This window comes from Cryptomeria japonica, chromosome 2 (genome assembly GCF_030272615.1).
Source record: "Cryptomeria japonica chromosome 2, Sugi_1.0, whole genome shotgun sequence".
Taxonomy (NCBI): domain Eukaryota; kingdom Viridiplantae; phylum Streptophyta; class Pinopsida; order Cupressales; family Cupressaceae; genus Cryptomeria; species Cryptomeria japonica.
Genome location: NC_081406.1, coordinates 236,111,310 through 236,255,488, shown reverse-complemented (window position 1 = coordinate 236,255,488; position 144,179 = coordinate 236,111,310). Strand labels below are relative to the sequence as shown.

General features: G+C 34.3%; 2 pseudogenes; both read left to right on the top strand.

Annotated features, from left to right (window-relative positions):
* The first annotated feature begins 55,316 nt into the window (after positions 1-55,316).
* On the top strand, positions 55,317-65,567 carry LOC131859864 (alpha pinene synthase, chloroplastic-like; annotated as a pseudogene).
* Positions 65,568-72,800: 7,233 nt separating this feature from the next.
* Positions 72,801-112,703, top strand: LOC131859862 (alpha pinene synthase, chloroplastic-like; annotated as a pseudogene).
* The last annotated feature ends 31,476 nt before the right edge of the window (positions 112,704-144,179 follow it).

Sequence of the window (144,179 nt, the reverse complement as noted above, 5' to 3'; positions counted from 1 at the left end):
GCAAAGGTTATGCTCAAGAAGAAGGAATTGATTATGGTGAAACTTTTGCACCTGTTGCTAGACTTGAAGGAGTAAGAACATTGTTGGCATATGCTACTTTCGAAAACCTCCAAGTATATCAAATGGATGTCAAATCTACATTTCTGTATGGAATATTAGAAGAAGTTTTTATTGAACAACCTGAAGGATTTGTTGAAGACAAGAATAAAGATAAGGTATGTAAATTGAACAAAGCTTTATATGGTTTGAAACAAGCACCTAGAGCATGGTATGAAAGATTGCACTCTATTTGATTAAGATTGGTTTTATAAGGATAAGTGAGAACAACAATATGTACATGAAAAATGATGAAAATGGAATACTGATCTTAGCCATATTTGTTGATGATATTATATTTTGTGGAAATGACTCTTTATGCAAGAACTTTGGAAATGAAATGAGCAAAGAATTTGAGATGTCATTAATCGGTGAGATGAAATATTTTATAGGTTTACAGATACTGCAAATGAAAAATGAGATTTTCATTACTCAATCCAAGTACATAAAGGAAATCTTGAAGAAATTTGGAATGGAGGATTCAAAACCAGTAAGTACTCCTATGACTACCAACTATAAATTATCAAAGAATGATGAATCTACATCTATTGATGAGACACTTTACCGATCCATGATTAGAAAACTACAATATGTTGTTCACAGTAGACCAGACATAGCACATGTAGTAGGTATAGTTGCAAGATTCTCTGCAGACCCTATGGAAACACACATGAGAGCAATCAAAAGATTTTTAGATACTTGAAAGGCATAGAGGATTATGGCTTAGTATATCAGAAAGGAAATTATTTTGATTTAAAAGTTTATACTGATGCTGATTGGGCAGGCAACATTGATGACAGAAAAAGAACAAGTGGAGGAGCTTTCTTTTTAGGAGAAAGACTAGTGAGTTGGCTTAGCAAGAAACAAGGATGTGTTTCACAGTCAATAGCAGAAGCTGAATATGTTGCTGCAGCATTGAATTGTACCAACATTGCATGGATCAAACAACTATTGGAAGGTATAAATGAGAAAGTTACCAAGCTAGTAACTATATTCTATGACAATACTGGTGCCATTAACATTTCAAAGAATCTTGTTATGCACTCAAAGACAAAGCACATCTCTATCAAATATCATTATCTTAGAGAAGAAGCTCAGGAGAAGAAAGTGGTGTTGGACTATGTTAGCACAAAGGAACAAATAGCAGATATCTTCACCAAGCCACTACCAATGGACACTTTTGAATATCTCAGAAGTAAGTTAGGGGTCCTACCACTATCTTCTACTCACTGACTGAGTTCGGTGAAAGCATCAATCCGTTGACTCTAACGAACATCTTTTAGGAGTTGATGCTGCATTACACACTTTATGATGTTTTCTAAAGGTGTATAGGAATTATTACAGGAAATATTACAGGAAACAATACAGGGAACATGAATTGAAGACAAAATGCTCTAACCGAGACTGAATTGGTACACAACAGCAGGAATTCACTTCATACAGAAATAAATTATGTTTTAGTTCTTTACTTTTTGGCATTGTTGTCAAGGGGGGGGAAGACTAATTTTAGGGGGAGAAAATTGAGAAGACTACAGATTGGAAAGAAGACTGAAGAAAATAGGAGAAGTCTAATGTATGGGGGAGAGCATTTCAGCATTTCAGAATCACAACAATCCGAATATTTTAAGGTCAAATCAATTGGTTTTGCCATTAATACAAAAGGGGGAGATTGTTGGCAATATAACATTATAACAGACAATGAAAGATTGTTGACATTTTAATAAGGATATTGAGAAGGTTGTTGATGATTATGGATATAACTGATTAAGGATGTTTACTGTCTTGATATTATTATTTTTTCATTGATGTCAAGAAATTGATTTTCTAATTCAGTATGATGTTGCCATATCTTGAGAAGTATGATTTGAAGAATATAAAGATGTCGGTAAAAGACACAAGAAAGAATATGATGAATAAGAGGATGAATAAGGTATTCAATGGGCAACTATTATCGAGTCAGACAATGATGAGATCATGATGTTTAGATTGTTTTAACATCATGCATATGTTGTAAATTGTAAGGTTAATACTATACTATCTTATCAAGTAAAGAACCTAGTCAGTAAACCCTAAGGAACCTAGTCGGTAAACCCTAAGGTTATCGCTATCAGTTAATGAAGGTGGAATGTCTACTGAGTGAAGTTTAGTATTTAATGAGTTGTTACCAATTTTTTACCGAGTTGTAACCGAGCTATAATAGAATGCATTAAATGGTTACATGCTTTATTTAATGAAGGAAGCTGATGAGCTGGAACTGATTAAATGATTGGTATGCTGCACATGAATTTTGTTAATGAATCTAAGGCAAAGGAAGATCGGCATGAAGATCTATAGCTCAGATTGAACCGCAATACCCTAGCACAAGTTCCAAGAAATATATGCAAGTTCCAAGATGGGCTAAAACATTTTTCAGATCGAAGGATACATTGAACCTGGACAAGATTGAAGATCTGATGGCTATGATTGATCATGGGAAATGTGATCAAGGAGATTAAGCGATTAGCTAATTGTTTATAAATAGGGAACTGTTGATAAACAATGTATGCAGGCAGGTGTATGCACAGGAATGCTACATAGTGATTACCGAGCACAGAAGCTTGAAGACCTATTTGAATATTAGAGTATAGAAGCCCAGCAGATGGACAAGATTAGTTCTATGTCTAGATTGTATTGAAAAAATAAGAATATGCTTTAGCATTTTAGATGTGAAGTTGCAAGTAGATTTTTATTACTATTATTTTGTGAAAGTGACAGAAAATCTCTTAACTGAGTGGACTTAACAGTCTTATTTGTAAAACCCTCTAGCAAGGTGACATTCTGATTGAGTGTTTGAAATCCTTTAACAAGGTCACTTCTAACAAGGTGAAGATCCTAACAGATCTGAGGGAAATCCCTTAACCGGGTCACATCTAGCAATGTGTTTGTAATCTTTAACAGGATTTTCTTTTAACCAAGCATACTCTAGAAGAGTATATTTCTTAGTGGGTCCAAAATCCCATAGTGGTTTTTCCCTACTTGGGTTTCCACATTAAATCTGGTGTTATGAGGTTTATGATGTTTATATGCTTTTGAATTTCCATGTTTAATAGTTTTGGTTATATTACTAAAGTATATGTTATTGAGGTTGAATCTAATATTTTTATAGAAGATTAAGTTTGTATGATTCAACCCCCCCCTCTCATCTTGTTGGCTATTGGATCTGTACTTACATTTAGTATCAGAATGATTAAACTAGTCATGGAGGCCATCCACCATTGATGGACCTCCAAAAAGCTTAAAAATTAAAACTTCATAAGTTAAAAATTCAAGAAAACCTATCGGTCCTCTACTACACAAAACAAAAATAAAATAAAATTTCCATTTCACCCATATAATAAAATTTGGGCATAGTTTCCCCATGCAAACTAATATTTTCAAATTTGAAAGCATACATTTTTTAAACTCAAACAATAAATTCAAATACTCAATGAAAGACTAAATTGAAACAATAGAAGGGTTATAAATCATTTCATAAATTATTTCAAACAGGATTTAAGCACTCAAATTGAAGAACAATTGAGAGCTTAAGTACTCATACCTTCAATTGGGAGACAAATTTAAAATTAAAATGAAAGCCAAACATGCCAGAAGAGGCCATGAAAAGTGGATAGCCCAAAGAGTTCACCAACATGATTCAAATGAACCTCACCCCACAAAATTTCATCCATTCAATCACCTCCAAAGAACAATTTGACTTTCACATTTAGGATTTTGGGAGAAAATTCATGAAAAATAGATGAAGTGCTGAAAATGAACTCCAAAATACAAATATAAACTCATATTTTGAAGTGTGAATATAAAAATATTAAAACAAAATTAGAGTAATAAAGCCAATTAACTCCCAAAAGACACCAAATATAAAATCATGCATTCTAGATTAAATCAAATACATATAAGATATATTTCACAATTAAATATTAATTCAACATAGTAGCATTAAAATATCCCTAATTTATGCATATTAAATGACAACAATTCACATATGACTGACTATGCACAAACAATTTTTACTAGTCATTACAAATATGTATTAACAAATTGGTAGCCAAAGGTATAACCACATGACTTAAGAAAAATCATCCAATTTAGAATGATTGCTATGGATGGGTAACATTAATGCCCAGCCAATGTGCTGTCACTTCAAACAACTATTTGGGATATGGGCATGCTCGAACCTATAGAGCTAGGTGAAGTCAATGCCATGTACTTGTAGCTATTGGCAATTGACACTCATTGGATTCATTTTGTTGTCATTGATGGAAACAAGATCTGATGGAAGTCACAAACCGACACTAGGAGGCATATACCAGTAGATACCGACATTGGAAGCATTCAAGCCTACACCAGCACCGACACCGACATCAATACTTCAAGGAAGCCGACATCAAGGAAGAATTATTTAGTAAATCATTTTGTATTTATTGTCGAGGCCAACATTGAATATCTTTTGTAACTGCATTGTAAGCCGACATAAGGTATATCATGTGTACTAGGTATATAAGTCAGTCTGCTAGGTCAATTTAATAGGATGGTATTGTGATGGAATAGATGATAGACATATATAGTTATAGCAGAACTGTGAGATGCGAAATATATGTATGGAGATCATTTTTGTATGCGAACATTATATCATGCAATGATCTATAGATAGCATGGAAAGCATTCTTGGAGGAGAATTAATACCGGTAATAGTTCAAGTTTGTGAACCGATACAGAGCAGAACCAGAACCGAAACTCTATCTGGCATAGTAGATGCATTCTTGAGTTTATTTTCAGTAATTTACTTTGATAGAAAGCTTGTAGTCAATTAGGCTCTTTAGTGACGAGTAGTATTCTCTAAGCAGTGTGCCTTCCTACAAGTGTAGGCCCCTGTTATATGTAATATCTTTTCATAGGGCTAGTGAACTGATATTGTGGGTCACAAATCCCACTGTGGCTTTTTTGTTATTGAGGTTTTCCATGTATAAATTCTGTGTGTTATGGTGTTCATTTATGTGGATGGTTTATTTTCTTCTTGTTATATGCTTATTTGTTTATAGGTACATACATGCATGGTTTAGAAAGTTAAAAATTGTTGATTCCGATAGAACACTGATTCACCCCCCTCTCAGTGTTCTCAGATCCCAACAGTAGCCACTTTATTATTCACACATCAAGTGTACCTACTCAAACATATACATATATATAAAAATAAAAAAGTAATTAAAATCACCAAAAGGGGATTCTAACATTGCATGCATTCTAATATATATGAATGATGCAATTTACCATCCTTTTCACATCTAATCATCAATTAAATATCAATGATAATAATCTCATCTAATTTATTGCACTAGCTAACAACATCAATATTATTTTATTACAACAATAAACATATAATTATTCCATGAATGATTGGCATTATAACCTATTAGAAATTAGGATCTTAGGATACTAATCATTATAAACAAGTTCATAAAATAAATGAAATGAGAATCATAAATACATAAATGTACACATTACACAAGGTATACATGGGGAAAACCCTTTCAGGTAAAAAACCCCATAAAGCATCATTTAAGTAAAACACTTACAAATATAGTCTATCATAAAATAGACATGAACCTGGGGACACTCCTCCAATACTTTCACATGACCAATAATACCTCATATGCATAGTGATACAACTCACCATAAAGCTCCAAATTCTCACACCTCTCAAATGAGAGAGAACCTCCTTAAATATAGGGGGAAGGGTGGCTTTACTAGTCACAAATTTTCAATAACCCCCACTCATAAATAACTAATAATCTAATAATTATTAGATTATAATTATTTCAAATGGGATATGCTTATAAAGCATATAGTATATAAGGTTTTATAACCTTATATTAGAACATTATATATAAATGTTATAAGGGTGTGATCCCTAATAACATCATCTTCATCATAACCATCCATTGAGTCTAACATGAATATAATCAATTCTATTAATAAGGATTTAATCTCTTTAACAAAATTAAATAACATAAACATAATTTACTACTTTTAATTCAACAAATCAAGTTAGCATCACTTGTTACATTCCAATCATTAATCAAATTAGCATATTTCATATGGTAGCTCTGAATCACTACATCAATTTATCATAATAATCAAAGACACCATATACCACCACATATCTCAATGCAACTACATAATCACAAATCACCATAATGTAACCCAACACATCAAGTGTCTAGAACAATCATGAACCACATATATCAAACAAAGAATAAGATAGGCACTCAAGGCCATACACTGCAATAAAATGAAGCATCCATACTAAGATCACAATACCATAGATATATTTACATACAAATGTAAATTAGAAAATAATAGGCACATTGCCAAATCCACATAAACAAGCAAGAATGCCAAAGACCACATCAGAGGGGAATTACAAAATGTGTAAGATAGGAAATAAATCAAAGGATAAATAATAATAGATTAGCTAGAAAGTGCAACCCTTATAGATAATCACCCATTGATCATAGACTTTTTTAATGTATCTATGTTTACTTTGGATGATCCAAAATCTCTTTGGTAGTTTCTACAACAAAGAAGGATCAAGTATTGGAATCCTATTAGTCACTCTATAAGGAGATCTCATTCCTAAGGATTTTAGACTATGTTTTCCTTTTATAGAGAGTATAAGATATAAATATCAAACCCTAATCAAATAAATCAACATAAAAATCAAATAGTGAGTAGGATCCATAGCCCGCAAGAAGTCCCCCCTCTTAAAACTAGGAGTGAGTTGAACCCGAGACCTGTGGGTAGCAAACCCACAACCCAAGCCAACTCACCTACCTGTTTAATATTCATCATTAAATAGCTTAATAGTTAGTATAAAATGAAGGATGACAAATTAATTCTCTATAAGTGGATTTCTTTCTATCCATTTGCATCTATAAGATACAAATAATACATCCAATTATTACAAGAACCTTTAACCTTATATAATTTATGAGTTTATAATTTATCAATTTAGTGGACATTAATAAATTAGAAGCTAATCAAGTGATCCATACACTTGAATATCTTGAACACCACATCAATCCCAATAACTATACATGAAATCATGAATTTACTTTGTACACCATTATTTAAATATTTCAATACATAATTGAGTAGTTCAATTCTTTAGGAAGTCAAATGTAATATCTTAGTTATATTTTATTTATGATATTGATTATTAATTATCATGATCAAAGCAACCATATAATATAAGTATTAAATATTATATAACACAGACTATTGTAGAGTTAGATAGGTTATTCAATCCCAACTTCACTATATATATGATATAGGAACTTTAGCTTAGATTTTCTATTTGTGATTATATTGGTTGACATTAACAGAAAATTTAGTAACATATAAAAGTAACATAAGGCTATTGATATAGAAAACAAGCTTGGAAAAATTTGAAATGACGTTGCGTGTGTGAGATGCAGCAAAGGATAGGGTTGCAGGGGAAGTTGTTGTTGAAGATGGTGAGGAGGATTCAGATGGTGAGGGGAGTGTTGGTGGCCGATTTGTGCATTGGCCACCCTTCTTTCTTATTCCTTGTGGCTTGGTTGGAAAGCTTTGTGGATGGTAGGAGCCCTTGTTTTGGCTGGTTTGTTTTGTTCTTTTATGGGGAATGTTGATTGTGGTGGTTGTTCTTGGCTTACTGATGACCCCTCATGGCTGTGGCTTCCCATGTGTGTTGTTCCCTCACTTTCTCTTTGTAGTTGTGGTTCGTGATGGTGGTTTTTTATATTCCAGCATAGGGGGTAGGGTTTCTTGTGAGGAAGATGATGTTGCAAAGGTGGTTGAAGCTATGAATGTGGACGGGGATGTGATGCTCATGAGTGGGTGTGGTAGGTGTATTTGGGATCCAGGTGGAGTGGTCTTTATAGAAAAAGGTTTTTCTCCCCCTATGATTGATGCTTTATTGGGTTTCCTTCCATTTTGGTTTTGGGCTTTGGGGCTATAGGGGGCCTTATGCATTGTTGTTGGTTTTACCCTGTGTGTCTCTCTATTCCTGGTATTCTGGGTTATTTCCAGTTCTTCCTATTGAGGTGGCCCTATCTTTTATTGAGGTTGAGATGGTGGGTATTGGAGATAACCTTTCTGTTATTGAGGTGGAGACTAATGCTCTAGTTTTTGATGGCGGGAGATGGTGGGAGGCTATTGAAGCTTTCGTAGCTAGTTGTGAGGATGGATGTGGGTTTTCCTGTGGGGGCTCTGTTTTGTTCCTCAACATTGGGCTCTCTCATGTCACAAGTTTTTGGGTGTTGATGGGTGGGTGACCTATGATCTTTTGTCCTGGGGCTTTCCTCGGTGATGGGGGTGGTTTCGTCCTTTTCCTCTTCTGTGGGTAGGGTCATGGTATTTTTTTGTGGGTTCTGAGGAAGGGAGGATGTTGTAGTTTTGGGGTTTCCAAATCTCCTCAGGCTTTGCACTTGTTCTTTCATGCCTATCTAATGTTGTGCTTTTTGGCAGTGAATGGGGGTTCTAGGAAGCTAGTTTGTGCTTTCTTCAAGCTTATTGAGGTGGTCCTCTTTCCTATAGAGGTGGGGAGATGGTTTTTAAGGAGCTTTCCAGCTGCTGCAATTGACCTTTCTCGGTGAGGTTGCCTTCATTCCCCCTTGTTTTGTTATTTTCAAGAGGTTCTCAGGTCCTGGTAAAAACCCAAAGGTTTGGTTTATGGTGGGCGTGGTTTTTTTTTTTTGTATTTTTTCCACCCCCGTTATGTCTATGGCTGGCCTTCTTGTGTCTTTCTCAACTTCCTCCTATTTCTCTAGTTCTTCCTATTAGGGTGGATGGTGCTGGAGGTTACCTTTCTTCTTTTGAGGTGGATTTGGGTGCTATGTTTGTGGCTGGGAGATGTTGTGGGGACTTTGAGGAGGCCCTATTTCTTGGTTGCTTGGAAGCTATGGATAATCTTATTAATGGCCTTTCTCCTTTCTCACCTATGGAGGTGGTGATTTTGGAGAAGTTTTGTGTGCTACCTTACTCGTTCTCAAGAGAAAAGTTAAGGGAGCCTCTAAAAAACCCATGGTTTTAGGTTGTGCGAGCCTTAAAAAACCCACTGTCTTTAGGGTTGAGGGAGCTTGGAAAATCCATATGTTTTTTGCTTTTATTAGGGATAGGATGGATGCTGATAGTTTTCAATGGTTTAGTTTGGTGATTTTTTGTTTTTGGTTAGGACCAGGCTTTGGTTATGGCCTCGAGATTCTATTACAGGTTTTGGGAGCCCATAAATCCCTTTTTATGTGGGTTTTGGAAGCCCTTTCAAAACCCAAAATGTTGATGGTTGTGGGAGCCAATTTAAAACCCAATTCTAGTTGTAGGAGCCTTGTAAAACCCATTAATTAGGTTATGGGTGCTTGGAAAAACCCTTGGTTTCTGTTGAAGGTTAAGGGAGCCTTGATAAAACCCCTATGCTAGTTATTGGCTTTAGCTGCTTCCTATTTCAGCTAGGTTTCATTGATTTATCTCTGTTGTGTTGGAGTTGTCGGATATGATTGTTCATTGTTGTTGATAGGGTATGTTGTCATTGATGTCAACATATTCCTATGACTTATTCTGGTGAGTTTGGGAAGATCTTCTAATCCGGTTTTATAGTTTGGTTGTGTTGATCACTGTTTTGTAGAATCCAGTATTTCCTCTAGTATATTCTGGTGTGATCAAATCTTGTACTGAGGTTTTATGATATTATTTGAGATGATCTTATGTATCTTCATTTCATATTTTTTATGATTTGGTGCTCCGCAAGTTATCTTTCTTCATGGCAATTGTTGGTTGGTTATGTTCTAAGCTTTCTAATGCTGATCGATGAAGATTTGATAAGTGGTGTTGGTGCAGATGTTGGTCATGATTCTAACATTCTTGCTGGTGTTTCCTAGCCGTGTCCTATTTTTTTTGGCCATCCACATTGATCGTTGTGCAATGTTTTAGTAGTTTTCATCAACCGGTGATGATTTTCATGTTATGTGGTATTTTTCTGGTGGTGTAGCATGTTGCAGTTGATCTTGGCATAATTTTTGGTGGATGTGATGACTTGGGAATTTTAATGAGGTCCATGGTATGTAGTGTAAATTATTGTATTGATCCGGTGGTTGATCCTTGTATCGTGTAATGTAATTTTTTTAAATTATGAGTTGAGAGTTGAGGGTTTAGCCGATCTTGTTATTAAAGTTGATGAATTGTATATATAGGTGACTTATTTACTTAGTTTTGGTGTCAGTTTTGTGTCTGCATTATCAGAGAGAGATTTGTGTGTGAACAAGTGATTTATCCTCTAGTGTTGAGTTTGTGCTGAGATTGGTGTTGCAGAAAAGACAATTGTGCTTGACCGGAACTGTCATGAGGCATTTGTAGATTCTATCATTGTAGTTCATTTCTTCTGGATTGTAGTCTGAATCATATTGTAAGTAAGTGAGACTTCCCTAAGGGTTTTAGCCTTTCAGGCAAATATCTTTTGAGCACTGATCTCTAGGTAGTCTTCCTAAATGCATGTGCATTTCTCATTGTAATATTTTCACATAGTACTACAGAGTATCATCTTACTCTGGGTAGGTTCCCAACATGGTTTTTACCTTAACCGAGTTTTTGACATCAAAATATTTGTGTTGTGTGTTGTGGTGTTAATTTTCTTATCTATTTATTGTTGTAGTTTATCAGTTTATGTTTTGGAGTTTAATTTTTCTGTATCCAGTAAAGACTGATTCACCCCCCCGCCCCCTCTTAATCTCTCTTCTTGACTACTGCTAACAATTGGTATCAGAGCTAGATCCTCTAGTAGAAGCTTAATCACTTGAGGAGATCTAGGATGACAGCTCAATGTAATCTTTTAAAAAAGGATAGTCTGAGGTTTGATGGAAGTAACTATACTATATGGAAGAGGCGAATGGAGGTGCACTTGAAATGTCTTGGAGAGGATTAATGGAAGATTACTAAGAATGTCTATGTTTCTCCTCAGAATGGACCATCTACTCCTTATGAGGTTAAGGAAGAAGAATATAACATCATAGCAATGAAAGCATTGCTTGGTGCCCTGATAGATTCTGAAATAACAAATTTCATGGGACTTAGATGTGGGAGAAGCTTGAGATCCTATATGAAGGTGATAGTCAAGTGAAAGTTGCTGAGTGGCAGAGTTTGAAAGGAAAGTATGATACATTGAATATGGGAGATGATGAGAACATACATTCATACATGGCTAAGGTGAATGAACTTGTTCTTGTTATCAAGTGTGCAGGTGGAAAGATTGAGGAAGATGATATTGTTGCTAAGGTGCTGAGATCTTTGCCTCCTTCTTATAAACATAAGGTTGTTACTATTGATGAGATCTAGAGTGTGACTACAACGACAAGAGATGTGTTGGCTGGAAAACTTGCTGCATTTGAGCTGAGTGAATTCGGAGAATCACATGGAAAGTCTGATACTACATTTAAAGTATCAACATCTATACCTGGTGAAAAGAAATATGATCCTAATGAGTGTAGGATGTCCAAATAAGAAAGAGAAAGGGGAGAAATAGCAGAGAAAGAAAAGAGCTTGATGAGCTTGAAGCATTGATTGCCCAAAGATTTCCTAAAGGTGGAGGTAAGTATGATGGGAAATCGCCCTTGAATTTTTTTTCTTGTAATAAGATTGGACATTTTGCTTCTAGATACCCAGAGAGAATGGCTAAGTATGATAGACATGATATGTTTAATAAGCATGATAGAAATGATAGCTATGAGAAGCATGAGAAGTATGATAAGCCTTATAAGTCTAACTGGAAGTTTAGAAACCAAAAGAATTGTTATTATGCTACAGATGAAGGTGTTACAAATGATGAATCAGAAAGAGATCAAGTTGTGTTTATTGCTATTAAAGAAGATAGACCTCTACATATTGATTCTACGAGTTGTTTTGTTGAGGAGAAAGCTTTGGCTAGTAAGGTAGAAGAAAAGGGTGAATGGGTGATTGACAATGGTTGTTCACATCATATGACCGATGATAGAAGAAAATTTGTAAGCATGGAAAGGTATGATGGTGGAATAGTTAGATTTGGAGATGACAAAGCCTGTGTGATGCATGGGAGAGGTTCTATTTCTTTTGATGGTAAGCATAACACTGATGATGTCTTGTATGTTGAAGTTTTTAAGCACAATCTTTTGAGTGTTGGACAGATTGTTGATAAGGGTTATGATCTACAATTTAAGGATGGAAAATGCAAGATCTTAAATGCCTCTGGTATAGAGATTACATGTGGGACTAAGACTAAAGGTAGAATTTTTCATTTGAATGCTGGTGAGAAAAGTTGTTTGATTGCTAAGACAAATAAGAGTTGGTTGTGGCATAGGAGGATGTGTCATTTAAACTTTGTTTCATTGATTAAGATCAGTTCCACACAAGCTGTTAGAGATCTTCCTAAGATTGTTAAACCTATTAATCTGATATGTAAGGAGTGTTAGTTGGGTAAGCAAACAAATATTTCTTTCAAGACTAAATAGTATACATATAATGGATTGCTAGATCTTGTGCATACTGACCTATGTGGAGCTACAAATTTTAGAAGTGTATAGGGTGATAGATACTTTATGCTACTAATTGATGATTATTCTAGGATGATGTGGGTTGTCTTCTTGAAGGAAAAATTAGAAGCATTTGAGAAATTTAAGATATTCAAAGATAAAGTTTAAATTGAGTTCGGATTGAAGCTGAAGTGTCTGAGATCTGATAGAGGTGAAGAATTTTATTTCAATGAGTTCAATTCATTCAATGAGATGCATGGAATCAGAAGACAACTATCTACTCCTAGAACCCCACAAAAGAATGGAATTGTTGAGAGGAAGAACCATACTATTTTGGATGTTGCAATAACTATGTTGACTGAAGGAAATGTTCTAACAATCTACTAGAGAGAAGCTATTAGGACCGTAGTCTATACATTTAGCATAGTTAATATCAAAGGTAATACCGATAAGACCCCTTATGAGCTCTCGTTTGGTCATGTTCCTACTGTGAAATATTTCAAAGTTTTTGGTAGAAAATGTCATACCAAGAGAGATGAGGATATTGGAAAGTTTGATGCTAGAAGTGATGGTGTCTTTTTGGGATATTCTACAAAGAGAAAAGCCTACCATTGCTATAAAAAGAGACAAAGAAAGATAGTTGAGAGTGCAAATGTGAAGGTGGATGATAACCTTGGAAAAGAGATTAGAGCTTATGATGATGGTCAACATATTGTTTTAGCTCCTATTTAGCCTAAAGAGCCTAAGCAGAATGATCTGGTAGACACTGTTAATCCGGATGCTTCTGCTACTGGTGAAGATGTGCAGGAACCTGAGGATCAGAACAAACAGAAGACTTCGAGGTATGCTAAATTGAATCATTATGAGAATCAGATTATTGGTGAATAAAAGTGTGATTACTAGAAGAAGGTTAGCTATAGAAGAAGTATGTTTGATTACTTTTGCTCGAGTTTCCAAAATTGAAGCTGTCAGATTGTTACTTGCTTATGCTTCTTATAAATATTTCAAGGTTTATCAGATGGATGTCAAATCTGCATTTTTGAATTGTGATATAAAGGAAGAGGTTTACATTGAGCAACCTAACGGATTTTTACTGTTAGATGATGGAGACATGGTATGTATGAACTCAAATATTGGTTCCCACTTTTTGACCAACTTTGACACTTAGATGAACATTTTGAAAAAAACCTTCACTTTCTGACACCTATAACTTTAAACTCTTAAGAATTTGAAGATGATGTAAACTAGTGATTTGTAATATCTTGTTTGTAGATTTTAAATATATATTTTTCAATTTGTTTTGAAGAAAATTTTATAGATTTTTCTATCTCCCTCAAAAAGTAGTTTTTTTATAGCAAACAACATTTTTTAAGAGTGATGTGCATCCCGAAACACATAGTTTTTTTCTATAAATGATAAAAACTTAATTGTTTTGAATTTTGGTTTGTAACATCAATACCTAGGGCATGTAGTTGGTTTGATAGTTTTATGTTGAATATTTATCATTTTATTAAGTTTTGAAGTTTGATTAATTATAATTTAGATATAGGTGTATGTTTGAGGACACAACTTATTCTATATATATCAAAATTTAATTATTTTTTTTTTTACAAAGAAGACATCAATACCTAGTGCATAGATATTTTTTTAGAATTTTTTTGAATTAGTTTACTATTTTTCCCAATGCATTGAACAAAGAAGTTCATGTTTGGCAAAAAAACCTACATTCATAAAAAATAAAATAAAAATATATTAATGAAATTAAATATATTTAAAATTATACTATTTGGAAAGCTTATAATAGTGACTAAATACTTAAAAAATAACACTTCTAAATGAAGTCATTTGACCCCCCAAAAGCTAATGTAAAATTGGTTTTTTATCAACATTTGATAGATGCAAAGGAGACTCCATTGCAAGTATGATTTAGAAGTAGAGAGGTTCTATCTAATAAATTTTGATCTAAGAGCCTTTGATCTAACTATCTTCAATTAATTACTTCAAATGGGACCTCTTAAATCTTAAATCATTATATTTTCTAAAAAATGTATGATTTCAACAAAAAACAGGATGTACCAAAAAGCGGGAACCAACATTGTGAGTTCACCCAAGTTGAAGAAATCACTTTATGGATTGAAACAAGCTCCTAGAGTCTGGTCTACCAGATTAGACAAATACTTGTTGAAATTGGGGTTTACTAAAGGTCCTGCTAACAATAATCTGTACTTTAAGATTGAAAATGATAACATTCTAATTGTTAAAGTCCTTGCCAATGACATTATCCTTGGTGGTGATGATGATATGAGTATGAAGTTTGCTGGTGATATGTAGAAAGAATTTGAGATGTCTATGATTGGTGAGATGAAGTTTTTCTTAGGTTTGCAGATTGCATAGATAGGAAAAGGTATCTTTATATCTCAAACCAAGTATGTGAAGGAACAGCTGAAGAAGTTTGGACTAGATGATGGAACTCCTATGGTCATTAGTTGTAAATTGTACAAAAATGATGAATCTCCGAAAGTTAATCAAAGTTTGTATAAATCTATGATCTGTGGACTGGTATATCTTACCAAGACTAGGCCTAATATTATGCATGTTGTGTGTATGGTTGCTAGATATCAAGTTGATCCAAAGAAAAGTCATGTTACTGATGTTAAGAGGATATTCATATATCTAAAGGGAACCATGGATTATGGCTTATGGTATCCGAAGAGTGATAATTTCATGTTGTGAGCCTATACTGATGCAGATTGGGCTAGTGATGTTGATGACCAAAAGAGTACTATCAGTGGATCATTCTTTTTAGGTAAGAAATTGCTTTCATGGGCTAGCAAGAAACAAGATTCAATATCCTTAGCTACTGTTGAACCTGAGTACATTGTTGCTGCTAGTAATTGCACTCAAATAGTTTGGATGGAGAAAATATTAAAAGATGTCAGAGTTATCCATGATGAGCCTACTGTTATATACTATGATAACTTTAGTGCTATAAACATGTCAAAGAATATGGTGCATCATTCAAAGACTAAGCATATATCAATCAAATATAATTATTTGAGAGAGCAATTCAGTGAAGAGAAGGTGAAGCTAGAATATGTATCTGGAAGGGAACAAATTGCTGATACTTTCACTAATCCTTTGCTTGCAGATACATTCATTTACTTGAGAGATAAATTAGGGGTATCCACCCTTCTCGATGAGAACTAGATGCATTTAGTTGCATCAATCTAGTGAACTTTAGAGCCTTATTCTTTTATTTGGATTGATGAGTTGGTGCAGATCCTCTACTGAAGTAGTCTGTTGATTTGGTTATGTGTCTTAGGGGGATATAGATTCATGTTTCTATTTTGGAGATCTTTGGAATTGTTGTCAAAGGGGGAGAGAGACCATGTGAAAAAATGCATTATCTATCTTGATTTTAGGGGGAGTTTGTTGGTGATATCTTCTTTCTTTGCATTGACTATTTTTCACATTCATATGTTACCAAGAATGCCAAAGGGGGAGATTGTTGGAGTTGTTGGATATGGTTGTTCATTGTTGTTGCTAGGATATGTTGTTGTCATTGATGTCAACATAATCATGTGACTTATTCCGATGAGTTTGGGAAGATCTTTTGATCCAGTTTTGTAGTTTGGTTATTCTAATAACTATTTTGTGAATTCAGTATTTCCTCCTGTATATTCCGGTGTGATTAGATCTTATACTGAGATTTTGGGATATTGTTTCCCATGATCTTGTGTATCTTCATTTTAGATGGTTCCTAATTTGGTGCTCTGCAAGTTATCTTTCTTTGTGGCAGTTGCTAATTGGTTGTGTTTTGAGCTTTATGATGTTGATCGATGAAGATTTGATAAGTGGTGTTGGTGCAACTATTGGTGATGGTTCTAACATGCTTGCTAGTGTTTCCTAGTCATGTCCTATTTGTTTTAGCAACCCGCATTGATTTTTGTGCAATTTTTTGGTGGTTTTCATCAATCGGTGATGATTTTCATGTTATACAACATTTTTGGTGGTGTAGCGTGTTGCAGTTTATCTTGGCATGATTTCTGGTGGATGTGATCATTCGAGAATTTGAATTAGGTCCATGCTATGTAATGTAAATCATTGTATTGGTCTGGTGGTTGATCCTTGTATCATGTAATGTAATTTATGTAATTATGAGTTGAGGGTTGAGGGTTTAGCCGACCTTGTTATCAAGGTTGACAAATTGTATATGTAGGTGAATTTTTCACTTAGTTTTGGTGTTGGTTTTGTGTTTGCATTATCAGAGAGATATTTGTGTGTGAACAAGTGCATTGTTATTTGGTGTTGAGTTTGTGGTGAGATTGGTGTTACAAAGTAGACAATTGTGTTTAACTAGAACTGTCATCAAGCATTTGTAGATGCTATCATTACAGTTCATTTCTTCCAAATTGTAGTCTGAATCATATTGTAAGTCAGTGAGACTTCCCTGAGGGATGTAGCCTTGTGGGAAAATATCTTTTGAGTAGTGAGCTCTAGGCAGTGTGCTTGAATGCATGTGCATTCCCCATTGTAATATTTTCTCATATTACTACAAAGTATCATCTTACTATGGGTAGGTTCCCACTGTGGTTTTCCCTTAACCGGGTTTTCCACATCAAAATCTTGGTGTTGTGGTGTTAATTTTCTTATCTTTTTATTGTTGTATTTTATCAGTTTATGTTTTGGAGTTTAATTTTAATGTATCCGGTGATGACTGATTCACCTACCTCTCTCAGTATTCCTTCTTGACTGCTGCTAACATGTTGCTAGACTTGTTTTTGGCTATTGTTTATCTTTGATATATCTTTTGCAGCTGTTTGTTTCGGGTTTTGGATCATGGTAAAATCCGAGGGTTTTGAGTCCCTTGAAAACCTGTTGTAAGGGGTTTCGGGTCCCCTCAAAACCTATTTATCCTAATAAAAAACATAAGCCTATTGATTACTATAAAAGCCACTTCCGACTACATGTTTTTATTGATGTCCACACCAACATACAAAGTTATGATATGAGGAGAAAAAGTTTTTGAGGTCTCTTTAACAAACCCATATTTCTCAATATGTAAAATATGGTTGAAATGGGGTCTTAGCATGAACCAAGAACTTATTCATTTCAACCATTTCTAATTTTGATCATTTAATTGGGGAACAACCAACTAGGTTCAACTTTAGTCCTAAAGGACAGGTGGACACTTTGGTTGATTTTTCCCTTTTTTATTTTACTTGATTAAATATGATTATGACTATGTAATATGTAAGACCTACGTAAAGTGATAGGAAACTGATAACATTCAACATTAATAGTATATATAAAATTAGAAGCCAACATAAAAGTACAAATCTAGAACTAGGAGACAAAGGAGAACCTATGATAGAAATCTAAAGTATAATATGCTAGATTATGGAGAAAGGAATAGTAGTCTAAAGCTATCTTCATCAATATTAACTTTCAGATTTTGGATTAGGAGGCTTTGTAGACCTCTCTCCAAAAATCAGCCCAAAAGTGTTAGTAGGTAGAGAAATTTGATATAGGCTAGGAATTTTTCCTTGTTTGAGGCTTGAGAATGTTTGTCACTATATTTAGTGTGCAATTTTGCAACTCTTAGTTACATTGAATCTCTACCCACACACACAAAAAGATGGAAAAATGTTGTGATGTATGGGGGATTGCTTAAGTCAAAAACCTATGTTGGTGTTTCCACGTCCACTACAACAATTTTAGAGGAAAAGAGAGCTTACCCCTGGTAGGTAAGGTTGAAGACCTTATTAGAAATTCTTGAAATGATAAATATACCTTTGATATGAAACCATTGCCTTGAAGTCTCACACAATGCTTGATGTTTCTTGATGGATTTTAATGTTTTCTTTCATCATGGAGGAACACATAAAACTTGATCATGATTGTTAAAACTTGAATTCTTGAATCCTTAATTGCATTGAATATGCTTGATTGAATGCTGAATTGAAGTTTTAATAGATGTGTGAGATATGATAGATATGTTCAAATGAGAGAGGGGGTTGTATTTTTATGTAACTTACACATTTTTGGTTAAGGCTAACATTGGGGAACACTTTCTCACTACTCACAAAGCTACCCATTATGATTTCAAATTTGGGGCCAAAATACTTGTAGAGGGGCATTAGGTGCCCTAGACGCAACATTCTAGGCTAGAAAAAGGTCGTTGAGTAGGATTGCATTGAAATTATAGAAACAGTCCTAAAACTGAGCTCAATCAAACACGAATCGGGAATATTAGGAATAACAACCGAAGTGAGTCCAAAGTGAGAGTGAAATTGTATAGGTATACAAATTACTACACTATAATATTAAAATAAAAATATTCAACCATGGAGTAAAATTTTCATGAAACATGACCACGCTAATATAGTATGCATATAACTAATGTCTAGACTAGTAATTATTAGTGACAGTTAAATTATATTTCACTTGAGTATTTATTTAAAAAATAAATAAAATAAGACCATTGTTTTTATAAATTGATAAATCAAATATAGGAGTTGAGAAAATACAACACCACAGGAGCCCAAACAATCTCTGCAAGCTGAAAAACCTGTTACAAGGAGAAGGAATGAAGCAAATCACAGAAGGAAAGAATACATAGCAAAAATATGCTCCAAAAGATGAGAGATCAATAATCTCCAAAATGTATTGTCAATAATAATCCTTCTTCATACAATGAAAAGAAAGAACTCAACCTTTAATAGGTTAAGAAACCCTAAAGGGGAAAACCTAGATTTGCACATAATAATTAATTAAAATAATTAATTATATGCACCTAAAGTTAGCTTAAGTGTAAAAGAGATAAAGGGAACTTAAATAATTAAACAAATAATGTTTAATTAATCAAGTAAATACCCAAATACTCTAACACCCCCCCTTAAGCTAGACTTAGGGAGAAGCTAAAACCTAGAACGGCTAATGAAAGCAATAAAGATGGGTCCCAGCAACAAAGTCTGATCAGGTATCCAAATACAATGAAATCTCTATGAATTGGAGAAATAGAGAAAACCACATGGGAACAAAACTCTACTCCAAAAAGAGATGGAAAAGAATATCACTGAAGCATGAGGAGCTTGAAAACTCTATCAAAAAATAACTATTGATCTGAAGAACATTCACTGAACTAGAACATGACCAGGTAGAGAAGACTGTAATCTGCATGAGTGCCCTCAAATGACACTACTCGAACCAGGAGGCAAACAAGGAAAAAACAACTGAAATCGAAGATACAAATGGCATGAGAAACCAAAGTCTGTAGAGCTGATCAATCGAACCACAGAAGTAGTAGAACCAATAGGATAAACCTCCCCATAATGCGAAAGTGGGAGAGGGACAGGAACACTGAAAAGGACAGTAAAAAACAACTGCATGACAAAGAACCATGAACATCAAAGGTTCTGAGACACATCATCATGAGGCGAATTTCGTGGAAGGGACACTCACTGGACAAAGGAAGATGGCAAACAACAGGCAAATATCAACCCCCTCATGGCACTTGATCAATAGTGCATGTACAACAAGACACAAGATATGCAAGATTCCAAGTAAATAATGCATGATGGCACTTTATCTCAGTGCGTTTGCATAAATACAAGCTACAATGATAAGATGACTAAAAATAGAAACGTGAACCAAAATAGAGACATCCTACTCAGAGAAGAGATCCCAGGACCTGAAACAACCACGATATCCACCAAACTACTGAAAAGTAAATAAATGTATAAAATATGCATGGAGCAGAATCTGGAAATAAAACATAGATGGTTGGAAAGTACATAGCATACGCTTTCCGAAAATATAAATTTTTCAAAAAACGGAGGTTGGATGCTCATTTTATGGCTCCTGGAGTGCAAAAACTAGACCTCACTTTGACTGCAAAAAAACATAGTCAAACAACAAAATTGAAAAAAATACCAACACCATAAGGTCGGCCTCGGAACCAACTTTCTGATGCCTATTTTTTTTCAAAAAAATGACTTCGTATGCATAAGATAGGCCCAAAAAACCAAACCCCCCCTGAAAAAGGTTAAAAAAGGAGGTCTAGTGGCCATTGGGTGGTCTGGTGGCCAGGGAGCGGTGCTCCGGTGGAGCTCCGATAGCCTGAGGGAGGCCAGCGGCTGAACGCAGTGACCGAGTGGTGCAGGGAGGCTACAGGCGGCTAGGCGTGGGTGATGGTCAGGCAGTTGAGCAGTGGGGTTGAGCGTGGGGGTCGGTAGAGCGGAGTTGCACTGCAGCTAGGCGGTGGTGCGTTCGGGTGGAGCAGGGGCTGCTGAGGCGGCGGACTGGAGAGGTGGCCGCAGGAAGGAGCTGCAGCGGGTGCGGGCAACGCAGAGGGACTAGAGGGCCAGCGGCCGGGGGCCATGGAGCAGTACGGGCCTACGTGAAGGCAGGGAGCCCCATTGTACCCTACGTACCATGGGGATCCCCCACCCAAAATTTTGGAAAAAACAATTTATTTTTTTTAAAAACCCCTTTTTTTTCTTTTGCTTTTTTGGAAGAATTTTTTTTTTTAAAAGAAAATTTCAGCCTGCATGCCGTAAAAAGGAAATAAATAAATTTTAAATTTTTTTTCTCGATTTGTGTGCCATGGTTGTACAGCCTGGATCTGAGAAAAAAATTCTCCCAGAGGCTCAGGAACCAAAATAGGTCAAATTTTATATGACCATAGGGGTTTTTGGGCCTTCTGAGCATGATGGTGAGGTCTGTTTAGGCCCAAAGTGCTAAAGAAAAAAAGCTCAAACCCTAGGTACATAAAAAATTTCTGAAACCACGGATCTGCTTCCAAAGCAAAAATTCTCAAAACAAGAACAGGTAGCTACATATCTGAAGCTCTGATACCATATAGGAGTTGAGAAAATACAACACCACATGAGCCCAAATAATCTCTACAAGCTGAAAAACCTATTACAAGGAGAAGCAATGAAGCAAATCATAGAAGGAAAGAATACACAGGAAAAATATGCTCCAAAAGATGAGAGCTCAATAATCTCCAAAATGTATTGTCAATAATAATCCTTCTTCATACAATGAAAAGAAAGAACTCAACCTGTAATAGGTTAAGAAACCCTAAAAGGGAAAACCTAGGTTTGCACATAATAATTAATTAAAATAATTAATTATATGCACCTAAAGTTAGCTTAAGTGTAAAAGAGATAAAGGGAACTTAAATAATTAAACAAATAATGTTTACTTAATCAAGTAAATACCTGAATACTCTAACATCAAATTCTACTAAGCTATCAAAATTAGAGTATTTATTTATTACCATATGGTGGAATAAAATATATATTATGCATTTTTGAACAATGAGTATTATTTTCCAAATTTTGGAGATTTCCAACCCTACAATGGATTTTTAAAATTTTGATTGGGAAGGATTTGCTTGGAGATAATTTGTGGGTAGGATCTTGTTGGATTCGAGTGGGAAAACTATTGTTGCTACTTGGTTTTCATGAGTTCTTTCAGAGTCTTTGGCTCCATGTTTCATTTTGAAATTCTTCAACTTGAAGGTGACTTTTATTTGAGTTCTCCCTTGTTTATTTATGAAATTGTGTAATTCTTGTTGCAAATGGATTTAGAACCTTTCTCCAACTTGAATTTTGGATTTTAGTTTAGATAAGAATTTGTATGTTTTAATTTTTAAAATGAGCTACTTTAGGGAAATGCTGCCCAAATTTTTATGTATGCCCAAAAAGTGAATTTGTTTTCAAAAGTGTGATGTTGTTTACCCACTAACCAATGGGTTTTAAGGAATTTTTGATTTGGCAAGTTTTAATTTTTTGAGTTTTTAGAGGTCCATCAATGGTGTATTACCTCCAAAACCTGGTTGTTGGTCTCCTTAGACTTTTTGAAAAATGTGAATCTGATGTTTTAAATATGAAATTATTATGTGGAATAATGATATTATATTAAAAAATTTCATTTGTGGATTGAATCCGATCCATTCTCCTAGAGTTAGCACCAATTGAGTAATTGAATACATGTGCTGAAAATGCATTGCTACCATGAGTTATTTGTGTGAATTTAAGAAAAAAAATCAGTCAAACAACATCATAGTAAATGTTATTGAATATTAGTGCTTTCAATTTGTCATTCTCGTGTCATGATGGCATGTTGTTGAATATTAGTTTATTGTGCAAGTTGATTTAGTTAATTTTTGGGTGTGGTCGTTCTTGCCTTATTGTGGTTTTGGTCTTGTTTTGTGGATAGAACAGTTGTTTGTTTCACACCACCAATTGATTTAACCTTGGTAGAAGGTTTGTTTAATCAGGTTGTCCTTTAGTTTTTCTTTTTGAACTCCTTATGTTGGTTGGATTTTGTGATTTTCCTTGCAGTTCTTTGGAGGTTGTGTAGTGTCATAAGGAAGAGTGGCTTTCGAGTGGGGGCCACACCCAAAGAGGTAGTAGGATAACCCATCAAAAGTTGAGTAATAAGTGATAACTTAATTAAAAAATGGGGGGTTGGGTTTTACAAACACTAATCAAGATAAATTGTGCCCCACTCATGGTTGAGTGCTAGTACAGATTCAAGATGTAGTGTGAAGACTTGGAATGGAAAACTAACTACCTTGTCTTCACGAAAGGTTTGTTGTGTACCACATGAGACATGGATGGGGGCCGGAGGTTCAGGAGAGGCTACCAGGGTAAGCCAGGATGGGGGCCAGGGCCTCTGGAGGCCTGCCAGAGTCCATACCAGCTATGCAATGACACTATTCCCTTATGTTCACTAGTGTATAGTCATATGTTGGATTTACTTGGAGCACTCTTGTGAGAGTCATGCTTGTATTCTTATGTCTTGTGTGATTTCCTGATCTACATGTGAGACCATGTGATTCTTTTCTATGGATTGCTTGAGGGCCTTAATTCTATTTCCTAACACAGAGGGGTAGTTCCTTTTTGGGCCACATGGTTGGGTGGTAGTGCCACTTTTGATTGGGTATTTTGTTCGTGCCTTCTTGCAATGGATTAGCTTTGTAGGTTCTCCAGTTGTTATTTTTGTATTTACTCCATTCCATGTTTCAGATGGATCCTTTTGTACTTCTCGGATCATTCATGTATCTCTTGGATCATATGTGGTCATATGTATCATTTATATATGTATGGCTTGATGGTTGGTTGTAATTGATGTAAACTTGAACTTGCACTTGAAGTGGACCCAGAGATGTAGCCCATTAGGGGTGAACTTCGATATCAATTGGTGTTGTATGGTGTATGTGTTCATCTGGTTCCTTTTTATTTTGGATGTATGAATGGTATAATGGTTAAATTGTATAATTTAATTTAGGTGATATCAATCTTAATTGTATGTATGAAGTTATTAATTTAAATGTAGTAATATGGATTATGATGAATGTAGCTTTAGTGGCGTAATGTAACAATTGACATATGCATATATTCAATCATGATTAGTTTAATCTCTTATGGAATTTAATTGCTATGTTCATGTGGTAATCATTCTATCATGAGTAGGTTTAATAAATCTCATTGTTAATTGGATTAATACACCTTAATGTTCATTGGTTAATCGAGTAATATTCATTGGAAACCCTTTAGGAGTTTGTGTTAAGTCTTCCAATTGTGCGACTTCTATTGCAATGTATATCTTGTACATTAGTGTTTTCTTATTAAAAAAAAAAAAATTGGCACTCTTTTTGAGTGTTTGTAGTTGTTTCCTTTAGGCTTTCTTGGCGGGGCATTACACGCATAACCAAATCCACATCAAGAAGCAAGACTGTAGAAGAGCACATTGGAGGGGCATTACAAAATGTGTAATATAGGAAAGATATCAAAGGACAAATAATAATAGATTACCTAGAAAATGCAACCCTTTTAGATAATCACACATTGATCATAGACTTTCTTAATGGATTTATGTTTACTTTGGATAATCCAAAATCTCTTTGGTGGTTCCTACAACAATGAAGGATCAAGTGCTGGAATCCTATGAGTCACTCTATAAGGAGATCTGGTTCTTAGGGCTTTTAGACTATATTTTCCTTTTATAGAGAGTATAAGATATAATATCAAACCCTAATCAAATAAATCAAAATAAAAATCAAATAGAATATCCAAAATCTCCTAATCTACAAAGATTTGATATTCATCATTTTTTTTGATATCAAGGGTATCCTTGTGACCCAACCCAGTGAACAAGGCGAGCTAAGGTGAGACTAGTCCTTGGGGGTAGGATCCATATCCCACAAGCAATCCCCCCTCTTAAACTTGGGAGGGAGATGAACTCGAAACCTGTGGGGAGAAAACCCACAACCCAAGCCAACTCACTTAATAGTTAGTATCAAATGAAGGATAAATAATTGATTCCCTATAAGTGGATTTCTTTCTTTTTATTTGCATCTATAAGATACAAATAATATATCCAATTATTAAAAGAAACTTTAACCTTACATAATATATTAGTTTATGATTTATCAATTTAGTGGACATTAATCAAATAGAATCTAATCAAGTGATCTATACACATGAATGTCTTGAACACCACATCAATTTCAATAGCTATATGAAATGATGAATTTACTTTGTACACCATTATTTAAGTTTTTAAATATATAATTGAGTAGTCCAATTCTTTATGAAGTCAAATGCAATATCTTAGTTATATTTAATTTATGATATTGATTATTAATTATCACAATCAAAGAAACCATATAATCGAAGTATTAAATATTATATATAACACAAACTATTGTAGAGTTAGATTGGTTATTCAATCCCAACTTGACTATATATATATGATATATAGGAACTTTAGCTTAGATTTTCTATTTGTGATTATATTGGTTGACATGAACACAAAATGTAGTAACATATAGAAGTAACATAAGAATATTCATTACTACTTTAATTTTTTATGTTTTGAAATTGTATTCAAGAGTGAATGTGTGCATATAAATAACCCTCTATATTATTACTATTATTTTTGTACATGTTTTTATCAATGATATGGTATTTATAATTATCATATCTTGTAAAAGGCACTTCTTACTACATGTTTTTATTGATGTCCACCCCAACTTACAAAGTTATGATATGAGGAGAAAAAGTTTCTAAGGCCTCTTTAACAAACCTATGTTTCTCAATATCTAAAATGTGGTCGAAATGGGGTCTTAGTGTGAACCAAGAACTTATTCATTTCAACCATTTCTAATTTTGATCATTTCATTGCAGAAAAACCAACTAGGTTCAACTTTAGTCCTAAAGGAGAGCTGAACACTTTTGTTGATTGTTCCTTTTTTCATTTTACTTGATTAAATATGATTATGATTACGCAATATGTAAGACCTAGGTAAAGTGATAGGAAAGTGATAACATTCAACATAAATAGTATTGTAATGCTACCAAAATGTAATGATGGGTGAAAAATGTGTGAATAAGAGATCAAGAGGAAAACTACCCTTTCCCTCCAAGGAGAGATGATAGTTTCACTACGGATTTTCCTTCAAACACTTTTCACCTATTACATTGGAAGAGGAGAGGAAAATTCACTAGATTCAACCTCCAAAGAAGAAGATGGAATTCTGAATGAAATGAGAATGATAAGTTAATCCCATCTTCCTATTTGAAATGGAAAGGAATTGATTGAGTTATGTATAGAGACTAAGTGCAAAAGTGACAAAGAACTAATTATAACTTGAAATTAGAGTATGGGATGAATTTGTGCACCTGGATCTAGCAGTAATATGTCGACATGAAGTCACCCTGCGAATTTGAGGAAAGGTTGCCCGGACTGTGGCGGGAATGTTCACGGTCCTCCAAAAAATCCATGAAATGAAAAGGGTTTTTTTGCCTCTGCAAATGGAGTCCAAATCCAAAAGTATAGCTGTGCACCTACAACCTACACATAGAAAAGAGAGGAAAATGGGTTGGGATTGGGGGTTTGCCTTCAGGTCAATCCCCAGTTTTGGAATTAACCAAGTAATGAAAGAAAGTACTTGCAAGTAAATGTAAATGAAAGACTGTAATGCAAATCACCTCAAGGGAGGTTGTGATAGCTATGTTGATAGACATGCTTGTATGTAAAGGAATGTTGGAATCAATCTCCTCTTCAATGGTTGAATCCTTGACTTGAATGCAACACCTAGCCTTGAAGGGAGACTTGAGATGCTCAACGCTTGATCGCAAATTTTCACCTTATTGAACTTCTCCTCCCCAAAATGAGAGGGAAAATGCCACTCAAATACATGTCAATTAGGGTTAATGAAACTGATTTTTGTCACAGGCCGACATCGAGGAAGTTTTCCTGTTCATTGCACAACCTACAATGCAATCTCAAGAAATGGTCTTGCCCCAAAATAGGGCAGGGACAGGGGTACCACACCCCTGTCCTGGGAAAACAAGGGTACCACACCCCTTTCCTAAGGGGGACAAGGGCACGACAGGGGCACTATGCCCCTATCATGCCCCTTTCTCTAGGGAAAACTGCAAGCATGGTGGTACAAAGGCCAAGGGAGAAGCAAATTCCGAGGGTTGATCAGTCTCTAGTCTCTAATTAGGCAAAGGGATTCGATTTCGCATGCGTGAGGACCCTAATGTGGTAAAAAATTGCAAGGGTTGCAATTTTATGACACTACAAGTACATATAAAATTAGAAGCCAACATAAAAGTACAAATCTAGAACTAGGAGACAAAGAAGAACCTATGATGGAAATCTAGAGTATAATATGCTATATTGTGGAGAAAGGAACTATAGTCTAAAGCTATCTTCATTAATATTGACTTTCGGATTTTGGATTAGGAGGCTCTATAGACCTCTCTCCAAAAACCAGCCTAAAAGTTTCAGTAGCTAGAGCAATTTGATATAGGCTAGGAGTTTTTCCTTGTTCGAGGCCTGAGAATGTTTGTCACTATCTTTAGTGTGCAATTTTGTAACTCTTAGTTATATTGAATCTGTAACCACACACACAAAAAGATGAAAAAATGTTGTGATGTATGGGGGCTTGCTTAAGTCAAAACCTATGTTCGTGTTTCCACGTCAACTATAACAATCTTAGAGGAAAAGAGAGTTTATCCCTGGTAGGGTAGAGGTTGAAGACCTTATTAGAAATTCTTGAAATGATAAAGATACCTTTGATATGAAACCATTGCCTTGAAGTCCCACACAATGCTTGATGTTGCTTAGTGGATTTTAATGTTTTCTTTCATCATGGAGGAACACATAAAACTTGATCATGATTGTTGAAACTTGAATGTTTGAATCCTTTATTGTATACTTGTGCTCAATTGGATTGAATATGCTTGATTGAATTCTCAATTGAATTTTTAATAGATGTGTGAGATATGATAGATATGTTCAAATGAGAGAGGGAGTTGTATTTTTATGTAACTTACACATTTTTGGGTTTAATTTTTGGTTAAGGCTAACATTGGGGAACACTTTCTCACTACTCACAAAGCTACTAGTTATGATTTCAAATTTGGGGCCAAAATACTTTGATAGGGGCAATAGGTGCCATAGTCTCAACATCCTAGGCTAGAAAAGGTCATTGAGTAGGGGATTGCATTGAAATTCTAAAAACAGTCCTAAAATTGAGCTCAATCAAACATGAATCAGGAATATTAGGAACAACAACCAAAGCAAGTCCAAAGTGAGTGTGAAATTGTAGAGGTATACAAACTAGCACTTGCACCTCTAGAAGGTTCAAGGATATGTCGATAGGAAATCAAAGGTAAAATATAAATAAATTTTAATATTAATTATATTAAAATATAAATATTTGCATGTATCATTGTATAATTTAATTAGATATATAAAATTTTTGAATTTTTTTTTTCATTTAGTTGAACAATAAGTACCCACCTTACATTAATCAAAGTTAATAAGAGTGTCTCTCTTCTTTTTTTATAGTTCCTAAATAAACAGTTATTTACATTAATCGAAGTTAATTAGAGATTTCTCTTTTTTAAGCTCTTATTTAAAAGTTTTGACATTTGTCTGCATCGAACAACAATGTTGTCAATGAGAAAACCAAAATTTGTAACTATTTTACTACATAATGATAAAAAAAATTTAAAAAATTGAGAAAGAGATTGAAACATTAATTTTTTTTTTCTTGATCATTGATTGTCCAAGATAAATATTGTAATTTATTAATTTTTAATATTTTTTTTAATTAAAGAAAGAAATAGTTAAAAGTATGTAACTTTGAGAGTGTGCAACTATTTATACATACTGAACTTGCTATTGTGAGAGCAATTAGAGGCAAGTTGTTTGTTTATTTTGAAAAATGGTTTATGAATTTTCTTAATTTTAGAATAACAATCAAAGGAGAATGTAGGCTCTATGCAGAGGCCTACATTGTTTTAAATGTGAGGTCTTGTCTTTCAGTTTAACCAATAATATCAATTGTGACTTTATTTTACAAAGCCTACAAGATTGATTCTAATTACTCATTGAACAATTCAACTCAAAACCTCTAAGAAAATGCACATATTCAAATTATTCAAGTAAATAAAATCACTGAAAAAAAGAGCATTGCAATTGAATTTGAATGTTAAAAGTTTATTAGGCATTCTTTTAATACTCCATGCAAAATTAAAAAAAACAAAGTATTCTATTACACTACGTTACATAGGGATTTTTAAAATGGATTTCCGTTTTCCACTTAGAAATCAGGAATATTTCACCATGCACAAGCCAAAGTTATAGTTCGATTTTGGTTTGTTTCTTTTTTCTCTTTTTTTTTTTTTGTTTTATTTTTTAGTTTTCTAGTATGGTGTTATGTTGTTTAGCTACTATCTAATTTATATTCCCCACTTGCTATTAATTTAATTTTAAAGTTTTATTTATCTTTTTTTGACCTAATCAAAATGATTTATATGTTGATTGATTTGCACTTTCTAGATATCTTTGCTACCTATTTTTCTTTTTATATTCATGATAGACTAATTGTCATGGGTGAAATCCTCACTAATATTCCATTTAAATTTGTAGATCTATTTTCATGCCTAAGAAAAAGTGTGTCATTAGAAGATGTATCTTATACATTTCATCCATCACTTTTATATTTGAAATATTCTTAAAATTTTCATGACAAAGCTAATATAATTAAAATATCAAGTGTAAAAAATAAATTGACTACCAATGTAGACCTAAATAAAGGTGGACTAGAGTGTTTGTCAAATGAGACGAACTAAAAACAAAATAAAATTAACAACATGATTCATTCTAGGCAACTCAATAATTTTTTCATCTATGAATGCATCTTCATGTTGTGTTCTATGTTGCATATCACTTTACATCCAATAACTTATTGCATATTGTGTCATAAAAGAATTTTAAATTTTGTATATTAAAAGGTTTCAATTTTTTATATAAAGGTTTCAATTTTGTTGCATATTACTTCAACTTTAAATTTCTAAACATTTTTTTATATATAATAATAGATTAAATTTTAAAAACATTAAAATTTAAGTGTTAATTTTTAAATTTAAAATTAATTTTACCAAATCAAAATGAGAATTTAATATTAAATCTTTAATTTTGATATTTATATTTAAAATTAAAAAAATTTGTTCTAATTTGTTAGTTTTTTAATATAAGTTTTGTCTTGCAATATAAAATTAAAAACTATTCTTAAAATAGAAAATTATGAATCATCATCAATTTTCTAAACTACAAATTACAATTTTTTTTCTAAAATCTCAAATATTAAAAAACTAGTAAATTAAAAAAAAAACCTTGAAATACAAATATCTGGAAGTGAGTTTCATTTACAAAGTAGACTCTACATCCTAAAGTATACCTTATATTGCATATTAGATTCTTAAGCAAATTTCACATTACACTAACATATTTACAAGCTCATACTCCAAATATTTACTCTCCCATTAAAATTAGAATCCATAAAGTCCAAACGCTGCCCCAAGATTGAAGTTGCTAACATCGTAACAATTTATTCAATTGAAATTAATTGAAAGTGAACAATTTAAATGGGGTCTAAATGTATAATTGATAAAAGAATTCAATGGGATTTTTTTAAAAACAATTTTTAAAATAAATCATGCGCTACAAAAATGATGAATACTAAGAGGGGGGGGTGAATTAGTGTGCCAAAAATCAGTGTACTTAAACACTTTACTAGACTAACAGTAAATCGGTAGAACAGGTTAGTAGACAAACCGGTTAGCACACATGCAAACCAAATAGAAAATAATGCATTTACCCACAGAAGCACACACACCATAACACAAGAAATTTTGACGTGGAAACCTAAATGGGAAAAACTACAGTGAGATGAAACTCACAAGTAACTGTCTGCAGAATAGGAACCAGACTGATTAAGGTCATACAATGTTCTTTACCAGAATAGATCCTGTTAGGAATCTTAATCTCTGTTAGGAGATAAGTCTGATTAAAGACTACCTTGCTAGAGGATTTTAGATCCACAGATGTGAACCACCTTGTTAGAGGATTTACAAAAGGCTTTTGGGCCTACCCGGTTAAGGGCTTCACACTTGTCGAAGATGTGAGTAATCAACAAGTGAGTGATCTAGCAAATAGCACAGATTGCTTGGTTAGATCCTTGATAGCTCATTCCTAATGCATTCCAGCATTACTTCAGTCTTCAACACATTCACACTCTCTCTAACTCATCAACCACCTTAAACCCTAGCAACAACATAAAACCCTAGACATGATGTCCTTATAAAGGAATCTGATTTTATGTCGGTCCAATAGGATTACATTACAATTTCCTAGGTACAATGCATCTATAAATATTTTGTAACACGACACAAAAAGCACCGTTAAAGTGTCGACACTATCAAACAATCGATGGATGGTAACTCATTACAAAATGTCAATTGGTAACTCATCATAGAGTATTACCGGCTCATAGAAAATACCGGTTGCCGGTATGAAAAAAATGAAGACTGGGAAATATGTGTTCTGCCGCTTTGATCCTTTGTACCACTTGAGATCCTCGAACCACTTGGGGTCAACATACCACTTCAGACCTATAAACACATTCTGCAAAACACCGATAGTCTAAAGACTATAATGCATCATACCGGTTGGGAACAATTGCCGGTTGAGCATAACTCATATATATAGAAGTGATCTCAATGCAAGTGTGTGTCCATCAATGACAATCACAACATAATCATCAAAAATGCCAAGAATCTCCCCCTTTGGCATTGATGGAAACACTTAGGAAAATTTTGACATCTAAGTGTTTTACAACAAAAAATATGCCATAATCAAAATTACTCCCCCTAAGCATATACACTATCCCTTTTGTAGAAAATACAATGTATACTACTTCTTAACATGAAAGTATACATCAAAACATTCAAAATTTATATGTCTCCCCCTTTGCCAACAATGACAAAAATAATATTGTAGACCAACCCCTATTTCAGTATTAAAAGAATAAGAGTTTATGACAATAAAGAATAAAACTTGTCAAAAACTGATTTAAAGTCTTGCAAAAAATGTTTCATAGATAAGGACTAGGACTCAAGTAGGGAGGTAGCCACTTCTTTCTCTATCTGCATCTAGGAGACCTATTCTTCCATGGTGTCTATTGTGCTCATCTCTTGAGTCAGTGTTAAGGCATCCAGATTGAGATAACATTTCTGAAGTATTTGCAGGCATGGGAGTAGAAGCAGTTGTAGTTCCTGCAAATCTCAAGTCCAGTTGCTGATTTCCAACTCTATTTTGGCAGACTGGATATGAAACCAGTGAACGGTTTGCCCATAAGCTGTAAAAGAGTCATATGGCAGCTTGAAGGTGCTCATGTATAACTGCAAGTCTGATTGTAGCTTTTGTTTCTGTACAAGCACATCATCATAGAAGAGATGGGGTTGAAAAATCTTACTCAGTAGTAGATTCCCCTCATCCAGAGCATTCCTTATGTCTTTTTGAGCTTTTTGCAGATCGGACCAAAGCTCATTTAGCTTCTTCACCAGGGCAATGTTGAGAGCCTTTTGATGCTCTTTCTTGGCATTTGCCTCTGCTACCTCTTCTAGGCTCTACACCTGATCATCCACTACGGTGCATAGGAGCTTCAATTGTGCCAGTGATGAATCAGTATTGGGGAGGTTTGTGCCAGGTAACAAACTGGTAAGAGTGTCCACCACAGCTTGGATCACATCTTGTTGCTTCTTCCTCCTTATCACTTGAAGGTGTTCTTGAGCAACCTTAATGATCTATAGCAACTCCATTTCATTTACAGACTGGAGGTCAATAGGACTAGTGAGGTTAGCCAGTTTGGCTTGACTACCAGTTGCCTTTGGAGTCTCCATCTAAGTGTTTTTTGCCGCTTCTTCTTCCTTTTCCTCCTTTGCTTTCTTCTTCTCCACTTCCTTTCTCTTCTCCTCTTCCTTATCCTCCTTACCTTTCTTCTTCTCCACTTCCTTTCTCTTCTCCTCTTTCTCTTCTCCTCTGCTTTCTTCTTCTCCGCTTCCTTTCTCTTCTCCTATTATTTATCCTCTTCTTCTTTCTTCTTCTTCGCAGCTTCTTGTTTCTTTTTCTCTTCTTCCTCTTTTCTCTTTTCCTCCTCTTTCTTTTTCTTCTCATCCTCTTTTATCTTCTCCTCTTTCTTTTTCTTCTCATCCTCTTTTCTCTTTTCCTCCTCTTTCCTTTTCTCCTCATCTTCTTTTCTCTTTTTCTCCTTGTTCCTTTTCTCCTCATATTCTTCCTTTTTCTTCTCCTCCACTTGCTTCTTTGCTTCTTCCTTTTTGTCCTCTGCTTCCTTTTACTTTTCTACTTGTTCTGCCTGCTTCTCCTATCCTGTTGCTTCTAATGGTGCATCCTGAGTAACATTTTCACCATCTAAGTTGTCTACATCAATGGGGTCCATTTATTCTGTGATCGGTTCTTCTTCACTGTCATACACCTCATCTGATTTGCCAGTTTCCTGTTCTCGCTCAACTTTTCTGTTGGCTTTAGCCACTTGATGCATCTTAAGGGCTTCTTGAGCATGAGTATGTGTATCCTTGATTACTTCTTGACCCTTTCCTTCCAGTAACAAGAGTCTTCTTCTTCTCATGACGAAGAGGCCTTTGTATTTTGATGAATACTAAGAGTGGGGGTGAATTAGTATGCCAAAAATCTTTGCACTTAAACACTTTACAAGACTAACAATAAAATGGTAAAATAGTTTAGCAGACAAATCAGTTAGCACACATGCAAACCAAATAGCAAATAATGCATTCACCCACAAAAGAACAAACACCATAACACATGAGACTTTGACATGGAAACCCAAATGGGAAAAACCACGGTGAGATGGAACTCACAAGTAACTATTTGCAGAATAGGAACCAGACTAGTTAAGGTCTTACAATGTTCTTTACCAGAACAGATCCTGTTAGGAGTCTTAGTACAATTAAAGACTACCTTGCTAGAGGATTTTAGATCCATAGATGTGAACCACCTTGTTAGAGGATTTACAAAAGGCTTTTGGGCCTACCCAGTTAAGGGCTACAGACTTGTCAAATATGTGAGTAATCAACAAGTGTTTGATCTAGCTAATAGCACAGACTGCTAAGTTAGATCCTTGATAGCTCATTCTTAATGCACTTTAGCATTACTTTAGTCTTCTACACATTCATATTCTCTCCAACTCCTCAACCACCTTAAACCTTAGCCGAAATATCACCTATCGCAACAACAACAACATCAACAACCTAAAACCCTAAACATGATGTCCTTATAAAGGAATCTAATTTCATGTCGGTCCAATAGGATTACATTACAGTTTCCTAGGTTCAATGAACCTAGACATACTTGGTAATATGACACAAAAAGCATAGTTAAAGTGCTAGCATCGTCAAACAATCGATGGATGGTAACTCATCACAAAATGCCGGTTGGTAACTCATCAAAGAGTATTACCAGTTCATACAAAATGTCGGTTGCTGGTTTGACAAAAATGAAGACTAGTAGAAATGTGTTATGTCGCTTTAATCCCTCATACCGCTTGAGGTCAACATGCCGCTTCAGACTGGGAAACCCATTCTGCAAAACACTAATAGTCTAAAGACTATAATACAACATATCGGTTGAAATAAATACCGGTTGTGCTCTAACTCATACATATAAAGGGGATCTCAATGCAAGTGTGTTTCCATCAATGACAATCACAACATAAACATAAAAAATGCCAATAATCTCCCCCTTTGGCATTGATGGCAACACTTAGGAAAATAAAATTTTGACATCTAAGTGTTTTACAACAAAATCATGCCATTAGAAAAATTGCTCCCCCTAAGCATATACATTATCCCTTGTCAATACAATGTATAACAATTTTGCATAAAGAACATAAACATTGAGATATTCAGAGCACATATCAAAATTTTGATTACCAAATACTTCTCTCAAATAGAATTCTTCTCCGCTTTTGCCAACAATGGCAAATTATAGCTTAACATCCCTGTTTTCAAAATAATAAAAGTTTATGACAATAAGGAATAGTACTTGTCAAAAATAGATTTAAAGTCCTACAAGAATTGTTTCATCGACAAAGACCAGGACTCAAGTAGGGAGGTGGTTACTTCTTTCTCTGTCTGCATCTGGGAGACCTATTCTTCCATAGCATTGATTGTGCTCATCTCCTGTGTCACTGTTAAGGCATTTAGGTTCAGATAGCACTTCTAAAGAATTTGCAATCATGGGAGTAGAACCAGTTGTAGCTCTTGCAAATCTCTAGACTATGTGCTGATCTCTTGCTCCATTTTTGTTGACTGGATGTGAAACCGGTGAACAGTTTGCCCATAAGTTGTAAAGGAATCATAAGGTGGCTTGAATGTGCTCATGTAGGACTGCAAGTCCATTAGAAGCTTTTGCTTCTAAGCTAGCATAGAATCATAGAACAAATGGGGTTGGCAAACCTTGCTGAGTAGCAGATTCCCCTCATCTAGAGCGTCCCTTATATCCTTTTGTTCTTTCTTCAGTTCAGACCGAAGCTCATTCAACTTCTTCACCAGAGCTATATTAAGAGCTTTTTGATGCTCCTTCTTGACATTTGCCTCTGCTGCCTCTTTTAGGCTCTTCACTTGATCATCCACTATTGTGCATAGGAGCTTAAGTTTAGCTAGTGATGAATCAGTGTTGGGAAGATTTGTACTGGGTATCAAACCGGTAAGAGTGTCCACAGATGCTTGAATTACATCCTTCTCCTTCTTCCTTCAAATTATTTCAAGGTGCTCTTGAGCAACCATGATGCTCTGCATTATCTCCATTTCACTTGCAGACTGGAGATCGATAGGACTGGTGAGGTCAGCCAGTTTGGCTTGACTCCTGGTTGTCTTCGGAGTCTCCATCTGGGTGCTCTTCTCCGCTTCTCCTTCCTTGTCCTCTTCCACTTTCTTCTTCTTCGCTTCTCTCCTCTTCTCCACTTCCTTGTCCTCCTCAACCTTTTTCTTTTCTACTTCCTTCTTCTTCTCCTGTTCCTTATCTTCTTCTTCCTTCTTCTTCCTCTCTGCTTCCTTCTTCTTCACTTGTTCCTTATCTTCCTCTTCCTTCTTCTTCCTCTCTGCTTCGTTCTTTTTCTCCTGTTCCTTATCTTCCTCTTCTTTTTATTTTCATCTTCTTGCTTATTTTTCTCTTCTTCATCCTTTTTCTTCTACTCCTCATCATCTTTCTTCTTCTTCTTCTCCTCTTCATCTTTCTTCTTCTTCTCCTCTTCATCCCTTTTCTTCTTCTCCTCTTCATCTTTCTTCTTCTTCTTCTCCTCTTCATCCTTTTTCTTCTGCTCGGCCTGTTCCTTTCCTGCTTCTTGTCTGTCCTCGGCTTGCTTATCAACCTGTTTTGCCTGTTGCTCCTATCCTATTGCCTCAGATGGTGTTTCATGAGTAAAATCCTCTACATCCAAAGCATCAACATCAATGGTGTTGATCGGTTCAACAACCGGATTTCCTTCATCATCATATACTTCATCTGGTTTGGATATAACCGGTTATTTTTCAGCTTGCTGGTTGGCTAGACACGCTTTGTGAGATTGAACAACGGTTCTCATATATAGATGAGTGTCTTTATTGACATCATCAACTCTACCTTCTAACAGCTAGTGTCTTCTTCTTCTAGTGAAGAAGAGTCCTTTATTTTGGTGAACAACATCAAATAATTCAGAATGACAGGTCGGGAAAGTACTGTGCAAAAACTTTCTCCCTAATTTCCTATTCTTTCTCTATGGCAATGCGCCATCTATTATCTAATGACATATATAAAGAATCCGGTGTCTGAGGTTTAATCTCTAAGGGCGACCGGTCATTAACACATAAATACAAAATTATTTCCTTTTCAACTACTTCCCTTTCATCATCATTAAAGTTATAAAAACACTCAATTAAGTCATGTAACACTTTTCTCCTAATATTCTTTATTGTTCTTTGACAATGTGTCAAAGGTTTATAGGAAGAGATATCTATATTTACCGGTGTAGATGATGTTGGTTCATTCTTTGTCTTTCTCTTTCCTTGACGTGTTTTCTTTGGCTTTTCCTCAAACACAGTTTCTTCTGAGTCTGGAGAGGTATTCCTTGTCTTCCTCTTTCTCTGGAACACTTTAGTTGGTGTAGCTTCTAGTTTCTTCTTGGGTGGTGACCGCTTGGTCACTTTTGGAGTTGCAGTAGTAACCAGTGCTGATGCTACAGGCACTGCCTTTGCCTTCTTCACTACCAGTTCTTTTCCTTTCTTTGCAGAGGGTTCCTTGACCAGTGTAACCCTTTCCAGATAGGTTCCGATCCTCTTTGCCTTAGGATCAAGAGGTGAGGCAATAAGGGTAGAGGCATACCCTTCCAGCATATCGTACATTACCTCATAGCCCATTGTCTCCACTTCTTCCTGTTTGGGCTCAATAGCCTCCATTATGCATTTATCTACTTGGATGGTGAAACAAATATCGTCTTCATATTTCTTGACGATATCACTTGATATCCTCATTCTTTTTCTCATTTTCCGTCTGAACTCATCAAAATACTTGTTCAGAATATCAGGGTAACTGGTTCCAATTGCTTCAATGCTTTCGTTGATTTGCTTGGTCACCGGTTGGTCAGCAGACCACTGGACATTTCCTACTCTTGGAAAGTAGCCTTGGAAATAGAAGAACAATCCAACCAGTAGTTGTCCAAACTTGAAACTTAGTGCATGATCATGTTTGATTGACTTCAGATCCAACAGGAGTTGTCTCTGCATACCGGTGCACAAATTAAATGATGCATCGTCCTTTATCATCTAGTAAGTGGCATTTATAGCTACAACAAACACAGAGTTAATTCTACTGGCTGATAATGTCTAGTATCCAATCACCATACATGCATACTTCACCAGATCATCCTTGATAGAATTGACTATCATGCCTCGTGAGTCGCTCACTGAACCGGTGAGCTTGGACATTTCAGTTTTGCTTACTGTCCTTAGGGCTGACACTTCCCCTGTTTTGTAGAATCTGGTGACTGCATGAATTTCTAGTGGTGTGATATCATGTGTTCTCTCCAGGTACATCTTATCACCATGGACTCTGCTTAGAATGATCCTTATATGATCCTCTGTGAAATCCTCTAGGAAGTAAACAACATTGTGGAGCTTCTTCTTCTCCAAAATATTAAACTCTGGTTTGATCTTCTTATCCTTGCCACAAAATAAACCTAACTGGGAGTGGATAGCTAGAGACCCTAGGTCTTCAATCTTGCAATCTATGTAGTCAGAAATTCCCTCTTCTACTATCACACCAGCTGGAACTTGTGATAGGGCATTATACTTGGACTTTCGTTGAATAAAACTTGCAGACTTGACAGATGCACTAGAACTGGTATGAGATGTGGAAGCCATGATAGAAATTTTAAGAACTCGAGAAATACCTTTTGAAACACTTGAATTTAGGGCTTGCCTATTCTCCTTCAATTCACACTCCGTCGGTTGCTGAATCACCGCTTTGTGTTCTCCACTTGACCATTTGCAGTTTGAATTTGAATCTCCTTCGCAATTTCTCAATTTCTCAAAATCTCAACTCAAATCGCCTTTTCGTCGCTTTGCTCTTTGAAAAACTTTTCTTCGCTCGAAAACTGATAGTGAGAAATGATCTGAAAAATGCTTTTAAACATATTCCTCACCTATCGTCATTAATTCTCCTTCATTAAGGGGCAAATACTAATTTGCTTTTTTACCATTTCTGGTCTTCTACCAAACAATAGGTATAACATACCGGTTAAGGACTTTTACCGGTGTAAACTAGGGGTTCAAAACATTTTTCCGTTTGCTCCCCCTAAGCTTTTCTGAAGCTTAGTTTGTTGGTTCCGTGATTTCCACATTAGGTGCAAAAATCGGTTCCTCTTGTAACACCACTAGTTTCTTCTTCCAGGTTTTGTTCATGTCTGCTTGAACAGTGTCAACATCAATGTTTCCTTTTGGAGTAACCAGTATATCATCAAATATTTCCTTTCTTGATCTACAGAATCTGGTAATGTGACCCGGTTTGTTGCAGTGATAGCAGACCAATCCAGGTGCTCTCCAAGGTCCATTGTTCATGTTTCCATTCTTCCTTCTGTGCGTTGTAGTAGTGTGACCATGACCATGATAGACCATACAATTTGCTCTCCATCTAGTTGCCACTTGATAGCCACCGCTTCTTTGCTGATAATTGAAGGCATTAAACCAGTTGTTATTCCGGTTCACAAAAGGTTTAGGACCAACTCCTTGGGTCCTCTAAGGATATCTTCCAGTGTTATTCATAACAGACCTGCATTCAGATGCACTATGCCCATACTTGTTGCATGCATAATAGTTACCATCAAATCTATAGGATCTAGACTTATCATTTAGGAAATAAGGAAAATAGTTGTAAGCCTTACTCCTACACACATTTGCAGTATGTCCTTCTTTAAGACAATTGAAGCAAATAGGTTTAAATTTTTGCTTACCTTTATCCTTTGATTCCGGTTGTTTCTTTGATGTTCTAGCATTTGTACCAGAGGTCTCACCTTCCTCATGACCGGAATAACCAAGTCCATTGGTATTCTTGACCGGTTTGGCAGATTCAAGCTTTTGCTCTAGCTTGATAGTGCTCTTGTTGAAATTGGCAAGTATTTCCTTTGACTCAGAGAGTTCTTTGGAAATAGCAGCATTTGTTTCCAACAGGTTTTCATTCTCAGAGATGGCAGTGTTTAGTTCTCCTTTCATGTCTTCCTTTTCCACTTTTCTTGCATGGAGTTGAGCATTTAGGGCATTGATCTCTTGTTTCAGCTTGGAGATCTCATGATCTCTTTCTTTCACTAGATCTTCAGCTTTCCTCCGGTTCTCAAGCTCTTAACACATCCGGATAGTCAATCCTTCCAATTCCTTTCTTAGGTTGGAGTTTGATTCATTCAACTTATTTAATTCTGCAATTAGGGCTTCCATGTCTGCTTCATCTGAAGAACTATTTTCAGATAGCTCCATCAACTTTTCTGCATGTTCTCTTCTTTTTGCTTGAGATGACTTGTATTTGACCATAAGATCATTATAGGCTTGCTCGGACTGAGTGAGTCAGTGGGTAAGTTCCCTCAAAGTGTATTCCCCCATATCTCTTTCCAAGTGGTTAAACTTATAGAAAGGTAGGCTCTGATACCAATTGATGAATACTAAGAGTGGGGGGTGAATTAGTATGCCAAAAATCTTTGCACTTAAACACTTTACAAGACTGACAATAAACTGGTAAAACAGTTTAGCAGACAAACTAGTTAGCACACATGCAAACAAAATAGAAAATAATGCATTCACCCACAAAAGCACAAACACCATAACACCTGAGATTTTGACGTGGAAACCCAAATGGAAAAAACAATGGTGAGATGAAACTCACAAGTAACTATCTGCATAATAGGAACTAGACTGGTTAAGGTCTTACAATGTTCTTTACCAGAACAGATCGTGTTAGGAATCTCAATCTCTGTCAAGAGATAAGTTTGATTAAAGACTACCTTGCTAGAGGATTTTAGATCCACAAATGTGAATCACCTTGTTAGAGGATTTACAAAAGGATTTTGGGCCTACCCGGTTAAGGGCTACAGACTTGTCAAAGATGTGAGTAATCAACAAGTGTTTGATCTAGCTAATAGCACAGACTGCTAAGTTAGATCCTTGATAGCTCATTCTTAATGCACTTTAGCATTACTTCAGTCTTCTACACATTCATATTCTCTCCAACTCCTCAACCACCTTAAACCCTAGCCGAAATATCATCTATCACAACAACAACAACATCAACAACCTAAAACCCTAGACATGATGTCCTTATAAAGGAATCTGATTTCATGTTCATCCAATAGGATTACATTACAATTTCCTAGGTTCAATGAACCTAGAAATACTTGGTAACACGACACAAAAAGCACCCTTAAAGAGTCGGCACCATCAAACAAGCGGTGGATGGTAACTCATCGCAAAATGTCGGTTGGTAACTCATCATAGAGTATTACCAGTTCATACAAAATGCCAGTTGTCAGTTTGACAAAAATGAAGACTGGTAGAAATGTGTTATGCCACTTTAATCCCTGGTACCGCTTGAGGTCAACATGCCACTTCAGACTGGGAAACACATTATGCAAAACACCAATAGTCTAAAAACTATAATACAACATACCGATTGGAACAAATACCGGTTGTGCTCTGACTCATACATATAAAGGAGATCTCAATGCAAGTGTGTGTTCATCAATGACAATCACAACATAAACATAAAAAATGCCAACATATTTATTCATAACTTCAAAAAATTCTGAATTTGATACATCAGGAAAATGTTGAGCAAATATTTTCTCCCTTATTTCGTGTTCCTTTTCTATGGAAATGCAACATTTATTGTCTAAAGAATTATACAAAGAATCCGGTCATTAACACATAAATACCTAATGATTTCCTATTCAATTGTTTCCTTTTCATTATCATTGAAATCATCAAAACAATCAATCAAATCATTCAACACTTTTCTCCTAATATTCTTTATATTTCTTTGACAATGTGTCAAAGGTTTGTAAGAAGAAATGTCAATATTTACCAGTGCAGATGATGTCGGTTCATTCTTTGTCTTTTTATTTGTTTGCCTAGTTTTCTTCTTAGGTGGTTCTTCTGACACAGTTTCTTCTGAGTCAGGTGTATTGCTTTTTGTCTTCCGCTTCCTCTCAAATACTTTTGTAGGTGCCACTTCTAGTTTCTTTGTAACTGGTGACCGCTTGGTCACTTTGGGACTAGCTGCAGTAACCAGTGTTGATGCCGAAGGAACTGCCTTTCCTTTCTTTTTAGAGGGTTCTGCAACCGGTGCAACCCTTTCCAAATAGGTGTCGGTTCTCTTTTCCTTAGGATCAAGGGGTGAGGTGATTAGGGTAGAAGCATACCCGTCCAGCATATCATACATTACCTCATACCCCATAAGCTCTACATCTTCCTATCTGGGCTCAATAGCCTCCATTATGCATTCATCCACTTTGATGGTGAAGCAGATGTCTTCCTCATACTTTTTGACCAAATCACTAGATATTCTTATCCTTTGACTCATCTTGCGTTTGAACTCATCAAAGTATTTGTTCAGCACTTCCGAATAGCCGATTCCAACCACTTGTAGGCTCTCCTTGATTTGTTTTGTTACCGGTTGGTCGATAGACAACTGAATGTCACCTACTCCTGGAAAGTAGCCTTGGAAGTAAAAGAACAACCCAACCAGTAGTTGTCCGAACTTTAATCTCAGTGCATTGTCCTGTTTGATTGACTTAAGATTCAACATAAGTTGTCTTTGCATACAAGTGCATAGATCAAACGATGCATCCTCCTTGATCATCCTGTAAGCGACATTTACCACTGCATTAGAGATAGAATTAATTGTGTTGGCAAAGAACATCTGGTAGCCTATCACCATGCAGGCATACTTGACCAGATCATCCTTAATTGAGTTGACGGTCATGCCACGTGAGTCGCTCACTGAATCGGTGAGCTTGGACATTTCAGTCTTGTTGACCTTCCTTAGGGTTGGCACTTCCCCTGTATTGCAAAAATCGGTGACGACATGAATCACTTTCGGTGTGATATCATGCGTCTGCTCTAGGTACATCTTGTCACCGTGTACCTTGCTTAGGATAATGCGAATGTGATCATCCAAAAATTCTTCAAGAAAGTAAACTGCATTTTGGAGTTTCTTAATTTCCAGAATGTTGAATTCCGGTTTAATCTTCTTATTCTTTCCGTAGAATAAGCTTAATTGGGAATGGATCACAAGAGACCCTAGGTCTCTGATTTTGCAGTCTATGTAATCAGAAATCCCTTATTCTACTATAACACCAATCGATACTTGAGACAAGGCATTATATTTCAACTTTCATTTTATGAAGTCCATAGAATCAACAGTTGCACTAGAACTATCATGAGATGCGAAAGCGATGATAAAACATAAAACTCAAGAAATACCTTTTGGAAATCAAGAATTTAGGGCTTGGAAATTCCACTTTGCCTCACACTTCGTCGGTTGCTGAATCACCTCTTTGAGTTCTTCTCTTGACCGTTTGATATTTGCTTCTGAATCTTCTTCAAGGTTTCAAAATTTCTTTGAATCGCAACACAAATCACTTTTTCTTTGCTCTGCACTTGAAAAACTTCTTCACTCAAAAAATGATAGTGAGAAATGATTTGAAAATTCCTTTTAAACATATTCCTCACCTACCATAATAAATGCTCCACCATTAGGGCGTAAAGCCTAATTTGCCTATTACCGTTTTCAGTCTTCTACCAAATGACAGGTATCACATACCGGTTAACATCTTTTACCGGTATAAACTGGGGGTTCAAAACATTTCGCCGTTCACTCCCCCTAATCTTTTCTGATGGTTAGTTCGCCGGTTCCGTGATTTCCTCACTAGGTGCAGAAACCAGTTCTTCTTGCAACACTGCTGGTTTCTTCTTCCAGGTTTTGTTCATATCCACTTGAACGGTGTCGATATCAATCTTTCCTTTCGAAGTGACCTGTATGTCATCCGATATGTTCTTTCTTGGTCTGCAAAATCTAGCAATGTGACCCGGTTTGTTGCAATGATAGCAGACCATTCCAAGTGCTCTCCAAGGTCCATTATTCATGATACTATTCTTCCTCCTACATGTTGCAGCAATGTGACCATGACAATGATAGATCAAACAGTTTTCTCTCCATCTGGTTGCTGCTTGATAGCCACCGCTTCGTGACTGATGATTAAAGGCATTAAACCGGTTGTGATTCTGGCTCACAAAAGGTTCTGGACCAACTCCTTGAGTCCTTTAAGGATATCTTCCAGTGTTGTTCATAACAAACCTGCATTCAGGTGCTCTATGCCCAAAATTGTTGCATGCATAACAATTACCATTGAACTTATTGGATCTAGGTACATTGTTTATAAAGTAAGGAAAATTATTGTAGGCTTTTCTCCTACACACATTGGTAGTATGTCTTTCATTAAGACAATTAAAGAAAACAGGTTTAAACTTTTGCTTACCTTTATCCTTTGATGTCGGTTGTTTCTTCGATGCTACAACATTTGTACCAAAGGTCTCACCTTCCTCATGACTGGAATAACCAAGTCCATCAGTGTTCTTGACAGGTTTGGCAGATTCAAGCTTTTTCTCTATCTTAACAGTACTCTTGTTTAACTTAGAAAGTTTTTCCTTTGACTCAGAGAGTTCTTTTGAAATAGCAGCATTTGTTTCCATCAGGTTTGCATTCTCAGAGATGGCTATGTTCAGTTCTCCTTGCATGTCTTCCTTTTCCACTTTGCTCGGATGGAGTTCAACAGTTAGGGCACTGATCTCTTGCTTTAGCTTGGAGATTTCATGATCTTTGTCTTTGACCAGATCTTCAGCTTTCCTCCGGTTCTCAAGCTCTTGGCAAATTCGAATAGTCAGTGCTTCCAACTCTTTTCTCAGGTTGCAATTGGATTCATTTAGCTTTTCTACTTCTTGAATCAAGGCTTCCATGTCTACTTCATTAGAAGAACTATTTTCAGATAGCTCCATCAGTTTTTTAGCATGTTCTCTCCTTTTTGCTCGAGAGGCCTTATATTTGACCATAACATTATCATAGGCTTGCTCAGACTGAGTGAGCCGATGACTAAGTTCCCTCATAGTGTATTCCCCCATATCTCTTTCCAAGTGGATAGACTTATAGAAAGGTAGGCTCTGATACCAATTGATGAATACTAAGAGGGGGGGCAGGGGGAGGGGCAGTGAATTAGTATGCCAAAAATCAGTGTACTTAAACACTTTACTAGCCTAACAGTAAACCGGTAAAACAATTTAGTAGACAAACTGCTTAGCACACATGCAAACCAAATAGAAAATAATGAATTTACCCACAAAAGCACAAACAACACAACACAAGAGATTTTGACGTGGAAACCCAAATGGGAAAAACCACAGTGAGATGAAACTCACAAGTAACTATCTGCAGAATAGGAACCATACCGGTTAAGGTCATACAATGTTCTTTACCAGAACAGATCCTGTTAGGAATCTCAATCTCTGTTAGGAGATAAGTCCGATTAAAGACTACCTTGCTAGAGGATTTTAGATCCACAGATGTGAACCACCCTGTTAGAGGATTTACAAAAGGCTTTTGGGCCTACCCGGTTAAGGGCTTTAGACTTATCGAAGATGTGAGTAATCAACAAGTGAGTGCTCTAGCAAATAGCACAGATTGCTTGGTTAGATCCTTGATAGCTCGTTCCTAATGCATTCCATCATTACTTCAGTCTTCAACACATTCACGCTCTCTCTAACTCATCAACCACCTTAAACCCTAGACACAACATAAAACCCTAGACATGATTTCCTTATAAAGGAATTTGATTTCATGTCGGTCCAATAAGATTACATTACAATTTCCTAGGTTCAATGCATCTAGACATATTCTGTAACATGACACAAAAAGCACCATTAAAGTGTCGCCATGGTCAAACAATTGGTGGATGGTAACTCATCACAAAATGCCGATTGGTAACTCATCACGGAGTATTACCGGTTCATACAAAATACCGGTTGCCGGTATGACAAAAATGAAGAGTGGGAAATATGTGTTATGCCATTTTGATCCTTCGTACTACTTGAGATCCTCGAACCGCTTGGGGTGAACATACCGCTTGAGACCGGTAAACACATTTTGCAAAACACCGATAGTCTAAAGACTATAATGCATCATACCGGTTGGGAACAATTGCCGGTTGAGCATAACTCATACATATAAAAGTGATCTCAATGCAAGTGTGTGTCCATCAATGACAATCACAACATAATCATAAAAAATTCCAACAAACAAAACTTAAATCACCATATATAAATTGAACATTAATTTTATAGATTGGGCGAATGGGAAGCCCAAAAATGCCCTGTCGGTGCTTGTTATTAAGGTCTTTCGTTACAGTGGCCTTATCATTGGAAACCATGCTCATTGGCTGCAATAAATTGGATTTTGAATGGTGCCAATTCATGTATGCAAAGGTGACGAGGCACAAGGATAGGGTGTCTATGAGTGGCAGCGAAAGGTGCTTTCATTTTCGTCCATGTGGAGCATGATTTAGATTTTTAAAGTAGTTTTAGTTTTTTCCGTTTACCTGAAAATGGTTAGATGATGGGCTAAGCCTATTTACCAGTGTGAGACAGGTTTTGCAAACAGATGTGGACAGGGAAGTCCACTTAAAACAAAGCCTATCGGCTAATTACTACACTATAATATTAAAATTTAAATATCCAACCATGGAGTAAAAAATTTCATGAAACATGGTCCCATGTTAATACAGTATGCATAGAACTAATGTCAAGACAAGTAAGTATTATGCACATGTTTTCTAATAACCCATAAATCCAATCAGTATGCAAAAAAATATTTGCAAGAAACACATTAAGATTTATATTCATTGCTAGATCTTATTTTTAGATTAATCTATAATACCCAAAAATATAATAGAAAAACTAAAATTGAGTTCATATTTGATTAATAGAATTTTGAGATAATGTTATAAGGTTGTTTAATTATTTTTAAATAATTAATTAATTAAATGATTCTCTTCATTCATATTATTTCTAGTTATCATCTTGATGTTTGTAAAGGAGTTGATTAAGGTGTGATATTTGACAAGATCAATGTGGCCTATGAGGTAACCCTACGATTAACCTTTTTGATAGTTTATATAGTAATGTCCACATCTAAAAATAACTAAGGAAGATGAGTATTACATTGCTAGGAGTTACATGTGGTATGATCTATGAAGATAATGGAGGATTTCAAGCTAATTGTACCCAAATAGAGATTATTTTAATCATATTAACTATTTCATATAATTATTATCAATTTATAAAAAAAAAATTTATGATTTGAACATGTAATTACTTTCATATGAAAACCACTTAAAGACTTCCAATCTTGTTGTAACATCTCTTGTAATAAAATATTTATAATATATACATCTTGTTGATGTGAAATGTTGATAACCTCAACTTACAAAATCAATGCATTGCTTTGACATTAAACTGTTGAAACAAAATCAATGCATTGCTTTGACAAGAAATTGAAATTAAAAGAACGTGGTAAGAAATGCGAAGACTCCGGAAATCCTGAATATAACGTAAGAATATAAAATTGACGATTTCCTACAATCCCTCTCAAAATCTTATGACGTAAATTACTTTACTGTGTTTTAGTTTCTTAAAAGTTATAAGTCTCGATTGGTTTTCTGATCTGTGCAGGATCCCTCTTATGGTGAACCTGCTGATTAAAGAGATAAAGGGCATGTTCAATGCCCTTCATCTAAACGTCTTTCAACGTCTCTATCAACGTCTCTATCAATTACGATGGTGGATGATGTAGAACGCCTTTCAACGTCTCTATCAACGTCTTTCAATGGTGGATGATGTAGACCGCCTTGGAATTGACCGCCATTTTCAGAATGAAATTAAAGAAAATCTTGACTATGTTTACATGTTTGCTTGGTTTTTAAGATTCAGGATTAGTATCAGGATTAGTATCATGTTTCTAATAACCTTACCTATAATAACCTTTCAATCTTATTAATTGAATATATGAACACACTGAATTTCATTTTCTTAAAAGTATCAAACATTGATATTAGATATACTTTAGGTTATACTAACAAAGGATGAAATTGTTTCTAACTTGTGCAGGATCCCTCTTATGGTGAACCTGCTGATTAAAGAGATAAAGGGCATGTTCAATGCCCTTCATCTAAATGTCTTTCAACGTCTCTATCAACGTCTCTATCAACATCTTTCAATGGTGGATGATGTAGACCGCCTTGGAATTGACCGCCATTTTCAGAATGAAATTAAAGAAAATCTTGACTATGTTTACAGGTTTGCTTGGTTTTTAAGATTCAGTATTAGTATCATGTTTCTAACAAGAGCTGTGAGCAGCATGAGTACCTGCCATTAGCTAAAAACTTGTAAACTATAGTTCTTTGCCAATACAAGCAGATGGTTTAACTTTCTACATATCCCTCTGTCTCAATAATTTGGAAAAATATTGTGAAATATTATAACCTTTGTTATATTTTTCATTCTCTGCTTTATGTAGGCTTTCTTGGTGGAAGAACTGAATTCTAAACTCAGTTGCTTATAAAAAAGCATCATGTCAATAATTTAAATGCAAAGGGCATGTGACAAAACACATTATAGAGCAAAGAAATACAATTGTTTAATAAAGTCATATGCATCACCAGAATGGGTTCACTTTAAATGAAAGACATTTTACATCAAACCTAGCACCCACGGAGGATTTGTTAGATACTAGAGGATATGCAATCCTTAACAAAATAAATAAATAATTGAAGATGAGTTGAACAACCTTTTTAAATATTAAAAGAAGTTTAACTATCAGTCAGAAGCAGAAACTTTGAGAATGGTGTGGAATTATATCTACAATGCACCCAAGCCCCATAAGTCCAGTGGATCTGATATCAAACTATATATATACTCTTTTCAGTCTCATTGCTTCCTTGAAAATACATCAACTTGGTAACAAAAGTTCATACTGAGTACCAATATGCAGGAAATATGAACCATGATCGATTTCTTTTATAGATTTCAATTAGTTAAAGTTTCACAATGTTTGTCAATTTGTACTCCTATCATAATATGTAAATGTAACCAGTTAGCTCTATCACACATCCTTTATGCCACAGTTTGAAACCAAATAGTAGAGAATTGGGTTTATTTGATCCTCATAAGCATTATACTAATATAAGGGACTTTAAAAAATTCTGAACGTGAAAAAAAAGTAAAAAACTAGAGCGAATATATTGCATCTAACTTTTAAAAAATAGTGCACACAATTAATTCATCTAGATACAATTATATCTTAGCTCGGTTGAAGATAAATAATATCCATTTGACAGAGAGCAACAAACTGTAGAAATCAAACACTCCAGATGAGCAAACAAAAAAAGAAAGATAAGATCATTCTAAGTTAGACTACATTGCAGAAATTAAGTCATTGAAGGTTAAAATATCATTAAAGATAGTAAATTGGCTAATTTTTTTAGCAATATTAGTGAACTATTTCCCACTCCTCTAGACTCAGCAATTGAAACATGCAACAATCATGAAAGAGGTATCAAAATTATTATGTGAAATATTTTTGTATTCGAAACAAATTTTCAAGTGTAGCAGTTCAGGTGGAAAAGTTAAATGTTTAAAAAACTAAAACACTATATGTATGCAAATGGGATTGTAAGCTATTTAATTGTTGCAACATTGAGTTGTTGATTGTTGTTGGCTTCTATATTCAAATTTCTGTAAAATTAGACATTGAGAAGTATGAGTTCATCAGTAAGAAATAATGGATTTATAGCTAAAGCATGAAAAATATCATTTGCAGAAAATTTGTCTTGGTAAAATAGCAGAAGTATAAGTGATAAATATTCATTTGTATTCTAATTCATGTTTATATATAGTTTAATAATCTTCTATTTATTTGTAAAATTTTAGATTTTGATCTCCGTATAAAAGGTAAGTTGTTGACGAGTTTCAGAAATCAGTTCAAAGTATCAGGAATTGTTGAAGAGCTTAAAATGATATTCTCATACTTATGGAGTTTGAAGCAATGTTTAATTTCATAAACATAAATTTTGTCCTGTTGAAGTTCGGGTCTGAAAATGATATATATTTGACATAGCAATTTTGATATCCCTATTTTATGACTTGCTGAAAACCATATCTCTATAATTGTTTAAGAGTAAAAAATGCATTGTATATTAGAAAATAAAAGGCAAATTGCTACACTTCTATTTCAATTTGAAATGTTTATAGCTTTGACCATTTAATTTGTCTATGCATCAAAGTTCATACACATTATGAAATGCTTGAGTCTCAACGATTTTGAACACCATGATACTATTATCAAGTAATTTGTTTACAAAATCAGAATCCTTTCCCTGCTCATCAATGAACTTCTCTACAATTAAATGCAAAGGTTTCCTAACAAGGATTTGAAGGATATAATGGTTTAGTTAAAATTTTGATGCATCTTATTGTTTTTCAAATAGCTTGACTTAGATATTGTTGAAAGTAAAATGATAGAATTAGAATGTTGTGTAGGAAACACAACATAAAATAGTTAAAACATACCTAATTACTTCTGTTTTTGATATTTTCTCCTACTTCAGATCTTTATGTACCTTTGCATTCAATGGCTTGAGAGAAACTAATCCAAAAATCAGAAGTTTAGAAAATATTGAAAAAAAATAACATGAAACTAAAGCAAATTAAAATCCCTTTTTAAGAAAATTTGAAAAAAAAAAAGATTTTACCTTTGACCAATTTCAAGTCTTTGCAACAGCTGAGAACAAATCAGGGAAATAGCTTGAAAACCTTGAGCAAATTCTGGCAAACTGGAACATGAAAAAATTCTGGAACCAAGAAATGTATAGTAGGCAAGTTTTATCAATGTCACAAAATTAAAACTGCAGCACTACAAGTGGCATTATGTCTTTTGAGTTTTACTCTTCATTCATTGTTGTTTTTTTTTATCAAATTTTTTCTTAAAACCCTAGTCCTATAATATAATTTCAAAAACAATTGACAACTGATATTTGCTAGAACAATAATAACTAGTTGTAACCTACCAAGAACCAGTTTTCAAAATTACTATAAAATGGCAATTTCAAACCCTAATGGATATAATGATGTTTATTTTCCATAATAATTATGTCAAATAAGGAGGAATACAGTGCAACTTATGAATGAATTGTTAGGGTACGGGTTGAAAGCCCATGGGTATCTTGAATATTTCTCTCATACTGTATGGTTTTGTCTTCATGGAGCTAGTTTTTGCTAATTTAGCTGGTTCTTGGGGGAAAAATGCATGCTTTGTATGGAAAAGTGTTTCTCTTTCCTGCAAGACTATCTAGATTGTTATTGTACTATATTTTGATATATTCTGTGTTGGTAAGCTTTATCTAAGGGTGAGGGATATATATATATGATATGAATCATTTTTTTCACAATAAAGTTTTTTCAATTGTAACAAAATGTCAAGCCCTAATCTACAAAGCCTATGACTAATGGAAGGTAACCATTCTATAGTTCATAAACGTACGAGAATAAGCCTAATTTGTAACCTTCATAATGAGATTTCTAATTTCCTCTTGAACTTTTATCATTGAAACTCCTTAGTGAAAACTAATAATGTTGCTATGACTTCTAATAAAAGTTAATCCATTTGTAAGCACTAAAAAATTGATGAGTTAATAAGCATTTGGTTCATCTTTCAGATCTAGATTTAAGTGCTAATGTGGATCATTGCTTCAACTTCCGCAAGCAATCTAGTAAATTTCAATGAAACAAAGATGTTGTACAAAGTAAACAGAGAGGTTGTAAAGAGAAAATTCAAAAGGAAATGGAGTGACTAACTGTATTTAGTAAAAAAAAAAGAAGTGACAAATTGTGGAATGCAATCAGTACAGGATACCCAATGCAGAGGATGAGAAGGATAGAAAAGTTTTCAAAAAATGAGATTAGAATATTTTTGGTCTAGCCAGTATAAATTTGTTAATTGTCTCAAGAAATTGGATATAGGGATTCATGGTGAGAGTAAAAATATCAGACTTAAGATTATTATCTTTGCAAGAATGACATTGCATAGAATAGAATCCAAGTCTTTTTTTAAATGCTTATCAACATATGTTCAATAAATGGTAATGCAAGAGGGTAGTGATAGCAGTAGTAGAGTGACATACAAGAAGAATAAAACATGCGTACAATTGATCTAGATGGGTCAAGGGGTCAAATCAATTGTTTAACTAATGAAATAAAGCATAATTATTTTCAACTCCATTTTAATATAACTACAGGTAAAGCTTTCCAACCACAATATACCTTTATGGGAATTGATTACTAAAAATGAGCATTGTGGGCTGCAGTCAGGTTAGATGTTATTGCCAGCGTTCAATATAATAATCTTATTTAATGAGATGCTCTATCACTGTTTCAAGTGGTCAGACAATTTACAGAAACCTACATGCTTTCAAATTCAAATTACTAGAAGGTGATTAATAAGTGTACTTGTTTACCCATTTACACAAGTCTGTAATTATTGGAGACTTTCTTTTTCTTTTTCTTTTGTATGCTTCCACATTTTGTACAATGAACATTGCGGGTTGCGACCCGATTAGCCACTATATCCACCATACAAAGAAAATCATATTCAATGAGTTGCTATTTCGCTCTTTCACTTTTTGCCTTGTGAAAGCACATACTTCAGATTACAGATTTCAAATAATTGAGCATATGTAGATTAGTCTTCAGGGAGATTGTGTGTGCAGAATATGTACAGTGTGTCGGGTTATGAACTTGAATATGCACAGTGTGTCGGGTACCAAAATTTAAGGCTGCTAGTTCACTGTCATGCAAAATATGCTCCAAACTTGCAGCCCTTAGTAAGTAGCAAATTGAAACGCTTCAAGAGTAGTGTGCATTATTGAACAGTTCGTCAAGCACAAGGGTTTCTCCCACTAGTCTAGTCAAGCATTCAAAAATGTTATACTTTTCAATACTTTCTCATTTCAAAGGTACCTTATATGGACCTATACTAACCATACAAAAATTAACAGCATAGTATCATTGAGATCATGCCATACACTACAAAATTTAAGTTTCCAAGACCATGTATTATATTGTAGCCAGAGTTCTCCAAACAGTTGACAGAAATTGAAAGCCAATTTTTCTGTATCTATAGACTATAGACATAATCAGCCATTCTAACCCTCCTCTAATGTATAGTTGGTGTCTCAACATAATGACCATTTACAGTTGGGATTTGCAATGATAGAGATTTTGCAAATAGGGTTTGTGTTGGCTTTACTTTTCTATTAATAAAATGTAGTTTTATTGTAAAGCCATGCCAAAGAACTTAGAAGAATGCACAAAAGATAAGATAGGAACAATTTACAAACAGTTAAACTTGCTACTGTTGTCTCTGATCTCTATAAGTGACCAATGGTTTCTTTCAATCAAAACGAGATCCCTGTTTTCTGTTCAGCAAGAGAATGGTAGAGGGCACAACAATTAAAATTGGATTTTTTTAAACCCTAAAATGAGTTAAATCTTGTACTCAATAAAGATTTTGCAAATAGGGTTTGTGGTGGCTTTACTTTTCTATTAATAAAATGTAGTTTTATTGTAAAACCAAGTCAAAGAGAAAAGTAGAGAACCTAACATAGAAACAATTCACAAACACTTACTCTCTATCGTTGTTTTGTCCAGCTGACTACGTGCAGAATTATTACTTATTTTTCTACCCAGGTGACAGCTGTGGAATTATTACTTATTTTTTATTATAGGATTCATTGCCAGTGAAAATATTCTGACCTCTATGAGTGACTAGTACTTTCAATGAAGAGGGGATCTCTATTTTCTGAGCTTTATGGTCTGTGCTCTTTACAATATAGCTACAAGCTGACATTTGAAGCTTATTTGTAGAGTTTATCTGGAAGCTTCCACGATAGGCATGTATGTTGGCATGTGGTTTTGTTGGTTGGGAACATGTATCTAGCAGGACATGGTTCTTTATTTATTTGGAAGCTTCAATGGTGGTCAATTATGTGGCCATGTGGCTTTGTTGGTTACAAATTCTGAGAGCCATACAAAGTAATGGGTTTTGACGAGTCTGACATTGTTTGAGCTAGGGAGTGATGGTATACTCTGACATTGTAATATGGATCATGTACAACCTGATATATTGTGTGAATCTAATCATGGAGTTGCGGGTGGTCCTTATGGGGGTAAAGCGGGAACCCGCGAGAGTAGCCTCGCCTTTGGTGGTCTGTCATATTATCCTTATGTTGATGAGCTGAGCTGAAGCCGGTCAGGTCTTACCGGGACTAAGAAATCTTTCTCACTCGGGAGAGAGATGAAGTGAATTTTGAAACAAAGGGAAGGTAACAAGGGACAAAACTCTAGAATCAAGGAAATTTAATTAAATGACTGTGAAATGCATTGAATCAGAGATTGTTTCCATTGAACGCAACCTCTGTGGTTATGTTTATCAAGATTTCAGTCATTTTCAGCTCTAATAAAAAAGCGATAGAAAGTTTCAAACCCCGAATGAAATTTCAAAAACTAACAAAAACATATTCCTGCAATTTGGAAAGCAAATCATACCTACCTAAATGCATCCAGGAATTTGGGAAGCAAATAATACCTAAATGTCATCCAGCTGAAAATATTTCAGCCTTTGTTACTATTAATGCTTCCAGTCAAGATGAAATTCCTTTGTTACTGATTAATGCTTCCAATCAAGATTAAATTCATCTTTTCTGTGCAACACAAAAATAGTAAAATAGTAGGATTAATGAAATCTGTACAACATTCCATAAGTAAGTACTGATTATAATTAAATCTGCATCAATTCATTTATTTTAAGTCTCCTACTTTGCAATCACCATGAGTCGGTGATGACAGATGCCAAGCTAACTTTGCTCAGCTTTGCACGTCTAATGTAATACTTCTACAAATTTCACAATAAATGCACCTCCAAACAACTAAATCTGGTAACAAAATGAGTTATCTGGTCGTGTTGAATCATAGACCAGTTCGTCAATTTGAGGGCACAGGCAAAATGTGATAGCATAGACAGGCACAGGAAGTATATTCCAAAATGCCAGTTGTTGTCCATTAAACCCTAAAAAGGCAGGTGAAGTATTTTCTAGAATGTTAGTTGTTGTCTATTATACCCTAAAAATAAAACATTAGCTAATGCCTTAAATTTTTTCTTGCTGGATGAGTATTCGTCACAAAAAAATCCTCAATTTTTAATTGAAAAATAAAAAAACCACTAGGAGAAATAACAAAGACCAATTAGAAAAAAGAAAAAAATACCTAAATTTTCATTAAGAAAATGCCAACGCTACATACCATAGGAAAAATGGTTTAATTTTTTACTGGCGTGCTTTCCTAGGAAGGATTAATATGGGGAGATGAAAACATTAGTTTCCTACCTATATAGGCAGGGACTAATAACCTTACCTATAATAACCTTTCAATCTTATTAATTGAATATATGAACACACTAAATTTCATTTTCTTAAAAGTATCAAACATTGATATTAGATATACTTTAGGTTATATTAACAAAGGATGAAATTGCTTCTAACTTGTTGTCATATCAAGTATGTTGCAACAATTCAAAAGTAAAGATGGACACTTTTTTTACTCAGATAATCAATTAAATGTGGAGTAGTTAAGGAGCACTCTAAATTTATTTCGAGCTTCACTCATTGCATTTCCTAAGGAGCAAGCTTTAGATGACGCCAAATCCTTTTCTACAACATATCTAAAACAAGATCTACCAAATATGAATAATACTAATATTTCAAAAGAGGTATCCATACCCATTAATATTCTCTTCATATTAAGCCTATGAATCCATTTACTGATTGTAATTCTAATTTATGTGTTATAGCAGATAAAATTCAATGTAGAGTATCATTGGCACACCAATGTGCTTAAGTTGGAAGCAAGGACATATATTGACATATATGGAGATATCCAATCAATTCAACAACGCGAGCTTCAAATTCTCTCAAGGTAAAAAATTCATATTATGCAAGATTTTCTAATTGTTTGAAGAATAAATTATTTATGATAAAACTTATATTTAAATAGTTTAATAATTAAGTTGATATAGTAATGTGTGTGTGTTTTATATGGTGGACAGAGTCTGGTTTAGCTAAACTAGAGTTTGCTCACCATCGCCATGTGGAATTTTATTTTTGGGCAGCTGGAGTGTGTATTGAGCCAAAATATTCTACTTTTAGAATTGGGTTTGCAAAGATGGCTACCTTTGTCACCTATTTGGATGATATTTATGACACTTATGGAACTTTAGATGAACTTGAAATATTCACAGAAGCCATTAAAAGGTACTCATTTACTTATATTCATAAAATGGGGTGATATAAATAAATATATTAAACCATATTCATGCTAATTTTCTACTTGTTTTTGTAGGGATCATGGCTTCCATGTAAGTAACTAACACATTGATGATAATACATTATAATTTCTATTGGGTAGATATAAATTGGTTTAGTTCTCCATATTTATCATATACTTTCTAAAAAATATTTCTATTGATATTAATATATAACAAATATTCCGATTTATTAATATATTGATTGATAGAAATATAGATGTAGATATTGTGTTAATATATTATTTTGTGCTTTATGAAAGGGGGGATTTAGCATCTATGGAAGGACTTCCACAATTTATGAAGTTGACATTCAAAGCATTTGATGAGGGTGTGAGGGACATGGCTCAAGAGGCTGAAAAATCTCACGGTAGAGACACACTTGACTATGCGCATAAAGTTGTATGGTTTTATAATATTTATTTTTGATATGTATAATTAAAATTCTATTAATCAAAGTGTATAGAAAATGATTAAGATATTCACTTCACTATGTTTAAAAATTTTAAATGCAACTTAAATTGTATATCTTCATTAAAATATGAAATAAGTTACCAAATAGCTTATGTATAAAAACACTCTTCCCTCAATTCTATTGATCTATTGACCTCTATTTTTCTTGTATATAAAGAGAATATTTTTATTATTATTTATTGTACTTGTTAATCATTATTGATAATAAAAATCTATATTAATCTAGAAATTTATCATTCATTTATTTATAATAGGTTAGCAAAAAATTATTGTAAATGATGTCATATATTGAGTATGAGGGCCTTTTCGTATTAGTCTGATCTAGGACTTGTTGGCATATGCACACTCCAATGAGACATTGTATGTGATTGAAGGTTTTGTCATTGCTGGCAACCTTGCAATCCTATGCCACCGGCAAAGACATTATACCGGCATCAGCAAAACACATTCTACACCGACACTCAGGACACCGACATCGGCACAGAAGAAAGGAAGTATACCGGCACAGAGGCCGACAGGATTTTGTTATATTATATTTTGTTTATTATTGTAAAAATGTGTAAGACGACTTGGCAAATTGTAAAATGACTCTTATATATACAAGAGATCATTGTAGACATTTGAAAAGTGATGTAAGAAGCATTAAGGAAAATATTAGGCAAACCTAATGTGCGAAATATAGGTCAAGAGGTATATGTAAAGAACAAAGTAGGAACCGGTACTAAATCAGGCATTGAAGATGCTATTGTAAAGCAATAAAAGATATTGGATTTGTATAATCCTTATTGTAAGTCAGTGTGACTTCACATTGAGTAGTGAGCTCTAGGCAGTTGGCCTTCCTGCATGTGCAGACCCCTATTGTAGGTAATATTCTCTTATTGGCCAGTGAGTGAATATTGTGGGTCACAAATCCCACCGGGGTTTTTCCCACACCAGGTTTCCTCATTAAAACCTTGTGTTATCGTGTGCTCTTCATTTGGATGTTCTTGATTCTATTTATTGCATTATTTCTTGCATATCGGTACACTATTATATTATGTTCTGCATGTTTTAAGTTAAGAAATTCTAATTACCGGTCAGATATTGAATCACCCCCCCGTCTCAGTATATGTGGGACCCCTAACAATTGGTATCAGAGCTCGGTCCTCTATTTTCAGAAGCTTAACAGCTTGAGGAAGATCTTGACACCGGTAAAGATGGAAAATCTGATGAAGAAACTTGAAGGAGCTCTTATAGACTATGATGCAGAAAAATTGAAAAATATCAAACTAGAAGATGATTTAAGGGCAGCTAAGGATATCATTCAGGCACTTCAAGAAAATTTTATTGTTGCAAGAAATAAGAGAAGAGAACTTTGTGAAAAGTTGCAAAATGAGAATGATGAAAAGGAATCACTCAATGATATGAAAAGCAAGTTGAAACAAGAGATCATGACAACAAAAAATGAAATGCAGGACATGACTATGAGATTTTGCAAAGAGATTGAGGACAGGAAGAAGAATGAAGAAGAATTGACCAGAAGACTAAGTGATGCAGCAAATGAGAACACAAGACTTAGCTATGAAAATGACATGTTGAAGATAGATCTGATGCATACTCAGAATGACTCAAATGAACTAATGAGACAGAAAGAAGTCCTAGAAAGAGAACTAGAAACTGCAAATCAACATAAAGAAAAATTCAAGAAATGCTCAGAGGAACTTGGCACCTTGCTGAGGAATCAAAAACCTAAAGGTGACACTTCTGGAATTGGATTTGAAGTTGGTGAAAGCTCTGGTACTGCAAATACTCAGGATCACAGCAAACCGGTAAGACAACGTAATGCTTATAAATTCAATGGTAAATGCTTTAATTGTAATAAGTATGGTCATAGAGAAAATGAATGTAGATCTAAAAATTATCAGAATATCAACACACCCACCTGTCAATGTTCTAAATGCAACAAAGTAGGTCACAACTCTAAAAATTGCAGAATGAATGTGAGATGTTATGTTTGTGGAAGATTTGGACATTTATCTAATCAATGCAGGACAAAACCGGCATAGGTTATGGGAAAGTTATTCAGAAGAATAATGTAACCTACTATGTATGTAAAAAGATTGGGCATATTACTAAATTCTGTAGAAGTAAAGGAACACTGGTAGACAACAAAAGTTCTAGCTTGAAAGGTAAATAAAAAGTTGAAGAGGTTAAGCAAGAATTCTCAAAACAATGGATTAGAAAAGTTGATCTAAATATTGGGAATACTCCTCCACAGATAGAACTAACCAATGCTTCATCGGAAGGACAAAGTAGTGCTCCACCAATAAGAAGTTCTTCACCTAGTTGAAGAAATTTTCCTTGAGGGTTTGGCAATCTATTGATACATGTGCTATGATTCCCTCAGTTAGAGATAAGAAGTTGAAAATTACTTATTACTGGTAAACAATGTTAAGTGAATACTTAACCGACATGCAATTAATGTGGTAGATGGTGAAAAGACACTATAAAATTAAGGTTTTGGCTCCATTTCATTTCATCAAGATTTCAAATTTTCAAAGAGCATGAATATTCCGAGCTAAGGCATTTCGAGCAAGAAGCAAGAACACTCCAAGCAATCATCCTTCCAAGGCAGTAAAACGTATTTAATCATGGCATCCACCTCTGTAGTTGAATACATAGCAAACCCTACTATTGTTGAAGTGATAAAAAGACCTAGGCCCGTATTTCAGTTAGTTCCCGAGATAGCAAAGAACGATGATACCTTAGGTTCTTTTTCTCTAATTCCTAAGGGAGTTGTTTATGTTGAAGACCCCAAAATGTACATCCACTGCAACATTGAAGAGTTAGGAGATGAGAAATTAATACCATGTATAAAACCATGATATGTGATAATACCGGCAATGTAAAGGATGAACACAAGATCATTGAGTTCCTAGGATTTACAGAGATCCTTAGCATTCCTGAATTTCCAAAAGATGTGATTATGATAGTTTTAAGCTCGGTACATGGAGAGTTTTTTTGGTTAGATGCAATCCATAAGATCACCAAGGAAGCTATGAAAGCTATCATAGGGTTTACGACCACCGGTAAGAGACTAGATAAAACCAAGAAGGTTTCCAATGACCTAGTTATAAACCTAACTTGTGCAACATTTGACAAGAGGTCTCTAAGGGTTAATGATGTAAAAGATATCAATGTGAGGTTCACCAGTATGATTTTAGGGTATAAAGCTACTCATGCTAATAGACTCAATTCAGTTTCAAGTTTATGCATTAAGAGTGCTTATGACATGGTCATAGATAATGAAAAAATTGATATATGTGAGTGGTTAAAGGATGAATTAATTGACAACCTTGGAAAGATCAAGAAGGACAAGAAAGGAACTCAGATTTGGAAATCTGTTAGTATGTCTAATGCTACACATACAAAACAGGTTCCTGGTATAGGTTACAAAGAACTTGGATATGACATACCGGTAGGCAAACAATTGACTGAACTATTCAATAACATGGGTGAGAACAAGGAAAACAATATTAATGACTTTTTTCAAGCATTAAAAGCCAAAATGAAGAAAAGAGTAAGGTTATCATAGAAGATTGTAGACAAATACAAAGATGATATATGCTTTGTCATCAAGAAAGATGAAATCTGGATGGAAGCGGTCATCCCAAGGACAGTTTGGGTAACTGAGATGGGCTATGAAACAAATGATCACATAGTTGAAACATATGCTAAAGCACTTTTGGAGCCCCCAGAGAACCAAAGGAAGAAGTATTTGGTAGTGCAGAGAATATTGAAAGACAAATTCAATCAAAGAAAAGGGTGAAAAAGGTTGAGGTAGTTGTAAGGAAAGGGTCCAGACAAGCAAAAGCCATTAAAGAAGATGTATTGAAGAAAACTGGCATAATAGAGGATGAGTTAGCAACTCCACAGCTTGAAACTCACCTATCACCGGTAGGTACTTCTTCAGGAAGTGACATGCCTGTAACTTTCAAAAGAGTTATAAGAAAAAGAGATCCCTCACCGGCAACCACACCTTCACCTAGGAGGACAAGGCAAAAGCAACAAGCAGTGAGATCTCCGGTTAGAAAGGCCACACCAAAGAAGAAGCTGACACCCAAGATGAAGAAAAGGACAAACAAAGACTTGGCCCCTCTTGATATACTGCTGAATGAAATCACAGAGGAAGGTAAACTGAAGAATATAGAGAAAATACATGACACTCTAACAGCTGATGAAAAAGAGCAAGTTGAAAATAGTGTTATATTGCACATGGATATGTACAAGAAATTTTTGATGAAAGTAGTCAATGAAATACCAGATGAATTATTCAAAAGACTAGAGGCAAGAAGACAAGCAGTGATAGAATTGGATAAGAAAATAAAAATTGAAAAGTTACTTGCTGTATATCTAATAAACTCTCCTCAAGAAATTGATAACCTAATTGCTCAAGAAAACCGGTCAATATTCTCTACTACACACCAACATATTTCACTAATGGCAGGAAGAGTTAATGAAGTGATAGAGGAAACAAAAAATGGATGGGATATATTGCTGGTTGAAAAAGAAAAACAAGAAGAATACAGGAACCCCAAACCTATAAAGGTTTATCAGAAAGACAGAGACAAGGGGAAAGGAAAAGTTGGTGGACCACCAAGTATCAAAGTTAGAGACAACTTACCCCCACCTTTTTAAATACTCCACCGGTAAAATCAACAACTACTGAAGATCAACCAGCAATTGAGAGTATGGATGTAGAGGACAATAATCCTAATTCTGAAGTCCTATATACTGTGAATGTTGATACTCAGAAGATCAACATAGTAGTAGACAAAGATTCAACTGATAAGTCAGATATGGCTAGTAAGACTCTGGTAGCAGCGGAAACTAATAAACCGACAGAAGATAAAGAGAAAAAGGTAGAGACTGAGTCACAGATTGAGGCAATTCATCATACAGAGAAACAAACAGAGCAAAAGGCTTCAGAACAACAACAACCGGAAGAGGTACATAAGGAAACAGTGACACCGACAACTAGTGAAGTAGGAAAACCAGTGCTTAAAGAAATGCAGACACAAACTAACCTACCAGAGGTCAATACAAGCTTGGTTACTACCACCGGTACTTAGATTGTTGGATCATCATCAGGCTTCAAATCAACAAATGTGACTGAGGTATTACTAGATTCTATCAAGAAAATAATCGACTGCAGCTCACAGGCTTACAAAGCAATTGATGATACCATACCAATTTTGAAGGTAATTTGTCCCAACTGTAATATAGATAACAAAGATTCTTTAGGACAACTGGATACACTGTGTAAATATATCAAAGAAAACATTGACAAAATAATGGAAGATTCAGTGAAGGATAAAGTAGAAGATGAAAAACATAAATTCTTTGATGAGCAAATAAAGAAGTGTAATAGAGATTTTGACACACTTCTACCAGAATTATGTAATTTGTTGAAAGAGTACAAAAATCTGTACAAAGATACTTGTAAAACAAACTTTTTGACTGTAGATATTGACAAGAAAATAAGCAAGGTATAGGATGAGATCAATAAACTTGCAGATAATTTTGTCAACTCACCTGATACACTATCAGCTTTTGAGGAAAAGATAACAAATTTTGAGGAAGAACTACTCAAACTGGAAAGGGAGAAAGAAAGAATAATAAGTAAGGCAAAACATTTGAGATCTAAACTAAGTCCAAGATTGGACTATCTAGCATCTCTGTGGAAGGAAATTTATGAGGCACTAATACAGGGAAGCAAAACACGGGCAGAGCATTTGCAGCATCTCACCGGTACAGTGAAGAGAATAGAAACAACAATAAAGGATAGCAAGAAGTTTATGGATAGTATAAAGTTAATTTTGGGACATCTTTTTCAGATTATAACTATCCAGCTACAAGGTTGAAACTACAAACTCTATTAACATCTTGACAACCTTTGTCATTGATGCCAAAGGGGGAGTAGTGGGATGAGAAAATTCAAATCACAGATAGGAATCATATCCTCAAGGGGAGCACACACATTTTTGGACTACACATTTTTGGATACTTTTTGAAATTTCTCATGAGTGTTGCCATCAATACCAAAGGGGGAGATTGTTGGCATATGCACACTCCAATGAGACATTGTATGTGATTGAAGGTTTTGTCATTGATGGAAACATTGCAATCCTATGGCACCGGCAAAGACATTATACCGACATCAGCAAAACACAATCTACACTAGCACTTAGGACACCAACACCGACATAGAAGAAAGGAAGTATACCAGCACAGAGGCCTGACAGGATTTTGTTATATTATATTTTTTTTATTATTGTAAAAATGTGTAAGCCGACTTGGCAAATTGTAAAATGACTCTTATATATACAAGAGATCATTATAGACATTTGAGAAGTGATGTAAGAAGCATTAAGGAAAATATTAGGCAAACCTAATGTGCGAAATATAAGTCAAGAGGTATATGTAAAGAACAGATCAGGAACTAGTACTGAATCAGGCATTGAAGATGCTATTGTAAAGCAGTACAAGATATCAGATTTGTATAATCCTTATTGTAAGTCAATGTGACTTCACATTGAGCGGTGAGCTCTAAGCAGTTGGCCTTCCTGCATGTGCAGGCCCCTATTGTAGGTAATATTCTCTTATTGGACAATGAGTGAATATTGTGGGTCACAAATCCCACCGAGGTTTCCTCATTAAAACCTTGTGTTATGGTGTGCTCTTCATGTGGATGTTCTTGATTCTGTTTATTGCATTATTTCTTTCATACCGGTACACTGTTATATTATGTTCTGCATGTTTTAAGTTAAGAAATTCTAATTACCGGTCAGATGCTAATTCACCCCCCCCCCCCCTCAGTATCTGTGGGACCCCTAACAGGACTTACCTTTTATTTTTATTATTTACTATTCTATGTTTGTTTCCTTTTTAATTTTAGCTTTCTAACCTTATATTTTTATTAATCTTAGAATTATAGGTGTATATAATAGAAAGTTTACATGAAACAAAATTGGTAGGTGTGGATGACCTACCAAAATATAATTGATTGAAAACTAGAATCAAAGAAAAAAAACTAAAGTAAGGAGTACATTACCCATCATATCACTAAGAACATGCTAGTGCACTAGGAGGAGGGAGAGGTGTCTCCTCCTACTAATGTAGAATTCAATAGGGTGACACTTTAAAATGAATTTTAGGGTATTCCTAGCCATCTTGAGGGTATTGAACTACAGTAAACAACAATGTTTCTTAGGTAGGTTAATAAAGAAAAATTAACTCCTTGATATGACCTCACATATCACTAGAATAATTTCCTAAGAGGAATTATTCCAACCCCTCCACTAAGGAGATGATGATAAAAAACTATTATTGTGTGAGTGGTTCCATTAATCATAAAATGATGGTAGAATTCTTTGAGTAGTACTTTACTAAGAGTGCAAAAAACACTCAGTTTATTGACTAGGTTTGTTAAACACATAAAAATTATAGTTCAAATTAGTTCATTTGTGACTATTTATAATGATAAAAATAAGTAAGCATGAAAAAATTTATTATGAAAATAAAACATCTAGCACTTCCATTAAAATAATTTAATTTATACTAATCTAGAGTCGAAAACAAAATCAAACATCTATTGAGAAACTAGAAATTATAACCATGTAATTAGGTGAAGGTGTTGTGGCTTCAAATAAAATAGACTTGCAGGAAATTGATACTAGATTAAATAAAAAAATATAAAATAAATCTAGTTTGAGAACTCCATTAATATAGGCAACTCCAAATGAGGTGTTTGAATGATGCCAATATCTAAGAAGCTAGGAAACTATCATGACCTAAATGAATGTCATGAAGAAAAAAATCTCAATGAAAGAGAAATTAAATAGGGTGAAAAAATAGGATAACAATGGATTAAAAAAATATTTAATCTACAAACCCAAGTGAACGAGAGATATTTATTTCATATGACTTGTCTAGTTATAAAGGATGGAGAAAAAAGGACATCATCTCTATCAATCTCCTACTGTCATTGACCCACCCACCACAATCCTTTCTTTTTTCATTGGTCATTCTCCCAACTCCATCCTCTCTCACCCATTTATCATCATCCAAACCAACTCAGGTGGGAATTGAACTTAGAACCCAACATTAACACTAGGCGGACAAGAACCATTGTAGTGTAGGGTCATCCCTAATTTTTTATGGATATTTGATTTAATATTCATTTTGAATATTATTTTCTATTGTTCTTAGGAATTTAATCAATATAAAGTATTAATATTAACTTGGAATATTGTTTAAATACAATGGGAAGTATACATAGATGATTACTTTCAATAAGCAAAGTGGCTTGCTATGGGTTATATACCATCTTTGGAGGAATATTTAGAGAATTGAAAAGTAAACTTTTGGGCTCGTGTTGTGACCTTATAGCCTATACTCTTATTAGATGTTCCCATTTCTAATGATTCTATTAAAGAAATCGATTATCCGTCAAGGTTCAATGAGATCTTGTGGTTAACCCTTAGATTAAGAGGTGACACAAAGACTTTCAAGGTACACTATAAGTTTAGATAATTTAAGTTTCAAAATTTCATATTTGTTCATTCATATGATCAATTGGTTTGATTTAAAAATAATTATATATGAAAATTTATGAAAAATATGATATTATTTTTGAAGGCTGAGGCAGAACGTGGAGAAGTAATATCATGTATAATTTGTTATTGGAAAGACCATCCAGGATCTATAGAGGAAGATGCATTAGAGTATCTAAATTATTTAATTGATGAAAAACTCAAAGAATTAAATTGGGAATATTTTAAAACTGATAATGTTCCAATAATTGCCAAAGATCATTCATATGATTTATCAAAAGGTCTCTAGCTTCTCTATAGAGAAAGAGATGGATTTAGTGTTTCAGGCATTGAGACAAAGAATCTTATAACCAAAACCATGATTGAACCTGTTCCTATGTGAATTTTTAATTAGGTTACATATGTGTTATTAATAATGGCATCCTTTGCATGAGCGAGACCAAAGGTTTTCTTTGCCTAGTTCTTTCCTACCGGTGCTCTTTGAACCAAGATTGTAAAATTTATATAATGAATAAAGTTTCATGGTATTTTTCACTTTTATAAAATAAAATAAAATAATGGTGTCCTTTGATATATGTAATATATCATAATAAATATGATTTATTCATCATCTATGTGTACCAAATGATTATATACACTTGTGTATGTTTCTCTAAGAAATAAATAGCCATGGAATTTTCATAAGATTTTTTCTCTCACGTCTATGTTTATATATATATTGAACTTAATTTCATATAGTTAAACTTAATTTCATTTATTTTTTAGTTTCAATATATATACATATATAACAAATTAATTCATTAGTGAAAGAAGCAGGGTTAAGAAGAACCCAGATGGAGGCTACAACTGGTTGGACCTTCAGAGTCTCTAGGTGGACATGCCATAGTTCATCATTAGGTAAATTACCCTCGATGGATGCTTTGCTAGTATTTTTTGTTACCATTTCACTATTTTGAATCATTTTAGACATGACAAGAGAATTTCTATTATGTTTTACTTGTTATCGTCCCTAGAGTTATCTATTAGAAAGCATGCAAAGAATGAGGACAACCCGATTCTTCATGAGGATTTAATAATCTTAATCATGGAGTGTACGAATGCCCATGAGGTCAAGCCTTCCCCCTCTCTGAAAAACCCAGCTAGGAGGTGCATGATGTGTCGGATATGGAGTTTGATGATACAGAGGGTGAGAAAGCTATGGATTGGAATGATGTCCAAGTGTTAGAGGATTCAAAATAAAAACCCTCGAAGGATGAGGGTCCCCTAAAAAACACCACCCCTGTTACTAGTAGCAACAGAAAAACCCCTCTGAGCTGGGCTGCTAGGAAGAAAATCCCTTTTCCACGGACCCACATTATGGGACCACAAAATCTGAAAAAACAAAAGACTGGTAAGGCATTGATTCATGACAAGGAGGCTAATGAAATAAAGCTCGACATCCCTCTCAATGTGGACCCAAATGAGAACAAATATAATGAAAAGGATGTTGATTCGCTTCTGGGGAAATCACAGATGTATCAAGAAAAATATTTTTGATGGTTCTTTGGGGAAATTAATATTCAGAAACAGTAAGATCTCATAGCCACATTCACTGAGATTCTTGCACCAGATAAGACAGGGGAACTTTTTCTTTCCCAACAAATTGTGAAGGACATCGAGACTATGAAGACTGAGCATGAGGTGAAATTTGACAAGATAGAGAAAGAAATTGAAATATTGAAGAAAAAATTAAAGGGTTTGGTGGAGGTCAGTAAGGAAGCCATGCATAATAGCGCCAATTGCCTTAAGAGAGTCAATGATGAAATTAACTTGCAGAAGGAGTAGATGGTTATAGATGAAACATCCCTAGATACCAATTTAAATTTAAATTTCTCATTTAATAATTGTAAAAAGGTACTCGAATTAGAAATTATATTCTTCTTTTCTATGCAATCTTAGACACTTGATAGTTTTTTATTTTCATTTAAATAAAATTAAAAATTGAGTTATGTTGTTTAGATATATTTCATGAAATTCAAATGAGTTAAATGGAAAGATTCCATGTGTTTCAATCTAATAGCATATTAATTCAAAATTGTAAAAGATTGTAATTAGACTTTCTTGTGTATATTATAGTGGTTATTTGAGGATTTTATCTTCTTGATTAAGTTCTAATTTTATCACTACAAAATAAGCTCTCTCCCCCTCTCTCTCCCTCTCTCTAGACCATCAAGTAATATCTGTTAGCTATTATAAATTGATAAACATTTCCACATGTCCTCTTTCCCGTTGCAATCACAATTCCAGACCTTTTTATGATCTCACACCCATCATCCTAAAAAAAAAGATTATATCCATTTCAATACATTTGACCAAGACCTCTGATCTCTTTTACCACAATATCTATCTTTTGTAAGTATCTAGTTATATTGTCTTCTTCATCCATCTACAAGCATTCATATTTAGTTTTAGCATTTTGCAACTTAGCTTGTTTAATTGTATCTTCTCCTTCATAAGTCTTTTCGAAATTATTCCAAACCTTATGAGAAGATTGTATAGATACAACTTTTGTTCATTCAGTCTTAGAAATATAACTAAAGATAAAAAATGTTGCCTTTTCATTGTCTTCAAATAAATTGATCTCATTTGGAGTGTTCATGCTAGTCAACGACTTGATATTATTTTGTGTAACAAAAATACAAAATTTAAAGCCAAGAGACATTAGGTAACCTTGCATCTTCACTTTCTAGGATGCATAGATGGGTTTATCAAACATAGAAATTATCAGTTTGTGTGCCATCAAGATCTCCTCAAAGGGTTAAGATCTTCTCCAAGGAACCAAAACTTTGATAGAAATTGTTTAATATTCTTACGCACAAGACAACTAAGATGGGGGGTGAATCAGTTGTACAAAGAAATCCAAATTTTTTCCTTTAGTCATATCCATATTAACTTAAGTTTATCATCTAATCCACAAAAAATATACACGAGAATGAAAGAACATGAAAAACATACCATATCATACACAATGAATGACTAAATTTTACATGGAAAACCCTATTAAGGGGAAAACCATGAAGAATACTATTCTCAATAGATGAGAACCTGTTAGGGTGACACCTGTTAAGGTGATTTTTACAAAGAAAGGCTCACTGCCGAAAAGAAAGAAAGAGAGGTTCACTGCTCAGATGAAGAACAATAAAAAAATAATCCACCACTGATGCACCTCTACAACTGTAAGATCTGTAGATACCTTCAACTCACTTCTTCTGGTATCTAACACATGAAAGTCCACACTGATCAATACTTTTCACCAACTCAAACAACACTTATCAAAACAATTAGGGAGATAGATCCTCTTTCACACACCTTCATCACTTACACATATGCCACGACTCACTTCCTTTCCATCTCACATTTCACACACACATCAAATATGTCATCGTCAACAAATTATCCTTTATTTATATCATACTCATAAATGCAAAATCTCCCAAGGTCGACTAAGAATCTTAACCACATACAATTCAAATATTGGTGGCACTAAATATTCCTGTGATGGGAAATAATGTAAAGTGGACCACAAAACATCTTAACTGAGACCATAATAAGAATCATACATGTTACACAATGATCCATAATAATCATAGCAATAACATGAAATGTAAACACCTGAGGTCAACCAAACTTAGAGTAAAGACCATTGAACTTTAAGACCACACTTCTGAAGCCCAATAACTTGTGTCAATTGAATAGAATGAAGCTAAGGACATTATCGACTTATCTCCAAAACCTCAACAATGCAGAGCATGCATTTCACATGGAAACATTGTCAAACATCATTACACACTGGTAAATGCAACTTCCTTAGCACAATTATTCGAAGAACCAAAATTTGAATTTAGCATCTTGAAACACTGCTTAAAAACATATCTAAACCACATGAATATATGTATATTATAGAAGATATGCAGAGAAAATATCACAACACAACTACACAATGAAACTCAACATCAACTATACCAACCAGTCACTAATGACAGCCAAAGCATATTGATATCAATGACAACAGATCAATATCTAATTTAAACCAAACTTGCAACACTCGTATCTATAGGGCTAGGTACATAGAAAATGAGAGCGAGGAGTGTCATCACATAGTTCAAAGGGATGACTCACATAGAACTGAGTAGTCATCTCATATAGATGAGGATACTCTATCAATGCATATCAGTGCCCCATGGATGATCAGGCCTTCCCAACTCATCCTTAGTCTATATGAGAACTTAAGGCATGAGAGGGGAATTAACTTAATATTGTTTAATATGTTATCCCAGCCGAAGTTTTAATTACTATTTTCACTTGGTTAACTAAAATGCCTAATGAGTTACCTTGGAAATCCCTTTGTGTCTTGACCCCCATTGGACACCACTGCCAACATTGACCGTATTACCTACCCTAGGATCAAGAAATCCAAAAACGAAACAAAATGATAAAGTTAACAATATGCAAGACCAATTACTTGATCAATTGAGCCCAACAATTCTCAATGCACATCAAATAACCATATTCAAATTTCCATTTTACATAGAACCATAATACATGTAATTGACCATATTGCCAAAAAATGTATTTGAATCAATCCAGTAATAAAATTTACACATATAATATCAACACTTGACCTAATAAAATAATATTTAGAACATCAAATTATCACTTTTACAAATATATCCACTTTGGCTAAAAACCAGTCATGGAGGCCATCCACCATTGATGGACCTCCAAAAAGCTTAAAAATTCAAACTTCATAAGTTAAAAATTCGAGAAAACCTATCGGTCCTCTACTACACAAAACAAAAATAAAATAAAGTTTCCATTTCACCCATATAATAAAATTTGGGCATAGTTTCCCCATGCAAACTAATGTTTTCAAATTTGAAAGCATAAAATTTTTAAACTCAAACAATAAATTCAAATACTCAATGAAAGACTACATTGAAACTAAATACTCAAATTTGAAAGCATAAAATTTAAGCACTCAAATTGAATAACAATGGAGAAATTAAGAATTCATACCTTCAATTGGAAGAAAAATTTAAAATTAAAATGATAGCCAAACATGCCAAAAGAGGCCATGCAAATCGGATAGCCCAAATAGTTTACCAACATGATTCAAACGAGCCTCTCCCCACAAAATTCCATCCATCCAGTCTCCTCAAAAGAACAATTTGACTTTCACATGTAGGGTTTTGGGAGCAAAATTTATGAAAAATAGATGAAGTGCTGAAAATGAACTCCAAAATACAAATATAAACTCATATTTTGAAGTGTGAATATAAAAATATTAAAACAAAATTAGACTAATAAATCCAATTAACCCCCAAAAGACACCAAATATAAAATCATGCATTCTAGATTAAATCAAATACATATAAGCCATATTTCACAATTAAATATTAATTCAACATAGTAGGATTAAAATATCCTTAATTTATGCATATTAAATGACAACAATTCACATATTACTAACTATGAACAAACAATTTTTAGTAGTCATTAAAAATATGTATTAGGGTAGCCTTACATTAAGACATTGGTAGCCAAAGGTATAATCATATAACTTAAGAAAAATCATCCAATTTAGAATGATGGCTATGGATGGGTAACATTAATGCCCAACCAGTGTGCTATCCCTTGAAACAACTATCTAGGATATGGGCATGCTCAGACCTATAGAGCTAGGTAGAGTCAATGCCCTGTACTTGTAGCCACTAAAATGTTCACACCTCAAGTGTACCTTCTCAAACATATACATATATATAAAAATAACAAAGTAATTGAAATAACCAAAAGGGGATTCTAACATTGCATGCATTCTAATATATTCGAATGATGCAATTGACCATCCTTTTCACATCTAATGATCAATTAAATATCAATGATAATAATCTCATCTAATTTATTGCACTAGTTAACATCAATATTATTTTATTACAACAATAAGCATATAATTATTCCATGAATGGTTGGCATTATAACATCATCTTCATCAAAAGCATCTATTGAGTCTAACATGAATATAATCAATTCTATTAATTAGGATTTAATCTCTTTAAAATAATTAAATAACATAAACATAATTTACTACTTTTAATTCAAGCAATCAAGTTAGTATCACTTGTTACATTCCAATCATTAATCAAATTAGCATCTCACATATGGTAGTTCTGAATCACTACATTAGTTTATCATAATCATCAAAGACACAATATACCATCACATATCTCAATGAAACTACATAATCACAAATCACCATAAGGCAACCCAACACATGAAGTATCTAGAACAATCATGAACCACATATATCAAACAAAGTATAAGATAGGCACTCAAGGCCATACACTGCAATAAAATGAAGCATCCATAGTAAGATCAAAATACCATAGATAGATTTACATCCAAATGTAAATTAGACAATAATAGCAACATATACAAATAAACATAAAGAAGCAAGGATGTAGAAGAGCACATTAGAGCGGAATTACAAAATGTGTAAGATAGGAAATAAATCAAAGGACAAATAATAATAGATTAGCTAGAAAATGCAACCCTTATAGATAATCACCCATTGATCATAGAATTTGTTAATGGATTTATGTTTACTTTGGATGATCCAAAATCTCTTAGGTTGTTCCATCAACAATGAAGGATCAAGTGTTGGAATCCTATTAGTCACTGTATAAGGAGATCTCATTCCTAAGTATTTTAGACTATGTTTTCCTTTTATAGAGAGTATAAGATATAAATATCAAATCCTAATCAAATAAATAAAAATAAAAATCAAATAGAGAGTAGGATCCATAGCCCGCAAGTAGTCCTCCCTCTTAAAACTGGGAGTGAGTTGAACCCGAGACTTGCGGGGAGCAAACCCACATCCCAAGCCAACTCACCTACATGTTTGATATTCATCATTAAATAGATTAATAGTTAGTATAAAATGAAGGATAACAAATTAATTCTCTATAAGTGGATTTGTTTCTTTCCATTTGCATCTATAAGATACAAATAATACACCCAATTATTACAAGAAACTTTAACCTTATATAATTTATGAGTTTATAATTTATCAATTTAGTAGACATTAATAAATTAGAAGATAATCAAGTGATCCATACACATGAATATCTTGAACACCACATCAATCCCAATAACTATACATGAAATCATGAATTTACTTTGTACACCATTATTTAAATATTTCAATACATAATTGAGTAGTTCAATACTTTAGGAAGTCAAATGTAATATCTTAGTTATATTTAATTTATGATATTGATTATTAATTATCATGATCAAAGAAACCATTTAATCTAAGTATTAAATATTATATATAACACATACTATTGTAGTGTTAGATAGGTTATTCAATCCCAACTTGACTATATATATGATACAGGAACTTTAGCTTAGATTTTTTATTTGTGATTATATTGATTGACATGAACACAAAATTTAGTAACATGTAGAAGTAACATAAGGCTATTGATATATAAAACAAGCTTGGAAAAATTTGAAATGACGCTACACGCGTGAGAAGCAACGAAGAGTAGGGTTGGAGGTGAAGTTACTGGTGAAGATGGTGAGGAGGATTCGGATGGTGAGGGGAGTGTTGGCGGTTGGTCTGTGTGTTGGCCACCCTTGTTTCTTATTCCTTGTGGCTTGGTTGGAAGGCTTTGTGGATGGTGGGAGCCCTTGTTTTGGCTGGTTCATGCTATTCTTTTATGGGGACTATTGATTGTGGTGGTCGTGCTTGGCTTATTGATGACCCCTCATGGTTGTGGCTTCCCATGTATGTTGTTCCATCACTTTCTCTTTGCAGCCGGGGTTCGTGGTGGTGGTTTTTTCTATTCCACCACAGCGAGTAGGATTTCCTATAAGGAAGATGGTGTTGCAAAGGTGGTTGAAGTTACGAATGTGGACGTGGATGCGATGCTCGTGAGTGGGTACGATAGGTGTGTTTGGGATCCAGGTGGAGTGGTTTTTATAGCCAAAGGTTTTTCTCCCCCTTTGATTGATGCTTTGGTGGGTTTCCTTCCATTTTGGTTTTGGGCTTTGGGGCTGTAGGGGACCTTAAGCACTGTTGTTGGTTTTACCCTATGTGTCTTTCTATTCCTAGTCTTGTAACTTTTATCCTAGTATTTTAGGTTATTTCCAATTATTCCTATTGAGGTGGCCCTATCTTTTATTGAGGTTGAGATTGTGGATATTGGAAATAACCTTTCTCCTATTGAGGTGGAGATGGATGTTGTGGTTTTTAATGGCAAGAGCTGGTGCGAGGTTGTTGAATCTTTCGTAGCTAGTTGTGAAGATGGATGTGGGTTTTCCCGCGGGGGCTCTGCTTTGTTCCTCAACATTGGGCTCTCTCATGTCACATGTTTTTGGATGTTGATGGGCAGGTGACCTGTGATCTTTTGTCTTAGGGCCTTCCTCAGTGATGAGGTGGTTTTGTCCTTTTCCTCTTTTGTGGGTTCTGAGGAAGGGAGGATGTAGTAGTTTTGGGGTTTCGAAATCTCTTCAGGATTTTCTATTTTTCTTTCATGCCTATCTAATGTTGTGCTTTTTGGTAGTGAATGGGGGTTTTGGGCAGCTAGTTTATGCTTTCTTCAAGCCTATTGAGGTGGTCCTCTTTCCTATAGAGGGAAGGAGATGGTTTTTTAGAGCTTTCTAGCTACTGTAATTGACATTTCTAGGTGAGGTTGCCTTCATTCCCCCCTATTTTATTATTTTCAAGAGGTTCTCGAGTCCTGGTAGAAACCCAGAGGTTTGGTTTATGGTGGGTGTGGTTTTTTTTGCTATATTTTTTCCACCCTCGTTCTGTCTTTGTGGCTGGCCTTCTTGTGTCTTTCTTAGCTTCCTCCTATTTCCCAGGTTCTTCGTATTGAGGTGGATGGTGCTGGAGGTTACCTTTCTTCTTTTGAGGTGGAGTTGGGTGTTATGTTTGTGACTTAGAGGTGTTGTGGGAACTTTGAGGAGGCCCTATTTCTTGGTTGCTTGGGAGCTGCGAATAATCTTATTAATGGTCTTTCTCCTTTCCCACCTATGGAGGTGGTGATTCTAGAGAATTTTCTGTGCGCTACCCTACTTGTTCTCAAGAGAAAGGTTATGGGAGCCTCTAAAAAACCCATGGTTTCAGGTTGTGGGAGCCTTAGAAAACCCACTCTCTTCAAGGTTGAGGGAGCCTAGAAAATCCATATGCTTTTTGCTTTTATCAGGGACAAGCTGGATGCTGGCAGTTTTCAAGGGTTCAGTTTGGCCAGTTTTTGTTTTTGGTTGGGGCTGTAATGCATGCTAGAATTCATAATCAAATAAACAAAGCTATCAATTAGAAACACAAGGGAAATCACAAATCCCTGTCTAATTAACAAATCTAACAAACTAGACAATGAAATAATGCAATCATCAAGCAAAACATGAATTAAGAATGAAATCAATTCAGATAAAACTCCCTATTCGAAGATGTGCATATTGCTTCCATTGCTCTTCTTCTCTTCGTGGTATGATGGCTCTCAGATATTGCATTGGTAACCTACAAGTGACACAAAGATTCGAAGTTCATGATTCAGAGTAAAGATTGAGGGGGATTAAGAATGAAGATTGGATGCTCAATTTATAGAAAATTGGAGAAGATTGATTGAAAGCTGGAACAAAATGATCAAGAGGTGTAAACTCAGGTGAGCTCAAATGCAATTTGATAGTTGAACTATTGATTGTAGGAGTCAAACTCAATAGATTGAATAGATTAAAGGAGTCAACTAACTGTTGAAAGAGTTAACTGAAGGAAGAAAAAGAATGATTGGAGGAAATAAAGAAGATGACATAGAGAGCTAAATTTAGAACAAGCTAACTAAAGGATGGAAATAGAAGTTGGAGAGATAAATGATTTAATTAATTAATTTAGCATGTTCTTGCATTTAGATTTAAATTATTAATTTAATCTTTGCATGAGATTTTAATTCAAATAAGTGAATTTATTTAATTCAATTTAGCATTTGAATATATTTAGAACTTGACTTTGATTTTCAATTTGGCTTTGAAATCATGCACATGTATTTAAATTTCGAAGAAATTAGAAGAATATGAAATTAAATGAAATTAGAATTTGGGGATTTGGAATTGGAAGAATTAATTAGCTAATTAAATAATTTAAAGAAACTATTTAATTATTTAGAAATGGAATTTAATTAAATAATAAAGACTATTTACTCATAATTAATTAAATAATAAATATTTAATAAATATTTAGAAGAGAGTTAATGATTAGATGATTAGAGATAGAAATTGAGAATTAATTTATTTAAATAATAAAAATTATTTAAATTGGGGAATTAAACATAATTAATTAGCTAATTAAATAATTTAAAGAAACTATTTAATTATTTAGAAATTAAATTTAATTAAATAATAAAGATTATTTAAATTAAGGAAAATAAATCACAATTAATTAAATAATAAATATTTAATTAATATTTAGAAGAGGGTTGAATGATTAGATGATTGAGAGATAGAAATTGAATAACTAGTTTATTTAAATAATAAATATTATTTAAATTGGGGAATTAATCACAATTAATTAAATAATTAATATATAAGAAAATAGTTAAAAATGATTAGATGATGAAAGAATAATAAATAGAATAATTAGTAAGATGATGAGGAAATATGAAATTAGAAGAATAAGATTAATTAACTTAATTAAAGAATTAAAGAATTATTTAACTAATTAGAGGAATAATTAGTACATGATCAATGAGACATTTTTAGGTGTCTACATTTGCCCCTCTTTGAGACAATGTCGAAATGACATTGTTTCAAAGAAAACGAAAAATTCTGCCCCAATATGCCCTGATGATACTTAGGGTGTAATGCCCCCTCAAGAGATTGTTTGTGCACTAAAGACATGAATGATCTCTCAAAAAAAGAAGAATGTAAGATAAAAGATAGAAGAATGGTTAGTTGATTAGAGATAGAGATAGGTGATGTGAAGATGATATTAAGATAGAATATGAGAAAATAGATTGATGAAATAGAATAATGTTAGATGATATAAAATGATTAAGAAAGAGATGATGAGAAAACAATGTTTAGAAAGAATACGATTTAGAGAGAAGATGGGAAATCAACAAACTATCAATAAGAAAATGAGATGAGAATGAGAATGAAATTGAATGAATCACGAACCTGTGTCACATATTTTATTGGGTCAATATATATTCATCACTGAGCCTTATTATTGAACAATGGAGCTTAGCACATCAGGGTATAAGGAACCAAGATGTAAAGATATCTCATTGAAGAAACAAACACGTAGTAGACAAGCAACAAACAAAGAAAAATATAATACCCATCATGGCTCCTCTAGTCACTTGTGGACATCCTTGAGTAGCATAGGAACATAATCTATCGCCAAATGATAAAAAGATAAAGACTGACCCAGACAAAATTCAGCAGCTATACTGACCTTGTGCCTTCATTCTCAATTGTTTGATGTGATGGTTGATAATGTTTGATCTCAGAAAGTTGTGGACCCTGTTTAAGACTGACCTGTCTGATTTCGAGTGTATCCTCTTTTGTTTAAGACAAGATAATGATCACTTTGATATGGATATGATATGATTGATAAGACAGTTTGATCAGTTGATTGCAGATGTTTGACTAGATAGTCGTATCCTTTGTTAACTTCGTATGAAATGTTTGCTAGATATCTGCTAGGGTATTTGTTTCTTACAAGACATGTTATTGCAAGTTTTTTGATTGATTGATTTTCGATTTTTAGTTCTTTTCCAAGAGCTTTTTCGATGTTTTTGGATTATGTAGGTAGATTTTTTAATGTTTTTGTTTGGTTTTTTCAGGATCGTATTTGGATGTTTTTGTTTGATTTTTTCAGAATTGTATTTGAATGTTTTTGGTATATTTTTTCAGGACATTATACGGATGTTTTTGGTTGATTTTGAGGTTTTCAATGTTTTTTTTTGGACTTTTTCAGGACTTTATCTGATTTTTTGGATTTTTTCAGGACTTTATCTAATTTTTTGGATTTTTTCAAGACTTTATCTGATTTTTTGGATTTTTTCAAGACTTTATCTGATTTTTTGGATTTTTTAAGGACTTTATCTGATTTTTTGGATTTTTTCAGGACTTTATCTGACTTTTTGGATTTTTTCAAGACTTTATCTGATTTTTTGGATTTTTTCAAAACTTTATCTAATTTTTTGGATATTTTTAGTTATGCTTCCAATGTGCAGACCCATATGACATGATGATCTGTAGAATGCATGTGGAGATAAAGAATTTTTTTACATGACCTATGTGAATGCAACATGCAGGATGAAGATGCCTTTCCTATTCAAACAAGGTTAACTGTGTTTGTTTTTGCGTTTGTAATACACCAATAGAAATAGAGGTGAAAAACATTTCATAGATAAGTGGTCAATCGATCTTTAAAGTCCTTCAGAACATTTAGCTCAACACACTTAGTGACTAGGATTTACAAATGGAGATGCGGAAAACTTCCCCACTGGTTCTTGAAACTTTGATCTTCTTTTGCCCATGTGTGTGCAGATGAGTTAATTCTTGCTCTTGTGTTCACTAAAGATCCTTAGCATCCTATATGACTAGCTATGTGGATTATTCTAACTTCAAAAGCATCCCGAATAGAGCCTCGCTGCCAGCAAACCTTGAGAGCTCTGACGAGGTTATAGACTATAATTTCTCAAATATTGCTCCATTGCCAATAGGCGTTCATAGTTCTAATGGAGTTACTTGCATGTTCCCATAGTCAAGCTTTTTATCGTATTTGTATACATGATATTTCAGTTATGTATCATTGCTCTTTTTGCCTTTAGATGGATATTTGGCATAGCTCTTTTTTAGTTTTATTTTCTTGCCTTGACTTGTAAGTAATGAAACTTACTTAGGTGTGACAATTACAGCTGTGCTGAAGTAGAATTTTAGATTTTTCACTAGTCATATGATCAACTAGGTGTCTAGAATGAATGTAGAGATTTATTGTGTTTGAGATATAACAATTGATAGATTGTGGGTTACCAAGTCTCAAATAGTGAAATCACTACCCAACCATAAGTAAAATGTTGTCATAGGGTAATGTTGAGAATGAATGACTTTAGAACCCCAAAGACTTCATGTCTGAATATCTAAGAAAGGCGATGACCCTTGTTTTATTGATGCTGCTATATGAAAATTTGGAGTTTTTGAGAATGCGATGCATTTGAAAAGAAACTATTTGTAATGCAATGTTTTGAATGATATGATATGCAATGCGAAAAGTAAAACCTAAACTACACAACCCTTTAGGTACAATATTTGTGTAGGTAGTTCATTGGTCTTTATTTGAAAAGTCGGATAAAGATGTATTTTCCAATAGGATATAAGGACTCAACTAAGTGTATATGTTCAACATCTCCAATGTTGATTTTCTTATTTTTTGGATTTTGTGGATCATCGTAAGGAAATCTAGCTCTAGAACCCATGAATTTAGCTATAGCCTTATCATTTTCAAGGAAATCCAACTATGGTAGATTCTCTTTCCCCCAATCTATCAAGTGTGAGTGTATGAGAAAATTATTTTTGGTTTCAATGTTGTGACATGAGCGGGTGTTATGCTTGTTTTTATTGATGCACTTGAAGAGGATGACAAAGTCAACCAGGTGTTGATCTCATTAATTGGTGTTACGATTGTGCTTGAACAAGATGATGAAACAATTGTTGACAAGTTGTTCTGTGTAGTATGATCTGGATTCATGATTTGATTTATAAGGGGTTTATGAATAACTTGTGTATAGGGATTGGGATCATGAGGAGAAATGACAAGTTTATTTAAGAGGAAATCTTGTGAAGAACATGGAAGATTATGACATGGAGATGAAGGGATGGAGGGACCTTGATTAGGATTTGGAGAAATAATAGGATCATGTTTAGGAAATTAAGGTAAAGGTATGATTTGATCTTGGTTTGTAAAGGGATTATTAGGGAGGATGGAAGAGATGTCTTGATTTTGTTTAGGAGGTGGATGTTGGATGGGACTTGAAAGGACACTTTGTTCTTGAGATGGAAGGGTGTCATTATGAATGGAATAGAAAAGAGCAAGGGGATCATCATAAGATTCTTGGTCAATGGGATCTTGATCAAAAATTGGGTTGGATGGAAGTGGTTGTTCTTGATCTTGATTTGTTTCAGGGTCCATTTCTTCTGATTTTGGATCATCATCTTGACATGAGGAAGGAGTTTGGATATTCATGGGAGATTCTTGGAATGTTTCAACCTTTTGATTTGATGAGAAAGGATTTTGAATGAGACTCTCTAAATCATGACTTGGATTGGATTGGTTTTGTACGATGGATAGGCCTTGGGAGGTTGTGTTATTAGATAGAGATGGCATGGATTGGTTTTGTGTGATTAGGGGATAATGAAATGGTGGATAGATATGGTTGATTTGGGCTTTGGTTGAAAGGGATTTGATTTTGGGTGAGAGATGTTCGATTTTGGGTGAAAGTTGTTTGATTTTGGTTAAATGAATTTTGATTTGGACTTTGGTTGAAAGGGGTTTGATTTTGGTTGAATGAGGTTTGATTTTGGTTGAATGAATTTTGATTTGGACATTGGTTGAAAAGGGTGTGATTTTGGTTGAATGCATTTTGATTTGGACATTGGTTGAAAAGGGTGTGATTCTGGTTGAACAAGGTTTGAATGTTGGGTTGATATGAATTTTGATTTGGACTTTGGTTGAAATGGGTTTGATTTTGGTTGAATGAGGTTTGAATGTTGGGTTGATATGAATTTTGATTTGGAATTTGGTTGAAAAAGGTTTGAATGTTGGGTTGATGTGATTGGTATGATTGATGTAGTGGGTTGAAAGAAAAAGGAGGGTTACATGACTCTAATGTTGGTTGAATTGAGGTAGGAATGCTTTTGTTGAAGAACGAAGGTTGGCATGTTTGAATGGTCTCACAAGAACTAGAAGGTTGGTTTGATACTAATCCCCTCATGGCTATCACTTCTCTCATCATGTTTTCTAACCAGCCCCTATGGTTGTTCGGACTAGCCATGTCTGTCACTTGTTGTTGCAAAGTTTTAATTTTCTGAGCTAATATTTCTATGGATGGCGATGTAATAGGAATGGAAGGGATGAATCCTCCACCTTCCCTACAAAATGTATAATTCCAATCCATGATGTTTGCTAGTTTGGTTTGGACCTAGGATCACAACATGCAAGATATTTTCTCCATTTCTCTGGATGTGATAATGTTTGATTTAACTTGACCAACTTGTTTGAGTTGAGGTTGAGTTTGATTGATCCTCTTATTGTGTTTTGGACATTTGGGGTATGATTTTATAGGATGATTGTGCAAATGATGATGAACTAAGACAGACGTATATGAGGTCTAGATGAAGACGTAGATGATAATGTAGGACTATGTAACTAATATGGATGATAATGCAAAAGACTTAGGATGATAATGAGGACGTGTGTGGGACTATGCAAAAGAAGTAGGCGATAATGAGGACATAAGTGGGACCATGCAAAAGATGTAGGACGATAATGAGGATGTAAGAGGGACTATGCAAAAGATATAGGATGATAATGAGGATGTGATTGGGACCATGCAAAAGATGTAGGACGATAATAAGGATGTGATTGGGACCATGCAAAAGACGTAGGATGATAATAAGGACATGATTGGGACTATGAAAAATACGTAGGACGATAATAAGGACATGATTGGGACTATGAAAAAGACTATGTAAGGCACTGCCTATGGTCACAAGTATGTAAGGACTTTTGAGTTTTGGTTTCAAAATGGACTTTGTTTTCTGTAACTTTGTGTGTGGGACAATGTTTTGTAGTTTTCCAAATCTGAGAACAATTGCTGGTAGGTATGTATAGTTGACTGACTCAATTTTCAAACAATCTCAGAAAATTCAGAGATACATGGGATAGGGCCTAAAATAGCCCAAGGGACTGACTCGATACTGGTCTAGTACAATGATACATAAAAAAGCATGGAAAACAGTCTTAGGCTGGATATTGGACACCATTCAGTGAGGCCCTTAGAATAAAATACGAAAACAAAATGAACAGATAGAGAGTCTGGTAGCACTAGCTCCACTCCATGGCACACAGTTCTTAGGCATGCCAATCTCTCTTACCCCAAAGATCCGAAGATCTTTTAGTCGAGGGATTCCTATATCATAGTGTAAGGTACATGAAGGGTATCTATGGGGTACGATCCGCACTCCCGAAACCATTGAATGTAGGATTTTTGGCAACTAATTTGGTTCTTAGTATTAGGTTTCGAGGGGTCACGATCCAACTATGGATTCTTAGAGAAAGCCACTTAAGACTTTAATTGAGCTTATCGGTGCAGGGAAGGCCCCCACATATGTGGAATTCACTCAACACTCTAGCCGCCTGACCAGTATATTTATATAGTGGCTCAAAAAACCTGCTCGAGAGTACGCTGGGAGAGATGATAGCCCCAACACATGCCAATTCAAAGTACCTCTGTGGGGTGATGAAATCTCCAGTCAAAGATACCCCAGACACAATAAAAAGTTATTTTCCTTTAAGAAAATGAAAAATGATTTAATCTAATGCAGCCTAATTCATGTTCTTTTTATATCCCAAATTTAGGTGTTAGATCTGCATGTGCATGTCAATTTTAAACACCAAATCCAATAATGAAGGCATACATGTCAATTTTAACCATTTGTTTGATTTTTAAGCACCAAAAACCAAGTGTGAGATACACGCATGTCAATTTTAGCTCATGCTCATTTTAAGCACCAACAACAAAGTGTGAGATTATCCATGCATGTCAATTTTAATTGTTGTTGATTTTAAGCACTAAAAATTGAAGTGTGAGCTGTGCATGCATGTCCTTTTTAACTGTTGTTGATTTTAAGCACTAAAAATTGAAGTGTGAGGTGTGCATGCAAAATTACTAATCTAATCCTCTCTGCAAATCCGCCATAGGCTGTAAACAGAAGATTATTAGTAAAATTAAACCATCAAAAAAAAGAAACCCAAAACTTGACAGAGGCGATTGCGTGATAATACCTGAGCGGATGCTTAATACTTACTGATCCAATGCGTAACTCTGACAGACTGAATGCGTAAACATGACACTGAATGCATGACGATATTTGCATGATTGCATAGCAATAACAGCTCAATTGCGTGATAGAATGCAGACAACAAAAAAATAAAATAAATTAACCACTAAAGAAAATTAAACTCTATCAAGAATCTGCACAACCAATTGTGAAGCCCTAACCAAATCTCGCATCATCCACTCAATATTGATTAGATCATATTTAACTGTATAGGAAAGAACTAGGCTATTATATCTGTCTAAGGCTAGTTGTTCTTCTGAATCCTGTATCAATTTTTCTACTTGGAGAAATTTTTGATATCGTTTAGCTTCCCTCCTTTGTTGTTTCGTCCTTCTCGCACCTGAAATTTTGAATTGAACTTTTCTTGCCATAAACTTTGTTAATCAAATCCTGAAGTAAAAAGAAATTTTGATTCTAGATTACCCAAATTTAAGACAAAATTATATAGAAGCACTAATAGACAGAAGAAAAAAATAAAACAACAATTAACCTGACGAATGCGTAACGCAGAAAGGTTGATTGCGTGATCTGTACAGGTCGATTGCATGGCCCTGTCTAAGCGAATGCATGACCCCGAAGGGTCAAAAACGTAATTCTGTCTATGCAATTGTGTGATGATGTAAGTTTGATTGCATGACAGAAAATATTTTCTTGAAATTCATGCAACCTGCAAAAAAAAAAAAAATTCCACACAATCTGCAAAAATCACATAGAACACAGAAAAAAGGTTAAATTGTTGTTAGTTCACGTCGGGTTCACCAAAATGTAACGCATGCTAGAATTCATCTTCAAATAAACAAAGCTATCAATTAGAAACACCAGGGAAATCATGAATCCCTGTCTAATTAACAAATCTAACAAACTAGACAATGAAATAATGCAATCATCAAGCAAAATAGGAATTAAGAATGAAATCAATTCAAATAAAACTCCCTATTCCAAGATGTGCATATTGCTTCCATTGCTCTTCTTCTCTTCATGGTATGATGGCTCTCAGATATTGCGCTGGTAACCTGCAAGTGACACAAAGATTTGAAGTTCGTGATTTAGAGTAAAGATTGAGGAGGATTAAGAATGAAGATTGGATGCTCAATTTATGGAAATTTGGAGAAGATTGATTGAAAGGTGGAATAGAATGATTAAGAGGAGTAAACTCAGGTGAGCTCAAATGCAATTTGATAGTTGAACTATTGATTGTAGGAGTGGAACTCAATAGATTGAATAGATTAAAGGAGTCAACTGATTGATGAAAGAGTTAACTGAAGGAAGAAAAAGAATGATTGGAGGAAATAAAGAAGATTACACAGAGAGCTAAATTTAGAAAAAGCTAACTGAAGGATGGAAATAGAAGTTGGAGAGATAAATGATTTAATTAATTAATTTAGCATGTGCTTGCATTTAGATTTAAATTATTAATTTAATCTTTGCATGAGATTTTAATTCAAATAATTGAATTTATTTAATTCAATTTAGCATTTGAATATATTTAGAACTTGACTTTGATTTTCAATTTGGTTTTTGAAATCATGCACATGTATTTAAATTTGGAAGAAATTAGAAGAATATAAAATTAAATGAAATTAGAATTTGGGGATTTGGAATTGGAAGAATTAATTAGCTAATTAAATAATTTAAAGAAACTATTTAATTATTTAGAAATGGAATTTAATTAAATAATAAAGACTATTTAATCACAATTAATTAAATATTAAATATTTAATTAATATTTAGAAGAGAGTTAATGATTAGATGATTAGAGATAGAAATTGAGAATCAATTTATTTAAATAATAAAAATTATTTAAATTGGGGAATTAAACATAATTAATTAGCTAATTAAATAATTTAAAGAAACTATTTAATTATTTAGAAATTGAATTTAATTAAATAATAAAAATTATTTAAATTAAGAGAAATAAATCACAATTAATTAAATAATAAATATTTAATTAATATTTAGAAGAGGGTTGAATGATTAGCTGATTGAGAGATAGAAATTGAATAATTAGTTTATTTAAATAATAAATATTATTTAAATTGGGGAATTAATCATAATTAATTAAATAATAAATATTTAATTAATATATAAGAAAATTGTTTAAAATGATTAGATGATGAAAGAATAATAAATAGAATAATTAGTAAGATGATGAGGAAATATGAAACTAGAAGAATAAGATTAATTAACTTAATTAAAGAATTAAAGAATTATTTAACTAATTAGAGGAATAATTAGTACATGATCAATGAGACATTTTTAGGTGTCTACAGGGACCACACTTTGATTATGACCTGGAGATTCTTTTACAAGTTTTGAGAGCCCAAAAATCCCTTTTTATGTGGGTTTTGGAAGCCCTTTCAAAACCCAAAATGTTGATGGTTGTGGGAGTCAATTCAAAACCCAATTCTGGTTGTGGGAGCCTTGTAAAACCCATTAATTAGGTTATGGGTTCTTGGAAAAACTCTAGGTTTCTATTGAAGGTTAAGAGAGCCTTGATAAAACCCTTGTGCTAGTAGTTATTGGCTTTAGCCACTTCCTGTTTTAGCTAGGTTTCATTGATTTATCTCTATTGTGTTGGAGTTGTTGGATATGGTTTTTCTTTGCTGCTGATAGGGTATGTTGTTGTCATTGATGTCAACATATTCTCATGACTTATTTTGGTGAGTTTCGGAAGATCTTTTAATCTGGCTTTGTAGTTTGGTTATGCTGATCACTATTTTGCAGAATCTGGTATTTCCTCTGGTATATTCCGGTGTCATCAAATCTTGTATTGAGATTTAGGGATATTGTTTGGGATGATATTATGTATCTTCATTTCAGATGGTTTGTGATTTGGTGCTCTGCAAGTTATCTTTCTTTGTGGCAGTTGTTGATTGGTTATGTTTTGAGCTTTCTGATGTTGATTGATGAAGATTTGATAAGTGGACAAGTTATTTATCTTCCAGTGCTTAGTTTGTGCTGAGATTGGTGTTGCAGAGAAGACAACTGTGCTTGACCAAAAACTTTATCAGATATTTGTAGTTTCTATCATTGCAATTCATTTCTTCTAGATTGTAGTCTGAATCATATTGTAAGTCATTGAGAATTCCCTAAGGGTTGTAGCCTTTCAGGTAAATATCTTTTGAGCAGTGAGCTCTAGGGAGTGTGCCTGAATGCATGCATGTTTATTATTGTAATATTTTCACATACTATTGTAGAGTATCATCTTACTATGGGTAGGTTCCCACCATGGTTTTTCCCTTAACTGAGTTTTTGACATCAAAATATTTGTGTTGTGTGTTGTGGTGTTAATTTTCTTATCTATTTATTGCTGCAGTTTATCAATTTATGTTTTGGAGTTTAATTTTTCTATATCGAGTAAAGATTGATTCACCCCCACCCTCTCAGTATTCCTTCTTGACTACTGCAAACAATTGGTATCAGAGCTAGATCCTCTGGTAGAATCTTAATCGCTTGAGGAGATCCAAGATGATAACTCAAGGTATTCTTTTCAAGAAGGACATTCTGAGGTTTGATGGAAGTAACTATACTATATGAAAGAACCGAATGGAGGTGCACTTGAAATGCTTTTGAGAGGATTACTAGAAGATTACTAAGAATGTCTATGTTGCTCCTCAGAATGGACCATCTACTCCTGATGAGGTTAAGGAAGAAGAATATAAAATCAAAGCAATGAAAGCATTGCTTAGTGCCCTTACTGATTTTGAAATGACAAATGTTATGGGACTTCAAACTGCACATGAGATCTAGGAGAAGCTTGAGATCCTGTATGAAGGTGATAGTCGAGTGAAAGTTGATAAGTTGTAGAGTTTGAAAGGAAAGTATAATACATTGAAGATGGGAGATGATGAGAACATACATTCATACATGGCTAAGGTGAATGTACTTGTTCTTGGTATCAAGTGTGTAGGTGGAAAGATTGAGGAAGATGAGATTGCTGCCAAGGTGCTAAGATCTTTTCATCCTACTTATAAACATAAGGTTGCTACTATTGATGAGATCCAAAGTGTGACTACAGTGACCAGAGATGTGTTGGTTGGAAAACTTGCTGCATTTGAGATGAGTGAATTCGGAGAATCACATGGAAAGTCTGATACTACATTTAAAGTATCAACATCTATATCTGGTAAGAAGAAATATGATCTTGATGAGTGCAGGATATCCAGATATGAAAGAGAAAGAAGATAAATAATAGAGCAAGAAATAGAGCTTGATGAGCTTGAAGCATTGATTGCCCAGAGATTGCCTAAAGGTGGAGGTAAGTATGATGGGAAGTTGCCCTTGAAATATTTTTCTTGTAATAAGATAGGACATTTTGTTTCTAGATGCCCAGAGAGAATGGGTAAGTATGGCAGACATGATAAGTTTGATAAGAATGATAGGAATGATAGATATGAGAAGCATGACAAGTATGATAAGCCTTATAAGTCTAACCGGAAGTTTAGGAACTAGAAGAACTATTATTATATTATAGATGAAGGTGTTACAAATGATGAATCATAAAGAGATGAAGTTGTGTTTATTGCCATTAAAGAAGATAGACCTGCACCTATTGATTCTACTAGTTGTTCTGTTGAGGAGAAAGATTTGGCTGCTAAGGTAGAAGAAAAGGGTGAATGTGTGATTGACAATGGTTGCTCACCTCATATGATCAATGATTAAATCAAATTTGTAAGCATGGAAAGGTATGATGGTGGAGTAGTTAGATTTGGAGATGACAAAGGTTGCGTGATGCATGAGAGAGGTTCTATTTATTTTGATGGTAAGCATAACACTGATGATGTGTTTTATGTTGAACGTTTGAAGCACAATATTTTGAGTATTGGACAGATGGTTGATAAGGGTCATGATCTACAATTTAAGGATGGAAAATGCAAGATCTTAAATGTCTCCGGTATAGAGATTGCATGCGGGACTAAGAATGAAGGTAACATTTTTCATTTGAATGCTGGTGAGAAAATTTGTTTGATTGCTAAGACAGATGAGAGTTGGTTGTGGCATAGGAGGATGTGTCATTTAAAATTTCTTTCATTGATTAAGATCAGTTCTACACAAGTTGTTAGAGATCTGCCTGATATTGGTAAACCTGTTAATCCGATATGTAAGGAATGTCAGTTAGGTAAGCAAACAAAGATTTATTTCAAGAGTAAACAATATACATCTAATGGATTGCTAAATCTTGTGCATACTAACCTATGTGGACCTACAAATGTTAGAAGTGTACAGGGTGATAGATACTTTATGCTGCTAATTGATGATTATTCTAGGATGATGTGGGTTGTCTTCTTGAAGGAAAAATTAGAAACATTTGAGAAATTTAAGATATTCAAAGCTAAAGTTGAAATTGAGTCCAAATTGAAGCTAAAGTGTCTGAGATCTAATAGAGGTGAATAATTTTGTTTCAGTGAGTTCAATTCATTCTTTAAGATGCATGGAATCAGAAGACATCTATCTGCTCCTAGAACCCCACAACAGAATGGAGTTGTTGAGAGGAAGAACCATACTATTTTGGAGGCTGCAAGAACTATGTTGATTGAAGGAAATGTTTTGAAGGTCTACTAGAGAGAAGCTATTAGCACCGTAGTCTATACATTTAACATAGTTCATATCAAAGGTGATACCGATAAGACCCCTTATGAGCTTTGGTTTGGTCACGTTCCTATTGTGAAATATTTCAAAGTTTTTGGTAGAAAATGTTATATCAAGAGATGAGGATATTGGAAAGTTTGATACTAGAATTGATGAAGGTATCTTTTTGGGATATTATACAAAGAGAAAAGCCTACCCATGCTATAAAAAGAGACTAAGAAAGATAGTTTAGAGTGCAAATGTGAAGGTAGACAAGAACCTTGGAAAAGAGATTAGAGCTTATGATTATGGTCAACATATTATTTTAGCTCCTATTTAGCCTGAAAAGCCTAAGCAGAATGAACCAGTAGAGAATGTTAATCCGGATGCTTCTGCTACTGGTGAATATGTGGAGGAACCTGAGGATCAGAACAAACATAAGACTTTGAGGTATGTTAAATTGAATCATTCTGAGAATTATATTATTGGTGATAAGAATAAAAGTGTGATAACTAGAAGAAGGTTAGCTATAGAAGAAGTATGTTTGATTACTTTTTCTCTAGTTGGTAGAATTGAAGCTATTAGATTGTTACTTGCTTATGCTTCCTATAAAGATTTCAAGGTTTATCAAATGGATATCAAATTTGCATTTTTGAATGGTAATCTAGAGCAAGAGGCTTACATTGAGAAACCTGATGGATTTTCACTGTTGGATGATGGAGACATGGTATGTAAGCTAAAATAAGCACTTATGGATTGAAACAAGCTCCTAGAGCCTGGTATGCTAGATTAGAAAAATACTTGTTGAAATTGGGGTTTACTAAAAGTGTCGCTGATAGTAATCTGTACTTTAATATTGAAAATGCTAAAATTTTGATTGTTAAAGTCTTTCTCGATGACATTATCTTTGGTAGTGATGATGATATGAGTGTGAAGTTTGCTGGTGATATGCAGAAAGAATTTAAGATGTTTATGATTGGTGAGATGAATTTTTTCTTAGGTTTGCAGATTGCACAGACAAGAAAAGGTATCTTTATATCTCAAACCACGTATGTGAAGGAACTATTAAAGAAGTTTGGATCAGATGGTTTTAAACTGGTTGGAACTCCTATGGTCACTAGTTGCAAATTGTACAAAAATGATGAATCTCTAAAAGTTAATCAAATTTTTTACAGATCTATGGTTGGTGGACTGCTATATCTTACCCATACCAGGACTAACATTATGCATGTCATGTGTATGGCTGCTAGATATCAAGTTGATCCAAAGGAAGGTCATGTTACTGTCATTAAGAGGATATGAATATATCTAAAAGGAACTATGGATTATGGTTTCTGGTATTCAAAGAATGATGATTTCATGTTGTGTGCCTATACTGATGCAGTTTGGGCTGGTGATGTTGGTTACTTGAAGAGTACTATTAGTGGATCATTCTGTTTAGGTAAGAAATTTGTTTCATGGGCTAGCAAGAAACAAGATTCAGTATCCTTATCTATTGCTGAAGCTGAGTACATTGTTGCTCCTAGTAATTGCACTCAGATAGTTTGGATGAAGGAAATGTTGAAAGATGTCAGAGTTACCCATGATGAGCCTACTGTTATATACTATGATAATTTTAGTTCTATAAACATGTCAAATAATCCGGTGCACCATTCAAAGACTAAGCATATATCAATCAAATATAATCACTTGAGAGAGCAAGTCAGTGAAGAGAAGGTGAAGATGGAATATGTATCTACAAAGGAACAAATTGCTGATATTTTCACTAATCCTTTGCCTGCAGATGCATTTATTTACTTGAGAGACAAATTAGGGGTATCCACCCTTCCCGATGAGAACTAGATGCATTTAGTTGCATCAATCCAGTGAATTTTAGAGCCTTATTCTTTTATTTGGATTGATGAGTTGGTATTTCTCCTCTGTTGAAGTAGTATGTTGATTTGGTTACAAGTCTTAGGGGAGATAGATTCACATTTTTTTTTTGGAGATCATTGGCATTGCTATCAAAGGAGGGGAGAGATCATGTGAAAAAGGACATTATCTATCTTGATTTTAGGGAGATTTTGCTAGTGATATCTTCTTTCTTTGCATTGACAGTTTTTCACATTCATATGTTGCCATCAATACCAAAGGGGGAGATTGTTGGCATTGTTGGATATGGTTGTTCATGGCTGTTGCTAGGATATGTTGTTGTCATTGATTTCAACATATTCCTGTGACTTATTCCGATGAGTTTGGGAAGATCTTCTAATCTGGTTTTGTAGTTTTGTTATGCTAATCACTCTTTTGTAAAATTCAATATTTACTCTGGTATATTTTGGTGTGATCAGATCTTATAATAAGGTTTTGGGATATTATTTGGGATGTTCTTGTGTATCTTCATTTCAGATGGTTCATTATTTGGTGCTCTGCAAGTTATCTTTCTTTGTGGTAGTTGCTAATTGGTTGTGTTCTGAGCTTTCTGATGTTGATGGATGAAGATTTGATTTAAGTGGTGTTGGTGATGGTTCTACCATGATTGCTAGTGTTTCCTAGTGGTGTCCTATTTGTTTTAGTGACCCACATTGATTTTTGTGTGAGTTTTTGGTGGTTTTCATCAACCGGTGATGATTTTTGTGTTATACGGTTGATGTTGGCATGATTTTTGGTGGATGTGATCATTTGGGAATTTGAATTAGGTCCATGCTATGTGATGTAAATCATTGTATTGGTTTGGTGGTTGATCCTTGTATCGTGTAATGCAATTTATATAATTATGTGTTGAGGGTTGAGGGTTTAGCTGACCTTGTGATCAAGGTTGATGAATTATATATATATGTGTGTGTGTGTGTGTGTGTGTGTGTGTGTGTGTGTGTGTGTGTGTGTGTGTGTGTGTGTGTTATTCACTTAGTTTTGGGATTGCTTTTGTGTCTGCATTATCAGAGAGATATTTGTGTGCGAATAAGTGATTTATCCTTCGGTGTTGAGTTTGTGGTGGGATTGGTGTTGTAGAGCAGATAATTGCGCTTAACCAAAATTGTCATCAGGCATTTTTAGATGCTATCATTACAGTTGATTTCTTCTGGATTATACTCTGAATCATATTGTAACTCAGTGAGACTTCCTTGAGGGTTGTAGCCTTCCGAGCAAATATCTTTTGAGCAGTGAGCTCTAGGAAGTGTGCCTGAGTGCATGTGCATTCCCCATTGTAATATTTTCACATAATACTACAAAGTATAATCTTACTATGGGTAGGTTCCCACTGTGGTTTCCCTTAACTGGGTTTTCCACATCAAAATCTTGGTGTTGTGGTGTTAATTTGCTTATCTTTTCATTGTTGTATTTTATCAATTTATGTTTTGGAGTTTAATTTTTCTATATTCGGTGATGACTAATTCACCCCCCCCTCTCAGTCTTCCTTCTTGACTGTTACTAACATGTTGCTAGATTGGTTTTTGGTTGCTTTTTATCTTTCTTATATCTTTTGCAGTTGTTTGTTTCGGGTTTTGGATCATGATAAAATTTGAGGGTTTTGGGTCCCTTCAAAACCTATTGTAAGGGGTTTCAAGGCCCCTCAAAACGTATTTATCCTAATAAAAAACATATGTCTATTGATTACTACTTTAAATTTTTATGTTTTGAAATTGTATTCAGGAGTGAATGTGTGCATAAATGGCCCTTTATATTATTATTATTATTTTTGTATATGTTTTTATCAATGATATGGTATTTGTAATTACCACATCTTATAAAATCCACTTCCTACTACATGTTTTTATTGATGTCCACACCAACTTACAAAGTTATGATATGAGGAGAACAAGTTTTTGAGGCCTCTTTAACAAACCCATGTTTCTCAATATCTAAAATATGGTGGCAATGGGGTCTTAGTGCGGACCAATAACTTATTCATTTCAACCATTTCTAATTTTGATCATTCTATTGGGGAACAACGAACTAGGTTCAACTTTAGTTCTAAAGAAGAGGTGGACACTTTAGTTGATTGTTCCTTTTTTTATTTTACTTGATTAAATATGACTATGACTATGCAATATGTAAGACCTAGGTAAAGTGATAGGATATTGATAACATTCAACATTAATAGTATATATAAAATTAGAAGCCAACATAAAAGTACAAATCTAGAACTAGGAGACAAAGAAGAACGTATGATAGAAATATAGAGTATAATATGCTAGATTATGGAGGAAGGAATAGTAGTCTAAAGCTATCTTCATCAATATTAACTTTTGGATTTTGGATTAGGAGGCTCTATAGACCTCTCTCCAAAAACCAACCCAAAGGTGTCAGTAGCTAGAGTAATTTGATATAGGGGAGGAGTTTTTCCTTGTTTGAGGCTTGAGAATGTCTGTTACTATATTTAGTGTGCAGTTTTGTAACTCTTAGTTACATTGAATCAATACCCACACACACAAAAATATGGGAAAATATTGTGATGTATGGGGGCTTTCTTAAGTCAAACCCCGTGTTGGTGTTTCCACCTCTACTACAACAATCTTAGAGGAAAAAAGAGCTTACCCCTGGTAGGTAAACTTGAAGACCTTTTTAGAAATTATTGAAATGATAAAGATACCTTTGATATGAAACCATTATCTTGATGTCTCACACAATGTTTGATGTTTCTTGATGGATTTTGATGTTTGCTTTCATCATGGAGGAACACATATAACTTGATCATAATTGTTGAAACTTGAATTCTTGAATCCTTAATTGCATAATTTTTCTCAATTACATTGAATATGCTTGATTGAATTCTCAATTGAATTTTTAATAGATGTGTGAGATATGATAGATATGTTCAAATGAGAGAGGGGGTTGTATTTTTATGTAACTTACATATTTTTGTGTTTAATTTTTTGTTAAGGCCAACATTGGGGAACACTTCTCACTACTCACAAAGCTACCCATTATGATTTCAAATTTGGGGCCAAAATACTTGTATAGCGGCATTAGGTGCCCTAGTCTCAACATTCTAGGTTAGAAAAAGGTCATTGAGTAGGATGGCATTGAAATTCTAGAAATCGTCCTAAAACTGAGCTCAATCAAACATGAATTGAGAATATTAGGAATAACAACCAAAGTGAGTCCAAAGTGAGTGTTACTTGATAGGATGGGTTTATCTATTGTTTTCCCTTGTGTTTTGTGTAATCAGAAATTGGAATCGTCATCTCATCTTTTCCTTCATTGTGATTTTGCTCTAGGATGTTGGAATTGGTTTTTTGAGAAGCTAGGACGTCTTTTGTTACTAGTGGGGACCTTCTCTCTCACTTCAGAGCTTGGCCTCTCTTGTTTTACTCTTCTTTTTATGCCTGCCTTTGGATTATAGCTCCATCGATTATTGTTTGGAACATATGGTTAGAAATAAATACTAGGATCTTTAAAAATCATCCACTTCACTTTCTGATATTTTAGTCAAAATAGAGGCTTCTATCTCAGAGGTGGTCTTGTCATATATTCATAAGAATTTAGAAAATGTGACATCTTTTTCCCATTGGGATGGCATGATCACAAGGACATGGAAATCTCTGTCTAGCATACCTTCTCATGGGTCAGTTGCAAAGGTTATGGCTTTTAAAAATAAGAGAATTGTGGCTAGTTGGGCTCCTCCTCCTCGGGGTCATTTCAAACTCCATTTTGATGGTGATTCTAGGGGGAATGCAGGTATGTCTATGGCTGGGATGGCCATTTTTTATCATAATGCAGTCCTAATTGTTGATCAATGTCATGCTCTTGGGTCTCAATCAAACAATTTTGCTGAATGTCAAGCTTTGTCACTTGGGATTGATTTGGCTATTTCCCTTGGGATCAAACGTCTTTCCATCCAGGGGGATTCAATGGTTGTTATTCAAAGTGTGTTGAACTGCAAAAGTAATTTTGGGCATTTAAAGTACTTAATTGATCACAATTTGGAGAAATTAACCTTCTTTGATACTTATGTATTATCTCATTGTTTTTGAGAGATAAATAAACTGGCAGATTTTCTGGCTAATTTGGCTATTGACTCGGCTGCTATTCATGAGAATGTAGTAGTTGGTGACATTCCTCATGTCATCCTCTCCGGGTATACGCCACATCCCAAAGATTAAGTTATCTATTTTGAGTTATTATCTTCATTTCTTATTGAAGTATATATATTATCCTCTTCTCAAATTGTTTTGTATATGTTTGTCATGTGTTGATAGGAGGCTTTTACTTCTATTTTGTATATGGAGTATTTATACATTCCTATATCTGGGTTAGATGTTAATGTGTGTATTTCTTGAGGGATGGAGAGGTAATTTTCAGGTGGCAAAATTTTGTGTTAGTATCTTCATTTCTTACTGAAGTATACATATTATCCTCTCCTCAGTTCAGTTTGTATCTGTCCTTCATGTGTTGATAGGAGGTTTTTATTACTATCAGCATTTGGAGTATTTATACACTACTGCATTTGGGTTAGATGTTAATATGTGTACTTCTTAAGGATTGGAAAAGAATTATTTAGGTGGCAGCATGTAAACAACTTTTTCATGATTGGGATACTCACTCATGAATCGGCTTAATTATATGGGCATAATATTAAATTTCATCATCGGTTTCATTTGCTTGAGATATACATGTCATCCTCCTCTTGGTTTAGATTATTTTTACATCACATGTGTAAACCGTCCTATGCATACATATGGGGTGTTGGTATATTTTTTCGTGCAGACGGATGGGGTGTATATCCTGGGTGCTACGGGTGAATTTGTTTTTTTGTGGCTTATGGAATTTTCCTCTAATGTTTTCCGATATTGATTTGACCTTATGTCTTATTAGTAATATCTTCATTTATTATGTGTTTTGGTTGTGGCATGTGTGTTTGGTGTAGTCCTTATCTCCAACCCTTCACTATTTTTTTGCATGCTTTCATCTCCTCAAGCCGTCAGCACGTTTTCTAAGGTTTTATTTTTTGATGCAAATATCATTGAGCTGACCGCCTTGTGCATGTTCGGGTCTGACAGATTTGGCTTACGGATTATTTATTTTTAAATAGATGGTATCCTTACTTGTAGGATAATCACTTACGGGTTTTAGTGGAAGGATTTCGCATTCATGCGAATTAATTCAAGCATGCTTCAAATGGATTTTTTCAGTATCTTTATGGGAAATTCAGGACATTTTCTATTTCAAATACATTTCTCTATCATTTTCAAAAATCAGTTCCTTGTTTATTTCTAGTTTTCGGTGCTCTTCATCCTACAAATGCCTTCCTCTTTGCTTGTTGGAGTTTATAGAGTGGTTTTAGAAGCTCGATCATTGGGGGAAGAAGATGCAATTAAGGATAATTTTGTTAAACTTGGCAAGGTTTTCAGTCTGTTTACTCTTACAGTGAACTTTGAGTTTCACAGGCTTTTGGGATGTCGGTCGTTACAAGTTGGTCATCAAGTTTCTTATGATGAGCTTCTCTCTCATTTTCTTACTATTTGTTTTTATGTTCTCCTTGATATGGATTTGGTTTGCCTCTTGGTATCCATGATTGTCTTCCCAATAGTGTGCAATTGGGAGTTGGTCTCTCTTGCATTGGCTAGTTATCAGTTTGATATGGGTTCTTTTTATTATGGGGGTTTTCTTCCTCACCATGATCTTTTGGCTAATGGCTGGTATGGTCATTTGCTTCATCAGTTACGTATGGGATTGATATGCGATTCCTTGGAAAATACTAGAGCCTCTATGGATTTTTTGTTGTACTTGGCTCCTGACCATTATGTGGATAAAGCATGGGTTGTTTTTCAGGCTTTACATTCATTAATCTCTTTGGGATTTTTATGCTCAGCTCCTTCTTGCATGGCATTCCCTCTAAGGGTGATTCCTCCTCCGTCCTCTTCTCATGAGCCACCGAATGAGAGCTCTAGTACTTGGTTTTTGGACAACTAACATATTTTCTCTTTTGTAGCTGGTAGTATGGTTTTTTATAGGAATGAAGGCTACATGGCTTCTTTTTGGTTCGAAATGGTTAGCTATGGTCCTGACAAAGAATTTTCTCTTATTCATCTGCCTTGTGGTTCTTCATGTTCATCTCTTCTTCAGTTGGAGTAATTCTGGTTTGAAGTTGTCCTATGGGACTTTTGTAAAAAATATCAAAAATAGGAGGGTGGGGGTTTCATCAGTATATATATTGTAAAGGGTACTATATATGTTTGTTAAGTCTTAATATGGCTACAACTAGAGGTTTTCTTGTGGGTTCTTTCCTGCCGGTATGCCATGTCTAAATCCAATGTAAACTCTTTATCATTAATATATAGTTCAATGGATTTTCCACTTTTATTTTTTTTTAAATAAAAATATAATATGCATATAACTAATGTCAAGACTGGTAACTATTATGCACATGTTTTCTAATAACCCAAAAATCCAATCACTATGCCAAAAAATATTTGCAAGCAACACATTAAGATTTATATTCATTGCTAAATCTTATTTTTGGATTAATTCTCTAATACCCAAAAAATATAATGGGAAACCAAATATTGAGTTCATATTTGATTAATAGGAATTTTGAGAAAATGTTTTAAGGTTATTTAAATTTGTTTAAATAATTAATTAAATAATTTTCTTCATTCATATTATTTTTTGTTATCATCTTGATATATGTAAAGGAGTTGATTAAGGTATGATATTTGACAAGATCAATGTGGCCTATGAGGTAACCCTACAATTAACCTTTTTGATAGTTTATAGAGTAATGTCCACCTCTACAAATAACTAAGGAAAATGAATATTAAATTACCAAGAGTCACATGTGGTGTCGTCTATGGAGACAATGGAGGATTTCAAGCTAATTACCCAAGTAGAGATTATTTTAATCATAAATTAACTATTTCATATAATTATTATCAATTTATAAATTTATTTTTATGATTTGATCATGTAATTACTTTCACATGAAAACCCCTTAAGACTTCCAATGCTGTTGTAACATCTCTTGTAATAAAATATTTATAATGTATACATCTTATATTTTTATTCATTTCTATTGGCTTAGCATGTTAGGATAAATATTGTAATAAATAAACATCCTATAAGTTGCTCCATTTCCCCTTACGATTACAAAATCAAATTTTATTATCTAAAGCATTTTTTGTGTTCCCTAATTATTATTGTAAATAACACTATGTATAAATTGTGACATTTTTTACTTTTCTTTAAAACTTAATACACATTTATTTATATTTCTAAATTTATCTTTATAAAAAAATTCTATGTATTTTTCAATTGCAATAAAAGTATTTAAATAACTTAGACAACTTTTTGCTATTAATTAAAATAATAGATATTTTACCAAGTTCTTCATAATTAACGCATAATATTTTATTGGTTTCAAGGATTGTGAAAGTATTTGTGGGCAATTCTAATCCATAAAGATCTCATAAACTATTAAATGGACACATCAAGAGATATCATTAATGATTATTTTGAGTAGGAAAAAAATTAGATCCTCTATATTTAAAATATTATTTGATTTTAGAAAATCTAAGTGATAATGTTTTTATATTGTAGACATTATATTATAGAAACTTGATACTTGTTATGAATCTAGATTGTATCTAAATCACACATGTTCTTCTATGTCAATCTATAAAAATGTGTACAAATAATCAAAGGCAACAGTTTTTGGTCATTCATATGAGAGTAAGATGATGAATGAAATATAGGCTTCCTATACTACGTCAATTATATTATTTTCTTTGGTAAATAGAATTAATTTGGTTTGGAATGTTCAAATAAGGTAATATGAGATTATATACTTAATTATATTTTTTGATAATAAATTAATTCTAGTAAAGGCCTCTATAAATACAAACATGTAGAATTAAATTTTACAATATTATACTTATCGACTTAATATAGCAAATATAATCAAGGATTAAAAAAAAATTAATATATGTAAAATCATGAGAAGGTGATGGTAGAATATGTGTATAGAGTTGGATTAAGTTTAAGAATAATGTATTGATACATGTAGATTCAAGATAATTGCAAAAAATTATATAAAAATTCAGAGCAATTAAAAGTGTACTAGAAATATTTGACTTTACAATTGAATCTTTTTTTTTAAATAAAAGTGGGCATGCCACTAGACTATTTTTTATTTATTCAAAATATACTTTTTAACAACGGGTTCAAATGGCATACCAACAGGAAAGAACCCGCAAGAAAACCTCCAGTTACGACCCTTAAAACGAAAAAACTGACCAAAGATCCCCATACAAAAGCAGTCTAAATCCACCTTTTTGATAGATTTTCAAATATGCCAATCCCCCACCCTAAATCCTACAAAATATTGAGGATATACAATCACCCCCTCTAAGGGAAGATACAATAATCTCCAACATATGAGTTCTTTCGATGCAATATATATATGCAAATCAATTCCAAACCAAAATGCACAGGAAACTCCAAGTGCCATACTCCTCACACCATCTTTCATCCTGCCAAAAAAGAATGTCAAATAGAAACTATTGAAGAAAGCATAATTAGGAGGAACAACCTGTAGTGGAGCTGCAGGGAGAGGAGGAGTAGATGAAACAATACAAAAATTTAGCGCATCCAAAGTCCTGTTCACAATCTGAGGAGAAACAAAATCTAATAGTTTTTCCAAACCTTTCAAAGCATCATCTATGCTATCACATATTAACCCACCATAAGGGAAAGAACCCACATCAAACATATAATTATCCAAAGATGACTCAAAATTATCCAAAATGTGAAATGTGCGAGGCAGAGATGAAAAGACAAGCATCAAATAAAACTGCACACATGTCGCCATCCCTTAATCATTATCATTAACCATCCTTACTGGTTACATCAGAAGGTAATGGTATTCATTTCCAATGTACACTTACCACTTAACCATAATGCGAAGCAAAGATGATATGACAAGCATTAAATAAAAACTGCACACACACCGTCGCCCCTTAATCATTACCATTATCCATCCTTACTAGTTACGTCAGAAGATAACCAGACATTATAAAAATGAAGGAGAAGCCTTCACTTACCATGTAAACTTACCTCTTTAAATTCAAATATTTCAAAACCAAGGAAGGGATCTCTTCCAAACTTACCTCTTTCATATTAGCATCACTATCAATGGCTAAGTTAGCCAAGAAATCTGCAATCTTATTCACTTCTCTATAATAGTGGGAAATCAAGAAGGAATAAAAAAAATCTATTTTTTGTAAAATATGATCAAGTATATATTGTAATTGCCAACAATTTGACTTCTTTTTCATGACACTTTGAATAATAACCATATAATCACCTTCAATTATTGAGTCCTTAATTCCTAGAGATATAGCCATATCCAAACCAAAAGACAAAGCATAGAATTCTACACAGTTGTTAGTCTTGAAACTAATCGCATGACAACAAGCCTGAATAGATATTACCTTATGATCATAAATTACCATACTTGCCCCTGCCAGGCCAAGGTTCCCATGAGAAGCTCCATCAAAATTCAATTTAAAGTGCCCTTGCGGAGGAGGTTTGTAGCTACCAAAATTTCTCTTACTTATAGCATTAGTCTTATTCAAAATAGATCCATGAGTAGGTAAAACTGATAACATCTTCTAGACTTGAGTTACCCTACTATCCCAATGAGAAAAAGAGGTAAGATTTTCCAAATTCTTATAAATAAAAGACAAAGCAACTTTAGAGATGGAAGATTCAATCCTCAATAAAACCTCAACCAAGGGAGAACTTGTTTGTTTGAAAATCCTATTATTACGCTCTAACCAAATATTCCAAATCACAATAGATGGAGAAATAATCCAAAGACATGCATAAAAATATGAAGCAAATAGGAGAGGCTAGGATCTGAAGTGGGAAAGGAGATCCTTACCAATAACAAAGGATATATTTATATTTTCAAACAACCATTGCCAACAAGCATAGGCAAAATCACAGTGAAGAAACAAATGTGCAGAGGATTCTAAATTTTTATTAAAAAAAACACAAGGAAATACTGCAGTAATACCCAACCTATCCAACCTCATACCTATAAGGACCCTGTCCTACACTGCTAACCAAGCAAAAGCACTAGCCTTTGGGAGACAAGCCATATGCTAAAACAACTTGTATGGCCAAGTAGATAAATCTTTAGCAACCAAGAGAGAATTATAGTCATCCTTAACTGTGTACTTACCAGAGATATTCATTGTCCAGAGAAGTTCATCCTCAGCATCAAAAAGAATTATTACTCTCTCCCCCAACTGCTTTTCATAGTCCAATTTCACATTTTGATCAATATCTAAAAACTCAATTGATTTCCATCTTGCCACCTTAAGATTTTTGCTATACTCAATCTCAAAATAATCTACCACAAAAACACCCCAAAGGGAAGAAAGAGTGAAAATTAAAGGAGACCAATCCCTTGTATTCACCAGAGGGGGATGTCCATTCCAAACTTTCTCCCAAAATTTGACCTTCCTACCATTATGAACAATCCATGAGAGATGAGGCAAAATCAGTGATCTACATTTACATAGAAATTTCGAAATAGCTGAACCAGATGGTAAATTTGAAACTTTAAAAACATCCTCTCTTGGTTCATTATTTAAATATTTAGCAAACATAATCTGTGCCCAAAAAGAGATCGGTCTCTCATACAATTTCCAAACCACCTTAGCAGCTAAGGCTAAATTCTGACTTTCTCGACTCCTAATACCTGTGCTCCCAAGGTTTGTAGGCAAACAAACTTTATCCCATTCTACCAGAGGGAGTTTTTTCTTACCATCTTTATTATTACTCCAAAGGAAGGACCTAAGAGTATCCTACAAACTAACAATAACCGCTTTTGGAGACTACAAAACAGACATGAGATAAATAGGAACAACATTTAGGACAGACTTAATAAGAACAATCTTACTAGCCAAAGTTAACCATCTATGATTCCAGGATAGAATCCTTCTAGAGATAACTGAAATAATCTTATCCCAAAACTCTAGTTTATCCTGCTTAATGAAGAAAGGTATACCAAGATAAGAACAAGGAAGATTTCTAGATCCAAATCCCCAAAAAATATTCAATCTATCCTGAACCAATTGTGAAGTATGAAGGAAAAAAATATTTGACTTATCAACAATTACTTTTTGACCAGAAAAGGATGCATAATTCTATATTATCCCCTTTATCACTCTTGCCTCACCCAAAGAAGCCTGACCAAACAAAAAGGTATCATCTGCAAACAAACAATGGGAAATGCTTTGTGGAACATTTTGAACCCTAATTCCATTCCAAAGTCCTCTCAGCTTAGCAGCTCTAATAGCCCAACTGAATGTTTCAGCTAGGAGAATGAATAAGAAGGGAGACAAGGGATCCCCCTGCCTCAAACCCCTAGAGGAGGAGAAAAAATCACAAGAGGAGCCATTAATTAGAACCGAGAACCTTGCAGAAGAAATACAAGCACAAATCCATTTGACCCATGCCTTGGAAAAGGCCAATTTAAGTAGAGCAACATGCAAAGCCTCCCATTCTACTCTATGATACGCCTTCATCATATCTAATTTGAGGATCATGACCGAGATTCTCTGAGTAGAAATAGAATGCAGAACATCATGCACCACTATAGCTCCCTCTGTCATCTCCCTTCTAGGAACAAAGCCACCTTGTTCTAAAGAAATGATCCTAGGTAGAATTTTAGTCAACCCTAAAGAAATAACCTTAGTAAAAGTCTTGTACAAAGTGTTACATAAAGCAATAGGATGAAAATCAGCAAATGTCTTAGTAACCTCTTTTTTAGGAATAATTTCAATCATTGTAGTAAATTTAAACTCTTTCAAAATAGACCTATTCCTTATAGCTTCCTCAAGGGCCAATAAAACATCATTTCCCAAAAAATCCCAACATTTCTGAAAAAATAAAGGAGTAAAACCATACAGTCCCAGAGCCTTATCAGGGTTCATTGCAAAAACAACATTCTTAACTTCATCCAAAGAAAACTGAGACATCAACATTTTATTATCTTCCGAAGATACCAAAGAAGGGATATTAGAAGAAATGTTATTATGAATATCTCCATGCTTCGAAGATAATAGTGACTTAAAAAACCTAACTGCCTGTGCAACAAAATCCTACCGGTCTGTTAATAGTTTATCATTTTGACACTTAATACAAGATATCCTATTTCTACTTCTCTTTATTTTTGTTGAAGACTGGTTTTTTTTTGTATTTCTATCACCATCTGAAAGCCAGACCTCCCTCAATTTCTGTCTCCAATAGATTTCTTCTCTGGTCAAAACTTCTTCAAGCTCTTCTTTTAGAAACTTTAGTTCATCAAAAACAAGTGGCACCATACCATGTTGAATCACATGTGAATTAAGACATTCAATCATATCTTGAATCCTCTATTTTTCCTAAAAGATGTTCTTAAAATGCAAGATATTCCATTCTGTAATGTTCAATTTCAAAAAACAAAACTTCTTAGCAATCTGAAACATTTAGGATCCAGAACAATAAGGAGCAAAATTCCACCATTTTTTGAGCAAAGGCAAAAAGGAAGAATCTCTAAACCACATAGGTTCAAATTTAAAAGGTGACTTAAAAGGAGCTTTGTATTCCAAAATTGATAGGGAAATTGGAAAATGATTTGACCCCGAAACTTGTAGAATAGAGGAAAAAAAATCAAATTCTGATTCAATCCAAACATCTGATAACAAAAACTGATCTAACCTTTCCACAATCTGTGAAAAATCTCTTCTCATATTTGTCCATATGAAAACCCCATTCTGAAACTGATAGTAAAAAAGACTCATGTCCTTAATGAACTTCCCCAAGTCTTCCATGATTTTTTTATTAGGGAGAATACCTCCTTTCTTTTCTCCCAAATCAGTGATAGCATTAAAATCCCCCCCAAAGATTATAAAAGGACCATGCCTTAAAGGGGAGGAAATCCTCTTAATCTCTTCCCATAATTTAATCTTCCTTTGAATACCAGATGGAGCATAAATATTAAAAATCTGAAACTTAACCTTTGAAAACTTTCTTTTAACTAAGGCCAACATCCAGTTTACAGCAGAGGCAACTAGCTCAGCCTCAATGTTATAGTTATTCTAAAGCCATGCCAATCCCCCTGACGCACCACAAGCTGGAGAGGAGAGGAAATCCCACCTTCTCCAAGAAGTAAAAACCAAATCAGCAGACTCTTTTGACAATTTTGTCTCTTGTAACATGAAAATATCACACTTAACTAGCTCTTTCTGGGACTTAGTTAAGCACCTCTTGTTAGGGGCATTTAATCCCCTAACATTCCAAGACATAATTCTCATTTCTCTCGAGGGGAGACCGAGGCTCCCCTCTTTCCTTTAAATGAAGAAGACTTCCCTTCTCCAAAGCTACTTTGAAGATTACATTTCATAGCCCCCGACCTAGTCACAGGAGGGCTATTGATAGACCTCTTACTCCTCTTACCTTCAGGAGTAAAACTTTCTTTCATTGTGCTACCAAGAGAAACCAAATGCTTCCCTTTCCTATCACCAAAAGAAAGAGACAATGTGTGTTGAATCCCAGCATCAATTTCCAATTGAGTCTTTCAAAATTTTGGAGGCCTACCCCTACCAGGAGAAACCATAGATGAAGACCTAATTAGAGTAGTTTGGACAATTGGTAAACTCTTACTTGACTTAGGAGAAGTCATGACTAGATTTTCAATGATGTCCACTTTTATTGAAGCCAAAACCTCAAAAGGATTAGTAGATTCAAAGATAGGAAGGGTCGATTTAATTTCCCCCAGGTTATTCTCAATGGAACTAATAACCCTATTCGTAATGTCCTCATCCATCTGATGCTCATGATCTTTATAAAGATCATTTACTTGCTGAACCACATTTTCATCTGGCACAATAACAGGAATGTCCCTCGAATAAATATTATTTCCTAAGGTGGCATTATTATCCACATTCACATCAACATGCTACGAAGAATTATTAGACACCAATCCTTTGACTTGTTGATCAAGGGTAGCATCATCAGGAAACCCTAGAGAAGAAACCCCAACATTAGATTCCAAAACAACCCCATCATTCTTAGCTAAAATATGAACAATCCCCTGGTATTCCTTACCCTCTAAATATTCTTTTGGCTTCTTAGAACAGACTAGATTCCCACCACCATCATTTGGTGATAATAAATGAGAGAGATTATCCAAGAAATTCGAGGTATTGATATTTGGAAATAATTCTTCCACATTGTTGCCCCTCGAAAACACAATATTCTGGTGAGATGTTACCATCTTATCCTTACTTGCAAATAACCCTAAGACTGTGGATTGTGAAACATAACATAATCCTCTCGCTACCCAACATCCCTCATAACCTGGTGGTGCAGAGCACCTAGCTCAAAGTTGTCTTTTCTTGCATTTTAGAGTTTTTGTGTGATTTCAAGTTATTTTATGTTGTAATAAGGTGGACGAAACCCTATGATTCTATTTGAAGCCATAGTTTGGTTGTCCTTACCCTTAGTAAAGACCAATTGTGGGATATGCAGCGGGTCTTCCCAACCCACATCAGCCCACGCGCCAACAACCCTATATTCGCCCATATCGAGCGACAAATTGCAGAGTAAAAATACCTTTAAGATTCAGGTCGACAAAAGACTTTACAATTGAATCTTGTTATGGTAAAGTTTATTTCATATATATTATTTGATGTTGACCAATAAGAATGATATCTAACTACAACTAACTAGTAATATTTCACACATTCTCTTGTATGAACTTTTTAACAAACCAAAGCACCCACTTTCCAACATAATCCTTTTTGAAGAATGAATTAATAACCATATGCATAATTTAATATATTTCCTAAGTGGTTAGCTGATGACTACTATTACCACATGTTTATAATCAAGCTGACTTGTTTATAGAGTTTATATTAAAAAAAATCAAGTTATAAAACATCTTTAAAGGTCATATATAGAATAATTTTTTTTTGCTAGTTTTATTTTATTTTAGAATTAATCACCTACCTTTAACTTTACCCATCTAATTCACATTTGGTGTTATATTATCAACTTGTATTAAGATGGGGTCTTTACATTCATCAAATAATACTAGATCATAAAAGTTTATTGGGTGTGCAATTTTCACTTCTTTTTTTTTGTTGAGGTAAACATCAATGTGAAATGTAGAAGCATGTACAAGATACTAAAGAGTATTGATTGTCATTTGATTAAAAAATGTGGAACAACTTTGAGCTACGAAGATATATGAATCTGGGAGGAAATGGATGTATCAAGGATTGCTAAACTAATTTGTTTGGGTTTACGTTTGATTCATAATTCTGAAAGGTTGATAAATAAAAGTTGTTAGATTGGTTATTTATCATTTTCTAGACATGTCAAATGGTTCCTATTATGGAATTATATTTAGTTATTTACCAAAAGGTTGTGCCTGCAAACATTGATCAAAAAGCAGATGAAGTTGTTAATGATTCTAGAATGGTTCCATTCTATTTTGAGATTGACAATAATATTGTAACTTTCATGGGTGAGCCAAAGACATTGAGCAATACCAAGGAAGAGAACTACTCACAAAAACAAATGATGTAGTAATAAAGTAATCAGTTCTAAAGCTAATCATAGATATAGTTTAAAAACCTATTGAGGAGGCAAGGATGTAGGGACTAGAACTAGAGAAAGTGAGAGAAAAAGAAGTAGCTTGCAAGTTAGTATTTCCAAGTCTATATCCATATGATCCAAAGTTATAAGCAACAACAATAGATTTAGTTGTTGATTTTATTGTTTTGAGATTTCAAGACATCAATAATCATGCAAATAATAGATATAATAAAAAATCGAACAGTTCAAAATTATCTATTTCTAACAAAAATTATAATAATTATAAAATGTTCAACATCCCCTTTGAGCCAATGGGTTCAATTGCTATTATAGACCTTCAAATATATAGGTTTCAATAGTTCCAAAGTAGGGAGAGAGATGCGCTTTTTGGTAAGTTGCAATCCTATGGAGAGGGCTTTCTAGAATACCTCGGCATTGTTGTTAATAATTCTTAAATTTATCTATAATAATGGTTAAGCTTAAAAATTTAAGCTATAAAGCTTTAGGAAGCTAGTGGTCTCACGATTCGTTTTAAGCTCCAACTTAAAGACATTCACTTAAAATTAATATATAAAAAAAATATCTGTACAAGATTTTATTTTATCTTGTAGCATTTTTTTATATTTTTTATGAAATCTCAACTTATTTTTTTATAAACAAAAGTAATGCACGTGTTTTATATGCTAATTGTGTTTGACATTAAACTATTGAAATAACTAAATGTTAAAATCAAAAGAACATGGGAATATCTTTTTTTGATGTGAAATGTTGAAAAGAAAATCAATGAATTGTTTTGACATTAAACTGTTGAAACGAGATAGAAAATTGAAATCAAAAGAACACTCTCCCATTATCAAGGAACGTGGCATGACATTTTCAAGTTCGAGAGAGAAACCCAAAATATGACACAAGAAATGCGAAGACTACGGAAATCCTGAATTCTCATGCTCCAAAAGTCCAAAATATAACGTGGCATAGTTGGGCTTGGCTACTTTTCCATGGCAGATACTCCAAACTCCAGAATATAACATTACAATCCGAATCTGTTGGAAAAATTGATTAGTCAAGCTTGACATCAGCCCTTCAAGACATGACGTAAGTTAATAGATTGGATCATATCAGCCGTTCAAAATTTGATAGAAATTCTATAAATTGGAGTGAATGACAAGCTTCACCATAGCACGCCGCAGTGTTAACACGGCGCATTGGCAATCATCACCCCAACCTGTGGGATGATGATTTCCTACAATCCCTCTCAAAATCTTATGATGTAAATTACTTTACTGTGTTTTAGTTTCTTAAAAGTTACTGTCCTCATCTATTTTGTCTTATAAGTCTCGATTGGTTTTCTGATCTGTGCAGGATCCCTCTTATGGTGGACGTGCTGAAAGGCTGATTAAAGAGATAAAGGGCATGTTCAATGCCCTTCATCTAAACGTCTTTCAACGTCTCTATCAACGTCTCTATCAATTACAATGGTGGATGATGTAGAACGCCTTTCAACGTCTCTATCAACGTCTTTCAATGGTGGATGATGTAGAACGCCTTGGAATTGACCGTCATTTTCAGAATGAAATTAAAGAAAATCTTGACTATGTTTACAGGTTTGCTTGGTTTTTAAGATTCAGGATTAGTATCATGTTTCTGACTCTATTTCTTTTGTTAGAGCCGAGGCAACTATATTTTACACTGTATGCCTTAGTCTATTTCTAATATGCAAGAATTGTTTGAATAGCAGATATTGGAATGATACCCATGGCATTGGATGTGGTAGAGAGAGTTCTTGCGTGGATCTCAACACCATAGCCCTGTGTTTTCGAATTCTTCGCCTGCACAGATATGGCGTTTCTTCAGGTGATATCTGCAATCATTTAATCAGAACTCATTTACTCATTTATCTTGCAAGATACATTTAAGAAAGCAAATTCTAACGAAGAAAAAAGTCATCCACACCTCTTTTTTTTTTAATTGTAAAGAAATGATTGATGATTGATATGTAATGTATAAATCTATTATATCAGTTAACTTTTTTCTCATTGTAAGAAAATTCAATACAATATGATTGACTATTGATGATTGATAAATATGCACTGCATCTATTACACTTACTCTTATCTATAATAACCTTCCAATCTTATTAATTGGATATATGAACACACTAAATTTCATTTTCTTAAAAGTATCAAACATTGATATTAGATATACTTTAGGTTATATTACCAAAGGATGAAATTGTTTCTAACTTGTTGTCATAGCGGGTATGTTGCAACAATTCAAAAGTAAAGATGGACAAATTTTTTACTCAGACAATCAATCAAATGAGGAGGAGTTAAGAAGCATTCTAAATTTATTTCGAGCTTCACTCATTGCATTTCCTAAGGAGCAAGCTTTGGATGATGCCAAATCCTTTTCTACAGCATATCTAAAACAAGATCTATCGAATATTAATAATACTAATATTTCAAAAGAGGTATCCATACACATTAATATTCTCTTCATATTAAGTCTATGAATCTATTTATTGATTGTAATTCTAATTTATGTGTTGTAACAGATAGAATTCAATCTAGAGTATCATTGGCACACTAATGTGCCTAGGTTAGAAGCAAGGACATATATTGACATGTATGGAGATACCAAGACTACCAACAAGTAATTTTAATATCCTCTAACATACCCATCTCCTCTTAATTTTAAAACTTAGTTTTTTTTTAAAAATTTACATTAAAGATTTTTCATGTTAACTCGAACAAAAATTTGAATGTTTTAAGTTTACATGAACATCTTTAAAATATATTGACATTGTAAGTTTTAAATTCTTCTAGTATTTTCAACTCAAAACTTTTAGAACTAGCAAAGCTAGACTTGAATATGATCCAATCAATTCAACACCATGAGCTTCAAATTCTCTCAAGGTAAAAAATTCATATTATGTAACATTTTCTAATTGTTTGAAGAATAAATTTTTTATGATAGAATTTATATTGAAATAGTTAAAAAAAAAAAGTTGATATAGTAACGTGTTCGTGTTTTAGATGGTGGACAGAGTCTGGTCTAGCTAAACTAGAGTTTGCTCACCATCGCCATGTGGAATTTTATTTTTGGGCAGCTGGAGTGTGTATTGAGCCAAAATATTCTACTTTTAGAATTGGGTTTGCAAAGATGGCTACCTTTATCACTTGTTTGGATGATATTTATGACACTTATGGAACTTTAGATGAACTTAAAATCTTCACAGAAATCAATTAAAAGGTACTTGTTTACTTATATTCATAAGATGGGATCATATAAATAAAGATATCAAACCATATTCATGCTAAATATCTACTTGTTTTTGTAGGGATCATGGCTTCCATGTAAATAACTAACACATTGATGATAATACATTGTAATTTATATTGGGTAGATAGAAATTGGTTTATTTCTCCATATTTATCAGATACTTTCTTAAAAATATTTCTATTGATATTAATATATAACAAATATTATGATTTATTAATATATTGATTGATAGAAAGATAGATGTAGATATTGTGTTAATATATTATTTTGTGCTTTATGAAAGGTGGGATTTAGCATCTATGGAAGGACTTCCCGAATTTATGAAGTTGACATTCAAAGCATTTGATGAGGGTGTGAGGGACATGGCTCAAGAGGCTGAAAAATCTCAAGGCAAAGACACACTTGACTATGTGCGTAAAGCTGTATGATTTTATAATATTTATTTTTGATACGTATAATTAATATTCTATTAGTCAAAGTGTATAGAAAATGATTAAGATATCGCTTCACTATGTTTAAAAATTTGAAATGCAAATTCAAGGCTATTTAAAAAAGTGAGAACTTAAAATGTATATCTTCAATTCAAATATGAAATAAGTTACAAAATATCTTATGTAGAAAAACACTCTTCTCTCAATTCTATTGATCTATTGAACTCTATTTTTATTTTATATAAAGAGAATATTTTTCTTATCATTTCTTGTACTTGTTAATCATTATTGATATTAAAACTCTATATTAATTTAGAAATTTATTATTTATTTATTTATATTAGGTTACCAAAAAAATATTGTAAATGATGTCATATATTGAGTATGAGGGCCTTTTCCAATTAGTGTGATCTAGGACTTACCTTTTATTTTTATTATTTACCATTCTAAGTTTTTTTCCTTTATTTTTTTTTATCTCCCTAACCTTATATTTTTATTATTTACCATTCTAAGTTTTTATTTCTTTATTTTTAAAGTCTAACCTAATATTTTTAAGTAGTAGACTAGTGATATTCTATGAGTGTCAAATATTAATCTTAGAATTATAGGTGTATATAATAGAAGGTTTACAATGAAAGCAAATTGGTAGGTATGCATGACCTACCGAAATATAATTGTTTAAAAACTAGAATCAAAGAAAAACAACTAAAGTAAGGAGTACATCACCCATCCTATCACTAGGCACATGCTAGTGCACTAGGAGGAGGGAGAGGTGAGTCCTCCTACTAATGAAGAATTTAATAGGGTGACACTTTAAAATGAATGTTAGGGAATTCATAGCCATCTTGAGGGTATTGTACTACAATAAACAACAATATTTATTAGGTAAGTTAATAAAGAAAAAATAACTCCTTGATATACAATATTTCTTAGGTAAGTTAATAAAGAAAAAATAACTCCTTGATATGGCCTTACATATTACTGGAATAATTTCTTAAAAGGAAGCAATCCAACCCCTCCACTAAGGAGATGATGATAAAACACTATTATTGTGCAAGTGGTTCCATTAATCATAAAATGATGGTAGCATTCTTTGAGTAGTACTTTACGAAGAGTGCAAAAAACACTCAGTTTATTGACTAGGTTTGTTAAGCACATAAAAATTATAGTTCCAATTAGTTCGTTTGTCACTATTTATAACGATAAAAATAAGTAAGCATGAAATATTTTTGTCTGAAAATAAAACATCGAGCACTTCCATTAAAATAATTCAATTTATACCAATCTAGAGTTAAAAACAAAATAGAACATCTATTGAGAAACTAGAAATTATAACCATGTAGTTAGGTCAAGGTATTGAGGCTTCAAATAAAATAGATTGGCAGGAAATTGATACTAGATTAAATGAAGAAAATAGAAAATAAATCAAGTTTGAGAACTTCATTAATATAGGCAACTTCGAATGAGGTGTTTGAATGATGCCAATATCTAAGAAGCTAGGAAACTATCATGACCTAAATGAATGCCATTAAGAAAAAACTCTCAATGAAAGAGAAATTAAATAAGGTGAGAAAAAAGGATAACAATGGATTAAAAACATATTTATTCTACAAACCCAAGTGAACGAGAGATATTTATTTCATATCACTTGTCAAGTTATAAAGGATGGAGGAAAAAGGACTCAGAACTTCGTAAAGAATGTTCAAAATATAATTCTTTGACATAGTTTGAAAATTGCACCAATAATCAAAATATTATATTAAAAAATAAATTTTTATGTTTTGTTTGAAAATAATTTGGATGCACTTATTCCTAGAACCTATCAAATTCATTCTTCAATTTCTTACTAAAATAATGTGTAGATTTTGTTTTATATATTTTAACTAATATTTAATTGAAAATGTGTTTTTAAATATTAAGTTATTGTTTGTTCTACATTCAAAGGAAACCTAGTGTGAAAGGTGGAACAAATAATACCCATATCTATCTTGTTATGGTTTATAAGATACACTTTAATATAAAGATTTTAATTCTTGTGGCAATAAAAATTAAATGTTAACTATTATATTCATAGTTATTTTTACCCTCTAATATATTTTCATTTTTTATAGAATACTATATGTAATTAATATCATTCTCTTTACTAATATCAATAACTATTTTTCCTTGACACAATGGAGGGATTTAAATTTTATCTTTTAAAAAATTTTATGGATATATTTTTTTGATCGCTAAACACTCTTTATTGGAGCTATGAAAAAGTGGGGCCACAATGGGGGACCTCATCCCCAAGATTAGGTTGAGGCATTAAAACCTCCCCAATTAACACTTGTGAGTTTTTTTCACCTTCTTCCCTCATCTGACATCCTGCTTCCTCTTATATTACCTTCGTCTCACCTCCGCAATCTTCCTTCCTCCTCTTTGAACCTTTACCTAGTTCTCTAAGAATCAAAAACTATGATATACGAGACCTAAACACCTCTCTTTTAGTTCTCAATCCATACTATTGATGTGGCATCTCGCTCCCTCCATCAATCTCATGCTTCCATTGACCCACCCACCACCATCCTTTCTTTTTTCGTTGATCATTCTCCCAAATCCATCCTCTATTACCCATTTATCATCATCCAAACCAGCTCGAGTGAGAATTGAACTTAGAACCCAACATTAACACTAGGCGGAAAAGAACCATTGTAGTGCAGGGTCATCCCCAATTTTTTTATGGATATTTCATTTAATATTCATTTCGAATATTATTTTCTATTGTTCTTAAAAATTTAACTAATTTAAAGTATTAATATTAACTTGGAATATTGTTTAAATGTAGTGGGATGTTTACATAGATGCTTACTTTCAAGAAGCAGAGTGGCTTGCTATGGGTTATATACCATCTTTGGAGGAATATTTAGAGAATGGAAAAGTAAGCTTTGGGGCTCGTGTTGTGACCTTACAACCTATACTCTCATTAGATGTTCCCATTTCTAATGATGTTATTAAAGAAATCGATTATCCATCAAGGTTCAATGAGCTCTTGTGCTTAACCCTTAGATTAAGAGGTGACACAAAGACTTTCAAGCTACGCTATAAGTTTAGATAATTTAACTTTCAAACTTTCATATTTATTCACGTAGATGATCAATTGGTTTGATTTAAAAAGAATTATATATGAAAATTTACAAAAATATGATATTATTTTTGAAGGCTGAGGCAGACCATGGAGAAGTGATATCATGTATAACCTATTATATGAAAGACCATCCAGGATCTATAGAGGAAGATGCATTAGAGTATCTCAATTATTACATTGATGAAAAACTCAAAGAATTAAATTGGGAATATTTAAAAATTGATAATGTTCCAATAATTGCCAAGGATCATGCATTTTATCAAAAGGTCTCCAACTTCTCTACAAAGAAAGAGATGGATTTAGTGTTTCAGTCATTGAGACAAAGAATCTTATAACCAAAACCATGATTGAACCAGTTCCTATTTGACTTTTTAATTAGGGTACATATATTATTAATAATGGTGTCCTTTGCATGAGCAAGACCAAAGGTTTTCTTTGCCTGGTTCTTTCCCACCGGTGCTCTTTGAACCAGGACTGTAAAATTCTATTTCCAAATTCATGAAAATAGAGATTTCCAAAAATGATTAACATGTTTTTTTATTGAGAATTCAATATTTTGTCTAACAATTGTAAAAATAATCAAATTATGGAAATATCATATATGGAAACATGTCATTCGATATATGCCCACTTTTAAAAAAATTTCAAGAATCATTGTGTTCAAAATTTATTTATCATTTTATTTATATTAGATTCATTGGTATATAAAATTGGTAATTATATTATAACCACTAGATTTAAATTTAAATTGCTCATTTAATATTTTTAAAAAGGTACTTGAATTAGAAATTATATTCTTCTTTTCTATACAATCTTAGACACTTGATAGTTTTTTATTTTCTTTTTTTTATTAATTTTTAAATTTGAGTTATGTTGTTTAGATATATTTCATGAAATTCAAATGAGTTAAATGGAAAGATTCCATGTGTTTCAATCTAATATCATATTAATTCAAAATTATGAAAGATTATAATTAGACTTTCTTGTGCACATTATAGTTTGTTACATGTTTCTTCATGTTCAATTTTCCTTATTCTATTGTGCTTTTCTTTTAACTCTATTTGTTTGGAAGCTAATCAAGAAATAGTGGTTATTTGAGGATTTTATCTTCTTGATTAAGTTCTAATGTTATCACTACAAAATAAGCTCTCCCCCCCGTCTCTTCATTTTGAATATCTTATATAATTTTATGTATACAATTAGTTTTGGTTCAAATTTGAAGTGTACTTTCATAAATCTAAAACTTGAATCATGGTCATAATTTTTAGTATTAGATTCTCATTTTCATATACCTAATTAATTCAATGAATTGATTCACAACATAATCAAATTAATTTTGTGAATATAAATTTATTTATTTGTTTTGTATAATAATCATTTCATTTATCTATTTTTGTTTTCAAAAAAAGATAACATTTGAATTAGAACAAAATTTCATTGGTTTTTATGTCTTTATAAAAACTAAATTTCAATGGTGATAAGTATCTTCCAGTACCAAAATTATCTCCATTACATGTTCTTATAGTTGAAGGTAGGTTGCGTTATTGTAAGTAACTCACATAGACTTGGAAAAAATAAAATCTATCATTGCAATTAACTCCATGTCTTGTAATTGGTTATAAGTAACTCTACAATTATTTTTTGTAACATCTATAAAATTTAACTCTGCCTATTACTCTGGGTCAACGAAATTGCAAATAAAGTCATTATAGTTCCACATGTACAAGAAATAAAATGGACACATAACACAAAATTACATTAAAATACACATACAATGAAATAAGATGTAAGTGCTAATATAAACTAGCACAATAATAAGAAAAAAAATAAAATAAATGTAATGCCCGCCAAAATAGCCTAGAGAAACTAACCATCTAATATGCAAATAGAGATCTTTTTTTTTTTAACATCTCCTAATACAACCTGTACAATTAAATACTCATATACATTTAACATTCAATTACAAGATATACATGTATCCATCATAAACATTATCAAAAGCATAATCATATAATCTCGTTATGCAAGCGGAAATAAAGACAACTCACAACATCTATCCCTAGGGTATCTGAATGTCATTACTTAAAATCTTCATTATAAAAAAATCAACATAATCATAACATCATAACTAATATCATAATACAAGAGAATGCAAGAGAAACGACCCAAAATTACAATAATTTTCAAAAAGAGTTGGAATAAAGGCACATTGACCATTGGCAGCGGGAAGTTCAAGGTGACTGAAACCATGATCACTGAGGCATCAGGTCTTCCGATGGATGACATCAAGTTCTATAGGGATAGGAAGATTCCAGATGCTGTTGTGAAGAAATTTCCTAAGGATGAGGAGGAGAAAACTAGATTGGTGAAGGGCATCCGTACTTACTACTTGCCAAAGGTAATTAATTTAATTCGGCAAAGGGTTTTGCTTTCTATTATGGAATTTATCACTTTAGATGGGAGATTTACTAGGGTTTACAACTATCATTTTGTCATTCTTAACCATTTTTTATATAAAGAGGAAATTTCCATTCCATATTATCTTTTTTGTGCCCTAAATGTTGGGATTAAGGATGCAATTTCCAACCCCAATACCAATCCTACAATGCATGAGGGTCTAATGGGGATTTTGTATAATCATATCAAGAATACTACCGTCCATCTGAACATTGTCAAGGTTTCTGAGTCAGGAGAGGAATTGGATGACTTTGATGATGAGGATGGTGATGGCTATGACATGGAAGCTGAGGCAGAGGATGACCCCCAAATTGCTAGGTCAAGCAAGAGAAAATTAAAAACAGGGCATGAGCTATAGAACAAAGGGTTGGCCAAAATGAAGTAGAGGGGGGAGGATGATGATAGTTGGTATGAGGAGGAAAATGAGATTGATGATGACATGGATACTTAAAGCGAGAAAGTCCAAATCCTCTCGAGCCAAAAGAAGAAAAGGAAACCTCCTAAAAATGAGGATGTCGCAACGAAGAACCGATCGCCTCTCACGACTGGATCTAAGGATAAGGGTCTGGTTGGGGAGGACACGACCATGAAATAAGCTTAGAGCTCCAATGTCAGGGAGGTAGGTCTTGAGGTGAATTTGGATCTTGTTGAAGACAAGGTCGAGGAAGGTCATCATCTAGATATTGACCTTTGCATCAAAAATGACACATATAGCTTCAACAAGGTTTTCCTCTGGCTGAAAAAGGAAATTACTAGCATAAAAACCAAGCAAGCCCAGGAAGCTAGAAAAATTGAGACTTTAGAAGCTATTGGCATGGGTAAATTTAACTCCCTCCCCGAATCTCTCAGTGAGCTTAGCAAAGGTATTAGTAATGTTGAGGAGATCATTAATGCTCATTGGAATAGCTTCCAAATCTTGGAGAATAGAGCTGGGGCTACTAAAAAAAGACTCGAAGGAGTTGGGAATATGCTCAAGAAGATTGGTGAGCAAAGTCATAAGATCCTTCAAGCCCCCTCTACTAGTATGAAGGCTCTTATAAGTAAACTTTAGAATGACCATGGGGATAAGGCCTCTATGAGCATCATTGATGTGAAGGAAGATACCCTTGATGATAAGGAGACATGGCTTGGTAGAAGAACCCGAGCGAGCACCAGAAAGATGCAAAGCCAAAGTAAGGAAATTGATGATATCAAGCAGACGACTGATAATATGGAGCAACTAGAGTTGTAAGCCATTGAGATGCATCAAAAGTTTGCCTAACCTGGGCTCTTTCTCTGTCAGTCTTGTATGTTGTTGGTTGTCTCTATTTTGCTGGCCTTTTTTGTTCATCAATTGTCCTTTTCTTGTTTGTTGTATTTTGCATTTTGTTGCACTTTAATGTATATCTTATGATATTTTATTTGTAATGGGTTTCAAGGGCCCATCAAAAATTGTTTTCCCTTACTCAAAAACTAATATCTGTTGGATTGTTGGCATTGACAAAACCAGTTAATCTAGAGAACCGATATATGTGCTAAGATTTGTCATTGATGTCCAACATTTACCGGTGAAGACACTAACTGGTGAAGTGGTGTTCTTTCAGTAAGAAAAAGTGATGACTTAAAAACACATGGAAACAAAATTGGTAACAAATGATCAAAGGTTCAATCAGCTCAAGGAAAGATAGACTAAGCCAATTAGTCTGTCATTCAGGAAGATCAGTCACTCTGATGATGATGAAGTCACAAAACGTGACTCAGGCAAGAAAACTTGAAGTTGTATGCAAACAGGAATCACACTAGCAAATAGGGGAAGAGACTTTCTCCTAGCACAACAAACTGGCAATCAAAGGATGAACCAGTAATATAGAAGTGCAGTGTCATATCGGTACATCGGTATAACCGAAGGAAGACAGGTGATCACCATCAATTTCAGAGTGGTGATCGGTTATTCAATTGTGGTGGCAAAAGATGAGTTGCTGAGCTTGTGTCTATGCCAAATCACTTGTTGGTAAGGTCAACTTGAGTTATGATGTAGTCAAGCATGATTACCAGTGGACTTTTTGGTGTGCACTTAATTGACTGAACATGACCCAGAAGTTACTATCTTTGGGAGATGCTATGACAAAATTTATTGAAAACTTGGTAGAATTGTTGTAAGGCATGCAGAGAAAGAGTGGGAGATTTTTGAATTTGAAATCTTCTGAAATCCATGATTGGTTTGATTGAGGGAATGCCTGAAAGTGTCGGTAGAAAATGTATAAAGTATTTTTGAGTTTATTCAGAATTTTTTGATCGTGAAATTTGCAACAAGCAGATATTATTTAAGGCGATCCAAAGTGAAGAGCAGAGAGAAGGGAAGTGCTAAAAGGTTTTAGCATAGTAGAGTGAGTTTGAGGCAGATCGACAGAGTACAGAGCCGAAGTATAGAGAACCGACAGAATTGAGAGTCGAAGGTAAGAGGATCAACAAAGTGCAGTACCGATGGATAGGCCAACGACTGAGTGAGGAGCCAAAGGTGTAATAACAAAATCGGTGTTGTGTAAAGAAGACACAACTGGTGTGGGTTGAGTGTGATGCATATTGAGATCTGATCAAGCTATCAGTAGCTAATATAACAGATCATCCATCTATTGCTTTCTAACCACTACAACATAAATCCCTTAACTGGGTGGACTTTAACAGGTCCCTTTTTAAAAATCCATTAACCGGGTGACATCTTAATTGATGTTCTTAAGTCCTTTAACCGGGCTACCTTTAATAGGGTAAAGGCACTAACCGGCCTTGAACAAAATCCCTTCACCGGGTGGCACCTAATTGTGTCTTTTTAATCTCCTAATAGGGATGGATCCTCACCTAGCATACTTCAGAACAGTACAAATTTTGTGAGTTCCTACTCACACCGTGGTTTTGTCCTATTTGGGTTTCCATGAGATAACTTCTTGGTGTCATTTTCAACTCTTTATGGTTGCATATTTTAGTTCAGTGATTAAGTATATTGTTGAATATTAGATGAATTCAGATTTAAGTTAAAAGTTTAATTGTGAAAATTTGATCAAGTGTTGATTCACCCCTCCCCTCTCAGCATCAGTTGGGACTAACAATTGGTATCAAAGTAACAGGTCCTTAGAATAAGAAGAAGCTTAATCATCTTAAGGAAAGATCCAAGATGAGGCGTAAGGAGGGTCCTAAGTTCTCTAAGGAGAATTGCATCTTATGGCATGGAAGAATGAAACTCTATCTAAGATACCTAGGTGAACACTACTAGAATCATGTGATCATAGAGTATAATTAACCTTCAAGGACTCTTACTCTATATCAAATCAAGGAAAGGCAAGATAATACTGCTGCTATGGATCTGACAGTGATCACTCTTTCTGATAATGAATTTGCTGAGGTGCAAGATTTGAAGACAACTTTTCAAATATGGAATAAGTTGAAGATAGTCTATGGGGGAGATCATCATGTTCAAAAGGCCAAAGTAGACAGACTGAGAGGAAAACATAGAGAAGTATAGAAAGAGGATAAAGGATGTAGTAAACTCCATTAAAAGTGTTGGAGGAAAGATTGAGGAGGATGATGTGGTTAGAAAAATTCTAAGAACCTTGCTACCACAATATGCCATAAGGGTCTCTACTATCCAGGAACTCAGATCCTTGGAAACAGCTAGTGTAACTCTGGACTCACTAATCGGTAAGTTGAATTCTTTTGAATTGAGAAATTATGACAATAATGTACCAAAGATTCATGCTGCTTTTGGAGCCTCCATGATGAATGCACCAACAAGGAGAAGGACAGAAATTGGTAAGAGTTCTACTATCAGAACTGGTCATTCCCATGAAAGTGATAATCTTCTATCTAAGGAACAGGAGCAAGATGAAATTGAAGTTCTATTGGCGAGAAGATTGCCAAGAGGAAAAGGAAAGTACAAAGGTTAATTATGCTTAAAGTGATTCTCCTATTATAAGATAGGTCATATTGCTTCAAGATGTCCTGACAATGATAGAGACAAGAAGGATAATTTCAGAGGCTATAGGAACAAGAGAAAGAATGAGTGTTATCTTGAAGAAGGAGTCACTATGAAGAATCAAAAGGATCTAATGGAGATGGCATTACATTAGTGGTAGTCAAGGAGGACATCACAGAGGAAGGAGATATGGCATTGATCTCTAGCACAAACTAGTGTCGAGAATGGGTGATCGATAGTGGTTGCACTCACCACATGACTAGTGATAGAAACAAATTTCTCAACATGGAGGATTGCAATGGAGGAACTGTGAGATTTAGAAATGATGCTCCTTGTGCAGTAAAAGGTAAGGGGTCTATAGTCCTGAATGATAAGACAAATTTTGATGATGTCTATTGGGTACGAGGGTTAAAATATAGTTTTTTAAGTGTTGCACAACTTAACAATAAAGGTTACCGGTTAGAACTCAATGAAAGAATATGTAAAATAAATGATAAATCAAGAAGTCTGATAGCCACCGATAAACAATCAAGAGGAAATTTGTTTCATCTAGAAACCACCATAGGCAGTTGTCTAATGGCTAAGGTTGAAGATAGTTGGTTGTGCCACAAAAGATTTTGTCATGTTAACTTTGATAGCATAGCAAAATTCAGTAAGGCAAAATTTGTCAGAGGAATGCCTGACATAGTGAAACCTAAAAATGCTATGTGCAAAGAGTGTCAACTAGGAAAGTTGGTCGGGTCTAGTTTCAGTAGTAAAACCTTTTCATCTGAAAATGTGCTAGACTTAGTTCATACAGACCTATGTGGTCCCATGAGAACCAAGAGTTTTTATCGAGACCATTATTTTATGTTGTTTGTGTATGACTTCTCAAGAATGATGTGGGTTGTATTCTTGAAGGAAAATTGTGAAGCCTTTTACATGTTTAAGGTTTTTAAGGCTCAAGTAGAAAGAGGAACCTGTAATAAAATAAAGTGTCTGAGATCAGATAGAGGAGGAGAGTTCACCTCACAAGAGTTCATGAATTACTATGAGGAATAGGGGATTATGAGGCAAATGTCTACACCCAGAGCACCTCAGCAGAATGGAGTTGTTGAAAGAAGAAATAGAACTCTTATTCATTATGCAAGGAATCTAATAATACAGAAGGACATTCCACATATCTTCTGGAGAGAATCAATAAGAAATACTGTATAGACTTTGAACTAGATACGGGTAAAGAAAGGCACAAATAAAACTCCTTATGAATTATGGAGTGGATACTCACCTAATGTTTTTTATTTCAAAGTATTTGGAAGTAGGTGCTATATCAAGAGGGATGAGTACACTAGAAAATTTGATCCCAAGAGTGATGAAGGAACCTTCTTAGATTACTCAACAAAGAGCAAGGCATACCAGTGTTTAAAAAAAGGGATGGATAAGATTGTGGAAAGTGCAAATGTCAGAGTAGGTGAGTACTCTAAGAAACATGAACATGACTGTAAGAGTGAACCAGAGGACTATAAAGGGTTTGAGTACAATGTACTGATGGAACCTACTGAAGAATATCCCGTTGAAGTGACTAATGAAGAAGCCTGTGAAGTTGAACCTGCACAACCGGTAGAAGAAGCTCCGAGGAGTGAATCAGTATTGGCTAAGTATGTCAAAAATAATCATGTTGCAAAGAATATCATCGATGATAAGGATGCAGGAGTTCTAACCCGAAGAAGAGAAAGAGAGAATGGCTATATGCTCTCCATCTTTTATCCCAAAACAACAAAGGAGGCTCTAAAAGATGATGATTGGGTCAAAGCCATGGAAGAAGAACTGGAGCAAATTGAGAAAAATGATACATGGACTCTAGTGCCTAGATCGGAAAAAAAATGTAATAGACACCAAGTAGGTGTTCAGAAATAAAATGGATGAAACCGGTAAAGTGATAAGAAATAAAGCAAGATTGGTCTATAAAGGCTATGCTCAAGAAGAAGGTTTGGACTATGGAGAAACCTTCACACCGATGGCCAGGCTGGAAGGGGTCAGAATTTTGCTTACCTATGCTGCTTATAAAGAATTTAAAGTTTACCAAATGGATGTCTAATTGGTATTCTTAAATGGGGCATTAGAGGAAGAAGTATACATAGAGCAACCGAAAGGGTTTGCATCTGAAGATGGAAGGAATCTAGTATGCAGTTTGAAAAAGGCTCTGTATGGGCTAAAAAAATCACTGAGAGCTTGGTATGCTGAGATCTTTGTAGATGACATCATCTTTGGGGGAGATGATGAGATGAGCAGAAGCTTTGTAGAAAAAATGAAGCAAGAATTTGAGATGTCCATGATTGGCAAGATAATGTTTTTTATTGGCCTACAAGTCTCTCAACTAAAGACTGGCATCTTCATCAGTCAGACTAAGTACATAGGGGAAATTCTAAAAACTTTTGGAATGGAAGATTACAAACCTGTTGGAACTCCAATGGTTATAGGTTGCAAGCTATCTAAATATGATGAGGCTAAAGAAGTGAATGAGATACTTTACCGGTCCATGATCGGTAAGTTGCAGTATGCAATACATAGCAGACAAGACATAGCACAAGTTGTTGGCTTGGTTGCCATATTTTCAGCAAATCCGAAAGAGATTCACATGGTGGTAGTCAAAAGAATATTTAGATACCTAAAGGGGACTGATGAGTATGGCCTCTGGTATCCACAAAAGGGAGACTTCAGTTTAAGTGTCTTCAATGACTTGGATTGGGTTGGGAATATTGATGATAGAAAGAGCACTCATGGAGGCACATTATTTCTCAGCAATAGGATTTTATCTTGGACAAGTAAGAAACAAAAATACATATCTCAATCCGTAGTTGAGGCTGAGTATGTAGTCGTTGCAATCAACTGCACATAGATAGTTTGGATCAAGCAACTACTAGAAGGAATACAAGAAAAAGTTGTTGGACCGGTAGTGATTCATTATGACAAAACTTGTGCCATTGACATATCCAAGAACCTGGTGATGCACTCCAAAACAAAGCATATAGCCATCAGTATCTAAGGGGACAAGTTCAAGAAAAGGAAGTGCTTTTGGAGTACATACCAACAATAGAATAGGTGGCTGATATCTTCACCAAGCCACTATTGAAGGACACCTTTGACTATCTCAGAGGTAACTTGGGGGCTAGGCCCCTCCATTCAATAAAGTAAGCAAATAGGGCTCTACATCAATCTGGTATGATTTCAAGTTTTTTTTTAAAAAAGAGACTAGATTGATGACTATGGACAACTCCGGTTAGGGGGAGCAGTCTTGTAAGTGTACAGAAAGGAATCTTTGGCATTGTTGTCAAAGGGGGAGATGTGATTAGAGTGCCTAACAATTGATAAGTAGTGTTCGAGATGAAGTTGCTGCATCAGAGTACTACCAGTGATAGGGGGAGATATTCATTATTCAGGGCAGAAGTAATGACTAGACTAGTACAGAGATGAAGGAAGCGAAAGAACATGCAACTAATTAGCCAGATTATGATGTGTTTGCCATCAATTGCAAAGGGGGAGATTGTTGGATTGTTGGCATTGACAACACCGGTTAATCCAGAGAACCAGTATATGTGCTAAGATTTGTCATTGATGTCCAACACTTACTAGTGAAGACACTAACTAGTGAAGTGGTATAGATAAAGTGGTGTTCTTCCAGTAAGAAAAAGTGATGAATTACAAACACATGGAAACAAAATTGGTAACAAATGATCAAAGGTTCAATCAGCTCAAGGAAATATAGACTAAGCCAGCTAGTCTATCATTTAGGAAGATTGGTCACTTTGATGATGATGAAGTCACAAAAGGTGACTCAGGCAAGAAAACTTTTAGTTGTATGCAAACCAGAATCACATTGGCAAATAGGGGAAGAGACTTGATGCTAGCACAACAAACTAGAAATCAAAGGATGAACCGGTAAATAGAAGTGCAGTGGTATACCGATACACCGGTATAATAGAAGGAAGATAGGTGATCACCATAAATTTTGGAGCGGTGATCGCTTATTCAGTTGTGGTGACAAAAAATGAGGTGGTGAGCTTGTGTCTATGCCAAATCACTTGTTGGTAAGGTTAATTTGGGTTATCATGCAGTCAAGCATGATTACTCGCAGATTTTTTTGTTTGCACTTAATTGATTGAATAATACCTAGAAGCTACTATCTTTGGGAGATGTGGTGACAAAATTTGTTGTACACTTGGCAAAATTGTTGTAAGGCACATATAGAAAGAGTGGAAGATTTTTGAATTTGAATTTTTTTGAAATCCATGATTGTTTTGTTTGAGGGAATGCTTGGAAGTGTCAGCAGAAAATCTATAAAGTGTTTTTTAGTTTATTCAAAAGATTTTGATCATGAAATTTGCAACAAGCAGATCTTGTTGAAGGTGATCCAAAGTGTAGAGCAGAGAGAATATAAGTGCTAAAAAAATTTAGCCTAGTAGAGTGAGTTTGAGGCAAAGCCGTAGAACAAAGAACTGACAGAGTGGAGAGCCAAAGGTCAGAGGATCGGCAGAGCACAATGCCGATGGACAGGCAACCAATTGAGTGAAGAGCCGAAGGTGTAAGAAGAAACCCAGTGCTGTGCAGAGAAGACACAACTAGTGTGGATTGAGTGTGATGCATATTGAGATTTCATCAAGCTATCAGTAGCTAATACATCAGATCATCCATCTGTTGATTTCTAACCACTGCAACATAAATCCCTTAATCGGGTTGACTTTAGCAGGTCCCTTTTGTAAAATCTCTTAATCGTGTGACATCTTAATTGATGTTTTTAAGTCCTTTAACCATGCTACCTTTAACAGGGTAAAGGAAATAACTAGCCTTGAACAAAATCCCTTAACTAGGTGGCACCTAACAATGTCTTTGTAATCTCCTAACAAGGATGGCTCCTCACTGGGCGTACTTCAGAAGAGTACAAATTTTGTGAGTTCCTACTCACACCATGGTTTTCTTCCATTTGGGTTTCCATGAGATTTCTTCTTGGTGTCATTGTCAACTCTTTATCTTGCATATTTTACTTCAGTGATTAAGTATATTGTTGGATATTAGATGAATGCAGATTTAAGTTAAAAGTTTAATTGTGAAAATTTGATCAAGTGTTGATTCACCCCTCCCCTCTTAGCACCGGTTGGGACTAACAATATCATAATACAAATTATTCTAACTCAACTGGCATTTTTGTTTACATGCATACATGAGATACCTCACTAGCCTATCATGATTCCATTATTAGTAATGCAAATACCATTTGACCCCTTAAGATTCATTTTAAGAGCACCAATACAGATGTTCCTAATACCTAATCCATTATTCAATAACATCATCTTTTCTAATATTATCTACCACATTCCTAATCCATTATTGACAACCATAAAAATTCACATATCACAATATGTACTTACATAGAATCAATTACATTTTTCCCACCAATGAATCAATATCCAAGATATAACAAGATACATCTATATGTTCTCTTATAAAAACTATGATCATGACCTAATAAATAATCTACCATTACATATACATCAACCTTTTTACATCAAAGAGAATAGCTCTCAACTAAAAATACAAATACATCATGAATTCTACACACATATGCCATATGAATCATATACATCAATATGGTACAAGTAACCATCCATAGCTGAAGAGATAAGAATCCACATCCACTCATAGGAGCATCCAATGAAGAACATCCCAATGGAAAAAGGCATCAAACCACCTGAGCATGTGGAACCATAAGGAACCACCCCCCATGCTAGGATATGTCACAAGATCCCACACACACTCTATATCTAGGCTAGAACCTAACAACCAAAGGATACAATCAAGACCACATAACAAAGCTAACTCAAAGAGAAAGACATAGCTCAAGACCTCTAGAGGCAACATGTCAAATCAAAACTCAAGGTGCTAGGACCTACATGTAGGGAAAAGAATGTCATTGCATGCAATCAAAATGGGAACTTGGCCACCTATCCTGACTCCAAGATGCTCATGTAGAGCTATCTAAACCTTGAAGGAGTGAGGGAGACTATCTTACCTAGGAGGCTAAGTCACGTAGGCCTTCCCAATCCTATCCCTTATTACCAACCTTGGGCAAGGCATTAAGGCCACCATGTCCATTCATTATCTTATTAAGATGATTTACTACTACACAACCATTCAAGAATTAGTTAATTAAGTTATCACTTGATTACAAGGTAAACTCCCAATGAGATATTCTTACAATCTAGACCCTGGTTAACCTAACTGTCTACTATTCTGTAGTGTCCCTCCTAGACTTTCATTTTGATTTACATATTGATAGACCTATTTAAACATATGGTTGATTCTTAGATGGTTATTTATCACTTTATTACTATCTTAGATTGTAATGCCCACCAAAATACCCTAGAGAAATACACCTAATCTAACTACAAATAGAGATAAATTTTTTTAAAGCTCATCTACTAAACAATACATACATATAATGCATATGAAATACATCATCTACTAAATGCATCATTACAATTTACATCATTTCCTAATTACAATAAAGCATAAAACATAATAACACAACTACGCAAGAAGAATAACACATCATATCATCTTTTCCCCTAGGGTATCTCATCATCACTACTTGTAAGAGTAAAATCTTATAAACTAAGTTCATTTTAGAGCACCAATTCAAATGTTCCAAATGCGCATCATTACACATCCATTATATTAATTAAGAATTTAAACGTATATCCCTTCATAAGATAGTACTAGAACATAATCTAAGATTCACAATGCCTAACAATAGGATTACTAACATATACAAGTAAATGAAGTATAACATCAATGATTAACTATTATAGGTGCATGATGCCACCCAATATACCTATATCATTTCCATCTAATCTATACATAATAGCATCTCTTAACACATACCATACAAGATGTCAACAACACACTATTATAATTTCCATTCAACTTCAATCTCTAGGATTATTTATGACACTATTAATGCTTCTCATTCACATTCTTACAAGATTTATCTAACTTTCAATGAAAACACATATCTAACTCTATAAGTGGAACTACATCATTTCTTAAAGGTACATATCATCACATCAATATTACTAACCACATGCTCATACACAAATCATAACAGTAAGCAATAACCCTTCTTAACACATAAATAATCTAACTCAAGCCCATTCCTAATGAACACTTCCACAATATAGATCACATGGGATAAAATTGTCTTAATACATTCCAAGGTCATAACCTTCCAACATCATATTGTAAGATATTACGAATCATGAGAGAACATATTTTGTATCCACATTTAGCAAATCATCATAATACACTATTAACCCTAATGGATAGAAATCAGCTCCATAACTCAAACACATAATAGAGAATCATTGAATCCATACAAATCTACAACTACTCATTCATTTGCATATCCCAAGAGTAACTGACACTAAGGATTAGCATCCTTCAAATCAAGGCATACATGATCATTATTATATTCACTACCATCCACAAGATATACACAATCATTGCAATCATTTAATTCCTGCTAGCTAGAAATTATATTCATCATGAATATCCATTTACAATAATCTTATCTTATATGTCTCGTTTCAAAATCAATCTTCTACAAGTCTCATTACACATATTCTAAGATATTGGTTACATGGCTTCCTTTACAATTATATCCTTTTGAGTTCCATACTGCATGATAACAATCATAATTACATAGACTATGTTCCAAAAGATATCCACATGAAGAGATAATATAAATTTAAGTCCATGTGTGCAACATGCAATGGAAGAAGACATCAAATCACCCGACCATGTGGAACCATATAGGAACTACCCACTATGCTAGGAGATGACATGGGGTTCCAACACTCACTCAAGACCTAGGTTGACACCTAACGACCATGGAACTGAACATAGCACATAATGAACTCAAACCAACAGTAATCACATGACAACACAAGGCTGAAATCAACAATAAACTCTTCCAGAGGCATACAATCAATCATGGCATATGGACATGGTCACATGTAGGAATGGAGTGTCATCACATGTTGTCCTCATATAAAAGGGAATATGGCCATCCTTCTAGTCATGCTCCTACGTGATAGCCTCAAAAAGAGGGTAATTACACACCCATAGTTGACATGTATGCTATCCTCACAAAGAAGAGCAATCCATACTCCTAATAGTCATACAAGCTACCCTCACAAAAGAAGGGTGAAAACAATCCCTTAATAGACTTGTGGAGCCATCTCAACCTATGTGAGTACAAGGGAGATTGAATTTCCATCTCATAAGGCCCAATGAATTATTAAATATTGTCATTGAATTACAAAAAAAGAGAACTTCCATTGTGCACTGACGGTCTAGGTTCCAAGCAACCTAACTCACGTGACCTCGGTAATCACAAGGAAGCCCACTCCCCATAATAATATGCAAAGCCATAGGGTAACACATGAAATGACATAACAATACATAAATAATGCTCACAAAAGACTACCAAGAACACATAACTTCACTGAGAACATACTGCAGACATATGGACCACTACAAGTATAGGGCCTTCACCAATGCCTCATAGGCATAATACCAATGCAAGAAAATGAAAAATAAGAACATAATAAACTACTACAAATCCTCAATAGTGAGGTAAAAAAAATCCCACTGGAGTCATAGAAACAATCCACAAATAGTAAGACAAGAACGTCTTGCTAGAGCAACTTTTGCATAAGGAAACTCCTCAACGATAAGGCATGATCCAACTTACCAAAGCAAAAAATACATCATGAAACATCATAGAATATAATTAATCACTTGAAATTACTCAAAAAAGACTTCACATTCCTTTGGGAGCATCACACAATCCAAACTAGGACTTTACAACACTAAAATTGACCTTTCTGGGTCTCGCAGATCACTTCAGATCTCTTGTTATGCAGGTTAGCGCCCCTGGTATGTAGGGTAACATTTTTTGCACATTTCATAGCATTTTTGGTCCATTTCACAATGTTTCTAGTCCATTGGTCAATGTTTTGGGCTTCTAGGTCAACTTTCTCAGTCTGAAGGTTAGCTCTCTTGGTTAGTTTGTCAGCTCTCTAGGTCTAAACTATGGAATTCTTGGTATGTACATTAGAATTCCTAGTTCGTATGAGAGGGTTATTGGTTATTATGGTAGTTTTTCTAGTATTTTTGGTGGCATTTCTGGTAAAGTATGCAAAATATCAAGTTTGAAGGATCTTGAAGGTAAGGTAACTGCCCAGATTGACTGAGGAGAAAAAAAAAAGGACCTCAAGGGAATTACTAAGAAGTTTGATAAGAATTAGAAATGGTGTAAAAATGGTTTACACATCAAATGAAACTCATAGGAATGCTTTTGCAACTCAGTGCACAATCCTAATGGCTAAATCTGGATTTTGGGAGTCTAAGTGCATGGGAGATAGCTCTAACTCTGCATAGACCAAGTGGAATTAAAAAATGAAACTCCATACACTCAAAAACCCTTGAAACATGATTAAAATTTATTAAAACATGAAATAGACAGTCACATGGACTTTCATGGGTTCTTACATAGTCACAGAACACTCAAGACATAGCAAAAACAACCTCTATTACAACCAAGAGTTCATAAGGAGTATAACACCCAAATAAACATTTAAATACCAATAAGAAAATTCTACAAACACACATAAAATGTATATACATATATGCATTTATCCACCATTCACTACATAGACAAATCAACTCAAGAATCTCAATCAAACATAAGGAGCCAATCTGCAAAATTCCCCCTTTCATTCATTTTGATTCCAAAGCATTTAAACTATAATGTATTTCTTGTCCCCATCCATTAAACAATAAAAAATAAATCGTTTCCATGGGAAGACACAACAAAGACAAGAATCTCAAATAAATTAAAAAAAGAAAGAAGAACTCCAACCTAGAGATCACAAATCCAATCCAAGCTTGCAAAATCCAAATGCAAACCAATATTCAAGCCAAAATCCCAAAATTTTCAATCAAAATACTGCCCACTGGTAACCCAACAACCATCCAGAAATTCAAAATAAATAAAAATGCATGGCAAACTATGCAAGGTAAAAATATTTTATTATATTTCTTACTTATTATTCCAAATTCACCCAATCAATTAGGAAGGTAGGTAAGATTAACTTTATTTTATTTTTACACCTTTCATGCATAGTAAAAACAATATAATAATATTATTACTTTTTAGGAGTGTAGAAATTGAAATGGGCTTTATACCTTTATAATTATTAATAATCAAAACCAACTTAACAACTATATCTAAAATAAATTAAATAAATCAATTCAGAATAAATAAAATCAAAAGGATAAAATTAATTAAATAAAACAGTAGTCAATAAATCAATTAAATAAATAACATTAATTTAAATCCAAAATAAAACCAATTAATTAACAAATTAAATATTAATAAATTCAATAATAATAAATCAAATATCCATTAATTAATTGATTAATTATAACTTTAATAACTATTACTCAATATTAATTAATTAGTTGAATAAACATTATCCACCCATAAACACAAAAGAACATATATACAATATCATAGTAATAGACAAGTGAAAGAGAATCACAACACCTTATCATGCTCGCGATGAGTGATAAGGTATCGTACCTTTCATGAAGACAATCACCCAGTACAAAGATGTCTTATAAAATCATCATCATAAAGTAGGGTTAATACATACAATGATACAATAAAATCTTCATAAGATAGACTAAGCTAGGGAAATACAATCCTTTGATATGTAAAATACAAGGTGAGTTAGGGAGGGTCACTACATAGATGGTCTTTATGATGATAGTTACTCTACATGGATTTATGTTATTTGATATGACTCGTCATGTTTGGAGATTTATATGACTGAATATGCTAGACATACTATATGACATATGAAATTTTATAGTTCCTGTGGATGTTAGTACATAGTATCACTATGATGCATGGGTTTATATGATTTATGGATTATATGTATTCATTGTTCATGTGGACTATATGGCTTATGATGTTATAATGGTACTAACCCTATATCATGATCATTATTTTATGCAATATTTTGATACCATATTGTTTGACTATCTTCGTGAGTAAAGATAATGTCATATCACTCATAGTGAGCATGATATGTCGTCCCAATTCTCCATCACGTGTCTGATTATTATGATGTATATGTTGTGTTTAGTGTTGGGTGCAGGTTTGCAAGTACCAGACACTGACTCCACCTGGCTTCACAGGCTTGAGCATATCGTCATACCGGTTCTCACATATGTCAGTTCTCACCTCTTCAATATATTGACATCAATAACAACATACAATGTCATTATGTCCTCATACCGGTTCACATAATGCCAACAATCTCCCCCTTTGGCATTGATGGAAATATACAAATATATCTCTCCGCTTCACATCTTCTCCCCTAATTTTTATAGATATCTTCTCTACTTCACATCTTCTCCCCCTTTGACAACAATGCCAAAGTGGAGGCACAAGCTTCCCTGTTCCATTATGCTGCTCCCCCTGAGGAGTAGCATCCTTCAACACATCAATCCAAAATAAATTTGACTATGCAATACCTAACTGATGTGGAGCATATGCTTTTAGTTTACCTCTTGAAGGGGCAACACCCCTAATTCACCTCTTAAGTACATAAATGTAGCCTTTGGGAGAGGCTTGGTGAATATGTCTACTAAGTGCTCCTTACTGGATACATGTTTCAGTGCAATCTCTTTGTTCTGAACCTTTTCCCTCAAGAAATGATACTTAAGCTCAAAGTGCTTGGTTCTAGAATGTAAAACCAGATTCTTGGAGATATTAATTGCACTAGTATTGTCACAAAATATACTTACCGATTCAGATACAGGAACTTTGAAGCCATTTAATACATGCTTCATCCAAATCGTCTGTGTGCAGTTCATGAAATCTACAACATACTCTTCTTCCGCTGTAGACTAAGAGATACAACTCTGGTTCTTACTCATCCATGAGACCAGTGTACAACCAAGAAAGAATGCACCACCGGTTGCGCTCTTCCGGTCATCTACATTACCAACCCAATCAGCATCTATGAACACTTTCAAGTTAAAATCATTATTGTATGGATACCATAACCCATAGTCAATAGTTCCTTTCAAATACCTAAGAATCCGTTTGACTACAACCAAGTGGGATTCTCTTGGACTTTTTTGGAACCTTGCAGTAATGCCAATTGCATGTGCAATATCCGGTCTACTATGCACTACATAATGCAATTTACCAATCATTGATTGATATTCCTTCTCATCAACCAATGTTGAGTCATCTTCTTTGGATAGTTTACAACTGGTCACTATCGGTGTTCCAACTAGTTTGCTATCTTCCATGCCAAAGGTCTTCAACACCTCTTTGACATACTTGGACTAAGTGATAAAGATTCCATCTTTCATCTGCTGGATCTATAGTCCAATGAAGAACTTAATCTCCCCTATGAGTGACATCTCAAACTCTTTCTTCATTTCATCTGCAAATTCATGACTCATCTTGTCATCTCCACCAAAGATAATGTCATCAACAAATACCTCACAGATCAGGATCTGGTCTCCTTTAAACTTCAACTAGATATTGCTATCTTCACTTGTTCTCTCAAAGCCGATCTTCACAAGATGGGAATGTAGACGTTCATACCATGCTCTAGGTGCCTACTTTAGACCATATAAGGCTTTATGTAGCTTACATACCATGTCACTATCTTCAAAGAGGGCAAACCCATCTGGTTGCTCTATATACACCTCCTCTTCAAGTACACCATTTAGGAATGTAGATTTTACATCCATTTGATATACCTTGAAGCCTTTAAAAGCTACATATGCAAGAAGCATATGAACTCCTTCCAATCTGGCTACAAGAGCAAAGGTTTCTCCATAGTCTTCTCCTTCTTCTTGAGCATATCCTTTGCACACCAATCTGGCTTTGTTCCTAATCATTGTGCCATCCTCATTCAGCTTATTTTTGAAGACCCATTTGGTACCAATGATATTTTTATGCTTCGGTCTAGGTACCAAAGGCCATGTACCATTTTTCTCTATCTAGTCAAGTTCCTCTTCCATTGCCTTTATCCAGTCTTCATCTTTATGTGCCTCTTTGAATGTTTTATGCTCAAATTCAGAGATCATATATGAGTTTTCTCTGACCTTTCTTCTTGTAAGGATTCCTACATCCTTATCTCCTATGATCTGCTTAGGATCATGATTCAGCTGAACATACTGAGGAATGGTCTTGATGGATTCCTCTTGTTTTTCTACTTCATCCTCATCTCCATCAGTATCAGCATCTACATCTATCAGTATAGGAACACTATTACTGGTACTCGGTTGACTGACAACCGATTCCCAGAAGGTTGCAACCGGTTCATTTACCACTTGGTTACTGTCGGTTTCCTCAGTTTTCTTAGAGGTTTCATCAGCTCTTACATTGATGCTTTCCATAATTCTCTGAGTCCTATTATTGAAACACTTGAAAGCTTTCCTCTTGGTGGAATACCCAAGGAATATTCCCTCATCACATTTAGCATCAAATTTTCTTTGGTGTTTGCTCCTCTTGATGTAACATTTGCTACCAAACACTCTAAAGTAGCTAACCACAGGTGTCTTACCGGTCCAATACTCATAAGGGTTTTTATCCTTACCTTTCTTGATGAGTACTTGGTTCGTTGTATAGACTCTAGTGCTCACCGCTTCTCTCCAAAAGTTGTGAGCTACCTTTCCTTGAATCAACATGGTTCTAGCTACTTCAACCACAATCCTGTTATTCCTCTCTCCTAGGCCATTCTGCTATGGAGTCTGGGGGCGCAGACAGTTGCCTCTTGATGCCATGTTCTTCACAGTACTTGTTGAATTTACTGGAAGTGAACTCCCCTCCTTGATCAGCTCTCAGGCACTTGATCCTTTTACCGCTTTCCTTCTCCACTAATGCTCTGAAAGCTTTGAACTTTACAAAAGCTTCAGACTTATCTTTCAAGAATGTGACCCACATCATTCTCGAGCAGTCATCGGTGAGAATCATGAAGTACCTATCACCCTGCACACTCCTAGTTTTCATAGGACCACACAAATCAGTATGTACAAGATCAAGCAGATTGTCAGCAGTGAAAGATTTACCTTTAAAGGTTGACGAAGACATTTTCCCCAATTGACATTCTCTGCACAAGGTATTATCCGGTTTTCTTAGCACTGGCAATCCTCTAACTTCCTTGATCTTACTAGCCTTCACAATGTTTTCAAAATTTACATGGCAGAGTATCCTATGCCATATCCAGCTATCATCAAATTTAGCCATAAGACATGTACTTATATTTGCATTCAGCTAAAATAGATTACCTTTGGTTTGCATGCCAGTGGCCACCAATTCTCCATTATTTTCTTTGATTTTGTACACTCCATTTTTGAATTCCAAAGTGAGAACACTATCATTCAGCTGGGCAACACTCAGAAGGTTGTGTCTGAGACCATCAACCTAGTATACATTGTCAACACTACTCTTTCTATTAAGAGAGATGGACCCTCTACCTTTGACCATGCATGGTGCATCATTACCAAAGCGAACCACAACACCATCATATTCTTCCAAGGATAGAAACTTGCTCCAGTCACCAGTCATATGATGAGAGCAGCCATTGTCAATGATCCTCATTGGAATTATCAAACTGGGAGACAAGAGCCTTCTTGTCTGACACATCTTCCTTGATAGCAACAAACATAATATCTTCGTTTTCTTCATCCTCTGATTCCTCATTTGTGACACCTTCATCAACTGCCACAAAACAGTTTCTCCGGTTTCCTCCTTTGAATTTCTTGAACCTTTCCAATTTGTCCTTATTGTCACCATTGGGATAGTTTACAGTAATATGTCCTATCCGGTTACAAGAAAAGCATTTCAAAGGAAGCTTACCTTTGTATTTGTCTATTCCTTTAGGAAATTTTCTAGCAAGGAGAGCTTCAAATGCCATCAGAATCTCCTCATCATCCATTCCTCTACTCTGTCTTGGTTCACCACTAGTGATAGCTTCTTTTCCTTTTCTGGATGGTACAATAGAAGCTTTAAAAAATGATACAGTTTTTTGAAGATTGCCATCAAAACTATTTAGCTCATAGGCTATCAACTTTGCAATGATGGAGTCTAGGGACACCTTAGTCTTGTCTATTGATCTCAACTCCTGAATAGCAGCAACCCTTATTGCATAGACTGGCAATAGGGATCTCAGGACTTTTCTTACCATAGTGTAATTTTCCATTTTACCACCTACACTCTTGATATCTCCAACAATGGTTTTGATTCTTATTTTGTACTGTTGAATGGTTTCACCTTCAACCATCCGCATGTCTTCAAACTTCCCTCTAAGGCTTTCTTCCTTATCTTATTTTACATGCTCATCACTGCCATAGATATTTCCAAGAGTATCCCATACCTCTTTGGGATTTACCTTATCTTGGACATCAATAAACTCAATGTCTAATAAACTACTAATTAGGGCTTCCATGACTTGCTCATTCTCTTGCATCTCTCTCCTCTGGTCATCGGTGAGAGTACCGGTAGGGGCAATATAGGCATTCTCAACATAGCTCCAGTGTTGAGCACCTGTTCTTCTGATGTATATCTTCATTTTGTCTTTCCATATACTAAAATTTTCTCTGTTAAACTTTGGACCTTCCCTCTTCATCATTAGACTCAGATCTTTACCTCAAGTGGTTAAGCTTATAACACAGAGGACCTGGAGGATGCTTTAATACCAATTGATAACACAATGAAGAATGAATAGTACCAAACCGGTACTAAGAGCGGGGGTGTGAATTAGTATAGACAAAAACACACTCTTGAACTAGTTTGTCTGTAGACACTGTGCACTAACAGACAAACAGTGACATCGGTCCTTAAACAGAGTACAACCAGCAGAACCTAGAATAACCGAGACAAGCATAAACTAGTTGACACTTATCTTCTCATAAAATTGAAAACTTCATATCCATTTCACCCTAATGCATGAACAGGTAATCTACCATCAAAGAAATACATATAAGCAACTAGATTAACATGATTCACTACTTGATAGGAAACAATATAGTATCACATGAAAAAGACATCATACGTGACACACATATTTTTCATGTGGAAACCCAACTCGGAAAAACCACGGTGGGGATGAAAACCCACAAGCTTATTTCAAACTCTTTAGAAGTCCGCTCTATTAGGAACCTTGTCTGGTTAAAGACTGATACAATAGGTTCAGTTAGGGATCAGCCAGTTAAGGGATGGCTAGAATACTTGGTTAAGGGTTAAACCCTATTTAAGGTTACCTTGTTAGAGGATTTAAAGAACTCAATGGTTTTGAGTCACCCTATTAAAGGATTTACAACGAGCCTGTTAAAGCTACCCTATTAAGGGATTTGTCAACTATTGAAGTGGATAGAGATCAATAGGTATTATAATGATCTGGTAACAACACTCAATGCCAATGCAGATCTTCTTAAGCTCCTCTTCACCTTCCACACTTACACTTTGCAGGTATCTCTTCTCTCCTTTGGTCTGACAAGAATTACGTATCTCTTCTCTTAGATACAGACACACAACTTTTGCCAACAACCCTAAAAAGAGTCACACCATCGACCTTATAGGAAAATAGATAGGTCGATAGCATAAACCCTAAACCCTAAACCTACTAGGTAAAGGAATTCAAACGGTTCAACCCTGACCGTTGAGCACACTGCATTAATCTCCATCGTTCATTGTCCACCAATTTTATGGCGGCTGATAACCCATCACACGTTATCACCGTTTATAGACTTCGCACATTCCTGAGGTAGATAGGAACAATCTTCATCATGCAAGATCCTTCATGCACACAAGGCTTACGTGGCAACATGACATGTTCTTTGTTATCATGCTAACTTATCACACAAAGTCACCAGTTGAGCCACACAGGCTTGAAGCACTTCAACTGGAAACCCTAAAGTTGAGATTACTGACCAGTAGTCATACAACACTTCCATGTGTCGGTTCCCATAACCATATGCCGGTTCATGTTGAACAAGCACACCACTTCACTTTGGCACAGATGTTGGTTCATAGTGTTATACCGATTCTCATATATGTCAGTTCTCACCTCTTCAGTATATTGACATCAATGACAACATACAATGTCATGATGTCCTCATACCGGTTCACATAATGCCAATAGTACCAAGTAGTCAGCAAGAGATGAGCTTTTCCTAGATGCGACGGGTGAGACCAAAGTGGTCATAGAGGGGTCAGAGCAATGGTGGTGTGATGGGTCCTCCTCGGTGAGATGGTGAGGGTGGTGGGGGAGCGACATCTAGCCAGAGTGCCATTTGAGGTAATTTTGTGCATTGTTACATTGTTATGAGACTGATACTTAGATGGCTATTGGTAGCCGATATTTTGGACATCATTGTATTATGATACATGTGTTCTTTTTGATGCGATATATTATGAGATCTCAACTTTGTGGTGATGATATGTATCTATGTGATGATATGTGTGCTTCATGCAAGATGATGATATGATTTATGTCGAGATACATGATATGGATATCTTTGCTTTCTAGATGTATATGTTGATGATATGATTTCTATATGTTGATATGGATGATTTGCTAACATGTGGATGCAGGTTAATAGATGGATAATTTTTTGTAATGATATTAATGTGATGAAATGATGATGATTTTGTTAGGGTTTCAAGCAGATCCGAAGCAAATATGAACTAATAATTATATGCAGATTTAAATACAAAAGATAAAGAAATAAAACAGGACACAGATAACACAGAGATTTAACGTGGTTCACCCAAAATGGGTTACGTCCACCATACACAGTCATCCAATCTTTCTTATTATCCAGCAAAAATAGTACATCAACCTTACAATGCCTTAAGCATCCTAGCCGCTTATAACATTCATTTTTAGGGCAACAAACAAAGTCAGCCTTTTTAGGATTTTATTACAATGTCGGTTTTCATCAACGAAAAACAGCAAAAAAAAAATTTCTTAGGGGCTCCTGCCCCCGAACCCTCACTTTTCTCGGGGGCTGCCGCCCTCAAACCCCCGCTCGGGGCCCGGCTCGGCCCTAGACCCTGGCGAGGATACGTGCTGAGTGTATAGTACTTTGCTGATCAGTCACCACATTTTAACAGATTTATGCTAAATGATGAGATTAGATAATGAATAATGATATGTTATAGATAATATTGTATATGTTGAAATGATGAGATAATGATATGAGTAAACTATGCATTTTTAAGATGAATCTAAATGAATGAAATGTTTATAAAAATGTCATGTATGTTTTTAAATGAATGCACTAAATTGATAAATGAATGCACTTTATGATGATTGAACAAATGCACTTAATGATTGAAATGTAACTAAATGAATGACGGGATGAATGCACTTAATGCAACTAAATGATAATAAATGAATGCATTTAATGAATATAATGCAACTAAGTGAATGACTAAATGTATGCACTTAATGCAATGAAATGATTTGAAGTGCATCTAAATGAAGGAATGAATGTACTTAATGCAACTAGATGAATGAAATGATTTGAAATGCAACTAAATGAAGGGATGAATGCACTTAAAAATGCAATTAAATGATATTGAATTCACTTTATGATGAATAATAAATGCACTTAGATGAATAAAATAAATGTACTTAAATGATTAAATGATTTGAAATGCCTCTTTATGAAGGAATGAATGCACTTTGATGATTAAATGAATGTACTTGAATGAATAAAATGCAACTAAATGGTAATGAATGCACTTTAATGATTAAATGAATGCAACTAAATGGTAATGAATGCACTTTAATGATTAAATGAATGCAACTTAATGATTAAAATGCAACTAAATGGTAATGAATGCACTTAATGAATAAAATTCAACTAAATGTTAATGAATGCACTTAATGATTGAAATGAAAGAAACTAAATGATAATGACATTCCTACATGATATATGAATGTGAAGTTTGTGGGAAAATGCAGATATGGAATGGAAATGTGAGATGATGTTTCAGAGAACTTCGTCATGATTGTACCCAAGACAAATTTTATAGGCTTATCTTTCTCATAGAAACCTAAATTAATTGCATGCGAATGAAAAATATGAATAATGAATGAGAAAATGGATGGGTGATATGCAACAAAATGCAGTATAAATAGATGAGATGAAATGGTGATCCATGGCATATTCATAGTGCTTAATTTTAATCATCGAGCATGGTAGTATCAATCTTGGCCAAGGTAGCAGAAGCCAAGGTTGAGCATTTCACTTGTAAGTAAACATAATAGACAAGGAAAGTTCCCCTCCATTTTGGTTCATGTACAAATGGTCGAGGTATATGTTGTAGTCAGTAAGCCATAGTGATCCATGACTATATTTTTGCATAGGATCGCATAGCTTAGTGAACTTACCATGTAGACACCATTAGTATATGCCCCAAAACTTCATTGGAACAATCCGCAGACAACAAACAAAGAAAAAGATATCAGGAACCATCCCAGCTACTCTAATTACTTGTGGATATCCTGGAGTAGCATAGGAACCTGATATAAATAAATAAATAAAAAATCAACCAAGTACTTATCAGCCAAACAAAATTTTCTTGTCAAAGAAAATGTTACCATGTCTTGTTTGTGAGGAAGGATGCATCCTTGTAAAGCTGGTTGTGTGCAGATGTTTTGATTGGTTGGTTGATTTGATAGGTGGTCATCATTTGAGTAGCTCAAAATGTTGTTTTGTGTCTTTTGTGATGCATATGTACAAGGAATAATATACTTTGCAATTGTTTTTTATTTATTTTGATGTTTTTGTCATGTTTTAGGATTTTTTTATTGTTGTAAATATTTTTGGTATTTTCTTTAGGACATTTTGCAAATGTTTTTGGGTTTGTCTAAGATTTTATGAATGTTTTGGTATTATTTCAAGACATTTCTGAATGAGCAACTCAATTAATTACAAGAATGGATAATCCACTCCCATTAGTAGGTTTAAGAACATTGCCCCCAATCAGATGTCGCTATGAAAGTGTGGACACAAGACACATGAAGTAATAACCCTGATTGCAGATCAATAGCAAGCCATGGTATAAATGATGGATGAGTGGATGCAATGGATGTGATCACAACAAGTCTGAAAAATAATGGAGCCATAGCCTTTATGAATGGAAATTTTTCACCAGGTTATCACCACCGTACTTACCCAAGGCACCACCGGAGTGGTTTTCACCATTTGGATGAATGATTTTTCTTTACTATTTTCTTGATTTTTGTATTTTTGTATTTTGTTTAGGACTATTTTATAAATGTTTTTGGTATTTTCTGATATTGGAGGAGCCTGATGCTCTACATAGCTTATATATGAAACCTTTTGAGATGCATGTTGTTGACCAGATATGCTAGTGGTTCTCCTTCTAAAGTTGCTAACTAATATGCCCCAAACCCAAAGACGGCAATGATGACATATGGACCCAACAAATTGGAATCAAATTTGCCATAGTGTTCTTTGTTCGATTGATTACAAGGATTTTCCCTGAGAACAAGATCTCCTACTTCAAATGTGCAAGGTTTGACCCTATGATTGTAGCTTCTACTCATGCATTGTTGATAGGATTTTAGGTGATTGTAGGCAGCTTGTCGCTTTTCATCAAGCATTTCCAAGTCTTGAAGATGTGAGACTTGGTATTCATCATCATTTATTAGAGTGTGCAAGGAGACCTGTAGAGATGGTAATTCAACCTCAATAGGCAAGATGGCTTCTTCTCCATAAATGAGTGAGTAGGGGGTTGCGTCTCTAGGGGTTCAAATGCTAGTTTGATATGCCCATAGTGCTGGATTCAAACGAATGTGCCAATCATGACCAGCATCATTGAATTTCTTTTTGAGGATCCTCAATATATTCTTATTGGATGCTTCTGCTTGACCATTGCCTTGTGGGTAATATGGAGTTGAAAAATGGTGTTGGATATGAAAATTCTCATAGAGTTCACAAACATCTTGATTTTTGAAAGGGAGCCTGTTATATGTGATGATGAACATGGGTACACCATACCAACAGATGATGTAATTGAGTATGAATGAGGTGATCAGATTGCCAATGACTTGGATGACTAGAACAACTTCAATCCACTTTGTGAAGTACTTCGTGGTGGTAATGATAAATTTATGACCATCAAATGAAGATGGATGGATTTTACCCACAAGGTTAAGTCCCCATTGAAAAAAGTGCCATGGTTTTGTGATAGGTTTTTAATTCCTGTGCTGGGGCATGTATCAGATCTTTGTGAACTTGGAACTTCTTGCACTTTTTGACAGAGTAGTAGGAGTCCTTCTCCATGGAGGGCCAATAGTATCTGGCTCGCATGATTTTCTTTGCTAGTGAAGGACCACTTGAGTGAGCCCCACAAATTCCTTCATTTACCTCTTCCAAGGCTTTTGTTATCTCATCTTGTTCCAAACATTGAAGGAGAGTACCATGAAGACTTTGTTTGTATAGGGTTTTAGCAATGATGGTGTATTTGGTGGATAAAGGTTTTTCGTTGGTTGTTTGATTGGTTAGGGGGAAATGTGTGGTTACGTAAGTAAGTGAAAAACTCACCGTACCATGGGGAGTTAGAACTAATAAGGAGACATATCTTTTCAGATTTAGGGGGTATCATAAGAAGGAATCCAAAGCTATTCCATCAAGAACTCATAGCGTGTCAAATTTTGTGGAAGATGTAGGAGAGATGCAATTGTAGCCATTGCATCAACAGGTCGATTATGATCTCTTGGTATTTTCTCAAATGTGATAGTTGTAAATTATTCTTTGAAACTATCCACCATCCTTTTGTACAACATGAGCTTATCACCCTTTGTTTGGTATTCATCAGTGACTTGTCGGATGACCAATTGGGAATCTCCATTTACTTGTAACTCATTTAGATTCCATTGTATGGCGAATCTGAGTCCTATGATCAAGGCCTCATATTTAGCTATATTATTTGTGCATAGAAAAGTGAGTCTGTATGACTTCAAGATGTTGTCACCTTGAGGTGTGATAAAAAGAATACTTGCCCCCGAGCCATGTCTGGTGTATAAGCCATAAAAATATACCTTCCAGGGTTGTGTAGCTTTAATCATTGAAATTTCCTCATCAAGAAAGTTGGAAATAAGAGGATGGTCACCTTTGAGTGGTGCATTATCCAATTGATCTGCAATAACCTATTCCTTGATAGCTTTGTGGTCCACATACTCAATATCAAATTCACTTAGAATCACAACCCATTTTCCCAAGCAGCGTATCAATGCTGCTTTGCTGAGTAGGTACTTGCGTGGATCTATCTTGGCAATAAGTTGTACTTTATGCATTAACATGTAGTTCCTTAATTTGGTTGCTGCTAAGATAACTACTTGGCAAGCTCACTCAATAGGTGTGTAATTGAGTTCATATCTTACCAGTGTTCAAGAGATGTAGTAGACAACACATTCTTTTCCCTTCGCATTATGCTATGCAAGCATTACTCCTAATGTCGTGTGTAGACACCTAAAAATGTCTCATTAATTCTATACTATTTATTCGACTATTCAAGTAATTCTTTATTTATTTGATTAAATTAACTATTTCTTCTAAATCATCACCTCTCAACACTTCTAATTATTCTATTTCTATTCTCAAATCATTTTAATCAGTTAACCATATCTCAATCATTAATTAAATATCAATTATTTAATTAATTGCAACATTTTCCTTAGTTAAATAATCTTTATTATTTAATTAATTGTATTTCCTAAGTTTAAATAATTGCATTTAAATTATTTAAATTAATTAATTAAATTCCTCCAATTCCCCAAATTAAAATTTCAATTAATTTCATCCAATTTCATTTCATATTTCCCCAAATTCAAATTTCACTTCATTTCATCTAATTTCATATTTCCAAATTCACATTTTTACCAAATCTGAATTTCAATTAATTTCATGTGCATTTCAGCATTTGAAAGTCCAAATTCAAATCCAAATTGAAAATGAAAATAAAATTCAATTTCAAATTCCTACAACACATGCTAAAATCGAAACTGATTGATCAAATCAGTTAACTTAGTTAACTCATCAATCATCCTTTTTAACTCAAAATCAATTCAGTCTTCTAATCAATCAGTTCAGTCATCTCCCCAATCTATTCAGTTCACTAATCAATCAAGTGAGTTGACTAATCCATCTATTCAGTTCACTCTTCAATCAATCCACTTGACTACTCAATCAAATGAGTTAACAAATCAATCAATTGAGTTCACTGATCAATCAATTTTAGTTGTCTATCAATAAACATTTGAGTTCTATTTCTCACCCCCTTTGTGTTGAAAATCTATAAATTCAACCTCTTTTCATCAATTCAAGCTAGCTTTTCTAGAATCATAGAATCATAGTCTTCAATATTGTTGCTTATCTTATGCAGAAAATCAAGTGCAATACCTAAGAGACACATACATCAACAAAAATAGAGAAGAGCAATGGAAGCCTTGCTATGTCAACTGAGGGAGTCTTAGATAGATAATTTCAATTCAATTGATAATTAGCTTTATTTCATTGTTATTTACCGGTGATAATTAGATTTAGAGTTGTGATTCACTCTTTGATAACCTGATTTATGCAATTTATGCCTATTTACTACTTGAGTACATTTGGTGAACCTGATGTGAAATCACTCTAACCTTCATTTATGTTTTGACAAAATTTGTAGATCCGTAAGTGCACTAGAAACTAGATATCTCAATTGCATACGCAGAAATTCACAATTGTTGATATCATATCGCAATTGCCCTGATATTATATCATAATTGATTAGATAAGATATCACAATTTCTTAAATAGATCGCAATTGTTCTTAAGGATTGCAAATTCAAAAAAAATTGTGTCGTTTTTGCATTATTTTGTCTTGCACATCTAACCCTAAAATTTTATTAAATTCTGGAAAAGTTCATTTATGCATATAAAATGTATCTAATCCAATAGCAGGAAAGGTGACATTCCAAATTTCAAGTGCAAGAAAGGAAAAACATCATAGGAGACAACAAAAATATTATTAAAGGCTTTTAAAGGTTGAAAGGGAGCTCAGTGAGATCGAAGAAAGAGAGGAGATCGCTTAGTATCACAGAACCATCCATCACTTTTTAACCAAATACAAATTCTTCGACGAAATCGATGTGTTGGCTCACGTAGTGTGGAAAAATATCATTGCAGAATAACTCTTCTATCTTCTATCTTTTTCTTCTATTTTTCTGTTAAAAATTCAAGAAATCTTAAAAAACAAAAAAGAAGTTGCAATTGCTATCACATCATATCGCAATTGATCAGTCATCTTGTCGCAATTGCTTACATAGTAATTTGCAATTGATGGTTTATCATTTTTCATTTGACATGATACCAATTTGCATTTGATTAGTAGTTTAATCACATTAGAAAGATTTAGTTTTTCAGTTTCTATTTTATTATAGTTCTGGTTTTTACTAGAATACCTTTCTATTTGTAAAAAGATAGAACTCTGGAACCTGAAGATTAGGCTGGATAGCCCACCGTGTGTTGACTAACATTATTGTTTTTCTATAGGGGTAGCTTAGAAATACTTCTTTTTGGTGCTTTAATAAAAGAACAAAACAAATTTCATCATTTCTATGTTGGTTAAAATGAACACCATGTTTGTGTGGAGCAACATCTCCACTTAAAATATAAAATCATTGCAATGAAGAAATAGAAAAAACTTTGTTTTTTGTGTCTTCGAGGAGATAGGTAATATTCTCTCCCCTTCAATGGGTGATCAGAAAACCAAACTCTCTTCCTTCATGCTTTCCTTTATTTTTTGCAATTAAATCCTTTAGAAGGCTTGCCCTCCCGAGTTGCGCTTAGGGCGCTATTAAGGCCGGTGAGAGGGGAACGACCTGAGTGACCAACGGCTAAAGCCAAGTAATCCAAGCCACTATAATAAAATGCATATGTGATGAAAATCATGTGTGATGAGTGTTACATGTTGTCATAGCAGTGTTATTCCTCTTTGAGTGCCTATACGGTGCGCTAAAATCTATAGAGTGTAACCTCTACAGACTGGGAGACCTCCCTCAACAGAGTGTAAAACGCTGCTCATTGTGACCACTTGAATGGAACCCTATCTAAACACCATAGAAATTAGAAGCCAAGCTAAGTTACAGTAACCAAACACTTGTTTTATCAAAGTGCAAAGGTGGGGAAGAATCTGCCCCCAAGCCACTCACTATAAATCTCCCAAGATAATGGGCCAATTGAGGAGCAATCTTCTTTGGCATAATTTCTAGGAGAAGGCAAAAAAAT